This window comes from Acartia tonsa, chromosome 3 (assembly GCF_053477335.1).
Source record: "Acartia tonsa isolate MP-2025a chromosome 3, ASM5347733v1, whole genome shotgun sequence".
Taxonomy (NCBI): Eukaryota; Metazoa; Arthropoda; class Copepoda; order Calanoida; family Acartiidae; genus Acartia; species Acartia tonsa.
This window is the reverse complement of record NC_137262.1, coordinates 31,261,044-31,405,222: the sequence shown is the minus strand read 5'-3', so window position 1 is coordinate 31,405,222 and position 144,179 is coordinate 31,261,044. Positions and strand designations below refer to the sequence as shown.

The 144,179-nt window shown below is 31.1% G+C and overlaps 3 protein-coding genes and 2 long non-coding RNA genes across 5 annotated transcripts; all 5 read right to left on the bottom strand.

The window, feature by feature from the left end:
• Window positions 1–44,957: 44,957 nt before the first annotated feature.
• LOC145314837 (uncharacterized) lies at window positions 44,958–54,495 on the bottom strand. Its single transcript, XM_080154918.1, has 5 exons — window positions 54,478–54,495; window positions 53,700–53,802; window positions 47,085–47,150; window positions 46,615–46,759; window positions 44,958–46,118 (listed from the first exon to the last, which is right to left on the bottom strand). Exons 1-5 carry the CDS (start codon window positions 54,493–54,495, stop codon window positions 46,079–46,081), a joined length of 372 nt encoding a protein of 123 aa, XP_080011044.1. The 3' UTR covers window positions 44,958–46,078.
• Window positions 54,496–55,462: 967 nt separating this feature from the next.
• On the bottom strand, window positions 55,463–99,424 carry LOC145314836 (uncharacterized). Its single transcript, XM_080154917.1, has 9 exons — window positions 99,299–99,424; window positions 99,018–99,096; window positions 88,125–88,296; window positions 81,442–81,524; window positions 77,999–78,034; window positions 72,942–73,033; window positions 68,025–68,210; window positions 63,728–63,855; window positions 55,463–55,576 (listed from the first exon to the last, which is right to left on the bottom strand). Exons 1-9 carry the CDS (start codon window positions 99,402–99,404, stop codon window positions 55,463–55,465), a joined length of 996 nt encoding a protein of 331 aa, XP_080011043.1. The 5' UTR covers window positions 99,405–99,424.
• A 387-nt stretch (window positions 99,425–99,811) lies between these two features.
• LOC145313912 (uncharacterized) lies at window positions 99,812–115,787 on the bottom strand. Its single transcript, XR_013877562.1, has 3 exons — window positions 115,544–115,787; window positions 100,319–100,383; window positions 99,812–99,870 (listed from the first exon to the last, which is right to left on the bottom strand). It is a non-coding gene; the product is annotated as an uncharacterized LOC145313912 (long non-coding RNA).
• Window positions 115,788–123,883: 8,096 nt separating this feature from the next.
• LOC145315199 (uncharacterized) lies at window positions 123,884–125,297 on the bottom strand. The gene is made up of 2 exons (XR_013877975.1): window positions 125,067–125,297; window positions 123,884–124,187 (listed from the first exon to the last, which is right to left on the bottom strand). It is a non-coding gene; the product is annotated as an uncharacterized LOC145315199 (long non-coding RNA).
• A 134-nt stretch (window positions 125,298–125,431) lies between these two features.
• LOC145314835 (uncharacterized) lies at window positions 125,432–134,173 on the bottom strand. Its single transcript, XM_080154916.1, has 15 exons — window positions 134,163–134,173; window positions 133,830–133,894; window positions 133,210–133,306; window positions 132,695–132,854; window positions 132,274–132,315; window positions 130,874–130,932; window positions 130,690–130,736; window positions 130,527–130,587; window positions 130,219–130,270; window positions 129,195–129,248; window positions 127,251–127,297; window positions 126,545–126,612; window positions 126,224–126,263; window positions 125,968–126,012; window positions 125,432–125,563 (listed from the first exon to the last, which is right to left on the bottom strand). The coding sequence occupies exons 2-15, from the start codon at window positions 133,892–133,894 to the stop codon at window positions 125,432–125,434; spliced, it is 969 nt and encodes a 322-aa protein (XP_080011042.1). The 5' UTR covers window positions 134,163–134,173.
• Window positions 134,174–144,179: the final 10,006 nt, after the last annotated feature.

The window sequence follows — 144,179 nt, the reverse complement described above, 5'->3', positions numbered from 1 at the left end:
CCTACATAGCCTCTCCATCGCCCCTTAATAGCCCCTTACCTTAATTTATATAACATAGCCTCTACATAGCCTCTCCATCGCCCCTTAATAGCCCCTTACCTTAATTTATATAACATAGCCCTACATAGCCTCTCCATCGCCCCTTAATAGCCCCTTACCTTAATTTATATAGCATAGCCCCTACATAGCCTCTCCATCGCCCCTTAATAGCCTCTTACCTTAATTTATATAATCCTTACCTTAATATATATAACATAGCCCCTACATAGCCTCTCCATCGCCCCTGAATAGCCCCTTACCCTAATTTATATAACATAGCCCCTACATAGCCTCTCCATCGCCCCTTAATAGCTCCTTACCTTAATTTATATAACATAGCCCCTACATAGCCTCTCCATCGCCCCTTAATAGCCCCTTACCTTAATTTATATAACATAGCCTCTACATAGCCTCTCCATCGCCCCTTAATAGCCCCTTACCTTAATTTATATAACATAGCCCTACATAGCCTCTCCATCGCCCCTTAATAGCCCCTTACCTTAATTTATATAGCATAGCCCCTACATAGCCTCTCCATCGCCCCTTAATAGCCTCTTACCTTAATTTATATAATCCTTACCTTAATATATATAACATAGCCCCTACATAGCCTCTCCATCGCCCCTAAATAGCCCCTTACCCTAATTTATATAACATAGCCCCTACATAGCCTCTCCATCGCCCCTTAATAGCTCCTTACCTTAATTTATATAACATAGCCCCTACATAGCCTCTCCATCGCCCCTTAATAGCCCCTTACCTTAATTTATATAACATAGCCCTACATAGCCTCTCCATCGCCCCTTAATAGCTCCTTACCTTAATTTATATAACATAGCCCCTACATAGCCTCTCCATCGCCCCTTAATAGCCTCTTACCTTAATTTATATAATCCTTACCTTAATATATATAACATAGCCCCTACATAGCCTCTCCATCGCCCCTAAATAGCCCCTTACCCTAATTTATATAACATAGCCCCTACATAGCCTCTCCATCGCCCCTTAATAGCCCCTTACCTTAATTTATATAACATAGCCTCTACATAGCCTCTCCATCGCACCTTAATAGCCCCTTACCTTAATTTATATACATAGCCCTACATAGCCTCTCCATCGCCCCTTAATAGCCCCTTACCTTAATTTATATAGCATAGCCCCTACATAGCCTCTCCATCGCCCCTTAATAGCCTCTTACCTTAATTTATATAATCCTTACCTTAATATATATAACATAGCCCCTACATAGCCTCTCCATCGCCCCTAAATAGCCCCTTACCCTAATTTATATAACATAGCCCCTACATAGCCTCTCCATCGCCCCTTAATAGCTCCTTACCTTAATTTATATAACATAGCCCCTACATAGCCTCTCCATCGCCCCTTAATAGCCCCTTACCTTAATTTATATAACATAGCCCTACATAGCCTCTCCATCGCCCCTTAATAGCTCCTTACCTTAATTTATATAACATAGCCCCTACATAGCCTCTCCATCGCCCCTTAATAGCCTCTTACCTTAATTTATATAATCCTTACCTTAATATATATAACATAGCCCCTACATAGCCTCTCCATCGCCCCTAAATAGCCCCTTACCCTAATTTATATAACATAGCCCCTACATAGCCTCTCCATCGCCCCTTAATAGCCCCTTACCTTAATTTATATAACATAGCCTCTACATAGCCTCTCCATCGCACCTTAATAGCCCCTTACCTTAATTTATATAACATAGCCCTACATAGCCTCTCCATCGCCCCTTAATAGCCCCTTACCTTAATTTATATAGCATAGCCCCTACATAGCCTCTCCATCGCCCCTTAATAGCCTCTTACCTTAATTTATATAATCCTTACCTTAATATATATAACATAGCCCCTACATAGCCTCTCCATCGCCCCTGAATAGCCCCTTACCCTAATTTATATAACATAGCCCCTACATAGCCTCTCCATCGCCCCTTAATAGCTCCTTACCTTAATTTATATAACATAGCCCCTACATAGCCTCTCCATCGCCCCTTAATAGCCCCTTACCTTAATTTATATAACATAGCCTCTACATAGCCTCTCCATCGCCCCTTAATAGCCCCTTACCTTAATTTATATAACATAGCCCTACATAGCCTCTCCATCGCCCCTTAATAGCCCCTTACCTTAATTTATATAGCATAGCCCCTACATAGCCTCTCCATCGCCCCTTAATAGCCTCTTACCTTAATTTATATAATCCTTACCTTAATATATATAACATAGCCCCTACATAGCCTCTCCATCGCCCCTGAATAGCCCCTTACCCTAATTTATATAACATAGCCCCTACATAGCCTCTCCATCGCCCCTTAATAGCTCCTTACCTTAATTTATATAACATAGCCCCTACATAGCCTCTCCATCGCCCCTTAATAGCCCCTTACCTTAATTTATATAACATAGCCTCTACATAGCCTCTCCATCGCCCCTTAATAGCCCCTTACCTTAATTTATATAACATAGCCCTACATAGCCTCTCCATCGCCCCTTAATAGCCCCTTACCTTAATTTATATAGCATAGCCCCTACATAGCCTCTCCATCGCCCCTTAATAGCCTCTTACCTTAATTTGTATAATCCTTACCTTAATATATATAACATAGCCCCTACATAGCCTCTCCATCGCCCCTAAATAGCCCCTTACCCTAATTTATATAACATAGCCCCTACATAGCCTCTCCATCGCCCCTTAATAGCCTCTTACCTTAATTTATATAACATAGGCCCTACAAAGCATCTCCATCGCCCCTTAATAGCCCCTTACCTTAATTATATAACATAGCCCCTACATAGCCTCTCCATCGCCCCTTAATAGCCTCTTACCTTAATTTATATAACATAGCCCCTTCATAGCCTCTTCATCGCCCCTTACCTTAATTTATATAACATAGGCCCTTTATGGCTCCTGTACAGCCTCTGTAATTGTATTGCCCCTTCATTATAGAAGGTAGGGCATTAAGGTAAGGAAGGAATGTGACCCTCTACAGTTTTAAATTTAAGTTTTAAAAGGATGACAAGGATGACAACATTTATAAAAGCAAAGCTCTGAAACGGTAGAAAAAAGTTTAAAGGAAGCCTGCAAGAAATACCACGCTTTAACTGCTGAAAGACTGCCACAAGTAGACCAAATACCCCAAATTTGAAGCCTTCAGCTTCTATAACAAAAAAGTTCTAGGCATTTTAAAATGACATTTTATGTACAATGGAAATTTTGAAAGAATTGCAATGCTCATGTTGAAAACTTTAAAATTAAACTACGTGGCCTAGAAACAAAATTATAAGCTTATTTTTTTTGTCATAAATTTAGGTTTCCAGTAACTAATTATATTTTTACAATAAAAATACCCATTTTTATAGTCAAAATCATTAAAAAAAAATAAGTTTTACTTGCGTTGTACCGAATGTACTGTAGCCAATCAGAAGGCTGAATCAGCTTAACAACCAATCACAGCTAAGCTTGTATTAGTTTACCCCTTTGTTTCCGCTATGATTTTCGTTTAAAAATGCAATTTAAATCGATTTTTTTTCATAGATTTTGACTATGAAATGTGGTGTTTTTATTGTAAAAATGTAATCAGTTACAGGCAATCTAAGTTTCTGACAAAGATAAGGTTATAATTTTATGTCTAGGCAACGTAATTTAATATTGTTTTTTCTTTTATGAGCATTGGAAATCTTTCAAAAATTCCATTGTACATAAAATGCTATTTTGAAATGCCTAGAACTTTTTTGTTATTGAAGCTGAAGGCTTATAATTTGGGGTATTGGGTCTTCTTGTGGCAGTCTTTTAGCAGTTAAAGCGTGTTATTTCTTGCAGGCGTCCTTTAATGAACATTAATAATGTAGAGTGTCAGAACTGAATAGTCAGAACATAAATTTAAAATTCGAAACAAAATTGTAAGTAAATTTATTGAGAAATTGCTTACATGCAGGAAAATGCTTAAGGACGTACTCACATTTTTTGGACTTGATTATAGATATGATTCGCTTATAACATTCTATTTTGTTGTCCTAGGAATCAGTATCCCAGAAATCAGATTAATCGGATAATTTTGATACATAAAAATTTGTTGTAAGTTAATAATTAGTATGCTTAAAATGGACGTATGGATATTCTGATAATGATTATAGACTTTCTAAATCGTACCTTTCTACTACAGGAATCACATGCCTAAATTAACGAAAATAGCTAACCGTTACGGACGTACGGACTGATCCTTAATATAGAAAAGCTTTGCTTTTAAAAAGTTAAAAAGATTTTTTGAGGGGATGGGGTAATATTTTTCTTGGGGTGAATTTTCTGGGAGGGTGGAGATACCCTCCCTCGAAATAATTATAAACCCTCTATGAACTTAAAAGAAGCTTCACTGTAAAGGAGAACCATATAGGTTCAGCGGTTAGCTTTTCTACAGACAAAAAAAAGATTACTACTTTATATAATAGGTTATGAAAAAGGAAAAAAAAGCAAGATAACAAGGATAACAACATTCACAAAAGCAAAGCTCTAAAATCAGGAGGTCAAACATAAATTTTGTTAAAATTAGCGTAAATCTATAATACAAAGTAGAATGATGTCTGTCCATCCGTCTGTCTGTCTGTCCGTCTGTCTGTCCGTCTGTCTGTCCGTCTGTCTGTCCGTCTGTCTGTCCGTCTGTCTGTCCGTCTGTCAGTCCCTTAAGATCTCGGTAACCACTGGACCGATTATATTCTACTATTCAGGGAATATACCTACTGGTCCTGTGGTGGTTTTAGGCTATTTTCTTGGGGGGTGGGATACCCCCAACCCCCCCAAAAACAAAAAAATCCCCCCCTATTTTTTTTTTTGCTGAAGATTTTCTTGGTCCTATTACGAATTTCGCCAAAAAAAAATTTTATCACCTCTTGGGGCAAAGCCCCTGAGGCTAGGGGCGAATCTGCTAGTATAGAATATAGTAAAAGGGCATAATTTTATTTTTAGTATTTGATTATAATACTAAACCTTGTTGTCCTAAGAAACATTACTCCAAAACCCAGATGAATGGGACAATGATATTATACAAAAAAATGGACGTACATACTTTCTAGTAATGAATATAGTATTGTACCCAACTGTTATAGAAATCATTCTGCAAAGTTTGAAATCGATAGGATATTTATAACATGTCTAAATTAAAGAAAATGTCGTCTAACCGTTTGGACGTACGGACAAACCAATCCTTACTATAGAAAAGTTTCGCATTTAAAAAGGAAAATTATAATGAAAATATAATGAATTAATAAAATAAATATAAATAATATAATAACATAATGAAATAAAGAAAAAAAATAAACTAAGAGAATGAAATTTTTTAGTTAAATAGAAATTTGAATAAGGATGATATAATGGACAAACAGACAAAGTAAGTTATAGAGCAGACTTTAAGAGAATATGCTATTACTCAAAGATTATCACGAAACCTAAGTCTTTTGAAGCATAATTGAGAGACAGACAAAATAATTTATAGACTGGATATACATATGTCATGGGAATATTCACTAAAAATCTCAACAGTCTATCTTTAACAATAGCAGAGAAAACCACATGCTTAACTTAATGAGAAGAGCAATGACGAAAGGACTAGCCCTAATTGTAGAAAAGTCTCTCTTTTAACAAAAAAAGTATTTTTTTTGGTCTGAAGCTTAAAAATTTCATAAACTGACTAAATTCTCCATTTAAGGGAAGCTTCACATAGGTCATGGGATGGTTTTTTGCTTTTTCATTTTCAGATTTAAGCCCCTAATTGGTTTAGGCTATTTTTCTGCCTCCTTACATTAAAAAGAGCGCAGCTGCAAGTGAATAAGAAAAGAGAAATATAAAAGAAGAATACATATTATCCTATTATATAAAGTAGTAAAACATAAACAAACGTTGGAGTGGACAAACCTAGGAATGGGACAATCGTCGGAGTGGACATTGCTTATGTAAAACGCAGGAGTGTCTTTTATTTTATTTATAAGATAAAAATCTTTCAAAACAAAAAAAAATCTTGAATATCTTTTCTCACAGACTGAAATTTTAAAATCAGTCTAACAGTTTTCCAAAGTAGGTAAGTTCTATCGAAAGGCAAAGGTTTGAAACAGATAGAACATTTCATTAAACTAAAACATATTTTTTTCTCACATTGTTTACAACTGTCAAATATGTTTTTTTATATGCCTAACCCCTGCAGGGGGCTTATTTGTATATTTATATCTTAACCTAACCTAACCTGTGTAGAAATAACTAAACAAATGTTGTTGAAACCTAATTTTTAAGATATTATAGACACTTCTGCGTTTTACTTATATAATGTCCACTCCGACATTTGTCCGAAATATCCTGTGTTTGTCCACGTTAGTAAGGCTTTCTGTTCTGAAACTTAAGATCTCAATAACTACTAAACAGATTGGGCTTTCTATTTCAGGTAAGCTTAATATTTGTCTTGTAATGGCTTTAGGCTATTTTATTTTAAGTCGAGGGATGGTTTTAGGCTATTCTATTTTAAGTCCTGGGAAGGCTTTAGGCTTTTATTCATTCCCCTTTGAATACAGAGCCAATAGATGCTGGGGGCGTAGCCGCTAGTCGATATACAAAGTTTTTTTTTGTCTGTAGCAAAGGATCTCGTTTGCTGCTAAACCGATATGATGTATGTCTGTCTGTCTATACCGTAGGATCTTGCTAACCGCTGAGTACTGAGATGATTTTAAGATAGTTTATTTTTTTTCCTTATAATAAAATAACAGGATATTTGTCCATAAAAAGCGAAGCAATATCTTAATTTTTGTTGTTGGAACTGTTATTCAGTTGATTATACCAAGGATCTAAAGGAATAAGACAATGGCCGATAAATTTTTATCCATCCCTAATAACGATACACAAAATTGCAACACTACAACCAAAATATGACAAAAGTCCCCAAAGTTTTGAGCCAACGAATAAGAAAACTTCATTATAAAACTTTGGAGACTATTGTAAAAATTGCCTAATGTTTCCTTTATCCCTGAGATTATACAGACTATCCTTAAACTAATATTTACATTAAAGTAACAGGATGTTTATCAGTATCAACTGAACCGATATGCTTCTCCTTTACATTGAAGCTTATTTTACTCGCAGGAAAAGTTTTCATTTTGGGGAGGGGACTAACACTTTCAGCCCCCGGAAGGTATCACTTCCCTTAAATTCTTAACCTTCCCCCTCCCCCCCCTCTCCACCACATCTATTCATTAAAGTACTCCTAGGGTCATCTATGGGATTAGCCGTTAGTGACTTAAAAATAATTCAAGTGCAATGATATATTTACCAAATTAATACGATAATTTTGTATACATTTTTTATGAAAAAAAATTATTTTGCCAAAGGCAGCCAAAAAATAAGCAGCAAATATTTCAAAAATGCTCTGATAATCAGAGATCTACAGGGATAAGACGATTGTCGATAAAATGATATATATACATATATACAGTGTGTTTTTTTATGAGAACTTTTTTGAAAGCAATTTTACCTTACTTATAGTTATTAGAATTTAATGATTAATGGCTTATTCTCTTCTTTTTTATAACCTTTAATAGAAAAGCAAAAAATATTTCAGTTTTTATTCAAAAAGTACAGTAAATTAAAAAATTTAAAACTTAGGTGTCAACATCTAAAAATGGTTTTAGTGCATTTTTCTTATAATCTACCTTTGCAAGAATGGCTGCAAAACGCTTCAAAGTTGAGATATTGAGCTAAAAATTTATATAGATACTACTTGTGACATGTACTAGAACATTTTGAAATTTGAAGGCCATATCTCAACCAGGGAGGGAATACTGGCCCCCCAATGTACTCCCTCCATTCTTGGAAAGGGTAGAAGATTTGAGCATAAGAAAAATGCGCTAAAACCATTTCTCGTATTCATTTGAATCCGGTGGATAGGAACCGGTTCTCATCCATACGAAAAAACTATGTCTAGCATCGTATTATATCCAGCTTTCTACGAATATAGATATGTACAATCATAAGATTAAACCCAGTTTTTTTAGCCGGTGCCTTCTGCACCTCGGGGCTAAAAAAACTAGTTTTAATCTCATAATTGTACTTTCTATATCCGCGGAAAGCCGTTTATAATACGATGCGAGAAATAACTATTTTAGATGTTGACACCCATGTTTTGAAATTTTGAATTTACTGTACTTTTTAAATAAAAACTGAAATATTTTTTTGCTTTTCTGTTAATGGTTATAAAAAACGAAGAGAATAAGCCATTAATCATTAAATTCTGATAACTATAAGTAGGGTAAAATTGCTTTCAAAAATGCTCTCATAAAAAAACACTGTATATATATGTATGTTTATATATTAATTATTCCCATTGATGATTCACAAAATTACCCCTTCTTTAGTTTAGAATTAGTGGTTGAAACATTTAGACACTCAACTTAATGAACTAAACAATCACAAAACAATAAAAAGTCCCCAAGGTTGTTAATCTAACGAATAAGAAAACGGTATTATAAAACTTTGGAGACTAGACAGCACTCTTGGATAAGCCAACTTATAACACTTTGGGAACTATCCTAATCCTCCCTGGCGAAATGACAATGAGATTTTTTGGTAAATTTGTGGCAAACTTTATTCTTAATAAATTAGCACTTGGCAAAATTATACTGGAGAGATATTTCATTGAAGAATAAATTTTTTTTTTGCCCAAACTTTTCGTCAGCCAATAATAACAGATAAGTTAAACATTGTAAAAATAATATAGTAACTTAACTCGAGTTGTCAACGGCAGAAATTAGGTCCTGAGATGGTTTTAGGCCTGGAAAGGTTTATAACAATTTTATCTGTATTTCTTAAAATAAATTAACAGAATCTTTGTCTGTATGTATGAATGTCTGTCTGTACCGAAGGATCTTGCTAACCGCTGAACCAATATGGTTCTCCTTTACAGTGAAGATTCCTATAGGTCCTGAGATCGTTCTCCTTAATAGGGTAGCTTCTCATAGGTCCTGGGGAGGTTAATAACTATTTTATTTTAATCCTTATAATAAAGTAACAGGATCTTTGTCTGTATGTATGTCTGTCTGTACCTTGCTAACCACTAAACCGACATGGTTCTCCTTTACAGTGAAGCTTCCTATGGGTAATGAGATGGCTTTAGGCCATTTTATTTTTAATCCTTATAAAAAGTAACAGGATCATTGTCTGTATGTATCAAAGAAGATCGCTAACTGCAGAACCAATATGGTTCTCCTTTATAGGGTAGCTTCCAATAGATCCTGGGAAGGTGTATAACTGTTTTGAAGGAGGATATAAGGGGCTATTAAGGGGCGATGGAGAGGCTATGTAGAGGCTATGTTATATAAATTAAGGTAAGGGGCTTTTAAGTGGCGATGGAGGGCTATTAAGGGGCGATGGAGAGGCTATGTTATATAAATTAAGGTAAGGAGCTATTAAGGGGCGATGGAGAGGCTATGTAGCGGCTATGTTATATAAATTGGCTATTAAGGGGCGATGGAGAGGCTATATAGGGGCTATTTTATATAAATTAAGGTAAAGGACTATTAAGGGGCGATGGAGAGGCTATGTAGGGGCTATGTTATATAAATTAAGGTAAGGGGCTATTAAGGGGCGATGGAGAGGCTATTTAGGGGCTATGTTATATAAAATCGGGTAAGGGGCTATTAAGGGGCGATGGGGAGGCTATGTAGGAGCTATGTTATATAATTAAGGTAAGGGGATATTAAGGGGCGATGGAGAGGCTATGTAGGGGCTATGTTACATAATTAAGGTAAGAGGCTATTATGGGGCGATGGAGAGGCTATGTAGAGGCTATGTTATATAAATTAAGGTAAGGGGCTATTAAGGGGCGATGGAGAGGCTATGTAGGGGCTATGTTATATAAATTAGGGTAAGGGGCTATTTAGGGGCGATGGAGAGGCTATGTAGGGGCTATGTTAAATATATTAAGGTAAGGATTATATAAATTAAGGTAAGAGGCTATTAAGGGGCGATGGAGAGGCTATGTAGGGGCTATGTTATATAAATTAAGGTAAGGAGCTATTAAGGGGCGATGGAGAGGCTATGTAGGGCTATGTTATATAAATTAAGGTAAGGGGCTATTAAGGGGCGATGGAGAGGCTATGTAGGGGCTATGTTATATAAATTAAGGTAAGGAGCTATTAAGGGGCGATGGAGAGGCTATGTAGGGGCTATGTTATATAAATTAGGGTAAGGGGCTATTTAGGGGCGATGGAGAGGCTATGTAGGGGCTATGTTATATATATTAAGGTAAGGATTATATAAATTAAGGTAAGAGGCTATTAAGGGGCGATGGAGAGGCTATGTAGGGGCTATGCTATATAAATTAAGGTAAGGGGCTATTAAGGGGCGATGGAGAGGCTATGTAGGGCTATGTTATATAAATTAAGGTAAGGGGCTATTAAGGGGCGATGGAGAGGCTATGTAGAGGCTATGTTATATAAATTAAGGTAAGGGGCTATTAAGGGGCGATGGAGAGGCTATGTAGGGGCTATGTTATATAAATTAGGGTAAGGGGCTATTTAGGGGCGATGGAGAGGCTATGTAGGGGCTATGTTATATATATTAAGGTAAGGATTATATAAATTAAGGTAAGAGGCTATTAAGGGGCGATGGAGAGGCTATGTAGGGGCTATGTTATATAAATTAAGGTAAGGAGCTATTAAGGGGCGATGGAGAGGCTATGTAGGGCTATGTTATATAAATTAAGGTAAGGGGCTATTAAGGGGCGATGGAGAGGCTATGTAGGGGCTATGTTATATAAATTAAGGTAAGGAGCTATTAAGGGGCGATGGAGAGGCTATGTAGGGGCTATGTTATATAAATTAGGGTAAGGGGCTATTTAGGGGCGATGGAGAGGCTATGTAGGGGCTATGTTATATATATTAAGGTAAGGATTATATAAATTAAGGTAAGAGGCTATTAAGGGGCGATGGAGAGGCTATGTAAGGGCTATGCTATATAAATTAAGGTAAGGGGCTATTAAGGGGCGATGGAGAGGCTATGTAGGGCTATGTTATATAAATTAAGGTAAGGGGCTATTAAGGGGCGATGGAGAGGCTATGTAGAGGCTATGTTATATAAATTAAGGTAAGGGGCTATTAAGGGGCGATGGAGAGGCTATGTAGGGGCTATGTTATATAAATTAAGGTAAGGAGCTATTAAGGGGCGATGGAGAGGCTATGTAGGGGCTATGTTATATAAATTAGGGTAAGGGGCTATTCAGGGGCGATGGAGAGGCTATGTAGGGGCTATGCTATATAAATTAAGGTAAGGGGCTATTAAGGGGCGATGGAGAGGCTATGTAGGGCTATGTTATATAAATTAAGGTAAGGGGCTATTAAGGGGCGATGGAGAGGCTATGTAGGGGCTATGTTATATAAATTAAGGTAAGGAGCTATTAAGGGGCGATGGAGAGGCTATGTAGGGGCTATGTTATATAAATTAGGGTAAGGGGCTATTTAGGGGCGATGGAGAGGCTATGTAGGGGCTATGTTATATATATTAAGGTAAGGATTATATAAATTAAGGTAAGAGGCTATTAAGGGGCGATGGAGAGGCTATGTAGGGGCTATGCTATATAAATTAAGGTAAGGGGCTATTAAGGGGCGATGGAGAGGCTATGTAGGGCTATGTTATATAAATTAAGGTAAGGGGCTATTAAGGGGCGATGGAGAGGCTATGTAGGGGCTATGTTATATAAATTAAGGTAAGGAGCTATTAAGGGGCGATGGAGAGGCTATGTAGGGGCTATGTTATATAAATTAGGGTAAGGGGCTATTTAGGGGCGATGGAGAGGCTATGTAGGGGCTATGTTATATATATTAAGGTAAGGATTATATAAATTAAGGTAAGAGGCTATTAAGGGGCGATGGAGAGGCTATGTAGGGGCTATGCTATATAAATTAAGGTAAGGGGCTATTAAGGGGCGATGGAGAGGCTATGTAGGGCTATGTTATATAAATTAAGGTAAGGGGCTATTAAGGGGCGATGGAGAGGCTATGTAGAGGCTATGTTATATAAATTAAGGTAAGGGGCTATTAAGGGGCGATGGAGAGGCTATGTAGGGGCTATGTTATATAAATTAGGGTAAGGGGCTATTTAGGGGCGATGGAGAGGCTATGTAGGGGCTATGTTATATATATTAAGGTAAGGATTATATAAATTAAGGTAAGAGGCTATTAAGGGGCGATGGAGAGGCTATGTAAGGGCTATGCTATATAAATTAAGGTAAGGGGCTATTAAGGGGCGATGGAGAGGCTATGTAGGGCTATGTTATATAAATTAAGGTAAGGGGCTATTAAGGGGCGATGGAGAGGCTATGTAGGGGCTATGTTATATAAATTAAGGTAAGGAGCTATTAAGGGGCGATGGAGAGGCTATGTAGGGGCTATGTTATATAAATTAGGGTAAGGGGCTATTTAGGGGCGATGGAGAGGCTATGTAGGGGCTATGTTATATATATTAAGGTAAGGATTATATAAATTAAGGTAAGAGGCTATTAAGGGGCGATGGAGAGGCTATGTAGGGGCTATGCTATATAAATTAAGGTAAGGGGCTATTAAGGGGCGATGGAGAGGCTATGTAGGGCTATGTTATATAAATTAAGGTAAGGGGCTATTAAGGGGCGATGGAGAGGCTATGTAGAGGCTATGTTATATAAATTAAGGTAAGGGGCTATTAAGGGGCGATGGAGAGGCTATGTAGGGGCTATGTTATATAAATTAAGGTAAGGAGCTATTAAGGGGCGATGGAGAGGCTATGTAGGGGCTATGTTATATAAATTAAGGTAAGGGGCGATGGAGAGGCTATGTAGGGGCTATGTTATATAAATTAAGGTAATGGGCTTTTAAGGGGCGATGGAGAGGCTATGTAGGAGCTATGTTATATAAATTAAGGTAAGGGACTATTAAGGGGCAATGGAGAGGCTATGTAGGAGCTTTGTTATATAAATAAAGGTAAGGGGCTATTAGGGGCGATGGAGAGGCTATGTAGGGGCTTTGTTATATAAATTAAGATAAGGGGCTATTAAGGGGCGATGGAGAGGCTATGTAGGGGCTATGTTATAAAAATTAAGGTAAGGAGCTATTAAGGGGCGATGGAGAGGCTATGTAGGGGCTTTTTTTATATAAATTAAGGTAAGGGGCTATTAAGGGGCGATGGGGCGATGGAGGAGCGATGGAGGAGAGATGTAGGGGCCATCAAAGTACAATGTAATATAAATTTGTGGAAGGAGCGATGAAGGGGCGATGTAGGAGCGATGGAGGAGCGATGGAGGAGCGATGTAGCAGCGATGTAGGGGCCATCAAGTTGCAATGTTATATAAATTTGGAGAAGGAGCGATGAAGGGGCGATGGAGGAGCGATGTAGGAGCGATGTAGGGGCCATCAAGTTGCAATGTAATATAAATTTGGAGAAGGAGCGATGAAGGGGCGATGTAGGAGCGATGAAGGAGCGATGTAGGAGCGATGTAGGGGCCATCACAGTACAATGTAATATAAATTTGAAGAAGGAGCGATGAAGGGGCGATGTAGGAGCGATGGAGGGGCGATGTAGGGGCCATCAAAGTACAATGTAATATAAATTTGAAGAAGGAGCGATGAAGGGGTGATGTAGGAGCGATGGAGGGGCGATGTAGGGGCCATCAAAGTACAATGTAATATAAATTTGGAGAAGGAGCGATGGAGGAGCGATGAAGGGGCGATGTAGGAGCGATGTAGGGGCCATCAAGGGACTAAGATATATATAATAGTGAAGGGGCCATGAAGAGGCGATATTTAATTAAATAGCCCCTTGGGATAAGAGGACATATCATCTCCTCTTTAGAAGGGGCGATAAAGGAGCGATAAAGGATCATTTAATCGCCTCTTAGGGCAAGGGGCTATCAAATCGCTCCTTTCAAGGAGTCATAACATCGCCTCTTGTTATAAGGGGCTATTAAATCGCTCCTTTCAAGGAGCCAATACATCGCCCCTTGTCATAAGAGGCGATCAATTAAAATCATCGCCCCATATGGAGCGATGTCATGGAAAGGACTATACCCAAAAATAATGTACAATCATAAGATTAAAACCATTTTTTTTTTGCTTTTGCTTCGGCACCCTCCTTCTATATCCGCGGAAAGCTGTTTATAATACGATGAAAGAAATAACTATTCTTCAATTGACTATTTTTAAGTAAAGTCCTAATTTTTTCGCATGTCCTTTGAGAATCTGCTAAAATACCGATATATGATGCTAGTTTTTTCTCATTTATTAGCCATGATAATTATGAATATTGGTATCCTTGTTCTTTACCTAAATTATTTGAATAAATTAATTTTGGTGATATGGATTGAACATTTTAAGTTAATGAAAAGATTAGTTCAATGTCTAAATGACTCTTGTGAATAAGACATTAAAGGTATATAAATTGGTACTTAAACTTATCAAAAGCAAATTTTAATTTTCACAACCTAGAAAATTTTATATTTTAAAATATTTATACATGTTCTTTTTTCAGTTCACAATAAGATTTCTTCTATATCATAATCACGAAACCTTTTGGTAGAAAGAAATATATTTGATATCCTTCCCCCCCCCCCCTCTTTCTATTCAGTCCCTGTGCAAATAAAACAGATAGAATATTAGTTATTTATTATTAACAACTTTCCGCCGATATTAATTGAAAAATTATTGAATAATTGAAAAAGATTAAAACCAGTTTTGTTAGCCCTGGCCTCCGGGGGTATTAATTTTATGATTTTTATCTTAATATTCGTGGAAAAATGTCTGTAATACGATTCTACACATGATTTTTCAGTATGATTTGTTTTGATCTTTTTTTTCATTTTTATATCCTCCGAATGCTGTCTATAATATAATGCGATAAATAACTATTTTTCAACTGCTTTAATTTGCTTTTTTGAGCACAAGACCATACAAATTTTTTTAGATGTGTCGGCTGACATATTCTATTTCTGCAACCGCAAGAAAAATTACCTAAGAATTATGATTTAGCGGCTGCCGCATCCCCATATTATTTGACCCAGAAAATCCGCTAACTAAGTTGGGCCTATACAAAATTATTTATTGCATTTTCGCTTTGAAAACAAATTTCCGGTTTTGATTCTGTTTCACAATGCACATATACAAATGTCAAATACATGGTTATAACAGGATTATCCTTTTAAAGGTTATTGTGTATGCAATATCCCCACCCCCCTATCGCGAAAAAATAATTTATATAAAAACATACCTAAAATTACCCCTTTAGTAGATTTAAAATATTGGGTGAAAATATCAGAACTTTTATTACAAACCAAATTTAAAATAATTGAACCAACGAATTGAATAATGTGTTGATAAAATTTATGCACTAGTGTAACCCCTTCCTCCCTAACTTTATTTACAGGTAATTTTTTTTAAAACCTATTAATTAATGGGTCAATTTTACATGTTTAACACTCTTTTCTTCTCATATTTTTAAAATTTGTTAATGAAGAAAGTTTTATTAAACGCATTTAAAAGTTTTAAATATCACAAAAAGTAAAATGAAAATTTTAAAACATAAATTTTTGTTCTAGGTGAAAGAAAGATTTTAAGATGATCAACCATACCATAATGAATATATCATTACTTTGGTCTTACACCAAATTTTTACATTCTCTAAAAAAGTAAAACACGCAGCGGGCTAAAATAACGATGCCCTTTCCTTTGCCCTATTCCCACTCCTATTGGATGTATGAACTGACCAATGAATGACAGGGTAAAACACAACAACAATTTTTCCTCTGTCATAATATCCACGTATATTCTACATCCATTCTAACCATTTATTTGATATAGTTTGAAATTCGCCTGACATAGCAGAGGACTGCAAGGTTGTAGCAAACCACAAAAAAGGAAAGTGCCATTGTATTATGTGTAGTGCATTGTGAATTTCACAACAATTGACAAAATATGGAATGTGTCAAAGGCCTTCGGGAAATCAAACTTATACGCAAGAACAATATAACACAAAAGATGGGGTTCAAAGTTAAATTTTTTTAGCTCTGTCACACGACTATAACAGTCTATTTAGTGCACAAATTCTATTGTGTTTTCACAGTATTGAAAGGCTCTAAAAAGTAACCCAAAGTTTAGCATCATAGTTATAAAAGCAAAATGGACAATTATGTCCACTAAGAGATATAAGTTTTCCGGAATTTTAATGTAGGGAGGAGATTTGAAATCTGCATAAAATTTTAAGGATTTTTTTTATAAAATTCGTTTTTTGTATAATTCTTTATCTAAAAGCGGAAATACACAGGGAGTAAGGGAGGGGACAATGGGCAATTAATTCAATTTAAGAGTTTTTGAAGAAAGGCCACGAAAACCAGAATAATCCCGAAAATATGGTGGAAATTGTAAAGTGATTGTTGATTAAATCTAGAAAACCATAAACTAAGAAAAAAGTTCCAAGAAAAAAAGCAATCATTTGAAAATAAGATTACCAGTATTACAGACTGACATAACCATTCTGTAATTAATTACTAGAAATATCTCCCTGGATCTCTTCAGATGACAGGGAAAGAGAAAAGAGATTTGGGGGCAAGTGATGTGAACACGGAAAAAAGGGGCAGGCAGGCGTGTAGCTGGATGGGCAAGTATATGACCCGCACGCCTTCCTGCCCCTTTTTATCCTGTTTATTTCCCCCACCTCCCTTCTCCATTTCCCTTTCTCATCTACTTTTAAAAAGGAGGTGGGGATGAAGGGAGTGAAATATAGTATGGGAGGGGGGCTGTGTATTTATATTTGAACTACTCTCTGTCTGCAAAACTATATATATTCAAAACTAACATAGCGAGTAACGGCATTTCTTGCGCAAGTCCCCAAACTCAGTCAGAAACTGCTAAATTCTTGCACATTCCCTTTAAGCCAGTCCCCAAAGTCTGAGACTCCTAAAGATTGAATATTCGATCCATTGTCCCCTCCCTTACTCCCTGGGAAATACATATTAAGTTAATTAATTTTGACCAATAGGATAGGTGGATTTTAAACTACCTGCGCTCTAATTGGTTGAATGATGTACGACATCCAATCAGAGCGCTGATTTTTTAAATCCACCAATCACGGATGCCAAAATTAATTAACTTAATTTGTATTTCCGCTTTTAGATAAAGAATTATACAAAAAACGAATTTTATAAAAAATCCTTAAAATTTGATGCAGATTTCAAATCTCCTACCTACATTAAAATTCCGGAAAACTTATATCTCTTAATGACCACAATTAGCAAAGAATTACAAGTTAAAATTAAAATGCAATTTAAAAGAGAACCAATGAAGATACTAGGAAGAGGACAATGGACTGTTAATTCCACTAATCCCCAAAGTTTTATAATAACGTTTTCTTATTCGTTGACTCAACAACTTTTGGGACTTCGCCCCTAGCCTCTAGGGGCTTTGCCCCAAAAGGTTTGATAAAACCAATTTTTCGTATTTTAGATTTAAAAGAAAAATTTTTTTTAAAATTTCCTAGGGGGGAGAGAATTTTTTTTTTTTTTTTGTTGGGGGGGGGAGTAGTCGACCCAACTATTTTAATTTTAGTTTTAAAAAGAAATTTTTTTTTTGGGGGGGGGGGGGTTGGTGGTGTCCCACCCCCAAGAAAATAGTTATAAACCTTCCCGGGACCTATAAGAAGCTACCCTGTAAAGGAGAACCCGATCGGTTCAGCGGTTAGCGAGATTCTTCGCTACAAACAGACAAACAAACACACAAACAAACAGACAAACATCGTTCTACTTTGAATTATAGATTTGTTTTGTTGATTCATTAAGTAGAGTGTCCAAGCGTTTCAACCACTATTTGTAATCTACAGAAGGAGTAATTTATATATAATCATTGAAGATGTTCATTAATCTATCAGTCATTGTCTTATCCCTTTAGATACCTAACAAAAACCAATCAAATCCACATCATTTGCCTCTTTCCTGGGTAATATATGTCTTTTTTAAAACACTTATTTATTTACTTTGATCTGATACTGATTTACAAAAAATATAAGTGGGATTATTGTTGAAAGGGAAAGGAGAAAAACAAGAATGGAAGCATTCACAAGAAGAAGCACAGCAAGTCTTTTAAATATTAGAAATGAACTATTTATAATTCTGAACAAAATATTTATCTTTTGTAAAATTGATTATTATCTAAAATTCTTAATGTAAGTAATAACCCATAGGTAATCATAGGGATGCAAAGTTTATAAAACCATGCCTCATAGTTCTTGAATTCAATATTTCAAATATTAACTCAGTCGCATGATACTAGATACCAACCCTTTTTAAATCCACGCTTCCTAGATGTTTTATAATGACAAGACTATTCTAAATAACATGGACAGAAGAACATACCTTAAATGTCAAAGCTTCGCTCTTATTAACAGAAGGGGTTAAGAAAACAAACGAATTAATTCAATTAAGATAATATTAATCAGTCAATCTATTAATTATAGAATTATTCAGATACTAGCGGCCACGCCATACAGGCCTATAGGGGCACTTGAGGAGATGGGAGTTAGATTCATCCCCCCCCCCCCTTATATTTCGTTTAGTTTCGAAATGAAAAAGTATTAAAAAAATAAGAGGGAAATTTTATTTGGGTGGTGATGGTACCCTCCCCCAAAATAGCTAAAAACCTTCTGAGTACTTATGATAAGCTACATTGTAAAGGAGAACTGTATATTTTCAGCGGTTAGCGTTATCCATCAGTACAGATAGATACATAGAGTTACTGTTACTTTTATATAAGGATACAAGAATTGGACCATGGAGATAATCTTTATATAAAAGTACTTATCTAAATAACATTTCTATAATTTTAAATACCAACGGATAAAAGAATTAAACAACAAAACACCGCGTATTGGACTAATAAAAAAAGTTTAAATAAACTTTCTTGATCACTCTATGTAATAATTCTTAATAATGAGATTATGCCTTTGATAGCTAGGAAATATTTTGGGAAAGACAAGTGTGTAGATGAATGGAATAAATTAACTATCCTCTTACTTCATGTGAATTATGTCAGCATAGCTTTTTTATAATTGAGGTTGGTCCCTACTTTCTTGTACATACATCCGTCTGTACGTACGTAGCGGATATCTTTTATCGCTTATTTAGGTATGTTAGAATTGTTATATTGATTTTAAACTTTGCAGGATAATAATTATTTAATTGATCTAGTTTTTTACCTCTGATTCCAATGACAACAAGGTACAATCAAGTCCAGAAAATGTAAGTATGGCCTTAAAGTATTCTGTATTTAACCAATTTTGCAACAAATTTATTTTTAATTTTGTTTATGCTTATAAATTTATATTCTGCTCACAAAGTTCTGACACTCTACAAGTGATACTGTACGTTTGTTCTACCTTGTAATCCTTGTTTACAATATACCAAAAGCAATTATTTCGTATTCAGCCACGCAAAAGAAAATAAAAATTTAGTTTACATACAGTACATAATGTATAATATTTGAGAAAAATAATGTTTACTAAAGTACACCAATGAATGTAACCTACATTATCTGGTATTAACAATACATTATAGAGCAAATTTAGAGTCTTCGTATAGACCTAAGAAATAACTCATTTGATATTAGCGAAGCTATTTGAAGAAATTATGACAAATAGGTATATCATGAGTTGTATGGACTTCGCAGATACTGTATAAGGGTCAAGGCTTAGCAGATTCTGTAGAGTTATCACTTTATAGATTTATATAGTTGCTCTAATAAATGTAACATGTATAACCCAGACAAATACCTGGCTCAAGTGGTTAGTACCTTTCTTCTGCTCTTTTGTAGTGACTTTGCTGTGTTTAAATTTCGACGCTATTGGCTAATATTTAAAGAACCAATTGAAAGTCGACAGAGTGAGTAAGCTCGTGTCTTCTCTATTCCTTTTTTACTTTAATATTGCTCTAATATCACAATTCATTAATAAATTTTGATTTTACATATTCTTGCAGAAGATTAATGTTATACCCAGCTACATTAGATGCAGAATATATTGATTAATTGTGTACTCAAAGGTTTATTTCGAACAAAAATATATTTTATTCTTATTTTTACATTACATTTAAAATATTTATTTCATTTTGAAACAATATACAAGAAAAAATTAATAGTAAGGTTATAGTTATTCTTATTTTTAGAGTATTAAAATTTTTGTATTGTATCTTTTATATAAAAATAAAAAACACTATAATTATTGCTGCAATTTATATATCTATGTGCCAAATATCTAAAATATGACAAAAAATAAGGAATTTTAGAAGTATTCTTTGATGAACTGACGAAGGAAAGACGGAGATACTCAGCCAGTTTTGACCCTCGAGTGTGGCGCAACACGTAGTGCATCCGCCTTTAGTCAGGGAGGTGATAGGTTCGAATCTCGGCTTAACACCGCATCATAAAAAAAGAATCCATTTAGTTTTTTTTCTGGGTTGTTGGACCTGGCGTTTGAGCATCATGGACAGTTTACTCAGATAGTTTATAAATTAAATTTTATTAGTTAAAAATGATTGCTTCATTTTATGCACATACTTTTCACGGAAAAATTATATTAGTTTTCTATGAGTACAATACATGTATTATGTAAGTGTATAAGTACAGTTATGTAAGAATATATGGTAAATATCCTATTATATAAAGTAACTAGAGTTGGCTCTATATAACTATCTCACTATTGGCTAGTTTTCTATAAGTACATATCAATTTATCTATTTCAATTTTCCTCCCTCGCCATTACTACCAAAAAGAATGAAGTAAATATTTAATATTTCAAATGATTTTAAAAAGATTTCTTCAATTATATTTTTCATTTACATTCCCATCACCAAAGGGTTAATATGATTAAAGTTTTAGTTTTAATATTTGAACACTACGGAAGTGTCGAAACAATCGAATTCTTTTAGAGCAGAGTTTTCTTAGATTTTTTATATTATAAACGTATATTTTTTGTTTATTAAATCGAGATTAAATACAAAAATTGGAGCACTATGAGTTTTAAACATTTATTCCTTGGAAAACTTGACCTCATTTATAGACATTTATTTCCTATATAGATCTGACATGGATCTTGAAGCAATAAATCAGGCTGTATTGTAAATGTTAAAAATTGGAAGAATCTATTCAATAAAAGTTATCGCAAATATACTTAGTAAATAAGTTTTTTTTGTCTGTAACGAAGGATATCACTAACCGCGAATCCGATTTAATTATCCTTTTCAAAGAATCTTCAAATATCTCCCAGAATGGTTTTAGTCTATTTTATTTCCGATTTATGTCTTGGGATCTTTTTAGGCCATTTTTGCTATTTCCTAGCTCTTAAAATACTGAGCCCCTAGATGCTAGGGGCGCAGCCGCTAGTATTATATATTTCATAGTACTTTAAGATCTCTTCATAATTTGATAAGTATTAAATTGTCAAGCCATTTAAGAGATCTTATTTTACAGTAATAAATCCAGCTTCTTTGGTATATATGAGTGATTATGTTAATTCAACTTTAAGTCATTATTTTTTTAGTATCTCTTACTAACACGGTTTTAGATGCGTGCAATCTCTATAAGTATCCCTTCACTTAATGACTGACTCATTCCTTCCCTAAAGTTTTCGTTCTAGTTTAGTTGTTACATGTTGATTCAATACATTTTTTTTAGATATTACCATTATTTTTGAAATGTATTATTACTTAAAGAAAACCTAAATTTTTTATAGAAATTTTCTAGAATAACATAATTTTGAAGCTAACAAGTTTTTAGCTTCCATGATGCATCATATATGTAGTTTCACAATTCTATCATATACTAACACATAATATATCAACCATTATTTTGTTATGATCTTAAGATTAGACCATGTTAATTTACTGGTGACCCCTAAAATGGTGGGTCCACGTATTACGTGCATGACAAATATCTCGAGTTTTTTCCGTCTTAATTTCTTACGACTTTTATACAGTTTTGTATTGTGGGAGGCGTAGTTAGAAAAATTAGTTGGGGGGAAAGTACAAAGTTTATACTGAGTTAACACTTTAAGGACAATAGGGATGAAAAGTAGAAAATGTTATTTATGAAATAAAAAAATTATATTTGAATGTTGTATATTAAATAATGTATATCATAAATTAATTTTGAAATGGTATATAGAAAAGTAAAATCTTTAAAGGTTTAAATATAGTAACAAACAATATGATTCAAACGGCAGATTTAAAAAACTTTCAAAATTTCAACAATTGAACATGAGGGAAGTTAAAGACTTGAAATCTGATTTCTTTTAAAGCTGAGTAATAATTATTTAACGCATCGTATTATAGACAGCTTTCCTCGGATATTAAAAATGAAAAATTATCAGATTAAAGCCCTGGAGGCCCTCCACAGTGCAGTGGTGAGGTAAAGTTTAGTAGCCCCGCTGAGTTAGGGCCCCCTGCACGGGTAAGGTTAGGTTAAACAAGGTAAGGGCTCTCCTCCACAGGGATTAGTTAGGTAAAATTAAGTAGCTCCACATGGTTAGGGCCTCCTCCAGAGATTGAGTTACGTTTAGTTAGGTTAGTTTAGATGAAATTGAGTAGCCCCATAGGGTCAGGGCCTCCCACAGGGTTTAGATTAGGTTAAACAAGGTTAAATTAAATTAGGTTAGGTTATATTGAGTTGTCCCGCTGAAATAGGGCCCTCCACATGGGTTGGGTTAGGTTAGGTTAGGCTATGTTAAGTTAGTTTAAGGTAATGTTAAGTACCCTTGAAAGGTTAGCACATCCATAGGGGTTAAGTTATGATAGATTAAGTCAGATTAGGTTAGGCTAAGCTAGGCTAGGTTATGTTAGGTAATATTGAGTAGACCCGTTATGTTAGGGGTTAGGATAGAGTTAGGTAGGGTAGGTTTAGTAAGATAATCTTGGGTAACCCTGCAGGGTTAGAGCTGCCTCCAGGAGTCAGGCTATTTTAGATTCAATTAGGTAAGGTTAGGCTAGTTTAATTAATATTAAGTATCCCAAAAGGGTTAGGGTCCCCTGCATTGGTTAGTTTAGGTTAAGTTAGGTTTATTTAGATAGGAATAGATAATATAGAGTAGCTTCGCAGGATTAGGGCTCCCTGCAGGGTTTAGGTAAGGTTAGGTAAGGTCAGATAATATTGAGTAGCCTAATGGGTTTGAAACCTCCGCAGGGGTTAGATTCACTTTGGCTCCGTAAAATTAGGTTAGGTTAGGTTTAGTTATGTTAGTTATAACAGAAACCCTCCAGGATTTACCCCCCTTCCCAGGGGTTAGGTTAGGTTAGGTTGAGTTAGATTAGTTTAGGAAATATTAAATAATCCTGACAGGGTTAAGGCCCTCCAGAGAGGTTAGGAACGGTTAATATTATTGGATATAAATTTGTGCATATACAGTAAATTATAATAACATTATGATTTTATGAAAACATTCATAAACAACATCTATAAATGCAAAGATCTGAAGTGGTAGGTCAAACGCACATCAACATTTGTAGAGTGTAAAACTGCTTAAATATAGGATACTGTTTAAGGACATACTTACATTTTTAGGACTTAATTATAGAGAAGCTTCGGCTAAAACAATGTACAATGTTGTCTTAGGAATCATTATTTCAATTATCGCCAACTATCGCAAAAAAAAAATTAAAATCAACATGTTTGAAATGGACATACAGAAATTCTAGTAACATTTACTTAACAGATGCTATGCTTCCTAAATCGTATTTGACTTATACATACAAAATTATTTAATTGATAAGAAAAAATGTCTAAATTAACAAAAAGAGCTAACCGTCACGGCCGGACAGACAGACTGACCGATCGACCATAATTATAGAGAAGCTTCACTTTAAAAATTTCCGAATTCATTATTTTCAATTTATTTGTAATTTAGAGTGTTTGCGGTGTTCTTTGCTCAACTAGTCCCTTTGAGGAAACCATAATTTTTCCATAAAAATTTAGCCATCTTTATTATATAGCAGTTAAAATCTTTAGCTTTTTCAAATACCAATTCTTACAGACGAACACATTAAAATTTTGAGTTATAGAGTAGTTCTTCTACTAAAAAAATTATTTGGTACAACTAATTTGTCTTAACTAAAGCATTTGTTTAAAGTCAAAAATATATAACAACATTCATTTTGTATGTTTACTCACTGAGAACTATCGCCAAAATTTCAAAGAATTTAATTAAACGAAAAAATCTAAAAATTATTATTGATTAATATAATCTCGAACGGTTGTTATTAAATTATCTTTTAAAATTAAATTTCTTTTTTCTTTTAAAAAATCAATACAACAATGTACCTAATAACATTGTGTACTATTATCAATTTGAATGTAGAATAATAGAGGCGTTTCAAGGGGGGCGTACCAAAAAGTGGTTAATTCACCACCATTAATTAAACAGTTTTGAGAATAAAAATATAAAAAATATTGATTTTTTATACATGTATCATATTTTATTTCTGATTATCTTTCATTTCAACAGTAACGGGTGACTTTAGCTTAGGCGTCAATTTATTCGCAGAATATAAAATGTGTTCACTTTAAAGTAAAACGAGGATGACAACATCCATAAAATCAAAGCTCTAAAATCAGAAGGAAGGACAGTCAAACAATAAATTACGAACATTAATTTCCAAGTCTAAACAAAATTGTACATACATTTTTTGTAAAATTGCATAAATATAGGAATCAGTAAAAGGACATACTTTCATATTTAGGATTTGATTATAGAGATGCCTTGCTTATAATACTTTAACTTATTTTCCTAGGAATCATTATTCCAAAAACCAGATAAAAAGGATAAACAGCATCTTTTAATGGAGTTACTGACTTTCTGATAGATAATATAGAGTTGCTACGCTTTCTTATTCGTACAAAACTGTTCTAAATTGTGCCTAACTGTCATAGGAATCATTATGAAAAATTCGAAATTGATAGGACAATTCTAAAATGTCGATTTAAATTATCATTTCATACAAAAAATGTTGTCAAAAAAGTTACAAATCAGCATGTTTTAACCCTTAACAGTCGGGCCCCTTGCCGCACCTTAATCAGTCGGGGGGGGGGGGGGCGTTCAACGCCCCCCCTTATCATCTCAGTTCCTATTAGAGCTAGAGGGCTAAATTTTTTTTGTGCAAGTCCAATGTGTTATGATGAATTTCCGACCTTAAGTAAGTCAAAGTCAATTTTTGCTTCCTTCACCCTTTTATTTAACAACCTTTGTTTTTAGGTCCTTTTTTACTTAAAAATTTTAAACGGCTGTAATTTTTTAATTTTGAAGCTAGAAGAAAATTTTTTTGCAGAAAATGTTTATTTTTATGTAAATTTTATATTTGAAATATCAAAACATAAATTTCAGCGGCAGCAGCTATATTTGGCAGCTGCCAGCCGCCGCAGTCGGCGGTCGGCGGGAAAACGGCAGCGGATCTTTATTAAATTTTAATACATTATGTAGACATGTAAGAAAAGCTTAAGTTTAAAGTTTGAAGTCTCTAAGTCAAAAATTGCGGCCACAGGAGCCTTTTAAAGATTTCTGGAGACCTGGAGGATCAGGACCTGCAGGATCATACCTGGAACCTGAAATTGACTTGAACACCTGTATTTAATATGAGGATGTACTACTAAAGGATATTTTAGTATTTTGGTAAGATAAAATGCTTTGTTTAATTAAAAAAAATATTTTTGTTCTTTACCTGGATGACTCTGCCAGGTTTGCTGGCATCCTGTGCCCGCCAGGAAGGAGATATTCAAAAAATTCCAACTCTCAGTTATGTGTCATACCCACACTTAAAAAGTCAAGCAGTATGGGCTCTTTATCTTTCACACACAGAAAATGAGATAGAAAAAACCGGATGGGGGGGCGTTCAACGCCCCCCCCCCCCTCCGACCGTTAAGGGTTAAATGAACGTACAGACTTTCTTGGTAGAGTTGCTACACTTTCTAATTCGTATGGACGGACGTACGGGCGGGGGGACCGATCAAAATTATAGAAAGGCTTTTTTTTAAATGTTTGCAGGAACAAATTGAGCTGAAAAATGAATCTTTTATTTGTTTGCAATTTACTCTATAATTTAAAATGTCTTTTAGTCCGTCTAAAAGAGTGTTTGTTTTATAAAGAATTTCTGTATTTCCTACCCTTTTACTTTAGTATCGAAGCTACTCTATAATTCAAAATGTCCGTATTTCGGTTGGAGACAAAGTGGGGGAAAGTGATTTTCTCGGCTCCTATGACAGATAGAAGGCTGAAACTTTTTGTCAACATTCCCAACACTAACGAGCATAATTAACTTTAACACATTCATAGCGGTCGGACTGCTTTTTAGCAGGTTTTAGGCTATATTTGTATTTTTCAAATTTTTCACCATAACTTTGGTGTTTATGGTCCGATTTTCAAATCTTTTTTAGTTATTGATATCTAAATTAAATCCAGCATATAATTTACTTTGTTAACATGTTAGTTTAAGCTTGGAGTTTAAAAAAAAATTATCTTAGTCTAAAAGTGCTTTCATAGGAGCCATTTAAAGTTTTATGCAGGTCATACCCAAAACCTGAAAATGACTTAAAACCCTATATTTTAAATTGATATGGACTACTATAGGATCTTTTAATATATTGGTAATGTAAAAAGCTTTGTTTAAGTAAAAAAAAATATTTTTGTTCTTCACCTGCATGATCCTGCCTTGTTTGTTCGCATCCTGTAACCCCAAGGATGGAGATGTGGACTCTCACACATAAAATTAGATAGAAAACGCCTGAGGAACTCTAAAACAATGGTTTCCTAATAGTTTATTTGTTTGTTTTATCAAGGTAACGACTTACGGTCGGAAATTTTTTAACAACCAGGGAATATGCACACAACCTTCTTGCTGTAATAGAGGATGATATAAAAGGTTAAAGGAAGCGTTCAATGCCCGTCCCCCTCCTCCCCACTCAAAAAAGGAAGGGGTAAAGCTACCTACAACTGCCATTGTTTTCAAAAATGATTATATGAATGGTGTCAAGAAGTTTCAGGTGTCTATCTTGAATAGTAGCTGAGAAAATCACCTTTCCCCTACTCCATTTATGACAAAGTTAAGTATAGATGGACATTTTGGAAATAGAGTAGCTTCGCTACTAAAAAAAAGTGTCATGACATCCTAGAAGTAACTCGAATTTTTACATTAGTTTCATACGAAGTTGTCTGCGATGTCATCGCTAATTTTTAAAATCAAATTGATATTTTTGTTATACAAAATTAAATTTCTTGATAATTTTAATTGCTTTTTAATACAGAATGTATATATTCTAAATATAAATTAATTTTGTTTCTACTAAGGCGTTGCAAAATTTTAAGTTCGCCAAAATTGAGATATGCCAGAGAGCCGGACCCACCATTTTAGGATTCACCAATTTACTACAAAAAGTTTTTTTTAATAATAAAATTTTGTTAAATTTGAAGCTACGAATGCTATTGATAGTCTGTCATAGAAATGGATTTATCATTACTTGGATTATCATGTACTCGAATAAAGTAGCTGGCTGAAATAACAACCCTCTCCCTAACCACCCCATTTAAACCATTCTTTCCCCTTCTAAAGGATGAACGTACTCACCAATAAATTATGTCCATGTTAGCAGCCTAAATTGATGAAAATTCAGTCCTTGTCACAGTATTCACGTATATTCTAAATCATTTGCCATATGAGCTTGAAAATCGTGTTTAGATTGATTTACTCAAGTATTCTTTCCAGTATAATTTCCAGTCGCTGTACTGTTTAAGAGCATAAAAATCTGCTGTTTTGCATGAACTCCTAATTTGTAAACGTTGAGAACATATTGAAAAAGTTTTTTTTACAAAGTTGAAACGTTTGATACTAAAAAAGTTAAACCATAATATTTTTGTTGAAACTAATGAAAAATAGTACAACATAACTTTTAAGGTGTGTAAAGGTTTTTAATAAAATTTTAGTTGAACTAGGTCAATATTCTCCTCTTCATTTATAGGAAATTTTAACAAAATAAGATATAAGTAACGGGATCTGTGTCTGTCTGTCTTTAACTAAGGATCCATGTAACCGCCGAGCCGATATGGTTTTGGTTAACCTTCACAATATAGTTTTCATAGGTACTGGGAAGGTTTATAAGTATTTTGTAGAAGGGTACCACCACCCTCCAAGAGAAATCAACCCAAAAAGAAATTCACACCTTCCCCCCCCCCCTCTACACCAAAAATAAAAAATAAAAAGGATTTGTTCTTAAATTTCAAAGTAAAATAAAAATGAGAAGTGGTTAACAGGGTTCGGAAACCGCAGCCGCAGCCTCAGCCACCAACGGCCGCGCGGCTTACGAGAAGCCTCAAAATCAGCCGCGCGGCTTTCTCAGCCACCCAATAAGCCTCAGCCTTAGTCGCAGCCGCGCGGCCTAAAGAAAATGCAAGCCACTGTAAGCCTCAGCCGCATTCAGCCATTGTAAGCCTCAGCCACAAAATTCCCATTCAGCCACTCTAAGCCGCATTCAGCCGCAGCCAAACTCAGCCGCATTAAGCCTCAGTCAACCTAAGCCTCAGCCACGTCAGCCGCAGCCGCAAACTAGGATTCAGCCGCAGCCGCAGCCGCGCGGCTGATAGTGCGGCTTCCGAACACGACACCATGGAAACTGTCCCAATTTTGTATAACTTTTGCGGAACATGTTCCAGTTACGTCATATTTTTCTTTCCCGAAAAAGAGAAGGGGGAAAGAAAAAAAAAGGAAGGGGGGAAGAAAAAAGAGATGGGAGAAAAGGGGGTTTTCCCCATCTCTTTTGAAGAGATTTTCTTCCCCCTTTCCCTTTTTCGGGAAAGAAAAATATGACGTAACTGGAATATGTTCTGCAAAAGTTATACAAAATTGGGACAGTTTCCATGATGTCCCGAACACTGGTGGTTATATATTTTAAAAGTCATAAAGTTAAGGCTAACATAATTGGAGTAAAATATATTTATTTTTCTGTGGATTATAAATGTGAAAAAAATAACTAGAGAATACATCGTAAACATAAACATGTGAAATTTATAAAGTAGCTTTGTTGCTAAATCTAAAATCAAATATCTTTGATTTGAATGGAATTGATAGAATTGCATATTTGTCTAAAACATTTCCTTTTTTGGTACTGCTTAAACTTTTTCAAGTTTAAATAATCTTGAACTTTTGGATATGCAATTTTTCATACATGTACTCTGTGTACAAGTTATTATTTTGTCACCATTAGTAAATGCGTAAAATCTATCTATGTCGTTAATATGTGCCTCGTAAAGTTACTATTTTTGTTATCGTAGATCAATATAACCTGTTTTAATGTCTCAAAAATTTAATGGAAAATCTAAATATACGATTGTTGGCTAAAAGTTCATATAGGCAACAGATTTGTTATTTTAAAGATCCATTTTACTTTCGTTATTCTTTTTCTAATATTAGAAAAATGTACATTTTTAATTTTACATATTAAATCTGAATTTTGTAAAAGTAAAATTTGAATTCATTTCCTTATGTTTTCAGATTAACTATTCAACTTCCGAGATTTATTCATTCACATTTCAACTTTAAAATCTTCACATCAATTTCATATAGTAAATATTTAGTGTACAAAATGAACCTTTTCTCCTCTTTATCCTATTATATAAATTAATAAAGTTTTTTAGTCTGTAGATTTAGATTTCGATAACTTATCAACCGATTTATTTTCATTATTTTTGATAGCTTTACATTGGATGGTTTAAAGCTATTTCTTTTTATGTTTCTCAGGATGGTTTTAGGCTATTTTTTTGTCTTTTCTAACCTTTCCCTAACACCCGAATACAGAGACCCTACGTGCCTTTGGGGCAACCGCTAGTTTTATTATATAAGATAAGGGACATGATATAATGACAACAAAAACGGTAAAATGGTGGCAAAGCTTTTTAAGGCACAGTAAACATCAGGCTAAGACCCTTTTATAACGACATGAGAATTTAAGCATTGGCCATTTTGTATTACCATCTGTACAAATGCTTTTAGGCAAGAGTTTAAACATAGTGAGACGAACAGGCGTTTTATTGCTGCGAAGTAGGAGATAGAGAACAGAGAAAAACCTTCCCAGGACCTATGTGAAACTTTCTGTGAATATAGAACTCAATCTGTATAATAATTAGCAAGATCTAAACGGGCAAACAAAAAATATAGGATTAGAAATTAGCAAAGTTTCAAACGAATACAGCGATTCTTTTTCTCATTTTAAAATTACAATCAATTTGTCTGCAAAACTGCATGCGCGACAAAAGACAAAATGTCTAATCTTAACTTTTTCCTGTAAAATACAGAAGTCAAAGTTAAGTAACTCATCCATTTTCTTAATTTAAATTAATCTTATGTCTGGATATAAACTTCAAAATGAAAATCAACCAAAACTTTCCTGCGTTTTTCCTTCTGGATTATTAAATGCAATATATGTAATTACAAGGAGAATTATATCCAGAAGAAGCAAAATAAGAAAATAGAAAGAAAATCATTAATATTAGATATTGCGAATATAGTTGGAATAAAGTTTTCGAAAGTGATTAATCCTAGTTAAAGAGTAGCTGCTAGAAATATCAATGAAAATTAACAAGATACCAAAAATATACTTATTACTTTATATATGTAATTTAAACTTCCAGATAAAGATTGTGATTGCACTAAGTATATGTTTTAGCTTTGATGTTATGTACAATTAAATGTGCTTTGACTAAAGTAAAGCCTTTGACAAAAAAAACAATTCAATTTTAGTTAACTCTTCCTTTACTTACTTTTTTTTGTAATTTTATGAAATTATTTTTTTAGAACTACAATTGGAAGCGGAGGGTAATCTTACCCTACCCCATCTCCGTCAAGTGCCAATAGTGCTCCTTGAAGGGCGTCTCCGCTAGTTATTAATCATCTATCGTTGTTTATACAGCTTTTTAGCAATGCTACTTAATTTTAAACCCTACTGTTATACTAAATCATTACTTAATTTTAGAACCCGCCTTCATGTCAATGTTTTCAGATTTTATAGAAATTCTTATAATAAATTAAAAGGATCTTTGTTTGTTTGTTTGTCAATACCGAAAGATCTCGCTAACCGCTGAAACGATCGGGTTCTTCTTAACAGGGTAGCTTTTCATAGGTCCAAGGAAGGTTTATAACTATTATGGGGAAAGGTACCACCACCTTGTTAAGATAATTCGCCCCTAGAAAATAATTACCACTAACAACAAAAAAATTATTTAATTCAATGTCCCTAGAGGTCTCTAGGGGCGTAGCCGCTAGTTGCTGAAATTTCTTATATCAAGTTTAGTTTTTAAAAAAAGAAAATGTAGAAATTTTTATGATAAAAATTCATTCTTAAAGAATTATTATTTCAATTTGAAATTAATCCGCGTGCATAATTTTGTCGTTCATACTTGCATACAAGGATTTTGATCTGCATTTCCAGAATGACTTCGAAACCGATTAATATCCGATGGATTGGTTCTCAGCCATAGTGATGATAGCATCGTAATACAGAAATTTTCCTCGAATAATAAAATAAAAATCATTAAATTAATACCTTCGGCCTCTCGGGGTTAACAAATCTGATTTTAATCTAGAATAAATTTTTATTTAATATCCGCAGAAAGCTGTCTATAATACGATGCGATGAATAATTTTCATAACTTTTTGACATCCAAGTTTTTAAAGTGACCAAATTTATATAATATGTATTGATTGCCATGCCTACATAGAATTAGATTAAGTTTTTTATAAATAATGGAGTTGCTTTAGCATAAGACTGCTAAAAATAAAGGAAAAACAGTACTTTACCCCAAATTAAATATATAAAATGGTAATTTTTTGATGCATTTCTGTATTGTGTATTAAGACATTTTGGTCAGGAAGTAATAAGGACAAAGAAGAAAAGTGCAAAGAAAGATAAAAAAGAAATTTCCAAAAAAGAATTTATTAGGTTTATGAGCTTTGGCAATTTCCCTTAGAATGACTTATATCGATAAATGTAATACTCACCCCCTCCCCCTTACAATTTCAGTTTTAGTTTTCGTAAGAAATACAAAAATGGATGTAGAATATACGTGGATATTATGACAGGGGTGAAAATTGTCGTCAATTTAGGTTGCTATTTTACCTGTCATATATTAGTCAGTTCGTTTATCCAGTAGGAGGGGAGGGGATTGTGTATAGGGGGGATCGTTTTACTAGCCCACTACACGTTTTTAAAAATATATATGATAATCTAGTGTGAGATCCAAGTAATATAAATCCATGTCTACATGATCATTACCCCTTATCTCACTTAATTCATAAATGTTGTTTTCTTTTCTCAAAAATTTTCTAATAACAAACACACCAACATCCTACTACTTTCTCCAGAATATTCTGAAATTAAAGATTTCTCATAAAGTGTAATGATTGGATAAAAGATTTCCAATCTATTTCAGAGAAAGTTTAATAAGATTTCAAGTTTGTTGGCTTCAAAATTGTAATTATCATTCTCAAACCTATAACTCTCTATCATTTATTGCATATTGATTTACAGTACTTTTAAAGTATTTTTGGTTTTGCCTGGAGCATTTAAGGAAAAATTCAAAAGTTTTAAAAAGAGTGTCTGTTAAAGAGCCATCCTTACTCCAGGCAGTTTTCAAAACAAAATTTTCTAAAAAAAAACTTTTCATTAGCATAACCATGACCTGACTGTCTAAACGAACTAATTAGGATCTCTAAGTATCTATGTATTCCCCTGTACAGACCATTTCACGCAAGAATATTGTATTTCTTGTCAAAATATTATTTGTAGTTGCTGCGCTTTTCATGGGCATGAGTGTCCTTTCATAAAGCTTCAACTATGAAGAAAGAAAGGACAATTTTTATTATAAGTAAAATACATTGATTTTATTTAATTCCTTGTAAGGTGTGACATCTAATCAGTGTAACGACTGTAAAAATTAGTCTAGACCAGTCTCTCCTTCCATCTTATTTTTCTGTAGCATAAAGACTAAAGTTTGGTAATTTGTAAGTACATATAGTATGGGCTTTTCAGGGCTTAAAAGATAATGAAATCAACATATTAATTTTTGAGTAGTTCAAAACTTAGTTTTTATTAATTTGTCTTTCAGCACTCACTAGCAAAGAAACACTCCCCTTCTATTTGAAATAAATTGAAAATAAAAGGCTAGTTTGTTATTTTGGTCCCTATCGTAGTGGGCCAAAGTGTCTTAAAAATCAGCCATGTGACGTCATAAAAATAAGATAGATGAGAGGAGTGGGAAAGAAAACCCCTAAATAAGAGATGGATAATACCTCATTTTTATGATGTCACATGGCTGATTTTGAGACACTTTGTCCCACTACTCCCTATCACCTGCAGAGTGCTAATTAATTTCAAAAGGCGAGAGAGGTGGGTTGGTCATAAACTCGAGACGAACACGCTACTAACAACTGACCATTTCATTGCACGGCCTTTGTCTGGATATCCTAGCTGTTCATGAATTCTCTTCATCTCTTAATGATTAGCCGAAAGAAAATATTATTGATGTCCAATTTCTATTACCTTTTCCCAATCTAATTTACAAGTACACCGAATGTTTTTATCTAATCATAAAAAAAACTAGGTGAAAAACTTTGATTTTGCACATGTATGGGATGGATAAAAGTTTGGGTAATGACAAAAGTTGCGTCTTCCCAGATATCATTAAGTTACTACTATAGTACCTATATCTTTTCTTACAGATTACAGATCTTAATATACTTTATATCAGTAGATGTAAACATAAACATAAAAATATTTATTTGGGCATAAAAATTGAAACATAGTCATAAAATCAAAAAAATATAAGATACAAATACAATTAAAATTACTATAACAATAAACAACCTAAAGCCTAATAAGTTCTTCCCGGGTAACCCTGAATAGATAACTATGGATCTGTCTACTTTGCTCAAAAATATTAAAATGTAGAAAAGAAACACCAGCTTAAAAACAAGTTACCCCTTCTTTTAGATTTGAATTAATAATAGTAAATTTTTCTCACTGATAGTTTTTAATACCAAACAAAATTTAATAAAAGTATCCAAAGTTTTTAAGCCAACAAATGGTTGAACGTGTGATATTTTCAGTTCAGTGTGATATTGTCTTTCTGAGCTGAATGGAGTTTTTGGTGATTTAATCCATGTCTATATCATTGTTAGAGAGGGGGGGGGGACAAATTTCTAACACTAACCCAACTCCCCACCCCCCCAAAAAGCAAAAAGTATGAGAATTATGTCATATGAAATACAATAGATTGCACATAAACTATTTGTAGAACAATTTTCTTTTGGTCGAGTTATGAAGTTATGTGTGCATTTTTATCAAATAATATTTGCACCACGGAGTTAGAATATGTACAAAAATTTAAAATTGGTAGGCCAGTATGACGTTATCTTTTATAGGCTATAAAAGGCTTCATAATTTAGGTAATTCTGATTGTTATTTCTTGTTTAGATTACAGAAGAGGGTTTAATTTGTTCGATGTTAAGTTTAAAATAATTACTTCTATAATATTGCATCTATAAATAGTATACTGAAAATCCAACCCAATTCGCATTTTATTTTTGTCAATTTTGCCAACTTTGATTTCCTAGATTTTCAATTTATCTTCCTGTAAGACAATAATTCACAGCGGTAGTTAATCCTTCTTATAAAATTGTATGTTTCTTACTACCAATATCTTTTTATTTTTTCCTTTGTCTCTGCATTATGCAAGTATGGTGTATAATATATGCCAGAGATCTTAAGGGATAAGACATCGGATGATAAATTAATGTCCCAATAGATACACAAAATTATCCTTTCTGTAGATTACAATAAGTGCTTGAAACATTTTGACACTCAACTTAGGCCAACGCTATCAAACAGTCAAAGTTATCAAGCTAACGAATAAGAAAACTTTATTATAAAACTTTGGGGACTATTGTAATAAACAGCCCAATTACCCTTCCTCTTAGAATATATGCAATAATTTTTACCAGGAATAAAACGATAGAAAAATTTAAGATAATAACAATTGTAACTAAAAGTAAAGCTCTTGTCAAAATTCTCTTTCCAGCGTGTTTGCTGTTGTTATCCTTATGCACAAATATCAGAATACCTTTCTGTCTATTATAGCTTAAAATCTCACCAACTGCAATACTGATATAGTTCTCCTTATGAGTCCAGAGAAGTCTGAGGGAGGTTTAATTCACTCCTGGAGAAAAAAAAAACATTGAAAAATGAAAGTGGAGGGTCGACTAACCCCACCCAACCTTCCATTAAGTTCCCATGAAGGCCATAAGCCAGTATAAGACTTTAGCCATGTCGTTAATACGTCAGACATGACCCATCTTATTTAAGCATTTTATGTCTATTGAATTTGAAGTTCCAGAATTTACTAATTACCAGTTCCAGTATCCGTGTAATATTTCTTATTGAATCCTTTATCAAATACAAACCACGGTTTTAGTTTAGTTTAGCCGAGCTTAGCCGCTCAGCGGACACAACAGAGTGTAGTTAGAGTGGTTATAATAGCGTTTTTAATTGTATCAGATACCTTTCTTGTTAGGCCAGGGACAGGGGATCAGGAAAACAATCAGGATGAAAAAATAAAAGTTTGAAAGACAAGGAATAAGTGAACGTTCTTATTACACTGTGGTACCAGCATAATGTACAATCTAATTCCTCCCCCCCCCCACACCCCCCACACTTAAGCAATTTAGAGGCGACACGTTAGTGATTAACTCTATTGTATGGCCTTAGGTTGTAAAGATGCACTATGTATGAAATTATATCAAATATTTCATGTGCAAAAGACTCAAGAACAAGATACTGTGCTATCATTTCCGTCACATGTATAGCATCAAAAGACTTAAATAACCTTTTCACCTGCCTTATAAAACAGCCCTTGCAAATAATAGTGTGTCTTTTTTACCCGCGACCGTGTATCAACATGTAGCGCATTCGCTCGAAGTCGCGGAGGTGATCAGTTCGAATCTTGGCTTAACACCACGTCATAATTAAAGACGTAATTAAAGGTTCCTACTGCTGCGATGACAGGCGCGCGACATAAATAGTTATATTAGGGGGAATGTCTTAGCCCAAAACAGGAGCAACTCATTACCATGAACTGTTGGGACTTCAAAGACAAAGGTCGTGAAATCAAAGGGTTAGTTGTCTATAGGGCGAATAGACGCTTTACACCGCAATTAGGACGCGGAGTTTGTGGTTAAAGGTATAGAGAGGGCTAGGACTCGAAGCGACACCAAGCCCCCTAGAGGTGTTCAAGTGTGTCTTTTTTGGCATAAAATTGTTTTTGCTATATTCATAAAAAATGTCAACATTTAAAAAAAAAACCTGACATGCGTAAGTGATGTCAAACTGAATAAGATACAATAGAAATTGTGAAATATAGCTAAGCGAAAAGAGATTTTTATTATACAGTTTTTCATTGATTTAAGATTATACATACATCATATTAGGCTAATAAAACATTCAAACATTATCCTTATATAATCTGTTAAGGAATCTTTTAAATTTCAAGTATCTACATACTTTTAGCCAAATTGAAGACGCTTACAATTTAAGAATGCTACAATAAATGGCTTATTCATAGGGCTTGGCATCCGCGTGACAGCCGCGACTTAGCCTCAACTTTTAAACCCGTTTGGATGATTTGCAATTCAAAAAGATATTTACCAAAGTTGGGTCAGGTTTAGACTTCCAACTTGTAAAAGGTTGATTTGCCTGAGATTTAGAGGCGGATGGCGTGCGGCTGCCGAGCCCTGCTTATTCTATATTTCGAGGTCAAATCTAAATGAAATAATATGCATAGACAAAATTTACATTTTCAAATTTTTCTATTAAAGTGAATGCTGGGTTGGAACATAAGTTCGAATTTTCTATTCATTTTAGTTTCCACGGGGATGTTTGAAAAATTATTTATTAACTCATAGTACAATTTATGTTTAAGTATTATCCTATATCAAAAAGTTAATGAAATAATATTATAATATATCAAAAAGTAGTTTGGTTTTTTGTCTGAAGATAAAGATATCAGCAAATACTAGTCCTAATTTTCTGTGCTTTTCAGGGAACCTTGATAATTGATAATTTCCTAAAAAGCAAAATTTCATCTGTTTTTTACTTTTAAATTACTCATATGCATTTTCTCTGAAAGACACACATATTATTATTTTATTTCCAGTATGGCTTCGAAGCCGATAAATATCCGCTGGATTAGAACCGGTACTATCTTTACTTAATCTTATAATTTAAGTTTTACTATCCGCGGAAAGTGTCTATAATACTATTAGATAAATAATGATTTTTATTAACTGCTGCTAAAAACAATGCGCATCTTTTAAGTGTATCTAATTTTTGATGAACTAAAAAGTTTGTGGAAATATTACAAAACCAAATATGTACAATTTATTCATTTAAAATATAAAAAGAGTAAAATTTATATTTCTTTTTCACACTTCGAGCAAAGATAGGACGAATTTTTCTGAAAAATATTAGAAAAAAGGAGATTTTTTTATTCTATTATATAATACTTAGCATCAGGGTCTAAGTATAAGAAGGGATGGGTGAAAAAATAGCCTAAAACCACCAAAAAATTAATCTAGAACACAAAATAGTCTAAAACAATTCCAGGGCATATGTTAAGCTCCTCTAAATCGAGAACTCATGCGATTCAGTATTTCTTGAAGTCTTAATCTACAGACAAAATATATAATAGAATTGTGAACGTGAAGCAAAGTATCACAAAATGGGTAAATTCGTATTTTTAAAGGCTTAATTTAGAAAGTGGGATGGTTTTAGGCCAATTATATATTTGTTGCAATAAAATGGACGTTTGTCAGAGTCGATTTAAACAAATTAAGCATCTTTTGAAAAAATAATCTACTATTAAATGTTTTATTTCATACTTATCAAATATCTTTGAGAGAATATTTTAAAATTCCGACCATGTACAAGACTCATTATTTTATTTCTCTTGAAAAAGAATTTTATTTCCACAAAATTGGTTTAATTGAGCATTTGATTTATATAAATATTTTATTGCTTTTAATTACAACTCAAAATTTAATTCAATTACTTAGTTATAAATAGAATGAGTCAGATGTGTGTATTTAACTCTAAATAATGTGGTTCCAGTCAATTCAATCACAATTTTTTGTTGTTGTTAAAATGATTTATTCAACTTATGGAAAAAATCATAAAAAATAATAAGAAAAATACAAACAATTAACTAACAAAATGATACACAGATAGCAAATAATCATTAGTACAGTAAGTTAATAACAATGTTTAACAATCTCACAGTGAGTTAGATAGGTTCAAAAACGATAAATATGATAAGTTAATTATGAGATTATTAGCAACATAATGTTATAACATATATAATATAATGACACATAGGTTATAATATGGTTAATATCATGATATAATAGTTATTGGATGATAGAAGAAATGTTTTAGCAGCTAGATTCATATTTCCTCATTTATTGTAGATATTTATCCACTGACAAATGAAGTTTACTATTTTGTCACTTTTTACACTATATACATAATCCACAAAGACAAATGTCATTGCTTCTCGGTGCTGATTTCTTCTGCAGTATTACCATGACTTGAAATTTGAAGAGGAAGGTGTCAGGAAACTGCAACTCGTCGACAGCAAGACGCCAAAGTTTCAATTAAGAAACCCTTCATCCATAAATAAAAACGGCTGACGCTTTTTAACATCTTCTAGGTGAAACTAAAATAAAAAATGGGTGATAGAATTCCACCCTCCCCACAATGTCAAGTGCTACTAGAGACCTTTAGGGCTATAGTTAATAATATGGCATTAACTCAAAGATATCTCATATAATAATAATATCGGTCAACACAAAGACTTAAATTTATTTATTTGAAAGATATCTCATTATTTAGAAAAAAAAATTAATTAGTATTATAAGCTAATTTTATAAATATTTGTTAGAAACAAGATAAAAATAATTTATAATTTCCCACCCCTATCCCTCCTGAAATGAATTAAGAAAGGTTAAATGTCCATAAATCTTTAAATTGGCCAATACCTATCAATATTTTGTAGAGATTAGTCTGCCAGGGATTGCAGAAAACTTACATTTTTCAATTTTGCATTTTAAAGATATCTAATATTTATTTAAATTAAAGTTACGATCGAAGCTTCTCGAAGTGTGTTAGGTTACAGTAACCAAACCACACATTCCTGTGACGTCATATAAATGAGGAAGATGAGAGGAGAAGTGGGAAAGAAAACCCTTAAAAAAGAAATGGAGAATCTCTCATTTTTATTAATTCACCAGAATCAAAAGTGGTGCAAAAGATTGGGTTTGTCCACATTTCCGAAGCGTTTAGAATGTTGAGAAAATGTACGTCTCAGCTACAGGCAGCTGAACATGTTTAGAAGGTATAGCAGTTTTGTCCAATAGAGTTTCTGATGAGCTAGTTAAACAAGGACGGCCAAATACAACTGCATGTGTCTAATTTTAAGCCGTAATGTAAAACGTTTTGCATTTTGATTACTTTTTATATTTAAAAAAACTGGATTTATTACGATTCTATACCTAATTGTTAAGTATTGCTGAGAACCAGTTCTGATCCAACGGATATTAAACGGTTTCGAAGCGAAACTAGAATAAAAGTTCTTTTATTCAAGTATAAACGCAAAAACTGAAACAGTATTAAAAAAGTTCATTAGCATTAAGTGTGGAATAGAATGTAACAATTTGCACTTTTTCAAATTAAAATGGCAAATTAAGTTTAAAAAAACTATTTTTTTCTAACATAATAAAATTAATTGTATTGTAAATTTGCCTTTACCTAGCAAACTAAACACCAGTCTTAAAAAAATTAAAATCTAATTTTGATGGTAGTCTAAGATAACAATTAATTTTAATGGTTTTTTCTACAACAACAAAAAATTTTATTTTGAAATATTTGTAGGCCACCCTTACATATGTATGCGAATCTAAGTGAACATATTTATCAGATATGATATTCTGCCAATGATATGTCAGTATTCAATTAATCTCCCTTTGTATTAACCATCAAGTTACACAATAATAACAATAATAGGGCCTGGCAATCATAAATATGCCATATATGAACAGGGATCATTATTCTTAAAAATACGCGTGTTGAGAGGGTTGTACAACAGTTTAACCCCTCCCCCACTCTTAATATTGAATTCAGGGAGACCTGCCTTCTATTTCGTATTACTATTTATTTCAAGGGTAATATCCCTATGGCAAAACCCTGAGCACGCCACTAATTCTTAACAAAATAGCTCAAGCAAAATTGCAAAGGTATTTTTTTTCTTCTAAAGAATCCTTATATAAAAGTAACAGGATGTCTACCTGTTAGGTTATGTGAGTGTCCTTCTGTATTGTAGAATCTTGCCAACCGCTGAACCGATATTATTCTCGATTACAATGTAGCTTCTTATAGGTCCTGGGAAGGTTTATAACTATTTTTTTTTTGGGGGGGGGGGTAGAACACACATTTTTAAAGCTTTTTTCTTAGAATAATTGTACGTGTCTGTGAAAATATGGTTATATATGTAAAGCATTATGATAATTATTTTGCAGATTTATTCCAGATGTACATGTTATGTAATATTTGTAATGTGTATGAATCTGATGTGTGTAATTGTTGTTAGATGTAGTGTATAATTTGTTTTCAAAGAAATTAAATATTTTGTCAAACTTTCTTAACTAGTGGGTTTATCAGAGCCTCTAGTGGCATAGAAAATTTAAGTTATCCTAATAAAAAAAGGCTTTCCTAATTCGAAAAAAGTTAATTTGCATAGTACTGGTTTTACACAGAAGGTTGACCGTCATAATTCTTTATTGTAAATTTAGCTGCTTCGAGTACATTTTAAGATACAAATATATATATACTTTTAGCCAACCGCTAAACTAAATAACTCTTAAGTTGGGCTAGAGTAGCCCCGCTACTATGTATAATAATCTCCCCCCAAAAAACTAATAATCTGGTACATTTACTTGAATACATCTGCAATCATAAAAACATACAGAGGAAAGAAAGTATAATTTTATTAGCACTAATAACTAACATTCATTATCAACACAGTAACTTGGTAATTTTATAAACTATCATCATACAAAGAATACAATTGGTTAATGATTCCTATAAAAGTTAAGTACGATTTAGGAAGCTTAGCTACTCTATAAAAAAAAGTTCGTACGTGCCAATAAAGCATTCCGATTCTTAAAATATTATTTCCTCGGACAACTAGGTAATCATAAAAATTAAATTATCTTCTATATTTACGCAATTTTGCAACTAATTTATGTACAATTTTGTTAAACTTTATTTTTTGCTTACTAACTTCTGACATTCTTCAAGAGTTACAGTTCGTCTCTGATTTCAGAGCTTCACTTTTATGGATGTTGATATACAAAAAAAACAAAATATTAGCTACAGCCAAATAATTGTTTTTATTGCCAATAAAAGAATGTTTGTATATGATGTATTTATTAATTGATGTAATTAAATTGTGTTTATAATCTAATAACAACCTAATTTACCACATTACAATGCGTATATAAACAGGAAGTGTTTTATTAGCAATGTTAGAATATGTTTAATGAATTATGCCACTAGAGTGGACTGATTTAGAAAGTGGATTATAAAAAAAAACATTCTAATTATTTTTTTAGAGGGTGGTGGTACCCTTTCCTAAAATAGTCATAAATCTTCCTAAGACATATGAGAAGCTACATTGAAAATTAAAACAATATCGTTTCAGTAGTTAGTGAGAACTTACAGTACAAACACACACACAGATACTGTGATTGTTTCTCAACTAATATAATCTCTAGGCAAATACTTTAACTTATTATTATTTACGAGTTTATGTACTGCTCAATAATTGCAAATCTGTTGCCAGTTTGCAGGTCTATGTACCGCTAAATTATTGCCAATTGGTTGCTAATTGTTTGCATCATTTCAGTGAATGCAATTGCATTTGTTTAGGATACATTTGCTTTTTAAAATTTATTGCCTGCGTAGCTACTATAAAAACCTATTTTTAACCATGTAAGTAACGTTCTGCTATGCTCTGATAAATAAATGACAGATAGGGAGGGGACATTGGACTGTAAATTCAACTGAAAGTTTTACGATCACGTTCTCTCATTGATTTGGCCATATACTTTAGATACTTTTATGTAATCTTGAATGGTTTGTTCAATCTAGCAGAGTCAAACTAAAAAGTAAAAACTTTAATTTAAAGAAAGATTATTTTGTTTATCATAATTGGGGAATAGGATGTAAATCCACTTAAACCGATAAAGATCATTATGTTTATTACTCATGTTCATTAACTGTTTAAATATTTATGATTAAATCTTAATAATAATATTGTGTAAAATTTACCTCCGATCAGAAATTTTTATGTATACCTACCGAGTACAGTTTTCCTTGTTTTTCCTTTTCTCTTTCAACTGCAAAGTTAAATAAGTGAAATAATGGTTTGTCAGCCACTAAATTACAGGATAGACTTTTGAAAATTGTAAAAGCAGTTTAATTTTTTTTAAAATTTAACTTCTTATATCCTACGGACTTTCTGGTAAGGATTTTTTAAATCTGTTACAGGAATCATAGGATAATTCAATAAGTTTGAATAAGAGTTATCCTTTACGGACTTACAAACCAATCTTATTATATGAAAGTTTTGCCTGAAGAAGCAAATATGATTAAAAAAACCGAAAATAAAACCTCTGGAAAAACTTGCCTATCAAACAAAATTCCTAAACAAACATATACAGGTCATAGAGGAAACAAACTACCCATTAATTTTAAACTTGGCAATACAATCACCATCCCCCCAAAATAGGAACAAATATTGCGTAAAGGGGTAGGCTTGCGTCATACCAAAGATACAGAATATCATTTGGACTGAATAGGGGAATACCTTGAGCAAACAACAGATGGCTCAAATCACTTATCCTGTTATGAATTTTGAACAAAGTTTAGCCAATCAAGGGGTTCACTTTCTTTTGGATGTGTTGTTTCACCTAATATTCAGAGTGATATATTATATTAAGTTTGTTTTATATCTTCAGAATATCTATCCGTTGTCCTTGGTTACCCATGCATTGTATTTATTTCATGCACCCCAGATAAACTAAATAAACTTTAAAACCTGCACACAAAGGTTCGGGCAGAAGTTAGGAAAATAGTTGGCGCATTTTTGGAATCAGATATATGAGGAAAAATGTTCTAAAATGTTTTTTTTTTGGGGTTAAATTATATAGATGAAAATAATCTTGATTCAGCCTTTTCTTTCTTTTAACATTATATACTAGAGGCTGTGCCCATAGCGTCTAAAAGTTCTGTTTTTAAAGGTGGAGGGGAATAGCTTAAAACTATCCTAAGCCTCAAATTCCTAAAAAAAAATTAACCTCAAAACCAGGGATCGGAAGCCTCACGTAAGCCGCGTGTAAGCCTCAGTGAAATCGTGATTTTATCACTACAAAATTCAGCTGGATGTATAAAACGGCTCTTTAGCAGACAATCCTTCTTTCTTAAATTTTTTTTTTCTGCTCACAAGCAGGTTTAAAACTGAGGCTTATGCGCGGCTTACGTGAGGCTTCCGATCCCTGCTCAAAACCATAGCATGTCCTTTAAGAAGCTTCCCCTGAAAAGACAACTCAATCAGTTCAGTAGTTATTGAAATCTTAAGGTTCTGACTAAAAAAACCTTACTGCTATAATAGGATTACATTAACTTTTCTAATTTATTTGTCTTCAAAGTATACAAAAATAATGAATGGTTAAATCAAAGAGTCGCTAAGCTCAGCTTGAAAAAAAATAAAAGAAGGATTTATTCATAAGGTTTAAACACAACCACAAAATAACATATTTTTCACATTTTTATTGCTAACCAACGTAATTAGCATAATTATCAGAAGTTCGTGTGACCCACACCACGTAATACTAAAGACATTAAATGACACCTTTTGCTGTCATGTTAGGCACGTGACATAATTATTAAGAATATAGGTAGTGCCTTGGCCTGGAAATAGGCGCTTGGCTAGAACTCGAAGCGCTACCTCGCCCCTGAGATGCAATTGTAGGTAGCGGTATATTCTACTTTTATTAATATTGAAAAGGCGCAATCGGCCTTTTATGCAATAAGCCAAAAAAAGTCTTTATTTACAGCAGTATAGCTCTTTTTTTTATTTCAGTTAACCCTCATAATTTTATTTATTCTTGCGTTGTAATACTTGCAGAATCATTGAAATGCGGCAAAATTCGTGTAAGTGGTTGAACACCTTAATAATTTAGTTCCCAGCAAGAACATTTGAACAAATGATACCACATCATTTCATATCATTCTATACCAGTTTTACATAGAAATTTCATAATAAAAAGTTTTTAGGTTCTTACCTACTATTTCTAACAATTCACCAAAATCTTAATTAGTGTTAAATAAAGAAGGTAAAATATCGTGTACCAACAAAGCCATACTTTTATCATGTTGTTTTGTATTTTTAGAAGGTTATAAAGTACAGTCGGAGCGATTTTATTTTTATTTTTGGATTTAACAATGATTTTTTCTATTACAGGATATGTTTAATCATTAAGCTTAATTTCTGTTAATTAATCTTTATTTCTTTTACCCATTTATTCACAGTTATTTATTCCAGTTTTTATCACTGATGAATGTATGTCTGTACCTTACTGACAGTATTATCCTCCTTCCTTTATTATTCTTAGATTCCCCAAAATAAAAATAAAAACTATTAGTAAAAGTAAATACACAATATATGTAATCAAGTTTTATTCATTGGACTCTGCACAAAATTAACTGTGACAAATCTTAAAAATTATCTGTATACAATAATCATCAAATATTAGTGTTTCAACAAAGTTTAAAACAACTAAAACAGCAATGATGTTTTCATAATAATCCTTTAATATTATATGTGCCTGTCTTGGGCCAAGGAATTTCCATTACTCTTACTATTTATATTGCGCACCTGACATAGCAGTTTTTTACGTCTTTGGTTATGACGCAGTGTTGGGCTGAGATTCGAAGTAATAAGATGCAAAAGAATGCATTGCTGACCTATTTACAATTGCATTGAAAGGAACACTCAAAAGTAGTATTAGTTTTTGTAAACTGTATACAATAACATTGTAATTAATTTTTCATAAAAGTAAAATTAATACTTTTTTACTCATATGTATTGTATAACATGAAACACATATGATACAATAATCAGACTTTAGTTACACAAATAATCTTTGTTTTCAATATGAAAATATCAAAAATTCTATATAATAAAGAAAATTATGTTTTTTAGGAGGAAAAAAGATTCTTTTATTCTTTTTCCTCCTCATTTTCACGGAAGTAAATTTCTTAAAAGTACATTTACTTAAATTTTCTACAAAAAAAAAACAATTAAATTATTAATCACTACTTTATGGCTGAAATTACGTTAAGATTTGAAATAGTGTAAAGGATGTATATTACATTAATTTTAGACTGTTGAACAAAATATGTAATACAGTTGCATTGATACAATAGAATGGACGATTTTAACAATTACTGGTCAACATGCGCGCATTGGGCGGCTGATGGACAATAACAAGCTGTGTCGGTGGCTGTAGTACCCCTGGGGACATCTGTGGGGGCGCAAGTACACCTGGGGACATCTGTGGGGGCGCAAGTACACCTGGGGACATCTGTGGGGGCGCAAGTACACCCGGGGACATCTGTGGGGGCGCAAGTACACCCGGGGACATCTGTGGGGGGGCAAGTACACTTTTAGAGGATGTTGGCGAGGCCCGAAGTACATTTGGTGATTCAGGAATGGTTGTAAGTGTCCTGGGTGGTGGGAGGGGGGTGGCTATAGTAATAGGGGAGCCCTGCAGGGGTTGCTGTCAGCTTGGTTCTGTGGGGATTCCACCTGTTTCCACGGATCTGAAAATATAAATGGTGAAAATTCAGAAAAAAAACAATCTTTTATTTTAGGAATAAATAATATGAAGTCGCTTTACGCTTATGTCTTACTAAAAAAATACACTAATCTTAGTTCATACCACTTATACTCCCCTCCACTTTTTAAAATAAATTGGAAATAGTTTATAGCTTGTTTGTTTCTTACTCTAGCTCAGGTTAGGTTAGGTTATTTGGGGTACTGGGTTTTGCTTAGGGTTTTGCTCTTCACTTATAGGCCCAGCAAGGCTAAGGTTCCCCACAAGGTTCCCCACAGTTAGGAAATAAAATCCCCTCCCCTTGCCAAAATAGTATGGTAAAAAAAGAAATATTATTTTAATAAAGCCTTTATTTTGATAGTTTAAGTAAATATAAAAGAATAAGATATATGATAAGAAATTTTTTTTTGAGTGGGGGGGGGGGAATTATTTTAACAGACCGACTAACTTCTGTGAAGAAGCTTCGATACAATCGAACTTACCTGTTTTGTCGACGTTTATGTAGACCAATGATGGCACGGACCGAGGTCAATATTATCAATATTGAAATTGTAATGATTAGGCTGAGGATAGGCACTACCAGGCTTCCCCAGTTACCATTCACATGCAGTTGGGAGGTTACTTCACCTATACATGGTCTAGTATTAGTATATATAGATAGATATTAGACTTAGTATAGATACTACTAGACTACCCTGGTTACCATTCACATGAAGTTGGGAGGTTACTTCACCTATACATGGTCTAGTATTAGTATATATAGATATTAGACTAAGTATAGATACTACTAGACTACCTTAGTTACTATTCACATGAAGTTGAGAGGTTACTTAACCTATACATGGTCTAGTATTAGTATATAATATTTATATATAGATATTTGACTAAGTTTAGATACTACTAGTTACCATAGATAGATAGACATAAAGATAGATAGATTGATATATTTTACCTTCTAAGACATGAACTATAACAGAAACTGGATCAATATCTCCTGGCGCACATTTGTATTGCCCTGGTCAGCCAAATAACATTAAACATAAAGTTTTAAATCATTAGGACGACTTTATCATGTCTTAAAACATTAATAACCTTATACCTGAATAAACTTATTCATCGGGGGAAAAAACCTTAATATAAATGAACAAATGGCGTACTGTTCTAATTGTTAGTGGGATCAAAACTCACAAAACCTGTAACAAATAATTACTATCCTTCTTAAAGTGAGTTTTAGAATAACTACCCCTTTAAAACAATAAATGTGTTAGTAAAAACAATAGCCATTTAAACGTTTATTTTCTATATTTCAGGGCTCGGCAGCTGCGCGTCTTCTGTGTCTAATCCTCGATTTTAGACCCGTATTTTTGAAAGAAGGGATTGGGTCAGGTTTAGACTTCAAGTTGATATTTGAAACTGTAAAACGGTGATTTCCCTAAGGCTTACATGCGGAAAACGCTCGGCCACCGAGCCTCTGTATATCTAATTGTGTAGTAGAATAAAACAATTTTTCTTACAATATGATAACCATAAATAAACTGTTGATAGATATATTATCCTTCTGCTTCAATGCTTGGATAAATACAAATATTTGTTTCTGGTAGGAGCAAAGCTATTCTTTAATTTACAGATATAATCAATAATCATCCTTCTTTTGGAATGTTTTTTCTTCTATTTGTTCTTGAATGAGTATAGCAATTATTCAATACGTCCATTAAAATATATAAGTTTTCCGGAATTTTAATGTTAGGGGAGATTTGAAATCTGCATCAAATTTTAAGGATTTTTTTTTATAAAATTCGTTTTTTGTATAATTCTTTATCTAAAAGCGGAAATGCATTTTAAGTTAATTAATTTTGACCAATAGGATAGGTGGATTTTAAACTACCTGCGCTCTAATTGGTTGAATGGTGTACGCCATCCAATCAGAGCGCAGATTTTTTAAATCCACCAATCACAGATGCCAAAATTAATTAACTTAAATTGCATTTCCGCTTTTAGATAAAGAATTATAGAAAAAACGAATTTTATAAAAAAAAAATCCTCAAAATTTGATGCAGATTTCAAATCTCCCCCTAACTTTAAAATTCCGGAAAACTTATATATCTTAACGTCCATATATTAGCCTTCTGCTTCAATACAAAAGATAAACTATTTGTCTTATAAAAGATGTATACTAATTTAACATTTATTGCTTCATCCCCTTACTTAAAATCATGTCCTTGTTATAAATAAAGAAAAAATGGAATTGCGTAAAGTTGAGGGTAAAATTTTCCTTCTCAATGTGACAAATATATGGATTTAGTTTCACTATTACAAATGTTAACATCCTTGTAATTTTTTAGTAGCGAAGCTACTCTATAATTCACTTTGTCCGTCCGTCAGTCAGTCCGTCCGTCCGTAACGCTATGGGGGAAATGGGATTTACTCAGCTCCTATAAAAGATAGAATGCTGAATTTTTTTGACAACATTCCCATCATTAAGGAGCACAATTGACTATAAAACATCATTGGCGTTCGGACCGATTTTTGGCAGGTTTTAGGCTATTTTAATATTTTTCACATTTTTCTCCATATCTTCAGTGTTTATGGTCCGATTTTCAAAATTTTTTCAGTTACAGATATCAAAATTAAATTTCCCGTCGTTTAAAGGAACAACCATAAGGGCCAGACTGCCTCTTTAGCAGGTTTTAGGCTATTTTTATATTTTTCACATTTTTCTCCATATCTTCAGTGTTTATGGTCCGATTTTCAAAATCTTTTCAGTTATAGATATCAAAATTGAATTTCCCGTCTTTAAAAGAAAACAATCATGATGGCCAGACTGCCTTTTTAGCAGGTTTAAGGCTGTTTTTTATATATTTAACATTTTTCTCCATATCTTCAGTGTTTATAGTCCGATTTTCAAAATTTTTCAGTTATAGATATCAAAATTAAATTTCCCGTCTTTTAAACAAAGTAACCATGACTGCCAGACTGCCTTTTTGGCAGGTTTTAGGCTATTTTTATATATTTAACACTTTTTTCCATATCTTCAGTGTATATGGTCCGATTTTCCAAATTTTTTAAGTTAAGGATTTAAAAATTAATTTTTTTGTCGTTTTAATAAAACAACCATGACGGCCAGACTGCCTTTTATCAGGTTTTTGGCTATTTTTTATATGTTTTACATATTTCCCCATATCTTTGTTTTTTTTATGCAATTTTCAAACTTTTATGGGATATCAGTAACAAAATAATCTTTCCCATTGTTATGAGCATCTTTAATATAATTTACTTTGACCATCGTCATCATGCAAAATAAAACAAGGTTTCATGTTTATTTTATCCAATAAATCTATTCTTGATTTTAGTAAAAACCTTTTAAATCTACCTGTACGTATTCCCATCAACGATTTTTTGTGCTTCGCTACTTATGGATGTTGTCATCCTTGTTATATTATGTGGGGTATATAAAAGTTTTATACAATTCCCGCATAATCCAAAGTGTTAGTGTAATTGATATATTATTGCTTGGATGTTGCACCAAATTTTTATGTATTCTGATAAGTGATGTTTGCAGCTAGCCAAAATATCGATACCCACCATCTACCCCTTTTACCATGCTGGATGAATGAACTGCCCGATAAATGATGTCAGGAAGCTAAATTGACGACAAATTTTCCCCTGTCAATATATCCAAGTATATTTTACATCTATTGTTAGTGTTACAGTCTTGCAGCTATATCATAATAAAGATAAATAAGAGCTACTCTATAAGTCATATATATCTTTTTGTTTTACTGTCTGTCCTTTTACTTTTCATTCAAAAAGTCCTTTAACTGTTTAAATAATTTTAAAACAATTTAAGAAAGATTTTATAAAATTGACAAAAAGTAAAACTTAACTTTAACGTATACACTGTTAAAAATAATTTTTTTATTTAGTATCAATTGATACTCTGGAGAGTATTGGAACCGTAAGTACGCTACAACTATATAATTAATATATAACACTATGTAATACTACATAACACAATAATTATTACTATAAACCCATACATTTTTTTAGTATCGATTGATACGCTCTAGAATACTGGAAAATACGGTACAGAAAAATTTATTAAAATAGTACTATTTGATAGACTCTAGTGTACTGGAAAATACGCTGTAGAAATGTTTTTTAATTTAGTACTATTTCATACGCTATAGCATATCAGACAATACGCAAGAGAATGGTTTATTAAAATAGTAACTATTCATACGTTCTAGGGTACGAATCCATACTGTAAAGAATAATTGAAACAGACACCATTGGTGCATACCTCTCATGGAAGTGTTTCTGCTTGGTCGTTTTAGACAAAGATGAAATGTTACTATTTATGCTCAGATTTATAGTTTTGATTTTTGTAATTATGACTGACCATAGTTTTTATTTTTAAGGATCATGTTTAGTCCTAAACATCTTTAAAGTCATTTTTTTTACTAAATTTACATTTAAATTAATGTTTTATTGCTCTGCTTGGTATGTTTGTTGATATAACAAAATGTATATGTACATATAATAATCATAAATTATAAACTGATCTTTCATCCAAGGTAAAACAGTTTCATACTCTACAGAGTATCAAAAATTATGATAGAGGATATCAAAAATTGCAAAGGAGAGTATTAAAAACTTACTTCTACCATATTGAATATTATTCCAAAGAGCGTATTGGATAATACTATACAGACAAATACATTATTTAGTACTACATGTTACTCCATAGAACACTAAGTATTGCTCAATACAGTATTGGAATCTTCCTTGTATTGTAATAAGGTTTTTTTCCTATAACGTACGGATTGATACTATACATTAATGTGAAGAATATATTGCATTATCTGATGCTAAAAAAAAAATTATTTTTAACAGTGTAGCATAAGATATATTGTATTTATATTTAATATTTTTGTAAAAAAAGTAGAAAAATATTGACTATTCAGGACAGATTAAGTCATAATTTTCAAAGAAGCTTCTTAATTATTCTCTAGGGTTTAGGTAAGTATATCTATCATACTCTTATAGGATCATCATATTAGCAGTTCTCATAATTTGAGAAGAATATAATCTTGTAGATATTATCTCAGCTATAACCCATGTAAACAGTTTTAATAGAGCTAAGCGTCTATTATCAAGAAATAGTGAAAATTATAAAACTGTACGGAAATAATGGAACGCCATTTTTTTGACAAATACTCAAGTACTCAACAAACAGTGTATTTTTCCCCTCCAACAACAATAGTTAAATATATTTTCCTGGGCTCAACCTGTCTCAAATACAAATCTAACACAAAATACTTTTCTTCGATGCGGTAAAGTACATTTTAGTCACATAAAAATTTCTAGATGAGTTATTTATCGCATCGTATTTTTGATAGCTTTTCGCGGATATTAAAATGAAAAGACTCAGACCAGTTTTGTTAGCCCGGGCTAACAAACTTATATAAATTCTATTATTTTTAATTTAACATTCGTGAAAAATTGTCTATTGTACGATGCTATAAATAATTTTTCTGTATGACTAAAAAACAGTTCTAATCCAGCTGATATTAATCGATTTCGAATCCATACTTAAAAACATTCCCCCTAATTTATTCGAGTGATACCAAAGAAGAGATTGGATAATCATTTTAATTGACTAAAGTATCAGAATGTATGTCTGTCTATCCACTAAGATCTCCAGGATATACAGATAAAAGTAAGGGCAATAAGAAAAAGATTGTTTACGAAAGAGCAAGATATTAGTTAACTTATTAAGCAAAATATGAAAAGGATGTGGTTATGAAATTACAGATAAAAGAAACTGTGCTATAAGAGATCTTTCAAAAAAAGTATTAAGCCAATGGATTTATTATTACTTGGATCTTGCCCCAGATTATCATGTACTCTTATAAAATGAAATTTATAGCTGGCTAAAACTACTCCCCTCCTACTTGATAAACAAACTATCCAGTAAATGATCTCCATGTTAGCAACCAAAATTGACGACAATTTTTCCCATGCAATAATATCCACGTTTATCATTATCCATTATTAAAATTTAAAATTATAATATTCTTTACTTAAATATGGAATGTAGAAACCTTATATAGTTAATGTTTGGTAATCTATAATTATTTTAGAGCAAAAAATGCATTTGATAGTAAAGAAAATTATTCAATATAATGTAAAAGGTTTTTTTTAAGTCTTGTGTTTTGCTTACAATTTGTCTTACAATTAAGGACGATAACATCCATAAAAGCGTAGACCAAAAATATAAAGGGTATGCAAAAAATGCTTTGCTTTTTATTTACTAAGTATAAAACTGTGAGGATGGTTGTAAAATTTTCGTATTGTTATAGGAATTATCAAACAAAGTTTTAAATCTGATTTAAAGGACGATTTCATATGCCTAATTTCAACGTACTGAAGTATGAACAGCCATGCCCAAAGGTATAAAGTTTCACTTTACAAAATATTTTCAAAATTGGATTTGTAAAAAATGTGCATACAATGGACAAAGGATACCAAAGTCTTTTATTGCAAATTTAAACATTTTTTTCTGTGTTTTTAACTTTTATCTTTTATTAGGTTTTGAAAAGTATGTGGAGTACACGGGATCTGAAGTGCAGGTACATCTTGTGCATTAGTAATAATTAAAGTTGAAAAATTATATAAAAAAATTAATTAAATGATTATTAAATTCATTACAAAACTAGAAATATCAAAATGTTGATTATAATTAAGTTCTTATATGAAAAAGTCAACTTCAAAATTAATACTCAATAGAAAAACTATTTCTATTTTTACAAAATGTTTTTGGGTGCATGTAAGAATTTGTGCAGAGAAAGGAAACTGCAACCTTCTAAATTAGAAGTTAGAAAATGAACTAAAAGAGACAGACTGCTAGAATGACATTGTTCTCTTATAAATGAAATAATATCTAAAAGTGAAGCATTTTTGATTAAATTTCTAAAAGTTGATTTAAGACAAGGACAATTACGACTAAAAGAAGCTCGATAAGATCAATACAAAACACAAATGATATTATTCGATTTTGAAAACCTTTATAGTCAGTTTACTTGAGTTATTTTCAAGAATCTATTCTTCTCTCCACGCACATAGCTGGAACATTGCAAGAAATTAGATGTGCGCTATACTAGTGCATTCCAGGCGATATCTAATTTTTTACATCATTTAAACTTGAACACATTCAGTTTAAAGGCAAAACTTTTGTTGTCATTTATAAAATTAGTCAAATAATTCTTAATAATAGAAAATAATTATTATGAAATAAAACAAAAAACTAATCAAGATTTGTTTTCATAAAAATAATTAAACAATCGAACATACAGATACTTCAAAAAGTTATAAGACTTTTAAAGTAACTTAGATATAAACGAGGACTGTTTAGTTGATATTTAGCGCAGCAATAACAAGAAATAACTTTTTTCCTACAACAAATATTCTGATCATATATTCTGATTATATTTTACAATTAAATAACTAAAGCTTTTAATTTTAAGTTGCCCTACTAAAAATTTTATATTTTAATGTTATTTTCCTGAGTCATATTTCTTCAGATCATGAATAATTAGGGTTGAGGTGGAGATTTCTCCTTTGTTTGTGAATATAGATATCTTCTTATCCAACTGATTATATCTCAATATCTAGATAATATAAATATATTAGAGTTATTATGGATATTTATACTTTGTTTCTAAATATAGATATCTTCTTATCCAACTGATTATATCTCAATATCTAGATAATATAAATATATTAGAGTTATTATGGATATTTATACTTTGTTTCGAAATATAGATATCTTCTTATCCAACTGATTATATCTCAATATCTAGATAATATAAATATATTAGAGTTATTATTTATATTTATACTTTGTTTCTAATTATAGATATCTTCTTATCCAGCTGATTATATCTCAATATCTAGATAATATAAATATATTAGAGTTATTATGTATATTTATACTTTGTTTGTAAAGATATGTAGAGTTATTATGAATATTTATACTTTGTTTCTAAATATAGATATCTTCTTATCCAACTGATTATATCTCAATATCTAGATAATATAAATATATTAGAGTTATTATAGATAATTATACTTTGTTTGTGAATATAGATATCTTCTTATCCAACTGATTATATCTCAATATCTAGATAATATAAATATATTAGAGTTATTATGGATATTTATACTTTGTTTCGAAATATAGATACTTCAAAAAGTTATAAGACTTTTAAAGTAACTTAGATATAAACGAGGACTGTTTAGTTGATATTTAGCGCAGCAATAACAAGAAATAACTTTTTTCCTACAACAAATATTCTGATCATATATTCTGATTATATTTTACAATTAAATAACTAAAGCTTTTAATTTTAAGTTGCCCTACTAAAAATTTTATATTTTAATGTTATTTTCCTGAGTCATATTTCTTCAGATCATGAATAATTAGGGTTGAGGTGGAGATTTCTCCTTTGTTTGTGAATATAGATATCTTCTTATCCAACTGATTATATCTCAATATCTAGATAATATAAATATATTAGAGTTATTATGGATATTTATACTTTGTTTCTAAATATAGATATCTTCTTATCCAACTGATTATATCTCAATATCTAGATAATATAAATATATTAGAGTTATTATGGATATTTATACTTTGTTTCGAAATATAGATATCTTCTTATCCAACTGATTATATCTCAATATCTAGATAATATAAATATATTAGAGTTATTATTTATATTTATACTTTGTTTCTAATTATAGATATCTTCTTATCCAGCTGATTATATCTCAATATCTAGATAATATAAATATATTAGAGTTATTATGTATATTTATACTTTGTTTGTAAAGATATGTAGAGTTATTATGAATATTTATACTTTGTTTCTAAATATAGATATCTTCTTATCCAACTGATTATATCTCAATATCTAGATAATATAAATATATTAGAGTTATTATAGATAATTATACTTTGTTTGTGAATATAGATATCTTCTTATCCAACTGATTATATCTCAATATCTAGATAATATAAATATATTAGAGTTATTATGGATATTTATACTTTGTTTCGAAATATAGATACTTCAAAAAGTTATAAGACTTTTAAAGTAACTTAGATATAAACGAGGACTGTTTAGTTGATATTTAGCGCAGCAATAACAAGAAATAACTTTTTTCCTACAACAAATATTCTGATCATATATTCTGATTATATTTTACAATTAAATAACTAAAGCTTTTAATTTTAAGTTGCCCTACTAAAAATTTTATATTTTAATGTTATTTTCCTGAGTCATATTTCTTCAGATCATGAATAATTAGGGTTGAGGTGGAGATTTCTCCTTTGTTTGTGAATATAGATATCTTCTTATCCAACTGATTATATCTCAATATCTAGATAATATAAATATATTAGAGTTATTATGGATATTTATACTTTGTTTCTAATTATAGATATTTTCTTATCCAACTGATTATATCTCAATATCTAGATAATATAAATATATTAGAGTTATTATAGATATTTATACTTTGTTTGTGAATATAGATATCTTCTTATCCAACTGATTATATCTCAATATCTATATAATATAAATATATTAGAGTTATTATAGATACTTATACTTTGTTTCTAAATATAGATATCTTCTTATCAAGCTGATTATATCTCAATATCTAGATAATATAAATATATTACAGTTATAATGGATATTTATACTTTGTTTCTAAATATAGATATCTTCTTGTCCAACTGATTATATCTCAATATCTATTATATTTTGTCTACTTCTAACCGTCCGTCTATCGGTTCTTCTAGAGCAGTATTGATAATTTCTCGGCTGCTAGCAATAAATTTTGGTGAATATTCCCCATACCAATGATCATCCAGTATTTTATTTACTTGGTCTGTCAATTTATGGGTAATGCTCTGATGGTCATTTGGTTTGTATTAGAAAAAATTACTTTACCATTAACTTTTCTCTTCTTTTTCTCTTTTAAAAACTTTTGTTTAATAACAAATGCTTTAAAGTTTGACGATAAAACGTTGGAGGCAAACTAGTTATGCTGCCATGCAATATTCGTTCCCAAACTAGCACCATAAATGTCATTGAAATCCAACCTTTTTCAAGTTAAACAAAAATAATTAAAATTAACTTAGCCTAGTTGGATAGGAAATAATCCATACATGCTGTTGATATGATCTATAAAGACATAAAATCTATAAAACTTTTTCTAATTATATTATTAGTAGAGTACAAATTGTTGTACTGTTGGCTATAATAAAACCTAGGTTTGCAACCAATAATCTGATAGTGGGAAAGAAAGGAAAATTGTTGAGATATAAACCAATCAGCTAAATGATCTTTTAGCAGAATCATTATTTTGGCCAATGCAAAACCAATATAAAACCCCCTTCCCCCCTTACCATCCATTTCGTTTTATCCTCTTTAACTATCTTGAACCTTACTCAACCTAACCTAAACTAAAAAAGCATATCATTTCTTTCAAATAGTGTGCCATATCTACACGAATATCCTTGTAATATGCTTGTAAATGTTTCAATTTGTCAGACTACGATTAGCCCCAATTTGAACTCATTGTTTAGACAATATGAAGAAAACATTCTATTAATAGACATGGAACAGGAACCGAACCTTTCTTATTGTTGTACGTATTTTAATTATCCATAGTTAGTGCAGCATAAATCAAAATTGAATAATATACTAAATCTCAAGTTAAGGCGATATATCACTGGATCTCCAAGTTTTTCTCAGACAGTTTATTGAATTTTTTTGTAGCTTTAATAAAATACAGATTACCCAGTTACTGAGTAGCTTCGCTATTAAGTGTTTAAGTTTCAATATTATTTTTTTAACATATACATGTACCTATATTTTATATTTAAAATGTGGGCCAACAGGGAAAGAAGTGCTATCATTTATATTTCCCCTGAGGTGCTGGAAAGACAAATAATTGTTCCTAAATGATTCATGAAAATGTACAAATACATCTTATTCTTAAAATAGGTTTTTGTTATTTTTTTCTTTATTAAAATATATATAAAATTTTCTAAGGAGATAATAATATTAATTTTATTTTAAAGTTAAAGCTACGGATAAAAGTACGAAAGTAGTTATAACAAAAAAATTTCTCCAAAATTTTTTGAAAATGTCTTTTTTTCAACCATTTAGTTTAGCTAAATTTGGTCATGGGGTGCTGCCACTTTTACCACTAGCAAAAATACAACCACTGAGTTTTTCACAAAAAGTAGGTTTTTTTTTAGTAATTTCGTTTTTTGTTGTATTTTGAGCAATATTTTTTTATCCACTGTCAAAATTACACCTTTACTGGCTGTCATAAACACAGTTTTATTGTCATTTTCACACCCATGGTCATTCAGTATTTGGAAAGCTAAACTTTATAGAAAAAATTTTGCGTGTCTAAAATGAAGCAGATATTAAGTTCATAAAGTACACGAAAGTGTCATTTTCTGCATTTAATAATAAAATTTTTCCTGATTTATAAACACATTACACACCCCGTACACACACACACCCACACACACACACACACACACATGTGCAAAGAACATGACACACCTGTACACAATATGTGCAGTTTTAATATTAATAAAATTGGGTTGCTACATCAAAAAAGTTCATTAAAATCTGTTTAGATTGTACAATACAATAATAAAACAGCAATGGTTAAAACTTTTAAAAAGAGAAAAAGTAATAGGAATGATGGCAACTAAATGTAGCAAAGATATTTGAGGAAATATATAAAATGTAGCCACAGAAAGAAAAGGAAGTATAAGAGTATCTGTTAGACAGGTAAAAGCCTAAAGGACAAAGAATAAAATATATTAACAATCAAAATTAACATTAGAAACAAATACATTTTTAAAAGTCGTATTTGTTTAAATATTTTTCCCAAAACAGACTTAACAATGTTTACTTTGCTTTATTTTCGGCTAGAATTATAGTAAACAGGAAAAAATTGTATTCTGCTTTGATGAATATTCTCCATATTCATCTTTTTTCAAAAATTATTCATAGGATTATGTAATATTTCATAAATATTAAATCAAACTTATACATTGAAAGAAACAAGGAAGAGTATGGCCATAAGAAGCCTAGATAACAAAGATAATAAATGGAAAAACTAATGCAAGAAAGAAAATCTAAGCATATTAAAAAAAGTTAGAAATTTGAAGCCAAAGAATCAAACGGCTAAACAGACAAACAGGAAAACAAACAATTAAAAAAGGCCTAACTTACATAAATCATTATTATCGATACAGAAATGCTTGAAAATAATCTGGAAAAGCCGAGACAGCAGGGGCGTCCAAGCTTTTTTTTTGGGGGGGGTAAAAAATTTTAGGGGGGGGGGTAATTCGTGTTTGGGGGGGGTAAAATGGCGCACGAAGCGCGCCGAAATTTTTTTTTACCCCCCCCAAAATTTTTACCCCGGGGGTAAAATTTGATTGGGGGGGGGTAATTACCCCCCCTAAAGTCTGTTGGGGGGGGTAAATACTCCCCCCAAATCTGTTGGGGGGGGTAATTACCCCCCCCAAACTAATTTACCCCGGGGGTAAAATTTTTTGGGGGGGTAATTTAATTATGTAAAAAAAGCACCTACCTAATCTATTAAGTTAATAAGTACTATCCTATAACATAAAGTAGTAAGTAAGGTTTATTTGACTATAGCTTCAGATTTCATTACTTTTAATACTGAGTTCTCCTTCACATAGATCCCATGATGGTTCCACACTATTATAGGTCAATCCTTTGAGTGGTTTTATGCTATTTTTCTCCTCCCTTTTTACCCTTTAGAAAACACGAGTTCTTAGATGCTAAGGGCGCCACTACTATTCAAATATATAGTAGTATCTCATTCTTTAGAACATAAAAATACAATAATTAACTCACTAACCAATGAACCAATATGATTATACTTTAAAGTGAAGCGTCTTATAGGTCCTTGTAAGTTTTGTAACTAGTTTTGAGACACCCTGACATCCTCCCAAAAGAAATCGCCTATAGAAATTCTTTTTCATTATTTAATGAAATATTTAATTTAGTTAGGTATCTATTTTATGGAATCTTCAGTGCTTTACAATTACATCATAGATCCCCGGGATGGTTTTAGCCCTTATAAAGGCCCAAGCAAATAAAACATGATTGATCAAACTTTCAAATTTTTTGTTATCATGGTTAAGAACTGTTTTAACTGGTTGGACTATATTGGGGTATAGTCCCTTTTGTGGCAACGCTCTTTAAGGGGCGTTTCTTCGTTTTTTTCACACAAGCTTCTCTCCTATTTCTAGCCCCTGCGGGGGGCCAATTGCTTAACCATGTGGGGCAATCACCTAAACCAATATAACCTATCCTAAAATAAACTATCAAAAGCCATTTTAAAAATACGACGAATTGCCCCTTAAGGGGCGTTGCCACGATGCAAATTATGTAAAAGACAATAAAAAGAGAGAGAAACTAAAGAAAATTGGGATTTTAACAACAATTAACCAAAACAAAAATATATTCCAATAGAAAAATTTTAAGAGTTTCAGTTAGGGTACATCAATTATGTTCAAATTTGTATTTAGAATCTCTATCTTTTTTACTAGTAGCAATTTAACAACAAACAACTTATGTTTCATGTAATTTTCTGTCAATCGATTAGAACATGGAGATAAATGTCATTTAATGAAGGTATGTCAAAATAATAACGATTTCGCCTAGCAACTGACTTGGCCCTGCCCTACCCTAAAGATTTTATGACTGACTGACAGTTTGCAATGATATAAAGCTTGATATTTCAACGACTAATGTACTACTTATTTTATTTTTGGTAACACAGTTCACCAAAATAACTTTAAATCTTTTTTTTCAATTAAAATATAACTTCACTTTTTTATTCTCGTTTAGCATGTATGATGAAATTTGTAAACAATAACAATCTGTCTGCTATGAACGTATTCGTAAGAAACCTGTTTTTTGGAAGCCGGTTTAAATGTCGTCTTCAAGATCTGATTTAATTGAAACATTAGGATATACTTTTCATTAACTATTAGGAGACCAAACGAGGAACATAAAATATATTACACCTCAAGGCTCGAGTCACACTATGACTTTTTTTAGGGGGGGGGGGGGCGGGGATTACTCCCTCCCCCCCCAAAAAAAAATTTTCAGTAAAATTTTTTTTTAAGAACATTCAATTTTGGGGGGGTAAGTACCCCCCCCAAAAAAAATTTTTTAAAGAACATTTATTTTGGGGGGGGTAATTACTCCCCCCAAAATGGTTTGGGGGGGGTAAATACCCCCCCCAAAATCGTTGGGGGTGCCTACGGCACCCCCAAGGTAGGGGTAATTTTTTTTTGGGGGGGGTATTGTTCACAAAATTTTGGGGGTGCCAAATGGCCCATTACCCCCCCCCCTTGGACGCCTATGCAAGACAGAAAAATACATCCGAATCAATTTCTAATATAATGTTTTGCTTTATATTTCTATGTATTTTACATTGACTGAGTTAAATACAAGAAATTATTAAAACATAGAGAGTGGTACAATATTGAATAGAACACAACTTGCGTGTCAAAAATTTAGGCCAGATTTTGATGCGGGGAACGTGCTTTTGTAACATTTGTTCCTTCATATGTTGGGTGTGAAGTTTTTGCCTAATTAGCGGAGCAACAGAGCTAAGCTAAGCTTGCAAAAATACAATGCAAAAATTAGCAATAGCAACATTGCACAGGGTTGCCAAATTTTATGTCAAGGAAAACTACAAATTGGAATTAATCAAGCAACGCTACTCAACAAACTTAGAGTTGTGATATATATAAAGAAAGATTTGGACAATTTATAATTATAAACAAAAATTTATTTGGCAACTGTAGTCTGAAAATAACAAGCCGCTCACATTTCAGATTTTAACTGTTGAAAAAAAATGTTAATGGTGCATGAAATGTTACATCATAAGACAACATTTAAAAGGATACTTAATGCTAAAAGCATAATATTTTGTTTGGATACAATTATGTTCTAGACATAGACAGTTCTGCAAATACATGGCCTCACTTTGGCTGAACATAAGTATTGTTAATTTTTAAAAAGTAAATTGCCCTTTTTTAAACAACTTGCTGCTCCGCCCCTAGAATATAGGGTAGGGCAGAAGAGATCAGGAAAATTGCCTAAAACCGACCCGGACCACCAATTTCCGAAATTAATAGCTTAAGACAAAAATTTATATTATAGGATAAAGAAAATCCTACTTTGATTACCAATTTTTTTATTGGCTAAAAAAAGAACTGATCTAGCTGCTGGCACTGCCGATGCCTCCGCTTAATAGCGATCATTAAATAAAATGGCAATTGTAAAACTCTTTGGAAACACCCACCGGCATAGTGGCAGTAGTCATTTTGCGATGTCAGTGAGCCTGAAGGTGTCTCCAAAGTGTTTCCCGGCTCACTACTTTCATTTTGATTTAAAGATCCATGTTTTTATTGGCAGCACTGAATTATTTAAAGATCCAGCTCTAGTAGACAAAATGGGACTATCAAGAAAATTTCAGATTAACAATCAGATACTTACACTTAATAACATAATCTATATCTTAGTTCCATTATATTGTGTGAAGTTATTAATACACGAACATAATAATATTTCTATAAATACTAATGTTTTATCTCTATATCTTAGTTCCATTATATTGTGTGAAGTTATTAATACACGAACATAATAATATTTCTATAAATAATAATGTTTTATCTCTATATCTTAGTTCCATTTTATTGTGTGAAGTTATTAATACACGAACATAATAATATTTCTATAAATAATAATGTTTTATCTCTATATCTTAGTTCCATTATATTGTGTGAAGTTATTAATACACAAACATAATAATATTTCTATAAATAATAATGTTTTATCTCTATATCTTAGTTCCATTATATTGTGTGAAGTTATTAATACACGAACATAATAATATTTCTAAAAATACTAATGTTTTATCTCTATATCTTAGTTCCATTATATTGTGTGAAGTTATTAATACACGAAGAGAATATTATTTCTATTACACACTGACCTTTCATTTTCTTGTGCTCTTTAATGCACTTTCTCTTTCTCTCATTGTTCAATGTTCACACATTAGGTTCAATTCATAGAAATTATCATGTTCATTTAACTTTAAGTTTAGAACATTTTTGTGTCATAAAAAAGAAGTATTTAAGAGCGTATTTTTAAATTTGTAAAGCAATTTCATGATTTTAAAGTTTACTTTATTTCTATTTTTATTTATTTTATAACTAATTGTTTTGCAGGATTATATTATTGTATTCTAAAACTAACTAAATTGTTTATTTTATTATAGTAGAATTTCTTTTTTAATCAAACTAGTTAAGCTTTACCTCAAAAAGGTATTCCCTTACATTTATTATAATAAAAAGGAAGAAAATGTGTCAGGGTTTGGGGGAGATGAATTATGGTTTCAGGGCCATATCCGATGGGGAAAAAGTAATGAAGAACTTCCCTGAAAATTTTAGAACATTTTGTCTTTTTATCAAAGGATAAGTATGTTTGAAAGTACAAAATACATTTGTATTTTAAAGTGTAAACATTTTGTTTTATTTTATTTAAAGCCTTGTAGTCGAGACATGTTAGACAGACAAATTGAAACATTTAATTTTAACATTCTCATTTAGCTAATAAAGTTAATACGAAGATTTTAAAAAGTTTTTTCTTTTTATTCAAGTCTGAGTTTTAATTTTAGTTTTAGATTGTTGTTGTATTACCTTAAATATGGCTCAAAATCAAAACTCTAAGGATTGCTCACTAGCAACTTTCTCTTGTATGTGTTGAAAAAAAACCCTTAAAATTAACCAATCTACCCTTTTCATTTAGATAGGGATGTGACAATTTAAGGAATACCATTTGACTACTTTATTATTATTTTAGTTGTTATTCTATAATTTGAAATGTCAGTCTGTCTTTTAGAAACCGTCAAGGGGAAACGTAAATTAATTGGCTGCAATTAAAGATAGACTGCAAATTTTTTGTGAAGATTCCCTATACCTATAAACATACGATATATAATGTACTTGGTTTGTCGGAAATGCTCTAAAGTACATTTTATTTCTACAGGAAAATTTTCATTTACTCCGTTGCTATCTTAAATAGAAAAAAAGGAACTTTTATCTTGATTCTTTTGACTAATGAGTATCTACTCTACAACACAATTTAGTTCGTTGGATGCAAAAATTACTTTACTTCTTGTTCTTACCCCAGTATTTTTTAAATAATATATTTTTTCTTGGCCTATGTGTTCTTACTAGTTGGAAGATTATTTTCGGTGTGGCTTTAAAACCGATTAATATCCGCAGGATTAGAACCTGTTCTTATCCATACTGAAAAATCTTGTATCATATTGTATTTCAGACAACCTCCACAAGTATTAAAACCAAAATCATAATATCAGTACCTGTTTTCATTTTACTATCCGCAGAAGTTGTCTATAATAGGAGCTATAAATGCGTATTACCTGATTGTTATGAATCCATCTGATGATATCATCATCTGAAGGCAGATATTTGATAAGACAGGTGAGGTTGAGAGCTGAACCTGCTTTCACGTGCACCTCGCTGTCTCCAAGCATTACTGCCCAGGGCTCTGAAACAAGCTTTTTTTAATAATACATAAGAAAATATTCAATATCAAATGTGATACTGTAAGAAAATACTCTCGGAGTCATCAAACTTTATAAGAAGACAATTTTGACAATTTTTTTTTATTACTTTAGAAAAAGGGTAGTATTTTATAATTATATTATTTTAAAAACTTTGTGATTTGATAATGATCATTGAATGCTGAAAGTTATACGATATTGCATTTACAATCTCACAAGTTCCAGGCTAAGACAAAGGAAATGAGATGAGATTAGGCTTTTTTTAAATCAAATGTTATGATAATATCAAAGTGCCTTTAAATATACAATAGATGTAAATATAAACTAAAACTTTATGAAGTTAAACCAAAATAAAAAAACATTCTTTTTTTATTTACTTTACCCATTCAAACATAAGTTACATAAACTCTTTGAAAACTTCTTACCTAGATAAAAGTTGTAACTATTTATTGAATCACTAGTTGTTAGAATGTAGTTACTAGTTGTAAACCTGTCTAATCAAGTTACTCTGTGCATCCTATTTACAAGACAACCGGTAAAATAGGAGAATATACCTTCTGCATTTATATAAAACAAGGATAAACAAAACATATTCAAGTTAATTTGTTTTTTTAATTAGTTACAAAAACTGGTAAGGTCTGTCAAATTTATAATATATAAAGCTGTACAAGGTTGGCTATTTTTTTTACATATTGATTGATGAAATAACTGCAAGAAAATGTAAATAAAGAAAAGTGGCAATTAGTTATATGTAATATGCCTTCTATTAAATACAATATGCATAGAAAAGTTTTTGTTAAACTAAGTACTTCTCAATATATTATTTTTTTATGTAAAATAGACAATAGTCTATTATGAGACTAAATTTCAAATGTTTCCATTTATGATCGCTGAAATTTATCAAATTATTTATTCAATATTTATCATAGACTAATTGAATCTCTTTTCCTTCTATTATTTTCTTTACTAAAAGTAAAGAGAAAAAACAAAAAATCATGAACCAAAATTTTTTTATACTCGTGTATATTTCTTTTCTGTAAAATACAGTGACCCGGCGGTAGTATGAAACACTGGCACACACACACACACACAAAAGGAAGTGGTAATCGATATATTATTACATGGATGTTGCACCAGATTTCATATACTCTGATAAAGGATGCTCGCAGCTGGCTAAATTATCAATATATTACCCAATGCCTTCTTCTCCTATTGGATAAAAGAACTGGCAAATAATTGAGGTCCATATTAGCAAACTGAATTGACGACAAATTCTCCCCAATCATAATATCTACGATATCCTATATCCATTGCAGTAGTATGAAGGAAAAAAGAGATTTACAAGTTGAGTTAGAAAACAAAGTACTAAACTAAATGCAGAATGAAACAGGAATGAAAGTACTGGTAACTTTTTTCAAATACAATAAATCATTTAATAAATTTTTAATATATATTCTCCTTTTTAGTCATGTTACTGATAGTCTTGCCCTAATGATATTAATAAACAATCAATAAAAAAAGATCAATCAAAATTTTCTTTCTGTGATATCTTCTTAGAAATGAACTTAAAAATCACTTCAAATTTGAAATTTCTTTATCCTGTAGGAAAACCATTAACCAAATCCTGTTTAGTTTAATCTGATGCAAAAAAAGAATACAATCTCACTATACCCTTATTTTTCCTTTAAATTTCATTGGAATTTTTCTTTAAATTTAGTTTCAATTAAAATTTAAAGGTGTACGTATCTTGAATAATTTAAACTGATGTAAGTTTGGGTGAGAAAAATAAAACCTGGAAATAAACTTGGGAAAAACGAGGACATTTTTAATAAAAAATATAAATATTCCTATGCAAAACTAAAAGTTAATATGATTCAAACAGAGGTTTGATGAAACGGCAACTGGCAAATTTAGGGAAGATTTATAAACCCTCTTATGTGTTCACTCCCTTTAACAAGGATCTACACGATGGGTGTCAATTTAAAAAAAGACACCCCAGGAGGGGGGGGGGGGGTGTATCAACCCAATTAACACAATAATTACACACATCTTGTTGTCTACAATTCACCCCCAAAAGATCAAACCCCCTCGGTTTTTTAATTAGGGGGGTGTCGAAATTGTTCGTGCAGACACTTCGCAAAACCCTGTGCACACTTCTGGTCACAAATATTTTTAAATTTGTTATTACTGCGCTATAATAAAATAATTGTCCTTCTACCTGAGATATTTCCTTGTTTGATTGATAAGCTATTGTTATTCAAATCTTGCTCAGCCCAATACACAACATGTATAATGTATATACCAAATAATAATTTGTTATAAATAAATCATCTTCTTGTATACAAACAAATATTGTACACAACTGTATATATATTTTGTACAGAAATAAGATATTTTAGACGACAGTAAAAATTAACTTTTGGAGTATAGAATGCCTCTAAGTTTAAAATAACGAGATATTGAACTAACAGGGTGCGTGTCTGTTTGTCTGCATCGAAGGATCTCTCTGGCCGCTGAACCGATATGGTTCTGAGAAGGCTTGGAATTATTTTGAGGGTATCACTAACCTCCGGAGAGAAATCGCCTTAAATATAAATTAACCTTTTCCTTATCAATTAAAATTAAAACTGTAGATTCGACCCAGGCCTTTTTCCATCATTCAAGTGCCCTTAGTGGCATCTTTGGGAGTAGCGAGTGTTTTTAAACATGTAAATAATTTGCTCTGCTACTTTTATTTGTGATCGCCACCCGTAACCATGAATTTTTCTTTTATTATGTGCAAAAAAGAACCTTATATTGCAAATTATTGAAAATATATTACAATTTATTTTATTACCTAACACCTACTTATATACAATATTTATCTATTTTAGCAGACACATGTAGAGTGCAAGAAGGTGTGTAAGTGCAAGTCTTGTGGAAAGCAAAAATGTTGCAAAATTTTTGTATCTAATTATTTGCACTCTTTATCTGTAATTCGCAATGTATTAAGCAATTTATTCTTAAATAATTTGTCCTTTTTTATTTATTTTTGAGAAAATATGAAAATACGTAAAGAGATATTAATTTTAAAAATTCTGATCCCAATATAAGTTTTTTTGCTGATAGTTTTATCTTTAATGAAAATTTTTCCTTGACTTACTTTTTTTTGTTAGAATTAATGGTTAATCAAAAAAAAACATTATGGTAAAATAAGGTCTTTAAATACACACAGAACTCTACAGGTTTATACGAAAAAAATTATATTATAATTACTTTGCAAATTTGGTATGTTTAACACTTACAAAAATAAATCACTAAATAACAAATGAAAGATTACAAAAATATATTCAGGTACATTACAAGGACGTACAAGCTTTTTATAGTAAGATTTTACTTTTGGGACGGGGGGGGGGGGCAGGGGTTAACATTACCCACCACCTCCCCTTGGACGTCTCTTGTATTTATGTTAATTTTTCCATGTAAGTTCTGTCGTTAATATTAAATTGCATGGGTATATAAATCATACAGAAATTTTGCTGGCCGGTATGAACTTAATTTAGACAAAGTTTGCAAACATTGTATTAAAGTGTTGCTACATTTTGTCATAATTCTAAGAAATTCTCAAAAACAAATTTCTTAATGATACTTTGAATTGCCAATTTTAACTTAAATTTAAAAAAAAATAATATAAAAAAACTTTTTTTTTGAAACAGAATCCCTTTCACCCCACCCCCCTTATCATAAAAGGGGGTCCGATATTTTAACGTTTATTACATTAGAACAGTTTAGAGGTTAGGGCCTTCCTCAGGGGTTATTTATTTGTAAAAATAAGATGGGATCTCAGTGCTTCATTGGCACTTTTAGGGAACTTAACTTATTTTGGTTTGTAATTTCTAATGTTTATTTAAAAACACGTTTTTAAAGTTCTACATTTGATCGGATCTGTTGTTTCTTGTGAAACATTTTCCAGACTCTTTTTAATAATTAAAATGGATAGAAACAAAATCAGATGAACCATGTCCATAACAGAGGTCTGTTGTTGCACTACTACAAAATACAAATCGGATTAATATAATCATAAAAACACATTATAAATTGTTAGTATTGTTAGAACACTGTCCATCCACCAAGCAGAACAAATCAAAGCAACACACACAGCAAACTTTTAAACCTTTGTGTTCAGCTGAATACTGTTTATTTGCATGGATCCGTTGGCTGCCAACAGTTGCCTGCTTCATTGGAGCATCCAGCTGTTGCTGGCCGCGTAAACCTTTCAGTTCATCTAGATGTCTTTGGATAGCAACTGGTTGAAGAGGAGCGTCAAGCTGTTTTTCATCAAACTTGCTGGGTACTTTTTCTGTAAGAAAATTTTGTTATGCAGCAAGCATAAGATTTTTTCTTTGTATTTGTGTCTGATGTAGCGTTCAACTTTGGAGTAAAGCGTGAGAGAGTAAGGAAACTTTGTTGGATTTTAGGTCAAGTAATACACTTCAAGTAAATTTATACTCTTCTATTTCAATACAAATTTAATAGAATCATAATTCAATAATATTTTTTCTCGCATTCCCTCGAATCCGGTGGATAGGAACCGGTTCTCATCCATACGAAAAAACTATGTCTAGCATCGGCACCTCGGGGCTAAAAAAAACTAGTTTTAATCTTATAATTGTACATTCTATATCCGCGGAAAGCGGTTTATAATACGATGAAAGAAATAACTATAATTCATACATTAACATATAGTTGCATTAAGTCTATTATATATTAATTAATAAAAAGTGAAACATGAAAAATATTATTTCAATTTCAACTTTTTATATTATGATATATGTCTATTAATCAAAAGGGAATAAAACAGACATGGTGTTAAGTAGCGCTGCTACTAATCAACCTTGATCTGTTCGACCATGTCGTTGTCGATGTTTTTTAATTTTAATTTTTTATGTGTAGCATCCGCCTTCCTTCAAAAAGGCCATATATCAACTGTATCTGTATCTCAAATAAAGGTAAAGTTAGAATTATAAAAACTATAATATTTGGTAGAAAGTAATTATGTTTAAAGTAAAATATGACCTGATAATTTTTTTTGTGTGGTACAGCTTTGTTATATCTTAGTTTTAGGCTATTTAATGTGGCGAAACAATCATCTTGCATCCCCAAATAACAAGGAACAAAGCAGCTAGAGTATAAATCTAAAGTCGAAATATAAATTATATAAGAAGAAATAGTATTGCAGAAATAAATGCGAAGTTATGCAAGAAAATGAACTGTTGAGTGTAGGGAATTATCCAAGCCAAGCCAATAAATTGTTTTTATTTAGTTTTAAGATTTGTACAGTGTTTTAGCCAGGTCGTTCATTTCTTTTTGCAAATAAAATTGCTCCCAAGAGCTAGCCACCTTTTCTTAAAACAGCCCTAATAAAAAATTCTAAAAAATAAGAAAATTTGAGCTTCGAATAAATCATCCTTTTTATCAATTGCTTTTAGATTTTTTAATATATTTTAAATATTTTGCTCCAATTAACATAACTATATGATATTACCAGCTACTACTTTTTTGCTTTATCCCACATACAGAAAGGTCAACATATTTAACACACAGAGATCTAAAATAAACTGCACAAATTTTGGGAATAATTTTAGGCAAACAAGCAATAAACTGTTGCAATTTTTTGGTATCTATTTTTTAAACTTTGCCAATTAATCTTATCTCTACTATATACAAACTTTTATTTACACTTATAGATAGTTTTATTTGGAAAAAGAGCATTGTTATTCTTTATTAAATTACATGTGAAACTCTAAAATTTAAATAATATAATTTTCTTGTTATATTTTATTTGGTTATGAAACATTTCTTATTCCCAGCATGAAAGTATAAAAAGATTTGTATTTCTTATGTTAGTTTTAACAAAGTTTTAGATTATTTAGGCTATATATTTAGTTTTTGTTTTGTTTGTCAGCTAAGATCTCGTTAACCCTTGTAACGATTAAGTTCTCCACTTTAGGACATTTTTAGTCCTTGGATGGTTATAGACTTCTTTATTTTTAGATTTAAGTCATGTGATGGCTCAGGCTATTTACTGCCCCTTCCTCCACCTTACATTAAAGCTCATATAGATGTCAGGGGTGTAAATTAAAAACTAATTGTATTATAATTCATTCTTTAAAGGTATAGTAGCAGATATATAATTACTTGGATGCTGCCTGCACCAGAATTTCATAAAATGATGCTCCCAGCTGGCTAAAATAACGATACTCACCATTCCATCCTCTCACCTCCTACTAGATGAAAGTACTGATCCCTAAATGATGTCAATGACTGACAAAATGATTTGGCATTTGAAATCATTTTCAATTGTTTCATAGATATAGATATTAGCATTAACAGATATATTTATTCTGAGAAAATAAGACAGAAAATCATATAAGTTACAAAAATCACTTTATAATCGTGAATTTGACAAATAAAATTGTTTAAAATAAAACTTGAGTTTTTTTATTCTACATAATGAAGTAACAGGATGTCTATGTATTTATCAGGAAGGTATACAGTAAGGTACTGCCTCCTCTGAAAGTTAAACTTTCCATTTTTAGATCAAAAAACTTCTTAAATTTCCTATTTTCTTTAGTATTTTATTACTATTCATTTTGATCTTTTAACTAAAAGATTATTATTACTTTGGATATTATTGTCCTTTTTTGGAATAATCATCTCCTTTTCTGAATGATTTATTGAATTCAATATTTCATTTTCTCAAATTTGATCATCTTATCTAAACTGAACTAAGTGTTCTTGCAAATCAGAAACATTTAAATAATTTATGCGCAAACACTCATTTTTGCAAACTTTCATTTAATTCGGTTATTTTCTATGAATAATTAATGGCTTGTTAGACATTATTTTAGCTATAAAAGCGTAATTATTTAGTTATGTTGTTTTGAAGAAGCATCCTTATAGATTTTGGATGACTTGATATTTCAATTATCTTATAAGGGACATTGAACTATATAATTTGTTAGCATATTTTGAGGAAATTAGTAATAATATTAAGTTAAAATGTATTTTAATCTATTTTTAATAAAAAAAAGACATGGATATATATCACGTTCATTTTCATTTCAAAATTTCTTAATATTAGCTTAGTTGATTTTAGGAAATTAAGTCTGATTTGTATAGCTTTGACTTTAAAAAGACATTTGATAACACACTACTACATATGATTTACTGTTATAGTTTCATTTTATTTTTAAAAAATTTCTATATAACCATTTTCTGCTTACATTCTTTCAGATATCTCAATATATATTTATACCTTAAACATCAAATAATTACTAATTAACTCTTAGTAAATTTTCCATACTTATCAAAATGTAAGTCTAATAAATATCCAGCTGCTAAAAATTCTAGGTATTTCTTAATTCCAGCCAATTTCTTTTATGTTACAAATTTTTTTTTATAATCCTAACAATTTTGATTATTAAATTTTGAGTTGTTGTTATCAAGTCAACTTTTTATCGTTACCTATGGTACCTATGTCAAACGTCCAAAAGTAAGTCTTTTAGATATTATATGATCATACAAAAAATAACGGTCTATTAGCAAAGCTTTTCTACATTTATGGTCGGTCAAGTGACAAGCTTTTACCCTAAATTTTTAAACTGTTTTAAACTGATTATAGAATCAGTTTAGATATTAATTTTTGATTATCTGACTTCCATTCTTTAATTATTCTTGTAGGAAATATGTCATGTCCTGCTTTTCGCAATATATATACTTGCTGTTTTTTAGGGTTAAATGTTGGTCTAAGTTTTATAATAAATGATTTGTGTGCTGTTGTTATTTATTCTGTAAGTGTAGTTCATGTGCACAAGCACCACACTAAACTTTTTGGCATAGGCTCGAGTTTTAAAATATTTTTTTTTCTGTTATATCATCCTACCCCTTTTAAATCCTATTTTAATAAAACTTTAATGATGAGGATTTCCAGGAATAAGGTATAACCAACAAGCGAAATAATTCTAAAATAATATTTGGAGGGGGGGGGGGGGACATAAAAAAAGTCTTCTTTACTATGAAGTGTTGCCCCTCGATATCCTGGATAAGATAAGCTGAAAATAAAATATATTTTTGGAATTAATTAAGTTGTTGGTCACAGCTGGAGGGTATCTCTTGGTTGGGCGGATTGAAGGTACCCTCTCATAAAAAGTAAGAAATTTCAAGGACTTTTAAGCTTCTCTGTAAAAAAAGCCATATCTGTCAATGGTACAAAAACATAAACTGACAGAAATTCTTAAAAATTTCTTTTAAAAATTTGCTAAAAATAATTATTAAAAAAGATATTTTGCACATCTGAGAGTTAACCTGTTAACCCTTATTGGGTAAACCAAAGAAAGAGAAAGCACCACATTTGCACTTGCACTCAACATAATCAAATTTAGTTAATTATTAACACTCCAGATGGTGCATTTGTCTCTCTTATTCTATCACCCCTTCTCTATATCTCTAACTTATTTCTTTTTGCAGCAAGCTCGAGAGAGAGTTGAGTGTAATGATTAAAGACTCAACTTTTTCTTCAGGTGAAAAGAGGAACAATTGATTTATAGGAAGTTTTACCGGAGTAATTTTTCTCTAGATTTTATTTTCATCACTTTGTCAAATTTGTTGAAAGTGAACTGCAATTGAGAAGTTATGTGACTATCAAAACATTTTTTTATGATTTAAATTTTATTTAAATGATAGATTTGTTTTTGAGCACAGAAGGCTAATGTCTTCTTGAAAGTTTCTAATTACAGGTAAGATTGGGTACACAGTTTTAAGTAATAATAGTTATTTATCGCATCTATTACAAACAGCTTTCCACAGATATTGAAATGAAAAAAAATATATGATTGAAACAAGTTATGTTTACTCCGAAGAGCCGAATGCCCTTACTAACCAAACTTTAATTTTAATAATTTAATGTTCGTGGAAAATTGTCACTTATACATGATCGCTATACATGATTTTCCATTATGGCTGAGAACCGGTTCTAATCCATTGACTTTTTTTCGGTTTCGAGGCCATACCGTAAAAAGTTACTACCTACCTACAACATTAAGTCTGACAAAGTATGACTTGACAGGCATGGTGGAGACTTGACATTCAAACAGACCAGCGTCCTCCAACTGTGCCTCACTGCAGGGGTCAACAATCATTATTTAGAATTGTGTTTTTTACATTAAAACCTTTGTATATGCAATTAAGCAATTAATTTTCTAAAACATTTAAAATAGAATTCGATAACTATCAAAACCTGTTTGAAAAACTATTAATTAAAGGACTTTCAAAAGTATTTGTTTTCTAAATTTGCAAAACCTTAGTTCATTTACCTTTGCAAATATAGAAACAACACTTAAATTATTATTGATATAATTTAGTAAATTTTGGCAACTATTTGCCTTGCCAATAATTGGAAAAAGTATTTTGGTAGTATTGACAGTCAATAATAGATTAAGAGTTTCTTTCTCTTTACAATAGTAATACCAATAATTTTCTTTCAATAAATTTAGGTTAAAGTCAACACACTTTCTTTATTCTGCAAGTTAGCAAAACACATTTTTATTCATTTATTTGCAAGACTAATATAAATATTTTATTTATATGCAAACAGTACAATTCGAATATAAGACCACTCAAAATACATAAATAAAAATTACCTTGTTTTCGACAGAACTCTTAATATAAAATAGATTTTTAACTTTACTTAAAATTTATCCAAATAAATATCTTTTGTGAAAGTGTTTACTTTATCCAAATTTATCCAAATAAATATCTTTTATGAAAGTGAGAGGATAGACTCTTTCTTAAAAAATCTGTTTAAAAAGTTCTTATGCAACAAATAAATTCTTCTATAAGCCACCAGAGACTAGGTTATAAAATCTCAAAAAAAAGAATAAATAAAGTCTATTTATAGCTACCCAAATGTATTACGTAATTGTGTTTAATCCAATTTGCAGAAAACATAAACATTTGTGACCACTGTCCTTGCCAAAGCCTGATGAGAGCTTGACAAATAATTTATCTAATTTGATTCACTCAGGTGGAAAAGTATTTTATATTATTACATTATGTATTAAATGTAGTCAGAGATCTAAAGGGATAAGACAATTGCCACTACATTGATTTATATGATACATCCACAATGATGATATACAAAATTAACCTTTCTGTAGATTACAATAATTGGTTGAAACGTTTGGACACTCAACTAAATGAATAAACCAAATCAAAAATTTTCAAAAGTTCCCAAAGATGCCAAGTCAACTAATAAGAAAATATCATTATAGAACTTTGGGGACTAGGTTAAATGTGTAAATGACAGACAAAAAAACTTCTGCACTCTTTTATAATTAATAATAATATGCAAACCTTTTTGTAAAATAAGGTGTTATTATAAAAAGACTTATTAAGACGTTTATTATATTCTTTCTTCTTCTTTAAGCTTAAACAACTGATAGTTGATTTTCCTTTTGGAACCTCTACTCTTAATCCAAAGGTAAATCTTAAGTCAGTCTAAGGAAAGTTTCTTTATGCATTATTTGAACAAACAGACTTGAAGCAGAGATAATATATATGACATTCTATGGTTAGTGTCATTTTCATATACTATTCCATATTTAATACACTTTGAGAAATTCATGACTTGTTTTGATAAAAGCGATATATGGGGAATAAATGACCTATTTATTTTAGATGGGTAGAAAAATTTCCATTTTTACAAAAAAAAAATATTTTTATAAAAAGTTTTGTTCAAGATAGTTTGTATGAACACCCCTACCTCCCACTTCTGATTCTATAATTTATTGTCTTAAAATGAGAAAAGTGTGTTGAATAGAAAAGAGTTTTGGCCCAGTTTTCATTTTCAAACTTTTATTAATATGTAGATTGTTTTCTCAATGATATCTAGAGTTCAGGTAGGACCTAGTTGTTGGGAATGGAATAACAAAATGATTAGGTTTACATATGTTAAAGATTTGCATACCCAATGGACCAATCGCTGATTTTTATCCCTTTTTTAAAAAAAGCTCTAAAGTTTTCAGACAGTTTTATACATAATTAAACTAGATTCGATTCTAAATAAAAGCTGCAAATTGACTATAAAATCGAGAGAATTGAAGTTTATTTTAAGGATTTACAGTTTGATATTGAAAGACTTATGGAGTCGGCTGTTTTCCTTAGTTTAGAACTTAAAGCAATATTAAAAAATATGGTTTTTAAAAGTAAAGTTTGCAATATTTTTTTTTTTCTTCTAATAGATTTACAATTTGTTTCCTTTTTTCCTTTAGCTAAAAACAATTTCTAATTGTCTTTCAAAGTCCTAGCAATAAAATGGAAAGCATTTAAAGTTTCAGCAATAAATTGTGTTTAGTGAAATTTGTTTTAATCCTGTTGAAAGAAAAAAGGTGCATTGAGCATTCTAAAAAATCATCACATTTATTTAGTTTAACTTTGCTATTTTAATTTTATTAGCACAGATATTCTTACTGCCAGAGAATAAGGTTAAACTATTTCTAATACTGTATTTTTAAAAGCGAAGATTTTTTATAATTAAGGACAGTCCGTCCGAGACGGATAGCTCTTATCGTTAATTTTGGATTGTTGGAATTCTCCTATCGATTTCTAACCTTGCAGGGAGATTTTTGTACCAGTTAGGAACGATTTAGAATCACGATTTAATTAATCAGCTCTGACAAAATACCAGTGTTAATGTTCGTTTTTCCCGCCGTTTCATATCTTCGCCTTTATGGATTATGTCATCCTTGTTATTTTAAAATCTTGCTTTTCTTTTAAAAATATCCAGAATCTATTAGTGTAATTAATTGACTTTTCCAAAGGTACATGGAACCAAAAAATTATTTTTTTTGTTAAAGTTGTAACCTGAGCTGTCGCAAATCTATGGCCCTAGAGAAATAATATGCATTGATTACATATTCCTTATACAATTCATATTTTTCTTTCCCTTATCTTTCTATGAAATAATCCAATCATAAATATCATGTATTTCCTATATACAGTGTGCAAGGAGTTTGAAAATAAATCCTATACCTGGGATTTGAATTGATTTTGTAACTCAATTTAAACTAAATTAAAGTTGATTATTAACATAACTTGCTGAAAGGTGTATGTGTGTGTGTGTGAAGGCGTGAAGGTGTGTTTTTGTTCAGGGTGTCTTCCAATAATAAATTCAATAAAGGACATATTTACATACAGTTTTAAATTAAAAGAGTGTTGAATTACATCAGTTACATGGATACTGATTGAGTAATAAATCTATTAGATTGATAGCTATACCCAAGACACCTTCTTTATTTCACAGTGACCCATAGTTTTGCAGACAAAAAATTTAATCCATCAAATATTTTGACTTCTCAGCTATAGCCGGTATCATATCTTCATATAGGGCCATTGATGACTAGGATAAGGTAAATACTAAATATAGCTGTTTCTTTCTCTATTCTAGTACTTTTTTAATGGTTAGTAAAGACAAATATTTTCTTTGCAAATATTAAAGTACAAAGGTATACATTGTATAAATGCAGATATAATTTTTTAAAATCATTTTTGAACCCCCCCATACCTGTGTGTGAATGTGTCAGGGAGGGAAGGAACATTGGTCCCCAAAGTTTTTAATTACGTTTTCTTATTCGTTGGCTCAAAAACTTTGGGGACTCTATTGAATTTGGATTGATCGGTTCATTAAGTTGAGTGTTCAAACGTTTCAACCACTCATTGTAACTTACAGAAGGAATATTTTTGTTTAGCATCATTGGGGATGTACCTCAATTTATGGCCATTGTCTTATCAATGGAATGTGTGGAGCACAAAGTATGGGTATAATATGCAATTCTAGTTGAAACCTTGAATTCACAACTTTGCTGCTCACACGAAACTGCAAATTTTGAAAATATTAGTGGATAGCAAAGAAAATGTTTGTATCTTTTTGTATTATTAATTTGTTATGAATGTTTTTATTTAATCGGTAAAAGTCCAAAGAAAAGCGTATTGTGTTTTAAACTCGTAGAGTAAACAAATACTAAAAAAAACATAAAACATTTTTAACTGTATTGATGAAATATTTATATTTAGGTTTGCACTATGGGAAAATGAGGTTGTCTTTTGCAGAGATCATTCTAGTATGTAATGGTCAGCATAATAATTAGTATTTATTGTTATCATAAGCGTACTCTTAGTATTGTGTCTCATGAAGTACTTTTTAATTGAGAAGTTGCTGTCCTTGACACTTCGCCGACATATAATTATCCAAAGACCTGGAAAGCATGTATGAAATTACACTTGGTATTAGATAAAGTTGCACCTTACAGACAACAAACCCTTTCATTAAATAAACTTAGACTGGAAGTCCTAATGTGCATAATAGTCACGCGCCTGTTTATGGGCCAAGGAATTATCCCTAGTCATGTGACTGATATGGATGTTGGATGTACCATTTTTAAGTATGATTGTCTCATGGCTGATTAGAATTGTTGGACAGCCAGTCACTGTTGGACAATCTACAGTCCTTTAGCTGCAGATACATATTTCACAGTAGTTTTCATTAATTTGGAGGTGAGCTGTCCCTTATTCAATATTTCACAGTTATCTATAGCTAACACAAAGCAAATCTTTATTGAATTTTTGAGCTAAGTTTAACATTAACAATTAATTCATAACCAATAAGAAAAGTATAACGATGAAAGATAATCCTTTATATATTTTCAATAAGCTCTGAAATTTAGTTGAGCTAAAGAGTGGCTATACTACAACTACATATATAAAAAGACCACTAAATATTCAAATGCAATGCAGTTAGCAACTTACATACTGAAAATATACACAGCTTTAGAATTAGGTAAACAGTTATGGAAATACCATTTTCCAGGGCTCAGCAGCTGTGCGTCATCCGCGACCCGTTTTGATACCTAAAACTTTTTTTGAAATTAATAATTGAAATATTTTGGTCAGGTTTCGACTTTTTTCTCATTTTAAAAATTGTAAAAGGTTGATTTCCCTGAGGCTTACAGGCAGCTGACGAGGCCTGGCATTTTGTGTGACTTTTAAAGTTTTTAATTGTATTTTACTATTGTGTCTAAATAATGATTCCTGATGGTGAGAAACCAGGTATCTTCAGTAATATTGTATCTGAAATTAAAACAATTTAATTTTAATAACAAATGTATAAAAAAGTACAGATATATAATCCAGAAAACTACCTGGCCCAAGTTGTGGAGACCCTTTTTGCCTGATAGCAAATTACTTTCCTTTCTTCCGCAGGGACTTGGCCGTATTTATATTTCAGACGCTATTAGCTAATTTTTAATACCCAATTAAAAAATAAGGAAAAGGTCCCCATCCTGTTGGCAGAATTACATGCCCCCCCCCCCTATTCTTTTACTTTAAAATATTGATGATTTTTAAAATTATATATACCTCAATTTAATCTTAGTAAATTTATAGATTTAGTTCACTCTAAAATAATCCTAAACTTTCCATAGTAGAATATTTACTCCTGTTTAAAAACAAATTTAACAAACACAAGCATAAATGTTGATCTAGGTGAATGCATTTTAAAGGAGATAAATGTGCACACTCACAAGGAAGTGATAATCTGTATATTTAGATAAGGTGACAAATATCTTTTTAAAAGCGAAGCTTTTCTATAATTAGGGTCGGTCCGTCCGTCCGTCCTTACGTCCATCACAAACGGATAGCTTTTTTAGTTAATTTAGGCATGTTAAAATTTTCCTTATTGATTTCAAACTTTGCATGGTGATTCCTTTAGCAGTTAGGTACGATTTAGAAAGCGTAGCAACTCTATAATCATTACCAGAATGTCCGTACGTCTATTTTAAACATGTTGATTTTTTTTACTTTTTTAACAACAATTTTTTTTGTGATCTAATCATCCGATTGATCTGATTTTTTGTATGTTTATTTCTGGGACAACAAAGTATGATGCTTCAAGCAAAGCAACTCTATAATCAAGTCCTAAAAATGTAAGTATGTCCATAAATATTATCCTGCATCAAGCAGTTTTTCAACAAATTTACACTTACAATTTTGCTTCAACTCTTATACATTTATATTCTGATTATTCAGTTCTGACACTATATAAGTGTTAATGTCCGTTTGTCCTACAGTTTCAGTGCTTCGCTTTTATGGATGTTGTCATCCTTGTTTTTTTCAATGCATGCCTAATTTCCCTTTAGTATTTTTTCAAAGTATAAAAGAGTAACATTCTAAATTTTAGAAACTATAAAACTTGTCAATTATCATAATGAGAGAACGAATAGTTTGGGTTTTGATTGCAAACGGCTAGACATTTTGGATCCTGATACCACTGGAAACTTTAGATTGGCATTTTCAAATCAAGGAATCCCTAGTTAAGTTTTAATAGCAAGCTATTTCATAATTCACTTTTTTGTCAATCCATCCATTGCTTACTAATTTACTTTGTGAAGATACCCTTTTAAAATTCTTAATATTTTCCCTCTATCTTTTTATTTTTTTTTCTGTCATTAGGTACTTATGGATGTTGTTATCTTTGTTTTGTATTTTTCTAAAAAAATATTAACTTGTTTTAATTATATTAGCAAACATTTTGATTTTAAATTCACAATCTTTTTAAATATTCTCTCTACAGAACATAATAATAATAAAAATAATCTGGTGTATATATTAGTATTACACAATGAGTATATGCATGTAATATAAAACAGTATTAACCTAGTTAACATACATAAATACTGGAGTAATTTTATCAGTTACAAACTTTCTCAATACAACAAGGATAACAACATCCATGAAAATACAAAGCTCAAAATCAATGAAACTTAACTATCACATGAAGAAAGAAAAAGTGAAAAAAAACTATTTACTGAAATACAGGATGCTTTTGATACAGGAGTTAAAAGTATTTATTATAGAATTACTACGCTTTCAAAAATGTCTACATTAAACATCAAATCTATAACTTTAGAATAAATGTAGGGAAGCTTTGCTTTTAAAATTCAGACATTTTTAAGACAAATGTTATCAGTAATGCTTTTAGATGACTAAGTTTGACTTGACGCAATATTATTCATGCTTAACCAATAATAGATATAATTTCATGCAAAAGGCGTAATTTTGCATAATCTATATTTTGACAATCAAGTTTACTTTATCTAAAGATGGGAAATAAAATGATAAACCATTATAAAATGAAAAACATATGTTAGTTTAAAATTTTTTATAACACACTAGCATAAAAGGTAAAGATTTAAGAACCTAGTCAATCCTGCCAAACTCTTCTTTAATTACCCCTATAAACTGCAAACCAATTTTTAAAAGATTCCACAAGGCAAAAGGTTTTAACGTTTGTTATACTCCAACATTAAGAACGAGAAATCATTTGTAGTTTCAGAAAACTATACTTGGGTTTTCATATATTTCAAATAAATGTTTCCTAAATGTTAGCATACATTGATTTGCCCAAATTGTGGTGCTTCCTTTAAAAGTGCCTTCAAGTAGTGAATTCCCCCCCCCCCCTTTGAAATAAATTTAAAATAAGGGGTGTTATTTTTTTCTGTCTAACACCATGCATGGGACTTTTATCCTGCAGGTCATAGACGTCCAAGGGGGGGGGGGTAATGGGGCGATTACCCCCCCAAACGATTTTGGGGGTGCCAACGTTGGCACCCCCAAAAATTTTTTCATTTTACCCCCCCCTAAAAAAATTAAAATTTTTAAAAATTTACCCCTACCCTGGGGGTGCCGTAGGCACCCACAACTATTTAGGAGGGGGTATTTACCAGGGTTGGGCCGGATACTTTTTTGGCCGGATACCGGATATCCGGCTGATTTATAATGCCGGATATCCGGTACCGGCCGGATATCTGGCCAACGTTCGATATCCGGCAAGTTACCGGATATCCGGCCGGATAACCGGATATCCGGCGTCAAAAATCAGCCGGATATCATGTAACCGGATAGTTTTAATATCCGGTATCCGGCCGGATATTGAAAATGGCCGGATATCCGGCCGGATAACTGGCCAAACCGGATATCCGGCCCAACCCTAGTATTTACCCCCCCAAACAATTTTGGGGGGGTAAATACCCCCCCAAAATAAATAATCTCTAATAAAAAAAATTTTTGCGCGCTTCGCGCGCATTTTTAATACTATATATTTGATCAAATTTAAATTACCCCCCCCAAAAATTTTACCCCGGGGGTAAATTTTTTGGGGGGGAAACTAAATTTACCCCTGCCAACAGATTTCAGGAGGGGTAATTAACCCCCCCAAGCAAATTTTACCCCCGGGGTAAAAATTTTGGGGGGGGTAAAAAAAATTTAACCCCCCCCCCAAAAAACAAATTACCCCACCCTTCAAAAATTTTTACCCCCCCCAAAAAAAAAGCTTGGACGCCCCTGCTGCAGGTCTACTCAGTATCCAATATAACTTAAACTAACCTAACCTTACCTAAAGAAACAAACAAGAATGCACTTTGAGGGATATAGCCCATATTTCATTTTCAAACCTTGAATAAATGAATTGTGTTACTAACCTTGCAAGGTATCTGATATTTGAAATATATGTGTATAGTCCGGCTGCTAGGATGTGCATGGATTCATGCCGTAACCAGGACACCTAAATCATACAAAATGTTAATATCATCCATTTAATTTTCTTTAGGATTTAGAAATATTAATATGATTTTAATTGTAGAAAATTTTGAATTTCTGCTAGGGGAAAACTAAGAAGATAGGTTACAAACAAGTGTAAAAAAACCTATCCCTCAGAACCCTGTACCTGCGATGCCTTTACCCTGCAGTTCTACCTAGTAACCTATATAACCTAAGCTAAGTTGACCTAAAGTAATAAGTGGGAGGGTCTGGGTTATCAGTTGAAAAGGAACTTTGTATTTGGATATAGGTTTTTTTTAAATATTTTGTAAGATTACTGTAATATGATATTTATCATTACCAATTTTTTTCACTACGAAATTAAAACAAGTTTAAATAGTTTAAAAGAAGTAGATGGGAAATTAATCCATTTATTGCACATTTATAACTTGCATATTACCAAAGTAAATCTAAAGATAAATTATTGTAGAATCTATGGTGAACAGACCTGCATTAGATGTAATTTAATACTGTTAAACACTTTGCTAATGTTAAACTGCTTATATCAACATTATGCAACAAAAAAGAGGTAGACTTTGTATCATCTAACCTAAGATACCCCAAAACACAAAATCTTCATTTTAGGGAAAATCTAATTTGCTATAGACAGGTTTAGAATTTAAAAGTTTTTTGTTTAAATTAAAGCAATAAGAAATTGATTAATTTTTTTGTGTGTTTAATTGTTTTTTTTGCAAATTAACTTTAGGTGTTTTTAGTTTTATCAAGGAAATAGTAGCTTACGCAATAATCCAGCTTCCAGACAAATGCGCTTATTAGATCAAACTGCTTTTAAATATGCATTTAATTATACTATGCTTTAGATCAACATTAAGATCAGTTAGACTTAATAAGCGCATTTGACTGGAAGCTTGCTCACAATTGTACTGATTATTCTGTAAGCTACTATTTTCCCTTTATCAATTTTAACAAGTCTAAAGAAACAGCTTAATTTATTATTAAAAGAATTCAGCTAAAATTTATTATTTTTATCTTATATTTTCCTGCTTTTAAAACTTAAAAAAGAACAATAAAGAAGATTATCTACTTTTACTTAAATAACAAAGTTTATCTTTAAAACAAAAGTTTAGTAAAAAAACAGAAAAGTTTTGAGAAACATTACTGTGCTGCCCAAACAAAATACACAAATAAAAATATTCATTAAAGTAGCTTTATACTGGGACAATGCTATCTTTTAACAAAAATAAATAGTATATCAAATTAAAACAAAATATTGATTTTAAAGAAAGGAATATTATGACCAGTAGATGCATAGATTAAACATAGTACAGGGCATTAATTAAGATGATTTTTGCAGAACGTTTCATTTAGACAGGTGTTAAATTGCTGTTACATATTTTTTTTATTGACGAAATTACAATTCCAATTTAAAGTGAGTTTTATTGAGAGTGTGTTAATTTTATTATAGCTTCGCTACATAATGCTCAATTTAATGTTTATAGATATGATATGTCTTCCTGCCCATGGCTAAACACATTGCCATTTATGGTGCGCGTTCATTTCCCTTTATAATCACATCTGTTTATTGTGTTTAAAATTCGCAAAAAAAAAAGATAGTAAGGGACACTTGTTTATACGTGTGTGAAGCAATGCCTTCCAAGCTTTTTATTAAGGGTGGGGGAAGGAGGAAAAATTTCAAAGGATTGAGAGGGGTAATCTTTGTGTTTTTTTATTTTGAGGAGGGGGACACTTCTTTATCTTTTCCCCTTGTGCATCTGAATATTTGGTAATATGATACAAATGCGGATGTGAAGTCACACCGCCATATATTTATATGATGTACACTGAGTTTTGCATGTGTGTGTAAAATAAATCACATCACAGTTATACACACAATACCTAAATGCATAAAACAAGGATGACAACTTTCAAAACAGAGAAAATTTAATTTGTTTGCTCATTAAAATTAAGCATATACTTAAATGTCAGATGCCTTGACTGACGTCTATAATAAAATTGTCATTTTAATTGATATATTGGCAATGCCTCAATTATCATTATTTGTTCTGTATAAGACTGTAATGTTCTTTTTTCTTACAAATTTATTAATATTCTGGTTTTTTTAAGATATTCATAATTACATTTCTTATATCTAAATTTATTCTATAATCCTATAATCCTTTACACTAAAACATCCAGAAAAAAGATTTTTTTATAAGGCCAAAAACTGGGCAATAAGCTTTGTGTACTGTGTGTAATGGGGTTGGGGGGGGGGGTATAGAGGAAAGTTTTTACAATATAAATTGTTGCGTGGGATAAAGTGAAATATATTTCTATATAAGAAATGCATATGAATATTTTCAAACTTGTACCAATAACTATCACACACACACACACATAATGATACAGTGTATCTTCAAAAAAAACTAACACAAATTTTTACAGGAAGCTGATTATTGTGTTTTTATTTTATTTTGATGAGAGTCATAAAATGATTTTTTATTTAAGCAGGATAGTTTTCATACAAAACACATTTCTTCCCTCTGGGACTTTGGGCTGTATAATACACTAGTCCCCAAAGTTTTATAAAAACGGTTTCAAATCCGGCACCTCGGGGCTAAAAAAACTAGTTTTAATCTTATAATTGTACATTCTATATCCGCGGAAAGCCGTTTATAATACGATACGAGAAATAACTATTATTGGCAATTAAATTATTGGTAAAAAGATTTAAAGAAAAAAAAATTTGAACACCCTGTTCCCACACACACAGCATGTCCACAAATGGGTATTGAAAAGTTTAATGTCTTCTTTAGAATAAGTTTGAAAATATTCATATGTTGGCACTGGGAATATATTTCTGATTAATTTCATATCATATATTACCTTCAAGTTGAAATTTAAAGGTTTGGATAAAAGTTCTCCTTATAGAAATCAAAGCATATTCATTCAAGTTAAGAGGTAGATTACATTGAAAGTAATTGGGTTAAGATGAACTTCATATGATAAATTATAATTCATTTAATTCTATTTTGAAATCAAGCTAATCTATGTAATATAAACTTTTTTTCAGATGGCTTTGAAACATATTAAATATACGCTGAATTAGAACAGGTTCTCAGCCATACTGAAAAATCATATATATCACCGTATTACAGACAATTTTCCACGACTATTTCTTCGGAGCTAAAAAAAGCTGGTTTTATTCTTATAGTTTTTAATATTATATCCGCTGAAAGCTGTATATAATACGATGCGATAAATAACTAATGACAAATAATAATAAACCCTCCAAAAATTGTCTTTGTGTTATTGAAATAAGAAAAGTAAAAAAATACATAATTCTATTTCTGATTTCAAATAATTGCTGCAAAAAATCCATTAAACTAAAATAAACACAAGCTGTAAGAAAAATAGGAACTAATTTATTAGTAAACAACATTACAGTGAAATAAAAGGTGTTGAAAGAGAAGAGATTTGATACATAAAGAAAAAAGTTTTGCCCCAAACTCTTCCACGAGACAAAATTATACCTCTCTTACTTTTTTAAAGGTGCTAAATGACATTGTAGAAAATCGGAGCCAAGCAGTTTTTGTTGAGGTGTCTCATCCCTGTCTATAGTCTCATATCATATCTCTCAAGAAGAAAATATTTTGAGTTTTAGCAGAACTAAAGGCTCGCCAACCGTGCTTTTTTTAGAATGGCTAAATTCAATTTGTTGTCTGACTGTTTGTTCGCGGCTGTATATTATGTTGTTCGGCTTCTGCTTTGGATATCATTATTAAAGGGTCGCAAATGGGCTCAATAGATTTCAAGCGGCTAAAAAGCAGCTGCAGATTCCCTTGAAATTGCGGCTGTAACTTGTTGTTGCAAAAATGGTAAAATCTAATACAGTAAAGTAATACTTATTTGAAATGTGTATTTAAAACTCTTAATTGCTGTTTAAGAGTCAATTAGTTGTGTGCACTTCATTTTTCACACTGGAATTTTTATAAAGAAACTTGAATGTAGAAGAAATTTTGTCGTCAAGTTAGGTTACTAATATAACCTCACTTATTGGTCAGTTCGTTCAATCCAGTAGGAGGGAAGAGGATGGGGTAAAGGAGGTATCATTTTTTTAGCCAACTGCGATTTTCACTTCTTTAGAGTGCAAGAAAATCTGGTGCAACATCCAAGTAATAAAATATCGATTATGCATAATTAAGACACACGTAGTCAAAACAAAAAATATATAAGTAGTTTTTTTCTGTAAAGATCTATTAGAATTTTATTAATTTATATCCTGGAGGGGAAAGATGGGATCCAAAATTTAAAAGGATTATACTTTTATGTTTACTTTAATGTAAGTTTTAGCTTCAACTTTCTTTGTTCAGAAGACCAGTGTGCTCTTTGCAAAGAAAGCTTCTTTTATTATTGATCTTTAAGGGCCATTGGAAAAATCATTTGTTTCTTGGACAAAGCAATAAAATTTTTTAGCCTTTTTACATTCTTAGCATACTTCCAATTAAACATTTATATTTACTTTAAACTTTTGTAAATATAATATATTTAGTAAGGTTTCAAAGAGTTCATAAAGATCTTTAATAAAGTCTGAATTTGTAAAGCCTTTTGTTACTTTCTATAACAAATATTTAGTGTTAAAAACATCAGATTCCTATGAAGTTTTTAGGTTGTGTTTTTTAATAACATTGTCATTCTATTTTGTTAAAATACAATTTGTGCCTTTTGTGTAAGTAAATGTAAGATACCCATAATCATAAAAAGCTCAGTGATGATACCATTTCTGTGATACCCATCTATGCAACCCTCGGGAGGAAGGAAAAATTGGGCTGTTTATTACACTAGTCCCCAAAGTTTTATAATAACAATTTCTTAATGGTTGGCTGAAAAACGTTAGGGACTTTTGTAAATTTTGATTGTTTGGTTTAATTAGTTGAGTGTCCATTCGTTGCAACCACCAATTGTGATCAACAGATGGGGTAATTTTGTGTATTCTCATTGTGAAATTACGTAATAAATCGGCCATTATCTTATCCCTTTAGATCCCTGATGCAACCCTCCCTCTCCTCATTAGTGTTCTCAGAATCTTTTACAAACCCAAGGAAATCTTGCAAAACTTGGTAAAAATATTAATTGGCATTTTAACCACTTTATATTGTAAACTTTAATACCTTATAGAAATTAAAAACTTAAATGGCGGTTTCCCTCACAGTGTCTGGTCGATAACACCCCCCCCCCCTTGTTATGAAATGAAAAAGAAATGGAGGGGTTAGTTTTCATGGTGCTAATTGTTACTTTTGGTTAGGTTACGTTGGGTATAAGGTAAGCAACTTTTTTACCATTTTCTTGTAAAAATAGTAAGGTGAGTCCTATGCTCGAGAGACGCTTTGAAAGAATGCACCACTTAAACTTGTATTATGAATTGACTTTTTGATTTCACCTGGTTGTCCTTTCTCATTTATATGGTAAAGTTTTGCCTCTATTTGTTGGCCAAGACATAGCACTCTATAATTTTGATGTAATTTATTGTTTATTAATTTGGCATTTTTACCTTTAAAATTTTCAGAACTTCTATTTTCATAACCTACATTTCATTTCAACATGAGTAAAAACTTAATTTTGTTGGATAATAAATCAGGATTTTTTTTCTGCAACACTCAGGAATGCAGGTATTAGACAATCACAAAATCCCACCTTTAATATATTTTCAGTATTGCTTCAAAAACCGACTAATATCTGATGGATTGGAACTTTTTCTCAGCCATAGTAAGTTATGTATAGCATATTACAGACAATTTTCCAACAATATTAAAATAAAAATCATAAGATTGCTTCAAAACCGATTAATATCCGTTGGATTGGAACCTTTTACTCAGCCATAGTGAAAAATTATGCATAGCATCGTATTACAGACAATTTTCCAAAAATATTAAAATAAAAATCATAAGATTGTACCCGAGGGGCTGAAGGTCAGGGCTGAAGAAACTGGTTTTTATCTACATTATTTCATGTTTATATCCATAGAAAGCTGTTTATAATACGATGCGATAAATAACTAGTATAATTTTACAAAAAAAATCGTTTATAACAAAAAATTTTCGTGCAATTCCCTGGCTACAACTAAATCTATTTTTTGGAGGATTTTTTAAAAGTTATAAATTAGTTTTAAGGTAAATATTTGTTTAACTTCAAAAATGATTAATTATCCTTTAAATTATATTTTACTGATTTTTTCTGTATTTTTTAGTAAAAGGAGAAATATACACTGTCAAGAAACAAATCTTTACAAAGTAAAGAATAGTTATTTATCGCATCGTATCAAAGACAGCTTTTCGCGGAAATTAAGATGATAAATTGTAAAAATAAAATAATTTTTTAGAACAAAAGGCCCGGAGGCCTGATCTCATAATCTTAATTTTAATTTTTGTCGAAATTTGTTTTTAGTACGATGCTATATATGATTTTTCAGTATGGCTAAGAACCGGTTCTAGTCAAGGTGGTATTAATCGGTTCAAACCCATACTGGAAAGGTTTTTACGGTTAACTTTTCAGACAATTAAAAAAAAAAGAAATCTGACCCCTCATTTAATGATAAAATAAATCTTACCGTTCTGTTTTCCAGGTAAAAAACTCTGCAGCCGAGGTCGGCAGTTTGACCTACTGCCACAGTAATATTCTTGGTGACTCTGGTATCAAATACAGGTTCTGGCTGGACAGGTTGCTTCTGGTAGGTCTGTCTTCTGCCTGCTGTAGAGCTGGGGGGCTTTAACTTGTCAGACCTTTTCAATTTTGGCAAGATTTAGTATTTTGAAACGTTATCTAAGTATGGTTGTCTGCTATATTTCCAACTCTGTCTAGAAGTTGGTTAAAACCAAAGAGGTTAAAAAAATAAATGCTGCTATGTCAGTTGCATGAGAAAAGAAATTGAAATGTCTTAAACAGTACATTGCTATCATTATGAATTCATAGAACTTTAAAATAATTATAAAGTTACAATCTAATGGTTACATTTTGTTTTCATTGTGCTTCTTCCCTGATATTTCATTTTAATAGCGAAGCTATTCTATAATCAACTTTGTCTTAACCATGACACTTTGGTTAAGTGTGACTTCCGAATTTGTGGGAAGTTCTAGAGATCTTAGTCTTACGGACAAAACCCCCAACACCAGGAACCATCAAGTTTCAACAGCAGGTTTGAGTATAGATTTATTGACACAAACTATTTCAAAGTCCTGAAATTACAAAATCAATTAATACAAAATTCCAGTTTTTTATATCCACACAATATTATTTGCTTTTTAAAAATCTTTTTTTCTACGGTTAAGAATCTTTGGGTACTTTGGCTTTAAAGGAAAATTATTTGGTTTAATAGATCATTGTTAGATGCATAAATAAAAGCATATAAAAATTACTAAAACATAATATTTGAATCATAATAAAGTTTCACGTGTAGCTGGCTAAAGCCTTTAAACTTAATAAATCCGTCCTATATGCCATTCAATTTATAAATGAAGAAAAATCTACCTGAAGTTCTTATGGTTAAAGCACCTGGCATACTAGGGTTGTTCACGCACTATGAGACCAATGATAGGCCCGACTTAATTCTCCGAAATCTTTATCCACTCACATATCATTCAAAAGTAACGTGCAGAGATCCCAAACAAAAACAACATTCCATGCCACGTCTCTTTAGGAAAGGAAAGTCAAACAAAGACGACATTTTCGCTGAATTGGAATTGTGAATAAGGAAATTAATTTCGATCTTGATAAACACAAAGCTTCCTCGAAAAGAGGTTAAGACAAACTTTGACTGTCCGTCAGTCATTCCTATAGTATGGTAGATATGTGATTTTCTCGAAGATAGACAGGTGGTTCCTAAAACAAATGAGCATAAAATTTATATACATATTTTGCCCGTCTATAAAGCTTCAAAAGACAATAACATTTTTGAAGATTTCGTAATTTTCTTTGAGTTCTTGTATATAAACTCTCTTTCTTTTATTTGTTATGACTATTGAACATCTGCTCTATAACTTAATTTGTCCGTTTGTCCATTCCATGATTTTTGTGCTTTTCCCCTTATGGATGTAGTCATCCTTGTTTTAAATATAATATAAAAGATATTAACAAAATTTAGGCATAAACTTTATCACCTCAAAATCTACACTTAAAATATTATATAAGCTAACAAGAGAGAAAGTGAGAGGGGTACAGAATGGTTTATGGAATCATGTTTATATCTTTATTATTATATATACCTACAGATAAAGGAATATGTAACTTTCATTTCTTAATGGCCAATAAAATGGAGGTTAAGTCTAGAATAGATGATTCATTTTAAAAACAATTATGCCCTAATATTTTATTGAGATTAAGATAATTCTTATATAAAAGTTACAGAATGGTTGTCTGTGTAAACTGATATGGTTCTCCAGTACAATGTAGATTCTCAAAGGTCACTGGAAGGTTTGTAACTATTTTGGGGGAGGAAACCACACCAAGGATTTTTTCCCTTTTTTCTTTAAAACTAAAATTGAAAATCAAGTGGGAAGGGTTGACTTACCCCCTACAATTCAAGGGTCCCTAAAGGCCTCAGAGGCATAGCCGCTAGTGATAAAGAAAAACCTGACAAAAGTTTTCTTTAAAATTTTCTTTTATTTACCACTTTACCCTTGTATTATGTACTACAGATTACCATGTACAGTACACTGGGGAAATAAACACAAATATGCATAGGTTATGGTTAACTCGTTACCTTCGTTATCAGCCCATTATTTTTATACAACTTCTCTTTGTGTTTGCCTAACTTTAAATATCAATTTATCAATGCCTTATCGCATTTTAATACCTATGATCTTTAAGTTCTAATAATATTCAGTTCCTACTTTTATCCAGGGGGAAATGAAGGGGGGGGGGAGGAACATAAATAAAAAACTTCAGTGAGGATATTTTCGGTGGGGCCTTCGGGTAAAACTATTAAAATTGTAGTAGCTTTTGATGTATAAAACATTTTCTGCAAATTTAATAAAGACTTATAAAACCTCTGTTTTTTTATTCCTCAGCTGGACACATCAGATAGCTGATAAACGACAGTCCCGAGTTCAAAATTCTATAATGATTTTTAAATGCATTAAGTTTTACGAAAATTTTAATATTTGAACTTAATTTTGCACCATAATATTGTGATTATTCCATAAAATGCAATTAGTTTGATTATTGAAAATTTATGGTAATTTGTTGTAAACATTATAATATGACATATGATGATTTTATGGCATCCTCCTTGTAGGATGTTTATACAATAGGGGTAAAACTTCAAGAAAAGCAAACTGTACAGTGTACTACATGTACTTAAAAATAATATACAAAATAAGAAATAGAAACTTTATGATAATTTTACCAATCTTGATTTTCATTCTATGATCTTCTAATCAGAATTTAACTGATATGAAATAATTTGAAAGCACAAAAAAAAAACTTAGTAGTCTTATTTTTAATCATTTTATTAGTTAAATGAATAGATGACAACAATAGAACATTTGTTAGTTATGACAACAAAATATACCATATAATTATCAGGGCCAGTATTTGTTTTATGTGAACATTTTGTGAGGCATTACTTGCAAAACTTTCGGGTCATACATCAAAATTTATAAAAAGTGCAATGTGCATGTTTGTTCTTGCTAAACAGTAAACAAATTTGGAATTTTAATATTGGTTTTACTCAGGAGCTTCAGTATTTTATTGTGATGTGACGTTTTTTTCTATGACTGTTTCATATGTTAAATTATTTTTATCAAACCTATTTGCTTTAGTTTTTTTTAATATATATTAATAATTTTTAATCTGAGTTAAGTTAAATATCAATATATTAAAAATTTAAGTTTTAAAATTAAGATTTTATTAAAATCAAAGCCTCAAAGAAAATATCATAATTGTTAATAATCTCTTATATTTGTTGAAATGTATTGACACATAATGTGCAAGTGTTTGTGTGCATTGTTCCATCCGGTTGCACATCCCACACTCCATCAAGAAAGAGGGAAACAGGAGAGAGAGAGGAAAAAGAGAAAGAAGGTGAAAGAAAGAGTGATGGCAATAAAACAAATTGACATTTTCCTTTTGGGTAGAAAAGGCATCCAGATCTATAACCACAGATAAATCATTACAAACATTTTGTACATCGTTTTTTTACAGTACAAAGTTTTGGGGACTAATATCCCTAATACATAATTTTTATAGTTGAAGACTTAGAGTTAGATTGTAAATTCTTATCTAAAATTATTAATTTGGCAAGACCTAATTTTCATATTATTTTTATTAACAATCTATTTATAAGTAACTAAATCAGCTGATTTAATATTTGTTTTTGTCCATATAGGATCTAAAAAAGAAATTTAGGATAAAAATCCAAGACAGAGAGTGTACCTTTGATTTGTATGATAAAAGAAATTGTGCATCAGATAGATGATATTGCATTTTCTTATTGCTATAACCACTTTAAGTTTCCCAATTATTAGAAAACATGGATATGCATTGTCATCAAAACAGGGTACAACAAGTACAAGTATTTATTTTTCACATTTATTATTTTAAGGAAAATTTCATGACATTGTGTAGTAGTAATGTAAAATAATTGGCTTTTTGGAGGAAAAGAAAATTTCCTACTAGGTAAGAAAGCTCTGAAGGATATTGTTCCAGCCATATATAATTATCCTTATACTAAAGTAACAGGATGTTTGTTTGTGTGTCTGTGTATCTGTGTGTCTGTACCGAAGGATCTCGCTAACCGCTGGACCAATCGGGTTCTCCTTAACAGGGTAGATTCTCATAGGTCCTGGGAAGGTTTATAACTATTTTGGGGGAGGGTACCACCACCCTCCCAAGAGAAATCACAATAAAATCGAAAAAAATTGAAATATTCCTGCTGTATAGTGTCGCTAAAGTATGAATGTCTCTACGTAGCGTAGTGGCGCTGCGTAGAAACATGAATTTAACAGCTGATTGAACATAGACAAATTATTTCTCAATTAGATATTAGATATTTAAAATAAAAAAAACATTTAAATGCCACTAGAGGCCTCTAGGGGCGTATCCGCTAGTACTATCATAATTGATTTTATTTATTTTGTGCATTAAGCTTTAATCTTTGTTGAACAAATTCAAAGGTTAAAGTTTGAAAAAGGATTAAATATAATTCTAATCATTAATATTTATAAGCTAAATAATTTATAGTTTAAAGGTATCTTTGCTAAACTGTGTATAATTATGCAATAACTTTTGATTTTTAACCCTTTAGAGTCAATACCAATTTTTGGATAATTTAGATGTGCATCTGCAACTGTCCAATATTTGCCAACAGATTAAAAATACAGAGTTAACTTAGATTAGACCCTCAATTTTACAAACTTAACTAAGTTAAGAAATGTGTGTAGGTAATAGTTAAGGAAGATATAAAGAACAGATAAATTGATTACATATTTGGATGTTTTCAATTGTCTTAGAAATCCTTAACAATAAATGACCCTCACCTTTACATTTTAGTTTCAAACAAAAAAAATCGAAAAAATTAGGGTGGTGTTTCAAGGGACTATAAACAAAATATACATTTCCTGGACCTTATAAAAACCTTTAATGTTAGGGAAGAACCATATCAGTTCATAGGTTATTGAGATCCTGAAAAAAAACACAGATAGACTTAATTTTAAACATAGATTATTTATGAAGAAAATACAGGTATAAAGTCTAATATTAAAATGTTATTGAAACTGGCAGCCTGCAGGTGTGACAATTTGAAGTGATGATGTGTGTTTCAAATAGATTTCCGCATCCACTCTTAAAACTCTTTTTAAACAAGAAAACAGTAAAGATACTAAATTAAATATTTCAATCCAAAAACTTAATCATAAAAAATTGCATAGTTTATAAGCCACCCTGTCTTGTCTTGTCTTTCTGCTGCCATCATCCAACTTCTAACTTGATAATTATAACCAAGTCATGGGTAATTAAACCTACAACGTGTTCAGTCACAATGTAGTGCCATGATTTTCCTAACTTCCAAATCCTTATGATAAAATTATTATTTGTAATAATGTAATCTCTAAATTTGTATCTTATCATTTCATATATTGTTATATAAATATTCTTGTATACCAAATGATGTTAGTTAGTGGAATTAATAAATACCATACCATATAAATTATAGGTAACTAAAGTGTGTTTTTAGTAGCGAAGCTACTCTATAATTCACTTTGTCCGTCCGTCCGTCCGTCCGTCAGTCAGTCAGTCAGTCAGTCCGTCCGTAACGCTATGGGGGAAATGGGATTTACTCAGCTCCTATAAAAGATAGAATGCTGAATTTTTTTGACAACATTCCCATCATTAAGGAGCACAATTGACTATAAAACATCATTGGCGTTCGGACCGATTTTTAGCAGGTTTTAGGCTATTTTTATATTTTTCACATTTTTCTCCATATCTTCAGTGTTTATGGTCCGATTTTCAAAATTTTTTCAGTTACAGATATCAAAATTAAATTTCCCGTCGTTTAAAGGAACAACCATGAAGGCCAGACTGCCTTTTTAGCAGGTTTTAGGCTATTTTTATATTTTTCACATTTTTCTCCTTATCTTCAGTGTTTATGGTCCGATTTTCAAAATTTTTTCAGTTATAGATATCAAAATTAAATTTCCCGTCGTTTAAAGAAAACAATCATGACGGCCAGACTGCCTTTTTAGCAGGTTTTAGGCTGTTTTTTATATATTTAACATTTTTCTCCATATCTTCAGTGTTTATAGTCCGATTTTCAAAATTTTTCAGTTATAGATATCAAAATTAAATTTCCCGTCTTTTAAACAAAATAACCATGATAGTCAGACTGGCTTTTTGGCAGGTTTTAGGCTATTTTTATATATTTGACACTTTTTTCCATATCTTCAGTGTATATGGTCCGATTTTTCAAATTTTTTAAGTTAAGGATTTAAAAATAAATTTTTTTGTCGTTTTAATAAAACAACCATGACGGCCAGACTGCCTTTTATCAGGTTTTTGGCTATTTTTATATGTTTTACATATTTCCCCATATCTTTGTTTATTTTGATGCAATTTTCAAACTTTTATGGGATATCAGTAACAAAATAATTTTTCCCATTGTCATGAGCATCTTTAATATAATTTACTTTGACCATCGTCATCATGCAAAATAAAACAAGGTTTCATGTTTATTTTATCCAATAAATCTATTCTTGATTTTAGTAAAAAGCTTTTAAATCTACCTGTACGTATTCCCATCGACGATTTTTTGTGCTTTGCTACTTATGGATGTTGTCATCCTTGTTTTTTATGAGAACTTTTTTGGAAGCAATTTTGCCCCACTTATAGTTATCAGAATTTAATGATTAATGGCTTATTTTCTTCGTCTTTTAAGGCAATTAATAGAACAACAAAAAAATATTTCAGTTTTTATTAAAAAAAAACAGTAAAATCTAAAATTCAAAACTTAGGTGTCAACATCTAAAAATGGTTTTAGCCCATTTTTCTTATGCCTAAATCTTCTAAGAAAAAAATTTCATTTTCTGTTGTCGACTTTGGGGGGCCAGTACTCCCTCCCTGGTTGAGATATGACCTTCAAACTTTGATATGTTCTAGTTCTAGTACATGTCCCTAATAGTATCTGTATACATTTTTAGCTCTATATCTAAACTTTGAAGTGTTTTGCAGCCATTCTTGCAAAAGGTTGAATATTTGAGCATAAGAAAAATGCGCTGAAACCATTTTTAGATGTTGACACCTAAGTTTTGAATTTTAGATTTTACTGTTTTTTTTTTAATAAAAACTGAAATGTTTTTTTGTAGTTCTATTAATTGCCTTAAAAAACGAAGAAAATAAGCCATTAATCATTAAATTCTGATAACTATAAGTGGGGTAAAATTGCTTTCAAAAAAGTTCTCATAAAAAAAAACACTGTAGTAACTGGATTGTTCAATTATTTTTCTTTATCTAATAGATTTTGTAAGCACGGAACCAAAGGGATAAGACAATGGCCGATGAATTATTGTACAATCCCAATGCTCATACAAAAAAAATACCCCTTCTAAAGATTTTATTTAGAGGTTTAAACTTTTGGACACTGAACTACATTAATGAACCAACCAATCAAGATTCAATAAAAGTGTTTATCAAACTTATAATGTTACTATAAGGCTTTGGCGACTAGTTTAATATACAGCCCAATATCCCCACTCTCCATGTTTTGTAAGCTACACATATTTTATTGGAAGAAATGAAACTATGAAGTACAGAAACTCATTTGATAGGATCTTATAGGATTTAGATGTATAAGGTCTAGGCTAGCAGGAAATTTGAATAAATTTCTATTTGCAATAGGAATTTATAACAAAAGGCTTTGTTTTCCTCATTTTGAATAATACATTTTACCAAAATGCATAACACATAAATGAGATATAAAAATTCTATTTTTTCCCAGATAAAATGTTTATGTTATATAACAATTCTGAAATTGAATATCTTTACTTAGATTCTAATAAAATGAAATTGTTGAATCTTGTGAAGAACAAACAAACTCACTTTCATTTTCATATATTTCAAAATGCAAAGGTTAGTGAAACTGAATTTTAAAAGAATGAAATATGCAGAATTACTTGAAATTTTATAGAAAGTAAAACATTTTCATGGTTATTTAAGTTTTACTAGGTACATTGCCTTATATAAAAGTAACATGATGTCTGTCTATGGGTCTGTCTGTTTGTACCAAAGGATCTTGCAAATGCTGGACCTATATGGTTTTCCTTCACAATCGCATAGGTCTCAGCAAGGACGTCCAAGAGGGGTGCCGTAGGCCCCACCTCCAATTTTTTTTCATTTTACCCCACCCCCTTCAAAAAAATTTACCCCCCCCCCCCCAAAAAAAAAAAAAGCTTGGACGCCCCTGGGTCTCAGGTTCAAGGAAGGTTTATAACTATTTTGGTAGGGGGTTACACCACCTCCAAAAAAATCGTTTTACTACTTTCTTCTAAAAACTCTAGGGGAGTAGCCGTTAGAGGTATATAAATACAAAAATATCAAATGCAGTATAATGAAGAAAAATAGTGGTAACCTAAAAATGCATTTTTAAAGAAAAGTTCTGATATAATGATTACACAAAAAAAAAGAAGATTAACTATATCCTAATGTAAAAGATCATTAGTTAAATCAGGATCTTAGGTTGCAAAACTTTATAAATATATACTTACATGGTATATTCCTCTTAGTATTATTTTTAGCGATTTCGAAAATTTGAGTACCAACCCCCCCCCCCCCCCAACAAAATAATAATTTAAGTAAACTATTATTAGGTTGGACAGGAGGAAGGGAGGGAGGGTATATAAGGCGAGACACGAGCCTTGCCTTGCCTCCTTAGTCAACCATGCCAACCAGTTTAGGATCTCAGTCCCTCGCTACAAGGCAATCTGTAGTCGACTAACAAACAGCTTCAAGCTTTCAGTCTATTTATATACAGAATTCTTACTGTATTGTTTACCCCTTTCCCCTCCCATCTGACCAACAACCCCCTTATCCCCGCCCCCTTTATGTTCTCCCTCTCGTCCGCTCCGTGTCCGCGTTTTTTAACTGTATTGTTTACCCCTTTCCTCTCCCATCTGACCAACAACCCCCTTTTCCCAGTCCCCTTTATGTTCTCCCTCTCGTCCGCGTATTTTTAGCAAGAACAATTTTATTTGTGGGTTGCGTAGCAATATTTAAAAGAAATAGCCTAACCTAAAATAGTTTTTTGAAATTTAGAAAATTAAAGTACCCCCGACAACGAACATCTGTGGCCGCAGCGCTCGGCTCCCTAGCCTATAACCTAACCTAACCTAACCTAAAATAGTTTTTTGAAATTTAGAAAATTAAAGTACCCCAGACAACGAACATCCGTGGCCGCAGCGCTCGGCTCCCTAGCCTATAACCTAACCTAACCTAACCTAAAATAGTTTTTTGAAATTTAGAAAATTAAAGTACCCCAGACAACGAACATCCGTGGCCGCAGCGCTCGGCTCCCTAGCCTATAACCTAACCTAACCTAAAATAGTTTTTGAAATTTAGAAAATTAGAGTACCCCGACATCAAGTTTTGGACACAGGAAAAAGGCAAGCTTCAATTTAATTCAATAACGTGTCTGGATAGTCTTTTCCTCCTCCCGCAGACTATCCAGACTGTCGGGGGGGGGGGGGGGGGTACTCAAATTTTCAAATTGATAAAAAATTTTGTAACAGGATAACGCCAAGCTTTGTATTGGTTCAGGAATAATTTATTTAACATTTAAATATGTAACTACTTAAAAGTAAAACAACATTTTATCTTTAATTTTTATTTTATTTTACTAAGAGTTTCATGCTTCTGTAATCATCAGAAATATGTCACTACTAATTCTTTTCTGTTTAAAACTTCTATTTTACCTTTTTTTAAAAACTGCTATAAATGAAAGTTTGTTATGCAGACTAAAGTCATGAGTTACATGCATTATAAAATTTATGAACCTCCCAAAAAAACTTACTAAATAAACAATTTAAATTTGTTGTTTTGTTGGAGTTTGTAAAGAATCTTGTCACTCTATCTTAACTTTCTTTTTTTAATGATTAAACTCATCAAGTTTACGACGTGTTAGGCCTATAAACAAAATGTTTCTCCTGGGATTAATTTTATACAACTTCTACAAAAGACGTTTTAAGTAAACATGTTTTAAGGATGCCTATCAAAAAAGCTTTTAAAAATATGATTTTAAGGGATTCTCTGAAAAAAAAATTAAGGGATTAAAAATAGGTTGGTTTTAAAATGAAAAATTTAAATTTGATGTAACTTAAACATTTTAACAAGGCCTTTTTCGCCTTCGGCACCTCAGGGCTAAAAAAAACAGGTTTTAATCTTATAATTGTACATTCTATATCCGCGGAAAGCTGTTTATAATACGATGCGAGAAATAACTATTCTAGTTTTAATTTTGAGTGAGCGGCGACCCAACCTTCGTGAATTTAATCGTCCCTTTTTAAATTATATTCTACTTTCAGATACAAAATATTTTTTTTAAATTGTCACTATGACAAGCCTACTAAGTGTTCTCAATTTTTTGTCATCTCCTGTTGATGGTGGTGGTCAGTGTCTCTTACTCAAGATTAATCTAAAACTTTAAGAATATAATCAAGTTGATGCACTCATCATTCAACACATCTCACACAAAGTGCCAATTTAAAAAAGTAACTTTAAGAAATTGTTTTGAATATAGCAGATTATTGATTTCAAGTTGTATAAAGAAGTTATGGGTCATTTTTTTCATTAAAACAAAACTTATTTCAAACATACTTCATTATTGTGTAATTCAAGCGAAAATATATCAGAAAAAGAATCAAAAATACTAAACTTCGATATTAAGAGCTAAGCTGTAATTTGTCACACAGCTTATTTAGCAGCCGTATGAAAATTTCATGACTAAATCTGGTCATCTTGCCTGGCAAACCTATCTCCAGCAAAGAATCTCTCCCCACTTGATGCTGATTGATTGGCAGTAGAGCTGGATGATGAACTACCTACAATTACAAGATTATTGTAGAATTAAAGAATTGAAAATCAAAAATCTTAAAGTTATCTTAAAATTACTTTTTCTCTCCACTTTTTGCTAGTCAAAAGCAACATTGAATTGATTTTTTTTCTATTGATAATAATGATGAAAATTATTGATTAATTTACAAATAAGAAACAGTTAACAATATTATAAGTAACAATTCTTGCCTGAAGATTTTTGAGTATTTGTTGGTGCAATGATAGTAGTATCTAAACTCTTAATATCCTCTGTACTGAATGGATAATTGTAAGTTGGATATTTGTGTGTATTCATAGTTATTGAGCTACCATCCTGTTAATTTAGTTTCATATAATAACATAAATTAGTCGTGCATTGACAAGAAAAAAAAACTAGTACTTTACATCAACTTATGTCAGCTTTCCCTCAAAGTATCTGTCGAGCATTGAAACCCCTCGCTACTTTTTGAAATAAAAAAATATCCTTTTGTCTAATCAGGGAGTAAGGGAGGGGACAATGGGAAATTAATTCAATGTAAGGGTTTTCGCTGAATAGCAATGAAAACCAGATTTATCCAGAAAATTTGAAGAAAATAGTACAGTGTTCCTGGTAATCTATGAAATGATATTCCTTGAAAAAATAATTGTGACAACCAGCCGAATTCCATATAAATTTTTTATCTGAGAGCTAAAATTTATGATAATGTTTAATTGTATGAACACTATTCCTGTTGATAATTCTGCCAGGTTGTTGAGCTGGACGTGGATGTATCTTCAGATCCCTGCTCACAAGAACAATGCAATTACAAGGTAGAATATTTTAAAATCTTAAATAGACATTCACTATCTGAATAAAAAGAGGGTGGGGGCTAGGTAAAGACCCTCAACTTTAAATTTTAGTTTTTAAAAGAAAGAGTAAACTAATTTTTGTTGGAAAGTTGGTATTTTTTCAAGGGACGATATCACTTGGGATATCACTTTATTAACTTCAAAATTCATTTTAAAAAGAAATCATTGGTTATGAATTGTGGTTTAAAACATAAACATCATTTAGTTTAAGTTGAACGTTCTTACAGGCCTAAGGGTGAGAAAGGAGGGTTTTTACCCACTCTTTAAATTTCCAGTTGGTTAGATAACGTATGAAACAAAATAGTTTATATTCAATGAAACATATAATAAGAATAAACTTGAATGATGTCAAGTACAATATGACAATTGTATTATGCTTGCCTGTTCCAGTGAAGTTGTTGTGTAGAGGTGACCAAGGTGAAGGCTGGTTTGAGGATGCGTCTTACCTGAAAAAAAAATATTCAACTTTTAAAATGTTAGAAAATAGGAGATGTAAAGACTTTCGGTTTTCTTCTAAATGTCTAACTAAACAAGAAGTGCATTTAAATTTTCTTTGAGTAAATGATGAAACTTTATTTTTTATCTATTTTAATGAAAGGTTAACCCTTGAATTTGAGATGAATACACCCCAGGGAAAACATTCCCTCAATTATAAGATTTTTTCTTACTTTTTAGTTTAATATTTAAAGTATTAAACAAACCTAAGCTTTATATTTCATCTACTTTAAATCCATTTGTTGTAGAATAGCATAGCTTATGTCAGACGTAATTATCCGGTTTAAAATTGAGAATTGACTAATTGTCATGATACATGAATGGTTAACACTTCATTAAGCTTCAATATCATGCATCGGTCTTTTACAAATTATTTTTTTATTCTTTCCCCAAATTTTCTGCCTAAATTTGTAATCTGTTTAGTGTTAACTGACCCTGAACAAAATTTCAAAGAAAATTTTTTCTAGCATTATCCTATTTATTTCAAATTACCATCCCTCCGACCTCTTCACTTTGGATTTGCTTAGCAACTTCATAGGTAAGGTATGGCTGTCCATGAATAGAGATTAATAAACAGAGTAAGGGGAATACCTTGGCTCAAAGGTCGTGCAATCAGAGAGTTGGTTGTCTGCTGGGTGTTTAGAGAGAAAAAGGGAGATTTGGCTCAAGTTAGTTATCCTAGGTTGTTGGACCTGACGTTAAAGTGTCATGGACAGCAGACTTGAAAAAGATTCAATACAATACTTTTTGAAAAGCTTAGATTCAAAACTTAATGGGTATATTAAAAGTCTTACTTAAATTGATATAGAAAATGTGTAACATTTTTTGTCAATTGTTTCAAAATACTAAAAAGAAGGAAAATATTCAAAGATATGTATTACAAATCCTTACATAAAAGTAAAAGGTTCTGTGTCTGTGTGTACCGAAGGATCTCGCTAACTGTTTTACCGATCTGGTTCGTCATTACATTGTAGCTTCGAATATATCATGAGAAGGTAACCAACTATATTGGGGTAGGGTACAACTACAATCCCAAGAGAAATTACCACTAGAAATATTTTTTTTAAACTTAAAATGAAATCGAAAGTGTGATGGTTTTGACTTTTCCCCCTTTCCTTAAGTGCCACTAAAGGCATCTATTGGCGTATCCACTAGTGAAAAATATAGCAATAAATACACTTGAATCATTTGAAGATAAATATGTTTAACAATAACTTATTTTTATATTATGCAGCTATCTTCCAGTAAAGTTAAAGTTGGGTTAATGCAATTCTACTTATCACATTTTAAGGGAAAAGGTAATTCTAAAATGAGGAAAATGTTACTTACTGAGATGCTATGCTTTTAAAGAATGTTAGGAAAGCACGAAGACGCATACTCTACATCACCGTGATTAATTTATATTTGTAGCGGTTACACAGAATAAAACATAGAATATGCAGTTTAACCGTTTGAAATTTCTGACAAAGCTAAAAGCTATTTGAACCTATAACAAATGACAAATTTAAATATTACAATTTTTGCTTTTTTCTTGACTATTTATTATTAGATAAGTAGGTCGAAGCTTTTTGCGAGGGGTGAAATTCTTATTAGGGGGAATTACACTCCCCCCCCCAAAAAAAAAAAAACTTTGGAGTGTGCTATTATTTTATTCTTTTTATAATTAGGGGAGAATTCTAAGACAAAAATCCCCCCCCCCCCTTGGACGTCTCTTTTAGAATATACATTATATAATTACTTCAGATTACAAGATAATAAAACTGTCTACCTATTACAGAATCTAACTAAATTATGCCTTGTGCATGGAAAAACTAATTTCACTGCTTGTCTGAGTATATGCTCATTTAAGATTTAAATTCCAACAATTCTTTTTTACAAAATGCGTGTTGCATACAATGAATTTTAATATCCTGTAAAAATTAGTTTCAGGGGTCTACTACACCAAAAAATTAATAAATGATAATTTTAAATTACCATTATTTTTTAGATTACTTCGCTACGCTTCGCCCCTAACCTCCAGGGTAATCGCCCCAAGAGGTAATGGAAGTTAATCTATAAAAAAATTTAAAATTCTTTCTTTAAAGTTACTTTAAGTCAAAATAAAACCTAGGATAAAAGCGTCTCGAAAATTGATTGTGTACAGGGGCGTCCAAGCTTTTTATTTTGGGGGGGGTAAAATTTTTTTAAGGGGGGGCTAATTTGGTTTTGGGGGGGGTAAAATGGCGCGCGAAGCGCGCCGCAAATTTTTTTTACCCCCCCCAAAATTTTTACCCCGGGGGTAAAATTTGCTTGGGGGGGGGGTAATTACCCCCCCTGAAATCTGTTGGCAGGGGTAAAATTTGTTTACCCCCCCCAAAATTTACCCCCGGGGTAAAATTTTTTGGGGGGGTAATTTAAATTTTATAAAAAATTTAGTATTAAAAATGCGCGCGAAGCGCGCAAAAATTTTTTTTGTTAGAGATTTTCTATATTGGGGGGAGTATTTACCCCCCCCCCAAATGGTTTGGGGGGGGGTAAATACCCCCCCCCCCAAAATCGTTGGGGGTGCCTACGGCACCCCAAAGGTAGGGGTAATTTTTTTTTGGGGGGGGGGTATTGTTCACAAAATTTTGGGGGTGCCAAATGGCCCATTACCCCCCCCCCTTGGACGCCTATGATTGTGTAAACCTTTGTAATTCGTAAAAATCCTACCCTTCAATAAAATAGCTTAAAACCATGCATAGCAGGACCAGTAGCTATATTTTCCGAAGAATAGAGCTTATTCGGCTCAGCGGTTACCGAGAACCCAAGCTTCAGACGGGCAGACAGACAGATGGACCGATGGAAAGAAGAATGGATACACATCTTTCTACTTTGTATTATAGATTATATTCAACATAGTGTGCAATAATAGCAGGAATTTTGAAAATAAAATAGAAAAAAAAACATTTTTATTTAAGACTGCTTTATAATTCTTTAATTTCATATAAAAGAAAATATCACTTTTTATTCATATTATACTATATGAAATTATTTTCTGGTGAAGTTTTATTATTTATAATAAACTCTGTTTTCTGTAATTTTTCTATATTTGTTGGCCTCGCTTCACCTGAATACTGTCATCCTTTTTTTCTAGTCATTTTAATCACCCCTGGACTAGAAACACAGACGGAACATATTTCATTCGGTACCTTACTGTGTCAAAAACTTGGAATACAGTAATATTTTGTTTTTGTCAACCTTACAGACTTTTGTGTTATTGATGTGAAAAAAACCTTAGAATCCATATTTTATCTGTGACAATTTATGTTTAGTGTTAAACATACCTCCTCATATGAAGAAAATGGGATATATTTTTAAGTTTTAAGTTGTAGGGAAAAAAACAAGATATTATTAGTTATTTATCTCATCGCATTATAAAAACTTTCCATGGATATTAAAATTAAAAATTATAATAATGAAACCAGTTTTGTTATTTTATAATTTTTATTTTAATATTTGTAGAGAATTGTCTGTAATTGGACACTATACTTGGTTTTTCAGTATGGCTCAGAACCGGTTCTAATTCTGCGGATATTAATTAATTCTTTTAAGTAGGTAGTTTTTCTTTATTTTCAACATTCTAAAAAATTAGGTTTCCTTTACATTTCCCTATATTCTATCAAACTTAAATGACGCTGAACTTAGACTTGTAAATTTGAATTTGAAGACAAAAGATAAATCTAGAAATTTATGACAGACAAGGACAGATTATCGAGTTTTCTGGGGTTCGTTTGCATATATTTTGGAGAAAAAAATATTTTGAATAGACATTGTCTAGAGTTATGTAAGGTTAAATTTTTTTCTGATTTCATTTCTATTTTTGATATTTAAATTGAATATTTGCTTATGAGTAAAAATTCTTAGATTTTATAATATATTTAACCAAAAAGTTATTAGATTCAAGCTTCATTATGTATTTGTCCTAGAAAAGGATGTTTTGGATTAATTCTCCCCCATTTCAATTGAAATTATTTTTCCAATTTGGGGGGTTAAGATTTGACCCTTAGAAAAATCTATTAGGACTAAAAAAGCTTCCCTGTAAATACTATCCATTTTAAAATTATCATATGAACTTCAGTAATATATATATCAAACGCTATGTAGAAGTCAAAGATACACAAACTAAACTATCTTAGTAGGAATATTTTTTTTAGTTTGTCGTTGGAGCTTGAATTAAAAAAGTTAAAACTGTTGTCTACTGGCGAATGCATTCCCCCCATTCATATTTTAAAGACTTACTTTTCTTAACAGATTAATGAGAAAAACAAATGTAAAATTGAAATTAGACTGAAAGTTCATAATAAAAAAAATTTTGCAATAGAAGACTTGCAGCTGCAAAAATTTGCATAAGTGTTGTGAGTGTTGTCTATCAGAATCCAGAATTTCAAGGTTCTCCGTAGTTGATAAACAAAATAGAAATTTGACAGAACATCAATTTGCATTGGAGTGCAGGAATAGTTTATCAGGGTTGATAAAAGAAATAAAAAAAGGAATGTTATGCTTGTATAATTAAGCTTAGCTAATATTCATGTTTGAAGGGAAGTTGGCATAATTATGTTCTTCACGAAACAATATCTTTTAATGGTAGATGACAAAAATACTCCCCAAATGACCTAAAACATGCCCTGAACCAAAAAAAGCTAACAACAGAATTGTGGAGCAGTTTTTTAGTCGTTTTAAGATCTTTTCGGATACACTCTTACATCCAGCTATTGTCCTATTATAAAAATCTACATAGGAAAAGTTTTAATACTCTAGGAGCAAAGCCAATAGTAGCAAAATAAAAATGCATGTTTAAAATATATATTGTTAAATGAAATATTAAATATTATTTTAACATAACATAAACCTTTTATTTTTAGCTTTTCTATTTTTGTATAAACTGTGTAAAGTGAAAATTTTTGAATGAAGAATTATTTGACATCATTAAATCAACCAAAGAGGCTTTTCTAGTTATGAATATTTAAAGCATTAGAATTCAGAATTACATAAATGGATATATTACTACTTGGATCTTACACCCGATTTCCATGGACTCTAATAAAGTGAACTTTGCAGTGGGCTAAAATGACGAGCCTTTCCTTCCACCCCCTTTACCCCATCAACTCCTCTCCTATTGGATGAATGAACTTATCAATAAGTGAATTCGATGTTAGCAACCTAAATTGACGACAATTTTTTTCCTATCACAATATTCACGTATATTCTAAATACATCCATTATTTACTAAGTATATTTGTGATTACTTTTATTTAATGAAATCTTCCAATTTTTAACTTTTACAAAACGGCCTGCTTTATTGCATCAAGATCCATCACAGATCTATATAGGAAATAAACGTCTATAAATGAGCTCGAGTCTTCCAATGGTAAAGTGTTTAAAACTCATAGTGCTCCAATACTCCTCATTAAACTCTCATTGACCAAAGCGATAAGACATTTATTCTATTTGTTTATGAAATGAATTAAGTTTTTCACTTCATGTAGATATTTGAATTACATTGAAGTATTTAATCATTTTTTTATAAATAAAAAATATACGTTCATATTAGAGTAAATCTAAGAAAACTGTATTTTAAAAGAATTCGATTGTGGTGACACTTCCTTTGTGTTAAAATATTAAAACTAAAATTTATATCATATTAACCCTTTGGTGATGGTAATGTGAAAAAAAATATAATTAAAAAAATATTTTTAAAATCATTTAAATTAATAAATATTTACTTCTTTCTTTTAGATAGTAATGGCGGGGGAGGAAAATTGATTTATTGAGAAATAGATATGTACTTATAGAAAACTAGCCAATAGCGATATAGTTATATTGAGCCAACTCTAGTTACATATATCTGTAGAATTTTGTACACTGCTCAATAGATAAATGAGTGTACTTTAATTTGTAAAGAAATTATTATATAAATTTCATTCAAAAAATTTAAAAGAGGAATTTTTAATTTCTTTAGTTTTAGTTAAAATGAATTAGTGGTACCATGAGAAGAATTTAATAAAGGAAGTCGAACTTTTTTTGGGAGGTGCGAGGGGGTGAACGTGGATTTGAAAGTTTTTTTACTACCCCCCCCCCCCCCCCCCTTACACATACATTGAACTTTCCTGGGTGGTAATCAAGTATACTATAAAATACAGTCTTATAATATTACCTCTATCATATAAGATAAAGCGTGTTCATTTTTAGTTTAAATTGTAATTTTTTAAGTTGAATTTATCTTAAAAAGGGGAGGTAGGTAAATTCTGTAATTGTGTGAGTTTTAAGGCTTAAAAACAGTAGTTGAATTATAATATTCACTATATATGTGTTTTCCTTATTGAAAAGAACTATAGTCAAATAAAATTAAAGTTAACATAAATTTTATCGTTCTACTAGTGTTTTTAAGCCTTAAAACTCACACCTTTACGGAATTTTAGCACAACCTACCTCCCCCTTTGTAATCATAATTAGTGAAATACCCTTATTGGAAGTATCCTTTATATATCATCCAATTAATACTGAGAAAAGTTTTATAAGAAATTTAATACATAGGAATTACAGTTAGACAAAGTTCTAGGAATATTCTCTTGAAGGTGTGGTTAAAATTGTACAATTTCAAAGACGAAGAAAGGCGCTTAAAAAAAGTCTGAAGTCATAAAAATAAGGGATAAGGGGAGGATGAATGGGAAAGAAAACCCTTACAAAAAGAGATGGATAATCCCTCGTATTTATGACGTCACATTGAGCGATCTTCTTCGTCTTCTACAATATCGTATATGTAAACATTTCAGCTATGGGCAAATACTGGACGTGGTCTTTATGTGGAGTTGCTACATTTGAATTAAAGACTAGAACTGTTTTAGTTTATGTCAGACACACGCTAATTGTAGAAAAGCTTTGCTTTAAGCAAATATTGCTGTCCATTTCGTAAAGAAACTGACAGAAAGAAATAAATTTATAAGTTATGATGAGGCCAAGTCCTATAAGATTTCGTAGGCTATCTTAGGAGTTAGGATTTCCTTCGCCTTGCTTAGATATAGATGCGAGATTTAGGAAACCCTAACGTTAGCCTACAAAAATGTTATTGGATAAGACCAATTTTTTCTGTACATTTTAAAACATAAAATAAAAGAATATTTAAAAAATTAACTTTGACAAATAATTCTTTTAAACTTTTTGGACAAGAAAATATAAAAATTTGTAAGAAAAATGTTGTACAATATAAGGTTGATAAATGCTAGGCATACATTTTCTGTGTCATACCTTTTTGCATACTTTAATTCAGGGAGCTTAAGGATACAGTCAACATAGTGTAAAGCAAAAATTAAAAAAATGTATTCTATCTATATGTAATACTAGCGGCTATGCCTTCTAGAGGCCTCTAGGGGCACTTGAAGAGGGGAGGGTCGAATTTGATAACCCAATTCATTATTTTAGATTTTAAAAGAAAAAGTAAAAAAAAAATATTTGGGGGGGGTTAATTTTTTTCTAGGGGCAATTTCTATTGGGAGAGTGGTGGTACCCTCCCCTAAAATAGTTATAAACCTTTCCGGGACCTATGAGAAGCTACCCTATTAACCCTTACAGCTCGGGCCCCAATTCCCACCTTAATAGATCGGGGGGGGGGGGGGGGGGGCTCCAAGAGCCCCCCCCTCTATCTCGGCTCCTGTTACAGATAAAGACGTAAAATTTTTTTCTGGTGGTTCATGTGTATTTTTAGAGAAAATTACTTTTTCTAGTCATAGCAGCCAGGCCGCTCCTTAGCCGCTTTTTAGCGGCCAGCCGCTAAATTTTAAAACAGCTGTAGAGCGGCCAATTTTGCAGCTAGGATGACCAAATTTTAGGACGAACTTTTATTTTTCATAACCAAAAAATTACTTTTTCTGATCATCGCCAAAAAACGGCAAATAACGGAAACCGCCATTTTCGGCGGTTACGGCGGTAAAACGGCGGTTGGCGGCGCCGATTTATATTTTTATCTGTTTGATGTTGCTCAAGGATTTACCAAAAAAATTTATAGGCCTCTAGCTGTAATAGAAGCCACGATATTCATGATATATGTCTGTAGCCGGACAAAAATCGGTCATAAAGTCGGTCAGGGAGCGGTCAAACGGTCATAACACATTTTTTCTCAGAAGGTCATTGATATCTAAGTATTCACCAAAAAAATTTTAGGTTTCTCCTTATACACAAAAGTCATAGTGTAGAAATTAAGATTTTTTAAGAATTTTTTTCTAATTTTGGTGCTACCCAACCGACTTTGACCGGACACCACGACCGACACAGACCAGATATCCTAACAAAATCAACTCTTGCCGACGTATAATTACTAAACTTAAAAAGTCATGAAGTCACAGCACTCCATCTTACCTACAAAAAAAATGAGATTGAAAAAACTAGAGGGGGGGGGCTCTTGGAGCCCCCCCCCCCCCCCCCCCCCCGATCTGTAAGGGTTAAGGAGAACCCAATCGGTTTAGCGGTTAGCGAGAACCTTCGGTACAAACACACATACACATAGACAAACAGACATCCTGTTTCTTTAGTATAAGGATATATTATGTCGACTATTTGAATTTAATATAAAGTTATCATGGCATAAATTCGACAAACTTTATTTATTTAAACATATCACTTGCTATTCATTAGTTTAACTATTTTGCTCTGAGAAAATATCAATTATTAATAAAAACGATAATGACTTTGACATTTGTATAACGATGATCACATTGTCATGAAGTACTTAATTTTAAGGAGGAATTTGTATAATGTTCGATCCCGTAACCGTTGATAATTGTCTACAAAACCATGCCAAAAACATACCATCCGGTTAAATTTTCTCATATACTAAAATAATACATGATATCATAGTTACTGTAACTATACTTGTACATTTTACTCAGCTTAACAGGAAAAAAATATCATTTATTAATCTTACATAGTAAGAATGTAGTATAAATTATATCCTTTAATCCAGTATTCATGTATGTACACATAAACTGTCAATCTTTGAAATTGGCCAAATATATTTTACCAAAATGTCAACTCACCCAGCCGTTACTATGTCTAGTATTCATACAATGTTGCTAATATTTTTTGCAACAAGGAAAATTAGGTTGAAAAATGCCAAAAATGTTTTACATGAGAAAGGTTACCTAGTTGTTTTACTTTTTAGGGTAAGTTACGATCAACAACATAAATGTACTGTGCTGTGCATATATGTTGCAAATTTATTGTAAACAGAAAATTTTGCAGTTTTTTTTCGTGACAGAACGGACGGACACGACGGGAGAGATTTGCCGCAAAAAAACGCGCAAAAATATTCCTCTTAAATTTTCAAATTTAAATTTATCAGAATGATTTTCTATTTGAATTTGTATAATTTATCTTTATTAAAAGAGTTAGGATGTCTGTCTGTATGTTTGTTTGTAGCTAGTAAATAATTAACCACTGTACCGATTAGGTTTTTTTTCAGAGAAGATTACCTTACCCCATCACATTTTAAAGGTAAAAGCTATTTGCTTCTGCAGGGGCAGAAATATCATTAACGAATTTGTCGATTAGATTATTCTCATTAAAAAAAGGTTTATGTACGTCCTTGGGCTCTTTAAGAACAATTTCATGATCCTAACCCATAAAAGAGCCCCTACTGCTAATTACGGACGCTTGGATGAACATATCTCAATTATTTTAATCTATTTAGTATTTTAAGGTAAATGTTTACTTTTTAGAAATTTTAAAAACAATGACTTTCGATTTATTTTACAACGTAAACTTTAAAATCCTTTTCCATATTTTAAACTTTATTGATTTGTTTTTCCATGTTGTTTCTATAATTTTTAGATTTTTCTTATTTGTTTTCAACTAATTAAGAAATAAAAGGAACAGATTGACAACATTTTGAAAACTGAAATAACTTAGTTTTCACAGGGTTGGATTTTTTTTATAGAAGTAGACAAAAGTCCTTGTAAGCAATATGTTTCATTTAAAATACATGCATTTATATTTTATAACTCTTATCAATAGATAATTACCTATTTAGATAACGATACCCCTCATACACCCCTTTTACCCCCATCCCCTACCCTCTTACTTTCTGAACGAACTGAGCTGTAAATCAGGTCCATATTAGCAACCTAAATTGACAAAAAAATTTCCTCTGTCAATATATCCATGTGTTCTGCATCCATTATAGCTCTGTTTTTCAATAAAAGATTGTAAAATGAGCCAAACAATGTTAAATATTCTAAAGATTGTCTCATATAAAAGTTGAAAGGTAAAATAGAAAAGATTTAAAATAGAATTATATTTATACAGAAAACTGCAATAAAATGAATTTTATATCCACGATAAAACTGCACTGAGAGAGTAAAAGTGAATTCCAGGGCTCGGTGGCCGCAGCCTATTTTTGTTAACCCGCAGATTATATTTAAGTTATACTTTTTTGGCTATTTGCACCTGTCGTCGCCAAGCGGCACACAATTTCGGCTGGATTCCTACATTTTTTAAGTTAGTGTGTTTTTCTATTTTTTTTAAAATACAATATTGATTTTAGCAATCACTTTCTTGTAGAAATGAATCAAGCAATATTAGCTTAATCGTAAAGTAATTTCTTTTGTTAGGAACTGTTATATTCATTTCAAAAGCAGCTGGAAAGTCATCATTATTCAGCCGCCAGCGACAGCTGTCAAGCCTTATGTGTATTCAAAAGGTAAAAGTTTAACATTTTCAGGTATTGGGTTGCGTAACACATTAGTTTAATTATCCAGGGAGGGAGGGGACACTGAACTGTAAATTATGCTGGTCCCCATAGTTATATAAACGCATTCTCTGGATTTTTAAAAATCTTGATTGGTTGGTACAAAGTTACAAACTTGTTGTATCAAAACTTTTCCACAAATGATTTTTATATTTGAAAGGTGTAATTTTGTTTTGTAAAACCTGGGGTATTCATCAGTTTTACCTCCAGTGTCTTATCCCTTTAGATCCCTGATAGTTATCTAAGTGTGACCTATTTTTATGAAACATAAATCAACCTATTTTAATTAATTTTAGATACGTAGTATCTTTGAAATAATTCAGTTTAGTTAATCCGAATCGTTTGTACTTTTTAGGGAAGCTTTATATATATGTATGGATGGTTTTAGGCGATATATATTATCTAAACCGCACTCTCCTAGATGCTATGTGCGCAGCTGCTAGTGTAGGATAAACTGAAAATTCTACCGTTACTTTGACACAACATTGGGTAAGTTAAAGAGAATGGACAAATTCTTCCTTGTTTACAAAGTACATGGCTCTCTATGAATTTTTATGTGGTGTCCCGCGGGTAAAAACACTTAACTATTTTACCTACTATCTCTACAAATATTTTCAACTCTATAATCGTTAACAGAATGTCCTTACCTCCTTTCAAAACATGCTGATTTTTACTTTTAACAACAATATGTTTATATGATATAATTATCCTAATTATTGAATAATAATTCATAGGACAAGATACAATATTGTAAGCGAAGCATTTCTATAAGCAAGTCATAAAATCAGATTTTATAGCTACTCTTTTATGGATGTTGTTATCCTTTTCTCTTAATAAGTAAGACGGCTCTTTTTGTGCCTTCTTTTTAAGTGGTTGAAAGTTGTCAATCACTTTAATTTGTAAAGACAATATGTCCTAATAGTGTATTTTATAATTAGGAGATTTAAATACATATCTTGACATTATTCTGTTCAAAACTTTATGTGTAGCAACTCCATAATTAAGTTGTGTTAGTTCTTTCGTACATCTCCTATAACTAATTTTTCAGAAGATTTTTAATTTAAAAATTTACTGTTTGTTTTAGTTTTTGCTTTGCTTATTGTTAATTAAATACATAATGTATTTTTGAACTAATTTAAGATATTTTTAAGTAAATGAAAAATGTAAACTATTATAGAAGAATTTCATTGATTATGGATCGGATTCCAGGATATTCATTTAATACATTTTAACTTAACACGGCAAGGACATTCTTGTATAGAAATTACAGGGGTTGAAGTCTTAAAGAATCAAAGAATAAAAAGATGATTTTTTGCACATATTACCATTAGTATTTCTGTTTAGGAATATTACTTTTGATGGTTTTGAGACTTTTTACTTATTCATTTTGATGGTTTAAGGCTATGTTACTGCCGTTACTTACTTAAATACTAGCTCGTTTTTGAAATTTCAAAATCTTTTTCCTTCAAGTTACGTCTAAATTCTTTTATTGATTCCAATTTTTGCATGTGATTGTTTCATACCTCTCATTAATTTTATTAATTGAATATAAATAATTTATGGCTGTTGGAAAAGTAAAATACATTAGTAATGTTAAAGGACAAATCTGAAATTTTTAAATGTTGTAACCATTTGTCGCATTTCTTTTGTTTAATTCATTACTTGTAATGTGTCTTAGTGGTTTATCCTAAATTTCCTAGTGATCCGCCCCCCCCCCCCCCCCAAATCTTATTTTGCAATTTTTCTACCTAAGTTAGGGATTGCTGCAACGGGAGGGCATAAAGAAAATTGCCAACAATATTTGTAAAATAATTTTAATTACTTGATATACTTTTATTACTGAATATCTCTCACTAGACAAGAATATAGAAAGCAGAATAGTCATCAATTTAAAACTTCCTAAATAAACATTAAATTTAGACTAACGAAGCGTTAAATGATGTGTTTTTAAAGTTACTTTTAGCGTTACTGTACAGTTTTTTCTCTAAATTAAATCATATTATTAAAGAAAAAGTTTTATTTAAAATAGTTTCCGATTTTTGTTAATTGTTCAAATCTTTAAAAATATGCTCTATGAACTTTTTTATCTAAGGTTTTTATTTAGATTTATGAGATATGAATTTTTAAAAATGTAGCGACCTTAATTCAGAACCTTTTCCTTCTCATAGTACATTTTTATATTAAACCTTAGTAGTTGTGTGGCCAATGGGTTTATAGTTTATTTCGACTATATGTCATTTAATAAAAGTTGTCCTAACTGAAATTTTTTGGATCATATTTTACAAAATATATTCTTCAAAAGTGATGATTAAATTGCGTCGTTCTCATTTACATTTATATCCATAACTAATTACTTATATAGTTGCTACGCTTACGATATAAAAACAAAACATTAATTTAGTTATATAATCTCAAATAACTACACTGACGTACAAAATATATAAACCACAAATCTCCAATAAAAACAAACAGTTTTTTCCAGAGATAATTTATATGAAACTTAAGTAATTCCAATAAAATCATTATGAGTACCTATTAATGACAGAATTGGAGCACTTTTAGAATTTGACAATAACGCTTATTATGGTAAAAAAACGTCCTTGACGTGTTCTTACTGCTAATTTCTAAACTTTTGCTTTTACTTGACCTTATACTATTTTAGACAAATTCAAATATTTTTTATCTTAATTACACCGATAGTGAAAAACGTTTGATCTATAGGTTGTCAAAATAAGACTTTTAAAATAAAAAGAAAATATGATTTTTTCCATTTATCAAAGAACATTTTAAGTTCTAGAAATTTAAAGAAAATATACATCAATGAAATACAAAAAGCATACCAATTAAAGAGAATGAAACAGTTATTATTTTGAATTTTGTTGTTTTTACTATTTATGTATTTTAGACTTTATTTAGCATTTGATTCACATACAAACTATAACAAACTTAGCCTTAAAATAAATTTGTTTATGGTGTTACAGGATCTTATCATTCTTAAAAATGTTTAATGTTTAAAATAATGTTAAAATTGATACTTTATATTAACAGTATATTTTCATTTCCATTACATGATAAATAGTCGACACAAACCATTAATTGAATGTCATCTTATAAATAATATTCAACTGAGTATAAGCTAAAAGCTAAAAATAAACAGAAAGAAAAATCAAATTGTCATTATTATGATGATAAAAATATAATAAAAAAACTTAGAAAGTAAAAATAAAATACTTTTTTTTGAAGTTATTCATTATCATTTTCTTATTATGTGATAATAAAGTTAAAAGTCTTAGTTGATTGTGTGTTGATCAATAAAATGAAAAAAATAATAAAAAAGAGATAAAAACTGGTATTAAAAGACAAGATGTTTCATAATGCTTGTCATTTTTTTTGAAGATTTGTTAATTTTAAGTGAGGTCATTGTTCCAGGCTTTTTTTCTTAAGGTAGTATTACCCTCAATACACCTCCCTCTTGGATATCCTTCCCATTCTATGATAATGGTTGTTAATACTATATTTTGGCTGAAGTGTGCTTTTTTTTAAATAAATTAAAAATAAAGGGTTTGGTAATTTTTTATGCCTAATCCCTAACCCTGCAGTACAAAACCCGACGGGGCTATCCTGAAACTAAATTTAACTAACCTTACCTGAACTAAAGTTATAAACGAAAAAACGAATAATGTCCATCCCCTGATTTTGAATTTATTTCATACTGCGGTGGGTTTTGTTTCTGTGCACGACTATGCACTTTGAGGGAAACCACAGGTTCAAGTTTGTTGTAACAAAAAAGGTTGATCAGACGGAAATGAATATCCATTTTACATCAAAACTTATAGAAAATTGGTTCAAGGATTATATTAATGACTCAACTTTGTAGCAAGATCGTTTTTCAAAAGTTTAACATACTTTTATAGGGATCTAAATTCTTCAAAGTTTTAGACACGTTTAATTTCCTTATCATCTTTTGCGTATTATGTACCTTTTTTTGAATTTTAAGCATGTTATGAATTTGATATGAAATTATTAAATGAAGTAATTCAATAATTATTTTGTTATAAATATTGTTGATTTTAAATTTTCTACAATTTTGTTTGTATGTTAAAAAACGTAAAAAATACATCTATAGTTGCGCAGTAATAATTATTTTAAAAAGAAAAATTCTTTTTTACTGTAGCTATTATAAAACATTTTAAATCTGCAAGGCTTTTATTTGTTTTTTTAGTTTATATTTTAAATTTTCAAAATTCGTCAATAAACTAGAATGCTATTCATATGTACGAACTCACCTCAGTTATAAAAGGTTTATATGTTTTTTTATATTATGAACAAATAAATATAAATGAAAGCCATACCTATTAAATTGACCATTATAATAAGACATATAAAGATGACACTCATATCTAACTTCACTTTTATCATACTTGCAACTACTAACATCACAGAATATAACAACAAAATTTCTAAGCATCACTTTTTGTAATAATATATTACTTTTTTTCACTTAATGATAACTCATTTTTATATATTATTTTAGTACATCTATAAGTCATATATTTGTGTATGTATGTGTGTTAGATTAGCTATCTAAAAGAAACTAGTGTTAGTTGAAATTTGTCGGAGATATATTTTACCGGATTTCTTCCCTTCCTACGCTTTCTCCCTCCCCAAAAATACAAGGATAATAATAAAAAGGGAAGTGTATGTTGAAGGGGAGAATTTATCGAGAAATTCTCTCGGTAAAGTACTTTCCTTTAGACCGTTTGGAAAGTGCGCGTTGAAAACGATGTAAAAATGTAACAAAACTATTTCTACGCAATTAGATTATGTATTTAAGTATTTTTAGGCATTATATGCGTCATAGTTTCTATAGCCTTGAAGTTAATATTATTGTTTGTTTATGAATGATATCTAATAATTATGAATATCTAATGATATTCTAAAATCAATTAGAATTACTACTTTTTACTGTTAACTACTTTGTTAAAGTCAAAAAAAATATTTCACATTTTTAAACGCAATAAATTTCCCCATAATAGAATCATTCTATTAATTAAAAACGCTTCATGAATATTTTTGTAACGATGGGCCGGCAGCGTAGCATCTTCAGAAGGTCTGTACGTCGATCCTTGATGATATATTGTTTTTAAAGAATGATTATTGATCAAATTAGTATATGCACTTATTATTTTCAAGTATTAAATGATCTTTCCAATTGATAACTTTCGGTTACCTGATTGCTCTATTTTAGTTGTGTTTCATGTTTTTTTGTAAGCTTTACTTATTTTTGTAACACTGTCTCTAATCGCCATTAGAATTGTCTTATAACATCAGAACATTAACATTGAACATTAGACATAGAGTCCGAACGATTTTCTTACTATACCTATTAGGATGACATTTTTGGTCATTTTTTTCTGAGACTAAAGCGGGGATCTGCAAATGATTTTTATTTTTCTTAGGCTAGAAACGAGATATTTTGAAACGGACAAAAGTTCCTGATTCTACTTTTTAAGGTCTGGTCGTTGGTAAAAGGTTGGTAAATAAAGGGTAAGTAAGCGAAATATAACTTTGACTGACTTATAGTCGAAAATTCATTATCAAACTGGGAAAATGCACAAAAATATTTAGCCCTCTAGCACTAATAGGAACTGAGATAATAAGTGGAAAGGACTTGAATGTCGTCTTTGCATATTTTTTATTAATGAAATATATTTTTAAGTGGTCGCATTCCAAAAAGCAATTTTTTAAAATTCTTTTTCGGTCAGAAATTTTATTTAGGTTAGTTTTATCTGTTGCACACCCCCTCTTTGTCTAATTCCAATATGAACCCGCCGTAATACCTATGTACTGCAGGAATCCTTTTGCGAGATTTAATATGACCATTCTAACTTAAATTTTATTTTCAATCAAAAAGGCATATATTTTATGTAGAACGCTTTTACGTCCTAAAAATGACTTAATGGAAACAAGTATAAGAAGAAAAATGACATAGCTACCAAATTATGTAAATCATGAATAAAAGAAGGACATTATTGAAATATCGAAATTCTATATTTATGTGATACATACAAGATTTTAAAATGTGTATATAATATAAAATTTGTTGTTAGGTAAATAAGAATCACATTAAGCGAAGCTTATCTATAATCTAAATATGTTTTAAAAGCAGGTCCAAGAATTTCTTACTGCTGGAGTAAAATTTACATAAGAAGAGGAGTAATTACTCCCACTTTTTGAGGGCGATGTTGGTTAAACAAGGATGACAACATTAATAAAAACAAAGCTCTAAAACGGTAGGACAAACGAACATGAACACCTGTGGAGTGTCAGAACTGAAAAAAAAACAGAAAATAATTATATCACTCTAAACAAAATTGTAAGAAAATGTTATGCAAAACCGCTTAAATACTGGATACTGTTTAGGACACACTTATATATTTTGGACTTGATTAAAGAGATGCTTCGCTTATAAATTTGTGCCTTGTTGTAATAGGAATCAGTATTCCAAAAATCAGATGAATAGAATGATTATATCACATAAAAAATTGTTGTTAAAAAGGTTATGAACATTAATCATGTTTTAATTGGACGTACGGACTTTCTGGTAACGATTTTAGAGTTCATACGCCTCTTAAATCTCCATTCCTAACCCATGCGGGGGCCCTTACACTGAGAGTCTACACAGTACCCAATTTAACCTTACCTTACCTGACCTAAAGTAATAAACAAAAACTACCCACCCCCTTATTTTCAATACATTGTTAAATTAGAAGTAGGGGAGGGGGAGGGTTCTCAAGAGGGTCCTTTGGGTGATAGCGCCCTACCCCCCCTGCTGGTTGACCTTATTGTATTGTTATAGTGAATAATGATTTCTTCCTATTTCCCATACAGCATACAAGTCATTTTTATATTATAGCTATACAAAAAGTTTCCATAAACTTTGGTTTTCTGTTTTTCATATTTTTTCTTTATGAAGTTGAAATTCTTTTATGATGGGGGCAATCTCTTCTTTATCTCCATATCTATTTTTTTTTAAGAACAAGGAAAATATGTCATATTTGAACTGAACACTTATTAATTACCATATATAGTAAAATTGGAAACACTTTAAGTTTTTTAAGGATATTTCTCGTATTCATTCGAATCCGGTGGATAGGAACCGGTTCTCATCCATACGAAAAAACTATGTCTAGCATCGTATTGTATTCAGTTTTCTACGAATATAGAAATGTACAATCATAAGATTAAAACCAGTTTTTTTAGCCCGTGCACTCGGCATCTCGGGGCTAAAAAACTGGTTTTAATCTTATAATTGTACATTCTATATCCGCGGAAAGCTGTTTATAATACGATGAAAGAAATAACTATTCTCGTATTCATTCGAATCTGGTGGATAAAAACCGGTTCTCATCCTTACGAAAAAGCTATGTCTAGCATCGTATTATATCCAGCTTTCTACAAATATAAAAATGTACAATCATAAGATTAAACCAGTTTTTTAGCCCGTGCCTTCGGCACCTCTTAACCTTAATCTTATAATTGTACATTCTATATCCGCGGAAAGCTGTTTATAAGACAATGCGAGAAATAACTATTATTTCACAAAGTTGTATATTTATTGAAACCTTTACAAAATTAAATAAAAATGAGCAAAACTAAAAATATAAGACAAGATAACCAATGTCTAGAATTATTACTTATCATTATGTCATAGTACATAAGGTAATTAAGAGAAAAGACACTTAGCATACATTTAGAAGAAGGAAGAAACAATTAATGAAGGCATTACATGTGTGTCTAAATGTGTAAACGAGGATGTGCCGTCATATCCGGTATTAAATTATTAATTTAAGGGGGAAGGTTACCTACACCCCACTAAGAAAAATCGTCCATGGAAAAAAATACCCTCACCCTTTTCTGTAAGTTTGATAAAAAAAAGTTGAAATTGGAAGGTAGACTTAAAATTAAAAACGCACAAAACTTGTGTACGCCCCCTGGAGAAGTAACTAGGACACAAGCTTTCAATTTTTAGCCTTGACTATTTGCTAGTGTATCTTTCTTTACATCTAAAACATGAAAGTAATAGAGATGTCAATTTGCAGAAGTGATCCCACACAAAAAAGATATGTAACATGGTAATTTAGATACAATTGAGTTAAACAAGAGTTTATTTATTATACCTTATTTCAGTAATATTTTTCATTCTTCTCGTCGTTGAATGTTTACTAAACCATTCATTATATGATCCTTATTATATTTAGAATCTCTGCGTTAATTGTGGTTAGAATTGCGTTGTTTATTTAAGAATATTGGAAAAAGAAAAAAAGAAAACTTATTTTTCATTTCTATTTTATTGTAGCATTTTTTATTTTTGAAATACGTTTCTGCATAAAAGAAATCATAAGCATGTTTTTTTTATAGGTTATGTTTTGTAAACAAAATACGAAAGTATTAAAAAAATTATGGTTAGTCTTCCAATAATCATCTATTATTTCCAATTTTTCTGTACAGACAAAAAAATAAAGGATTTGCTTATTTACTCAAGCATTCAAAATACCATGACACAAATATGTTTTTAAAAACGAAGCTTCTCTATAATTAGAGTCGGTCCGTTCGTCTGTGCCTGTTCGTCCAGAACAGTTATATATTTTTGTTAATTTAAGTAGGTTAGAATAGTCCTATCGATTTCAAATTTTGCATATTGATTCCCATGACAATTAGATACGATTTAGGAAGTGTAGCAACTCTAAAATAATTACCAGAAAGTCCGTATGTCAACTTAAAACATGCTTATTTATTACTTTTTAGGAAACAAATTTTTGTATGTCATGATTATCTTATTTGCTTGATTTTTGGAATACTGATTCCTATTATCACAAGAAAAAATGTTAAAAGCAAAGCATCTCTTTAATTAAACCCTAAAAATGTAGGTATGTCCTTCAACAGTATCCTGAATTTAAGAAGTTTTGCAACATATTTACGTACAATTTTGTTTAGACTTATGTATTACTATTCTGCTTACTCAGTTCTGGCACTCTACAATTGGTGATTTTAAAGCTTTGCTTTTACGGATGTTGTTATCCTTTTTTTTAAATGAATTCTTTTCCTTGATTTTCAATCTTAACACTTAACTATAAAACTTTATGCTACAAAGTCCATATTGGAATTTTAAGGGGAATGCAAAGTTGTTAATTTATTTGTTTATTGGAATGCATTTATTGATGTAGTTTGGATATCAAGGAAAAAGTTAAGCATGCTGTGTGAATGGATTTGGTCAAGGACATCTCAACATTTTTGCGTACTTTTATTAGCAAAGCAACTCCTTAACTTACTTTGTCTGTCCGTAATTCTGTAATAGAAAATGTGATTTCAGGATCTAGCATTTTAAAAGCGAATCTTTTATGTAACAGCTTTATTCGTTAATTTAGGCATGTTAGAATTGTCCTATCGAATTCAAGCTTTGTATTGTGATTCCTGTAGCAGTTAGGTATGAGTTAGCAACTCTAAAATCAGTATGTCCGTACGTTCATTTTAAACATGTTTACTTTTAACTTTTATAACAAAAAATTTTTATGTGTTATCATAATCCGATAGATATGACTCTTGGAAAACTGATTTCTAGGACAACAAAGTAAAATTTTATAAGCAAAGCATCTTTATAATCAAGTCCTAAAAATGTAATTATGTCCTTAAACCTTATCCTGTATTTAAGTAGTTTTTCAACAAAATTTACTTACAATTTTTTTCGACTTTTATACATTAATGTTCTGATTATTCAGTTCTGACAAAATGTACATATTGAAATGCATATAAAGCTATTTCTCTAGTGACCTTAGCATTTAACAATAAAATATCCTGTACATACTGTATCATTTATAATATTGAAGTTGTAAAGATGAAAATCAAAATAGAAACGTCAACTATAAAACAAAAATGCAAGTCATTCTTTGGACTTTACTTCACGCTGGTTTTTGAGCCACTCTGTCTTAGTTATATAACATTAAAGTTCCCAGCCAAAAAATACTGCAATCATACTGTCATATAAAAATTTAAATAACTCCAAACACAAAAATCTGTAAGTTTATATTATACCAATACCCATACAAACAGCTATTTTTATTTGAATTGATATTATAGTTTAGGGAGTTTTTTTTCTTTGTTGTCAGTATCGTAGCTTAGTTTAACAAAGTTTATTCGAAATATCAAGAACAAAAATGTTATAAAAAAGTAAAGCAATAATAATAAAACAAAAGACACTTCTGATTAAATCAACTGTAATGTGTAAATAAGTTGCTTTACTGTTAGATTGCAAATATAATTTTCAGCGTTTTATATTTTTTGGATTAAAAAAAAAATATTTGATAACAAAATTATAGATGGGATACCTGCATCAATAAAAAGAAACATCAAATTAAAATGTAAAGCGCCTTAGCTCGTAAAATTGCAAAGTGCTCGTAAAAAGTGCTCAGAGATAGGCCCTAAATCATGTTAATTGTAAAGCATGCTATGACGCTTCTATAGACACCTTAACATCAATTCTAGCTGATACCTAGCCCATCTGAGCTAAAATCTTAGAAAGGTAATTTGTGCCCTTTTTAGTCTTCTTTACATGTAACATATAGTTAGATGGCTAAAGAGTTGTTTTTCTTTATATTGAGGGTAAAATGTATAGATACATATTAGGGTGGGTCGATTTTGGACATTTTTTTCTGAGGCCAAAGCGGGGATCTGCAAATGATTTGTATGAGTATAATACACCTATGGATGATTTAAAATTTATCCTAAGTCTTAAAACCGCTGACGACCAGACATTCATTTGTATAGCTATTTGTAAATAGGAGTCAATTTTTTTTAATCAGAACTATGGCTTCATGGTGCTCCCAGGAAAGACATTGAGGAGTAGAATCAGGAACTTTTGACCGTTAAAAAAATCTCGTTCCTAGCCTGAGAAAATCTAAAAAAACCTCTACAAATTAGACAATTCTCAATAACCCTTAAAAATTTTTGTTTTTTTTAGTGATTTCTAAGGCTAGGAACGAGATATTTTGAAACGGACAAAAGTTCCTGATTCAGCTTCTCAAGGCCTTTTCAGGGAGCACCATGAAGCCATAGTTCTGATTTAAAAAAATGTGGATGTCGTCTTTGTATATTAATAAGTAATGAGATATATTTTTTAGTGGTCGCGTTCTAAAACTCAATTTTTTAAATTCTTTTTCGGTCAGAAATGTTTTTAAGGTTAATTTTATCTGTTGCATACCCCCTCTTTGTCTAATTCCGATATGAACCCGCCCTAATACATATAATAAAAGAAAGAGTATTTGTGTATCTTGATGGGTATAGTAAAAAGAATATCTATCAAATTTTTATGTCCAGTACTAAACTAAATGTTATGTAAGTTCTCTCTTTGCATTCACTCTTTAACTAAACAATTTTGCTTTCCCTAAAAGTTCCTGTAGAGCCCTGAAAAGCTGAAAGAATATTCTTGAGAAAAAATTTTTTTTTGAAGTTTTGGGTTATGACAGTTTTTTGTGATATGCCTAATCCTTGCGGGAGCTGTTACCCTGCGGGACTGACAAGTACTCAATATAACCTATCTAACCTGACATAAAGTAATAAACAAACAAACGAAAAACTATCCTCTACCCTCTTCATGATTTTTGAGGTGAAACATCCAAAAAATAGTATCAGGAGCGCAGCTACTCTATTTGAAGAATATTAACTGAAGTCTCTAGTTCTGTCACTAGGCCACTTCTTTAAATTACAATAGAAATACCATCTGGCTAATTGTTGTTTAACTTTAAAATATAATAATTTGAATTTTCTGATTTTACTTTTTTGTAGAAAGTGTGAAGAATAGCGAAACAAATCGTTTAACATTAATTTAAACATAGAACAATCTGTCTTTCAATTGATGAAACATCTTGCAATATTTTTATCAGGGATTTTCATGGATAAGACAATGTACAACAGATTACTAAAACATCCCAAATTAAAGTAGAGAAAAAAATACCATTTCTAAAGATTAAAATTATTCATTGTAAATATAAATCATTATCATAAAATTCGAATACAGGTATAATTAATAGTGCTATATCTATCCACGCGCTCTCTGAAATGGATATATTATTACATGGATCTTACACCAGATTTTCATGGTCTCTAATAAATTGAACTTTTAGCGGGTTAAGACAACGATCTCACTATTCATTCGAATCCGGTGGATAGGAACCGGTTCTCATCCATACGAGAAAACTATGTCTAGCATCGTATTAAATCCAGCTCTCTACGAATATAAAAATGTACAAGCTGTTTATAATACGATGCGAGAAATAACTATTCTCTCTGATATATAATTACACTGTATGGTTGTCAAACATGTTTCTAAAGTCAAGCTGACATTAATTAATCAACTAAATTTATAACCCTAAGTAGTCATTCAGATACAATAATCCGTCAAAATTTTTCGCAAATTAAGATTTTTTGTTCATATTTAATCAAATATGATTCAATCCCAGAATACCAAGCAAATATTTATCCCAGGAAGTTTAACTGTCAATAGCTGACTTATTATATGAAATGCAAAAACAACATTCGATCCAATAACACTTTTTTTACCAATAATGTGGTCATATTGTTCTAAGGAATAAATCATCCAGACTTTTCATATTTATTGTTATTTTCTAAAAATAAAGTTTGTTTAGGGTTTATATATTTATTAATATGCGATCATAATAACATTTAGAGAGGGTTTACACTTGTAGTATATAAGATTCTATATAATAATGGGCTCTCATTATTATATTATACAAAATCAATATATTATGTGACAAATAACATACACTTAAATTACTTAATTAATTGTGACTGCTGCTTATACATCAATTAACATTTACAATATATAAATCAAATTTTCAACCCCTTGATGAGGGTAGAAAAAAGGGAGAGAGTAAACTGTTCCATCTCAAAGCATTCAGCAGAGAGCTGACATGATCATTCCTAAATAAACAAGAATAATAATGTTCATATTCAGTAGAGAGCTGACATGATCATTCCTAAATGAACAAGGATAATAATGTTCATATTCACCAAAGAGCTGACATGATCATTCCTAAATAAACAAGGACAATAATGTTCATATTCAGCAGAGAGCTGACATGATCATTCCTAAATAAACAAGGATAATAATGTTAATATTCAGCAGAGAGCTGACATGATCATTCCTAAATAAACAAGGACAATAATGTTCATATTACTCACAAATCTATGTTTTATTATTTGTATGTTGCACCAGATTTTCATGTACTCTGGTGAAGTATTGCTCACAGCTTGCTAAAATGACGATACTTCTCAAGCATCCCCTCCCCTCTTACTGGATGACAAAACAGAATTTTCTCATTTCAATATATCCACTTATATCCTATATCCATTGTCTCACATCATATTGATGAAATTTTATATGTAATATCCAAAAAGCACAAATTATGTGTGTTTGTTTTTTGTTTAATACAAAGAAAACTAAAATATTTCTGATAATAATACAGAATAAAGAAATGACAAAAAGACCTAGTAATTAAGTAGTTTCGCTATCAATTAATCTTACTATATAAATTACTAACGGCTTCGCCCCTAGTTTTAGTTTTAAAAAGAAATTTTTTTTTGGGGGGGGGAGTATTTTACATTTTTTGGAGGGTTGGGGGTGTCCCATCCCCCAAGAAATAATAGTTATAAACTTTTCCGGGACCTTTAAGAAGCTACCCTGTAAAGGAGAACCCAATCGGTTCAGCGGTTAGCGAGATCCTTCTCTACAAACAAATAGACAGACAAACAAACATCGTTCAACTTTGTATTATAGATTGTTACCGTTTTCAGGCTTACTTTTTATTTGATGGAATAGAAATTTGTCTTTTATCTTTCTCCATATTTTCGTCAGTATCTTCAGTTTCATTATTTTCATCAAGTATATCATTTATATCCAGCTCTCCTCTTTTTCCAATAAGATGCATAGCCACCCAGGGATCAACACGTTCTTTCTTGCCAGCGGTACCTTCGTTCACAAATTGCCTCCAGTTTGGCAGTTTGTCTCCAGATTTTAGTGAGAAATCAGTCCTCCTAAAATAGTTGATAAAAAAAGTTTGTTTTTGTTCTTTCAAATGATAATGAAAGCTCAAAAAAAGTACTTTTGTTGCTCTATCAATGGACTAAGTTATCATTGTTTAAATTTTGTTTAAAAAAATGTTGAATCAACTGTTCCTTGTGGATGGTACATGGAGTTCGGGTCCCAGCTTCATGCCAAGCTTCATTCTTTTACCAATTTGTCCATGAAGATGCATCAGAATCCATGGGTTTACCTTTTCTTGTAGCTCAGTGTAGGACTAAATAATTCATTAATCACGGAATGATATTTTATAGTATGAGAAACTGTTTAACTTTCAAATTTTGAGCCATACAAATTATCATTTCAAATAAAAACATCTTGAATTTATAACATTTAACAATCAATCAACTGTAGCATAATGGTAAAGAAAAATAATTGTAAGAACGTAATCTATGTATCCATATTTATTGGAAAAATCAAAAGTTTTCTCTTCTTTTGATAGAGAGCAAAACAGAATATCTTTTGACTCTAGGCAATCTTTGATCTCAAATTTTTGACTAACCTTTGTATATTATGCAACCTCAAAACTTTAAAGCTCAAGTTTTACATAAATTTATATTATATTGCAAAGTTGATTTTATTGATTTATGTTGGTTTTCTGCATTATTGAATAAATTTTACCTTTACTCCTTTAAGTTTACCAAGAAGGTGTTCAGCTTTTACAGGCTACAAAAATATGATAATAATTAGTGAGGTTTAGAATTGAATAAAATTTATATACATTTGGGAGATTTAAAGATCTTATCGAACAAATGAATTGCAAAAAATAAATCCTTCTAATTTTCGAGTTTACATGTTGCTTACTTGCGGGTTCTTGGCCATGTTAATAAGTAATCTTTCATAATATATTTAATTATAAAACTGGCTAATTGTATACCTTGGGTAGTTTCGGCTTTGGGGTTGTTGGATTTACATTCCTGTTATAAAACATGTTTAAAAGATAAATTAGAAAATATAAGAGCAAATAATTTATTATTATTATCATTGGCTTGATAGTTCCAGTATCATTATTGGGTATTTATCAGGGATGGAGGGGACATTGGACAGTGGACTGTTTACTTTACTAGTTCCCAAAGTTTTCCTTTTCAGTCAACAACTTTGGGGACTTTTATTAATTTTGATTTGTTGGTTTATTAAACTGAGTGTCCAAGCGTTTCAATTGCAATAATCTACATGAAATTCATTAAACCATGTTTGCCTGTCTCCACGAATGAAAGTTAGTTTTTGATGAATTAAATCTTTGAGAGCTGATCTGATGGTGCCACTTTAGTTACATTTTAACATCTGTTTTATCAAATAACTAGAATGACAACACAAATAAGTAGGGAAGCACAAAAAATATTGAATGGAAAAATGGACCAATTGAGGTATAGAGCAGATATTCAGTTATTATAAAAAATGAAAGAGAGAGAATATGCAAAAAGTCATGAAATCGATAAGAAATGAGATTTATTTCTATTGAATCATGAATGTCAAACTGACAGACAAAACAAAGTATTGACTAGATGTACATATGTCATAGGAATCTTAACTGAAAATTTGGGTATAGTCCCTTTCGTAACATCGCACCTTATGTGGCGATTCTTTGTGTTTTTCATAGTAACTGTTTTCCTATTTCTAGCCCCTGCGGAGGGCTCTAACCCTGCGGGGCCAATTACCTAACCCTATGGGGCAATCACCTAACCCAATATAACCTAACCTAACCTAAAATAACCTATAAAAAGCCATTTTAAAAATACGACGAACCGCCACTTATGGGGCGATGTTACGAAAGGGACTATTCTCGAAAATTTCATATCTCTATCTTCAATAACAGTTGATAAAATCACATTTTCCCCATAATGTTACGGACTGATTGTTAGACATACCAATTTTCGAATTTAATAAAATAACTAAAAATTCCTGATAGATTGAGCCCAAAGATCTCTTGGTCCGTAGCTGAAAATCACTGCAGAAATTTTACTTCATATAAATTTGTTTTTATATATTTTTGAAAGCGAACAACAACAGCTTACAACTTTTGGTGTTGCACATTTAATTGGTTGATCAGCAGGAATAAGACAATGAACATAAAATTGTGTACACTCCAAATTATATTTAAAGAATTACCTCTTCTTTAAATAAAAATTATCAATGAAAGAGAAATTGCCAGTATGTTCTAACCAATCAAGATTTGATCCATGGAATGATGGAATGTGTCAAAACTATGGGTACTAGCATACTTTATAGTTCAATTCTCCTCCCTCCTGATAAATTTGAAGTAGAAATCAGTTATTTTTTTGTAACAAATGTAGAAGTATAAAGTAAAAAATCATAAAGTTTATTTGTATTTTCAAAATAATATATCATTTTACGCCGCCCACTATAAATTTTTGATCTTTACTTTAATGGATGTTGTTATTCTTGTACATATTATTATGTTGATAAGGAAACTGTAATAAATCACAAGACTAATCCATGCAATTAACTAGTTTGTATTACTCTATAGAATTGTATCAATGTATATGATCGTGTATAATTTAATGAGTTTTTGCCCATATGTTCAGAATTTTTCTTTTTACAAATTTCGGTGCATTTCTCTTAATATATAGCATATAGTCAACCAACGATGTTTTTGGGTGTTTTTGAAACTGATTAATGCCAGGTTAAGTTAGGTAAAGTTAACAGAGCCCCGCATTGATAGTATCTCGTAGCGAAGTGGTCCCACAGGTTTAGAGACCCTACAGACGATGGAAATGTGTTTTTCTCATCAAAACTAAATATATGGGGGGACGGGGGATATTTGAGTAAAAGCACTGAAATTTGTTATGATGAACCATATCTAATTAGACAGATAGATGTTATGATTAATAGCAAGTATTTTCTCCAAACAAATATTCTCATTAAAACTTAAATCTAGAAGGGTGAAACTTTCATCACCCCTTTTTAAAGTTTTACATTTTAAACCATGTTAACTTTTTATTTGTGATGAATATTTTAAAAACACAAATCCTACCGCCCCCTCCCCCAGCCAATAGATATCGATATGTTTTTTTTTTGGATTTTTCATATATTTTACCGTTTTATCTTTTAACGGGAATCTGTTCAAGTTTGATTAAGAATACAATGTAATTTTCAGCCAGCTAACGATTATATAAATGTTTAAATATTAAGTACATAAATGTAAAAAGTAAAACTTATTGAAAAGTTTCAAAGGTGTTAAACTGTTGAAAGTTTGTAATGTGATGTAATTTTCTTGGATTTCTTTTTGACAAATCTTTCTATCAATCTTATTTTCTATCTTTCTATGAATTTATCTTTCTATCAATATATCTCTAATTAACTGTCTCTCAATCTGATTACCTATCTAGCTATCATTTCATCAAGCTATCAATTAATAATCAATTTAACTCTCTATCTATCTCTATATTTTTTCTATCTATCTACCAGTTTGCTTACTTGTTTTTCAGCTTTCTGTCTCTCTAACTATCGATCTATGAATATCTATCCATTAATCCATCAATAAATTCATCGATCAATACATCAATCAATCCAACAATCAATCTATCTATTTATCTATCTATCTATCTATCTATCTATCTATCTATCTATCTATCTATCTATCTATCTATCTATCTATCTATCTATCTATCTATCTATCTATCTATCTATCTATCTATCTATCTATCTATCTATCTATCTATCTATCTATCTATCTATCTATCTATCTATCTATCTATCTATCTATCTATCTATCTATCTATCTATCTATCTATCTATCTATCTATCTATCTATCTATCTATCTATCTATCTATCTATCTATCTATCTATCTATCTATCTATCTATATTAATATGAAGTATTTCCTGGATTTCTCTTGTATAAATAACTCCTCTTTCCGTAGTTGTAACCAAAACTGAAACCTTAACAAAATATCTTATTAATAACTATCTTTTTCATAAATTTTTAAATAATTACTTATAAAAGAAAAGGTAAAAAATTTAATTATTGTTTTTTAACAGTTGCATAGTTTTTCCATTGCACAATAAACAAAAAAATCCAAAGGCAATGGATTTTCTTCATTGTTTAAAAATAAATTGAAAATAAGTCTAGTTAAAAAGATTTGACATAAATTACTTTTAATTTATTAAATATTGTTTTTTACTTCACCAAGATCAATTCTCTATCTCCAGTGGCCCCACATCTCTTATATTAATTAGCCTAATTTTATTCAACATCGAACTTTTTCCAGCACCTTTTCACCAGATTTTTTGTTTTTTTCCTTTAAGATAAGTTACTTTTTTAAAAATTATTTTGGGGATAGTGTCTTGTCAACACTAGTGTCGTGTATTTTTAAAAGCGAAGCTTTTCTATAATTAGGGTCGGTCCGTCCGTACGTCCGTCCGTAACGAATAGCTTTTTTCGCTAATTTAGGCATGTTAGAATTGTCCAATTGATTTCAAACTTTGCATAGTGATTCCTTTAGTAGTTAGGTACGATTTAGAAAGCGCAGCAACTCTATAATCATTACCAGAATGTCCGTACGTCCATTTTAAACATGTTGATTTTTTTACTTATTTAACAACAAATTTTTATGTGATCTAATAATCCGATTGATCTGATTTTTGGTATACTGATTCCTGGGACAACAAAGTACAATATCATAAGCGAAGCAACTCTATATTTAAGTCCTAAAAATGTAAGTATGTCCATAAACATTATTCTGTATCAAGCAGTTTTTCAACAATTTTACTTACAATTTTGCTTCTATATTTATACATTTATATTCTGATTATTCAGTTTTAAAACTATACAAGTGTTAGTGTCCGTTTGTCTTACCGTTTCAGTGCTTCGCTTTTATGGATGTTCTTATATTAATGGTAGAATACTTACCACCTTGCATCATTCTGTCCAGCTCCTTGATTTTCTCTCCAGCTCTTTGTACCTGACCAAAAACAATAAACTTGATTTCAATAATAGCAGGATGGGAAATGGCAATGTAAATGATACTGGTACCCAAAGTTTATAAGCTTTGGCTTAAAAACTTGGGTAACGTTTCTGAATCTTTTCAACCAATAATTTTAAGCTACAGAATTTTTATCATCATAAAGTGTAGCCTTAACCTTTAAGATCCCAGAATAAAGAGGCACAAATATCTGTAGTTGGCCTTAACATGAAACTATTTTTAACATGTAGATTACCTTTTTAGTATCTCTCTTAAAAAGCCTTTTCCAGAGTCTACGTTGAGATAAATTCCAATTCCTGTAAAATAACCTTTGTACTAAGAAGACATTAAGCGCATCTGTAAAATTTGTTTACTAATATCTCAAAAAACAGGTGTAAATTTATTAATATTAGTTTTACCTTGCAATCGGATCCAGAAGAAACCAGGATCGGGTTGGACTCCTGCTGTTATTTTTAACCAAAATATTAAAGGTTGTGGTTTTGAAGATACATTTTAAGTTTGAGTGAAATATCAGAGTCATTGCTTGATATATGAATTATTAAATAAAATTAAATTTAAAAATATATAATGTTTTGTTTTCCTTTGCATAACTCCGCCAGACTCCAGTGGGCTAACATACATCTGCGGGGCTACTGGTTCTTCTAAATATTATTTTAGTTCATTATATCATTATAAATTGTTGAACACCCTAAATGATAAAATATTAATAAAAATTATCACCTAATTTACAATTAACAAAAGCCAAATTTTTAAGCCAACGAATGAAAAAAATGCCTTGGGGACCAGTATAATTTCCAGTCCAATGTGCCCTCTCCCCCTGTGCAAATGTCTTTACCCCATCCCCTCCACTCCTACTGCACTGGATGAACAAAATGACCAATAAAATAGGTCCATTTTAGCAAGGTAAATTGAAGACAAATTTTCCCCTGGCAACATTTCCACGTATATCATTATCCATTTATAAAGGTTTCGTGCTTTTGCTAGGAGAGATTATATTAGTAAAAAAGACAATACAAACTAAAGTGTAGGACAAAATATATTTAAGTAAAAAAAGAGAAAAAGTAAGAATTGTATAAATGCTGATAAAGTTACATAATAGATAATATCAGGGATTGGCCACCGCTGACATATGCACATTAAAATATTGGATATCTAAAATCAATTAAACTAGCGGTTGTAAAACCTGAAGCCAACAATTATTTTTCAAAAGCTTTCCCTATTAAGCTATAACAAAAAATTTAAACCAATCCGTTCTTTTTTCGGGCAAAGTTGCAGCAGTAAAATTTTGCGGCTGTTGCGTCTTAGTTAATATGAATAAATGCAGTTTTGTTTTTGTTATCCGGATTAGGACCAGATAAACAAACACATGCATTCCAGGACATACATTTGTATCCTTAAGAAATATCATATTTATCTGCCAATAAGAAGAGCTCCTTTATTGTACATATTTATTTTTTTTATTTTAGGGATAATCTTGCAAAACAAAACCTTGTTCTTTAACATAAGAAGAAGAAAGGATTTTTTATCTGTTGTTAAAGATCTCTGAAACATGTTGATCATTTAGGCTAGGCTTTTCAAGGATGCCATTTAAGTGCTATTAGATGTTTTTGGCTATTATTTAGAAACCATACTGCTAAATAAATATACCCTATAGGATATGGGGAAAGCTACTAGCTTTTAGTTTTAAAATGAAAAGTAAATGAAATTTGTGGGGTAATTTTTTCTAGGGGCGATTTTTCTTGGGAGGATGGTAGTACCTTACCTCAAAATTCCCATATCCGATAAGCGGTTAGCGAAATCTTATTTTTTACATATTAGGATGGTCCGATTTCTTTATCATTAGAAGAAGTATATATATTAGTAAATATTTGCACATGTATTTTTAAACCCCCTTACATTTCTCATTTATAACTAACAGCTTATTTTACACTCACAACAGTTTTTATAAAATTAAAACAAAGGAATAGAAAAAAATAAGATACCTTTATATACTTTGTTGTCAGATGTCATGGGCTCCTCTAAAGCTAAAAAATATAAACAAGAAATTAAACAAAGTTATGTTTTATTTATTAATTACAATATTTGGCAGTATTTAAATATTATTAAAAAAAGCTTAGAATTTTTTCTACGACGAATTTTGCCAAAGGATCATTATATTGGCAGAATAAACTAGAAACATATTCCTGTATGTGCAATAATAAGCAATGCGATACATAATTGTTACATTATCGTTTATGTTTGTACTTTTTTATGTTATAAAAAATGGATATAATACGATACTAGACATCATTTTTCAGTATGGCTGAGAGCTTGTTCTAAACCCCCGGATATTAATCGGTTTCGAAGATTAAAAGATTTTATCCGCATTTAACATTTAACCACTCTTATATTCAGTGAATTTACCTGTTTCCAATCTATTTTCATTTGCATCACCTTCATCTTTCTCATCTTGTACTGGGTCCATTATGGCATTAGTTTGGTCAATATTATCCTCATCATCAAGTTCTTCTAACTCAGCCAGAGCTTTCACAACTGAGTCAGCATCAAGAGCGCCAAGTTTATCCTTTAAGAGTTTTATATTATTTAACAATTTAAAGGATAAAATTTCGGTATGATTATTAAATGAAAAATGCATTGAAAATAATCGATTTTATAATAATCTTTTAAAATATATAAAACAATAGCTGATAAATTGATTTACATCCCCAATGATGATATACAAAATAAACCCTTCTGTAGATTACAATGAGTGAAACTTTTAGACACTTAACCTAGTGAAACAACCAATAAAAATTCAATAAAAGACCCTAAATTTGTCAAGCCAACGAATAAGAAAGTGTCATCATAAAATTTTGGGGACCATTGTAATAAACAGCACAATGTCCCCTCCCTCCTTTTCCAATAATTAAATGTTGTACCTCAATATCTGCAGGTTGAATATCTTCATTTTTGCCAGAGGTTGGGGTGTAAATCCTATTTGGTGTAGCAGTCATGGCTAAGTTCCCATTCAGTGACCTAAATAAGTTTTATGTGTTTTACAAATACACTAATTCTAATATTGTTTAAATTTTTTAATAGCAAAGTTTTTCTTTAATTATGGTCTGCGTCACTGTTAACTATTATCTTTAACTTAAGCTAGTTAGAATTATCCTATCGAAATCAAACTTTAAATAATGATTCCTGTAAAGGTAAAGTAGCGTAGCAACTCTATAAACGTTACTAGAAAGTTCATACGTCCATTTTCAATATGCTAATTTTAAAATTTTTTGACAATATTAATCCAATTCATGGATTTTTGGAATGCAGAATCCTGAAACAACGAGCTACAATATTGTAAGCGTAGTATCTCTCTAATCGAATAAGATAGGATGATGAACAATAAATGTATCTACTCCCCTAGTGTTGACAAACAAAATTACCCTTTATTTAGTATAAAATTGATGTTTGTAAGTTTGAAGCCTATTAGTCGAACAATCAAAAATAGTTATAATAAAAGATTATATTTTTATCCTATAAATCAAAACTTTTCTGTACTTACGACCTGTAGGGTTGTAGCGGTTGTGTAACTGGACAATGCAGAATCAAACATAAAGGTATTAACATCTAAATGAAGAAAACTAAATATTCTTAATAATATAATCAATAGTCATCAGATATTGGTCAATACGGTCCTTCATAGTCAGGGGAGGGGATGGGGTATATTCACAAGAGGAGGATGGTGAAATCGTTATATTAGCCAACTGGAAGAAACATTTTACCAGGGTATGCGAGAATCTCTCACAATATCCATTAGTATTTCATTCAAATAATGAGAATTTTTAAAAGAAATATATTTAAAAATTCTTATAAGTCTGATTAAATATAATTTTACCTGTTTATCTTTCAGAGTCTTTAAAACGACTGAATGAAAATATCTAATTATCCTGTTGTTTATACTTTATAATCAACAAAAACATCTATATCATGAAATTAATCATTGTTGCCGAAAAACAACTAATAACAATTAACTCCTTCGACGTAAACCATGGAAATTATGTTTAGACATCAATTTTATTTTGGGTACCAAATCTCATTGTAGAGGATAATTTTTGCAAAGCATAGGGTTTTCAGAGTTTTTTTTTGGTTGAATTATCCAAAAAAAAACTTAATTATTTAATGACGGAGGTAAATATTTCTTTATCCCCCCTCCTTCCTTGGCTAGAATATCAAGAGTTGTATTATTAGTGCCCACTTCACAAATAACTTTTAAAGGTCGACCAATTTTTTCTGTAGGTCAACCTAAACAAGTACAACCCACAAATAAATACCTTTATAAAATCGGTCAACCTAAAGCTTCTATAGGTCGACCTAAAATTTCCAGAGGTTGACCTTTGTCTTTTGTGAACTGAGCGTATGTCTTTACAGATACAAAATACAAATAAGTAAAACCAGATTATACATAAAAAGTAAAGAGCAAACTTATTTTTGCTATCTTTAAGATACACTATATGTAACGTTAGGGAAGGATTAATTTTGTTCTAATATTAATAAAAGGTTTATCATCATCACAAACAATATGATATTGGAATCTTATAATCTATGTTTATCAATTTTTCATCATTATCTACTTGTTGTTTTTTCATAATATCTCATTCATATTAACAAACAAATTTTAATTATCTTTTTTAGATAAAAAGTATTATTTGTATAAAAATAAAATAAGGACTTTTATGCATTATCTTAAAGATTATCCTCAAGTAAGCAAAAAAAAGCTTTAATTCAGTAAAATACAGAAAACTTATTTTATATCTATTAAATGTAATTATTGTGCTTTGTCGTAAAGAGAAGCAAGACTAGATCGCCTTTTAAACTTTAAAAACGCGTTCTACCATGCATTGGTTAAAAATTCTGTATTCAAGGATCAATCTGTATTGGATTGTACAAGCAAAAATGTTTACACTTTTCCATCAATAATCTTAATCTACAAGAGAAATATTTTGTTTATCATAATTGGGGAATATTAATTTATAATCAATTGTCCTAACCGTTATCCCTGCCCCCCCCCCCTCCCGATTTTGTATTGCCAAGTATCAATAATAAATTCAAATAAACTGTTGGGTGCAACATGGGTTAGGGATAGATCATTTTAAGATAAATTATTTGGCGGTTTCCCTCGAATTGCATATAGACTACGAGGGTTTTTTAAAAATGTGGTTTTGATGCTTATTTTAGTTCAGGTTAGGTTAAGCAAAGGTTAGAATAACCTAACATTGTTTAAGCCCCCAATGCAGGGAGAGTTTTGGAATGCCTTTGCCTATATACTGCACATTTATAGACAACGTTTGTGCAACCAATTTCTTCTAATCTAATAAGAGAGATAAGTTGTATTGATAGATAGATGTTTTTTTTTTTCATTGTCTTATCCCTGCAACTTGAGAGTTTGTGCATTCTCTCTTTATATATATTTGTTCTATTTGTGGCATTGTAAAAATAATTTACTTACATAACTTATCTTCAGGGATGAAGGAGTCGTAATGAGCTAATCCTATTATGTAAAGTAGTAAGGTTATTTGATTGTCAACAGGTTGCAAATTCCTTTAATCATTTTGTGAAGCTTTATAAAGCTACCGTGAAGGTTTAAATCTACTTTTTTCGAAATAAAGTCTTTGAATTGTTTAAGCAGCTGTCTATAGTGCCCTAGCAAAATAGGGTTATATGTTACTGCTTTTTGCCTAACTATTCAATTGACGTCAGGAAATACCCTATACCCCATCTCTTTTTAGGAGGTTTCTTTTCCCTTTCCTTTCTCTTTTCCTCTACTATGAGAGCTATGTGCAAAGCCACTAGTTATGTATATGAAATATTAATTATCTTTGGTTGATGTGGTTTAGCAAACAAATCCAATTTTTAAATGTTCTGTCTTATTCTTGTTATTTATATAAATCCACTAAATGTTTTGAAAAAAGTTGTAACATTTATAATTAGAATTATAAATTACTTGAACCAATTCTTAAATATTAAACCAACCCTGCACTGTTACTTAAAATGTTTCTTGTGGTTTTAGAGTGAGAAAATTTGTTTGATGTTTAAGTTTTTAAAACACACCAAAAAAGTATCTATTAACAGGGAGGAAGAGGGCAATGTAGGTTAATATTATCTACAAACCTTTCTTCTTTATTCTGCCGACTACCAGTGTTAAAACTAGGGAAAGACTTTATTTAACATTGTGCTATCCCTGATTTTGATCTAAGCCCTATACTTGAACACAGCTTTATGATTCTTTTATCATCCTAGCCATCTCAATTTTCACCACACTTAATTTGATTTTCCTCTTCACAAAAATCGGAGCAATATTTTTTTCTCATAGGGCGATTCTTTCAAATTAAATTGTGTGATTCTACAGGAAGAGTCTCTGAAAAGCAAAGATAATTAAAATTCAAGTTTTGTTGCACATTAAATTTTAAAAATCAAGTATTTACTGATCGGACAAAAATTATTCTTTATTTTTGTTTTCCTCTTTAAATATTATAGTGTTTGATAACTGTTTAGTAGGTTTGTTGAAGATAACACGAAACTTCCCATCCCACATTATTTTGAAATAAGATGGGTTGAAGAAGAAGGGTAGTTTTCATATTTTACTATAAGTAAGGTTAGGTTAGGTTATATTGGCTATAGAGTAGGCCCGAAGGTTTAGGGCCCAAAGCAGGGGTTAGGACAAAAAAAGTGGTTTGGATTTTTTTCGCGTAGTTTTCTAAATTTTGAAGATTTAAGGGTAACACTTAAAGAGGGAAAAAGTATATCAACTGGAAGAGCTTATGAATTTCGACTTAACCCTTTATATAATATAACTGCAACCATAATCATTGAAAACAGGAACATAAAGATGTGGGTGTGTGTATGTGTGTGAGTGTGTGTGTGTGAGTGTGTGTATGTGTGTGTATGTGTGTGTGTAAGTGTGTGTTCGACCAAAGCTGAGTGGTAATTCAACGCATAATTCACTCAACATACTGTCTATATGGCCTACAGTTATGATAGGATTTTTAGTAGATCTACTTTATAAGTGCGGTTCTGTCTGTACTTTTGTGAAACAAATCTCTCACTAGATATTATCTTTGTAGCTGTTTAATTTTTTTTTCTCGCTTTTTATTTATATCGTTTAAATTTTAAATCTACAGAACATTTGTACATTTTTCTGTTCATATTGATCTTTTTGCCCTAAGAAATTATAATTCATGTTAATAGATATAAAAAAAAACTGATAAAAAATAAATCAATTATCAAGCCATCTATTCAAAAAAATTTATTAAAAAATAATTTAAAAGTATTTAAAATCCTAATTATAGTTAAGCCTACTTTAGAAAAGTTTCAAATTTTTGTTATGTTAAAGTCAGAAAATTCATAAATATATCCCACCTCCCCTTCCAACAGAATAGCATTAATATAGGCTTAGCAGAATTATATTCAGTGTTTTTAAGAGTGTACTCATGCAATAGATTAATCTTTCATACTTGATGAATACATAACATTCTTAATAACATATGTTTAGATACACTTCTCTAATACATAATAGATATCAATAAACAAAGCAACAATAGATTAACATTTTCCGATAGGGTAATGGAAATCTTTGTATGTTAACAAGAGTATAAGTCCATAAGTAGCACAGTAATTACGAACTTATAACCAAAAGAAAATTAAAGTACTTTTTAGATTATGGTAAAAGATTTATCAGGCAAGTCATGAAGATATTTTTAAAAGTTTAATCTATTTAAGAGTAAGATATCATATTTGCTTAAGAATGTTTAAAACACGTAATTAATAATAGAACGAAAATCTTATGAACCTTCTATAAGTATAAAGATTTTATATTCTATCGGGAAGGTGTCGAGGTTGAGTCTGGTCCTCCAATTATAACAATTATACCTACTGCTTCTATGTCTGGCATGTGACACTATAATTGAGAGCTTGGGGAATGCATTGGCCATTAAATATGCACAAATTATTAGAACGCCCAAAAAGTACTTCCAGACAAAAGTCGTGCAATCAAAGGGTTGGTTTTTTGTTTGCTGTAACCTGACCTAGTGTTTGTTGATGTATCGCATCCACCAACTAGCGGATGATGTTCTGACTTCTCTAGATGGTCACTTTTAATCGAAGGAGAAACCTACCCTAACGAGGTAAAAATAATATTAACGAATTTATACACTAGCGAACGGACAGACCCTAGTCATAGAGTAGCTACGCTACTAATAACTAGGGCAGATACCAGATAACTAAATGGTTTCTTCCTCAAGATTATGTTAATTCCTAAATATACTCTGCATGGAGGAGATTACATAATGGGAGTACTAGATTTGTAAATTGAGCATATCCTATCCTATTATAATAAGGTTTGTACATTAAGATCTGCTAAATCTATTTGACATTTCTGGGTGGTTTATGCTATTTTTCTGCCAAATCCCTTTTCCTTAGAATAAATGATTCATAGACCATAGATAAAAGGCACTTTTATTCAAAGTAGTAAGGTTTCAGGTTCATTAGTTGTCCGTTAAGAAATCTTTCCATTCAGTGCCTCAGATGCAAGGGGTGAAGCCTCATGTTCCATTTTTTAATTGTAAGATGTTTTTTTAATGCAGCTGAATTTCAAAGCGACTGAGTTATCAATTTTAGGAAAGCTTCAAAAAGAACCCAGGATGGTTTTAGGATATTTTGTTTTTAGACTTAAGTAATGTTACGGTTCTTGGCTTTTTTCTGTCCTCGCTCTTTCCGTAAAATAAATGGCAACCTGAGCTTATGGAGGAAGTTAAAATAAATCGATTAAATCGTTAGCGAGATCTTACAAAACAGGAAAAATTTGTGCTCTGTAGTTTAGGATAATAGTATAGTAATTTTTAAAAAATAACTATAAAGTTTTGATAAGGTTTGATAATTTTTACAAATTCTATTAATATTTTTAATAATATCAAACGTCATTTCGAAGTCAAACTGACATTAAAACAATAATAGCTATCTATCACATTGTATTAGACAGCTTTCCCCGTAAATTAAAATGAAAAATTATAAGATTAAAATTAGTTTTGTTAGGCCCGAGCTAACTAAACTGGTATTAATTTCATGATTTTATTCTGCGCGAAAAATTGTCTGTAATACGATGTATATGATGTTTCAGTGTTGCTGAGGACCGGTCATAATCCAGCGGATATTAATCGGTTTCGTTGCCATGCTGTAAAATGTGTTTCTATTTAGATAGATTTATATTAATGTCTAAAATGGAAACTTGAAATATGTAACTTGTTTGCAAAATAAACAATTTTCATATAACTTAAAATATTTGTTTGTTTTACATGCATATTTTAGACAATATTGTTTATTCAGTGTTATGTTTTTTAAACAAATAAATTGTGAAAATATTTTCTTAAAAGAAGAAACAATGATTTAATAATTTTTATAATTCGAGCAAATTGAAAATGAATAACGTTTTACATTAATTGGAACTTTTAGATAATTTAGCTGTAGTTCTTCTAAAATTCCTTAAAAACAGAAGATAAATTATGTAAATTCTATAATTTAATTTTATGATCAACTGAACAGCATTGTCCTAAAGATAGTTTTATCCCCGCACACCCCCCTCCCCCTCGTATTTTCTGGAGACCTGGAGGATCAGGACCTGCAGGATCATACCTGGAACCTGAAATTGACTTGAACACCTATATTCCATTTAAGGATTTACTACTAGAGGATATTTTAGTATTTTGGTAAGATAAAATGCTTTGTTCCAGTCAAAAAAATATTTTGCTCTTTTCCAACTCTCAGTTATGTGTCATACCCATATTTAAAAAGTACCCCCTAGAATTTATATGGTCATATTTTAATCTTTTAAATTTAGTTTTAATATAAAAAATTGTAAACAATCATCACAATAAAATAAATCCCATAAAATGAGACTTTTATTGTCTCAGAATTTTAAAACTGAGAACGAGAAACATAATAGTCTTTTTTACTAGGACTATATCATACACTAGAAATGCCTGGATGTACCATCCAGGTTTAGATAAATTGGTGAAAATAATTGTTTCCTTCTGTTATGATACATTATTGATATTGATTCTTATAAAAATCATCATCCTGAAACATTAATTTTAACAAAAAAAAGGGTTTTAGCTTTTTTGTTTAATTTCTTCTATGGTTGATTTGAAATCTGAATTTGCGTCACCCTTCAACATTGAATATGACTGCGTATGACTTAGAGAAACGACATCTATAAAATCCATCATAAAATATAAATATTAACATATTCATAGAAAAACATATTTTCTGTATATCCTATTATATAAAGTAATGTTTTTTTGGTCTGAAGCTTAATGGATCAATAACTACTGAACCGATTGAGTTCTCCATTTGAGGAAAGTTTCACAGAGGGTTTAGGATGGTTATAGGCTAATGTAATTATTAGTTTTAAGATATGGGATGGTTTTTGGCTACTTATAAGATATTCCAATAGAAAGCCTCTAGATGCTAGTGCATGAAAAAGCATTTTACTTCCAAGCTTTTGTATTAAATTTTTTTAATTATTAGCTTAAAATTTGAGTGAAAGTTCCTTTCCTAAATAGCGCATGGGTTAACACGCTGGTTTGTCATCCTTAAAATCCAGGTTCTAGTCTTGCTTGGTTACACATTTTTTATCCAAAATTCCGTTGACAACAAATTATTCTTTCCTTATTACATATCAATTTCACGAATCGATTAATTCATTTATGAATCAAAAATATTTCAAGGGGGTTGGAGAGGGGGGAGTAATATAATAGTTATTTAGCATCGTATCATTAACTATTATTATATAACACTGGCTTTAATCTCAAATGATTGTACATTTTTATATTCATAGAAAACTGGATATAATACGATGCATATATATATTTTTCAGTATGGCTAAGAACCGGTTCTAATTCGGATTCGAAGCAATACTGGAATATTAAAGTGAGAATGTATTTAGGGTCAGGGAATATCAAATACAAATTTTATTATGTATTATTAAAAAATTGCACTGAAATATGTATCCTGCATGTTTTAGTGTTTTACACTCTAGCTTGCCATTTCTAAATTCCAGGTTCTAATCTGACTGGAAATCCACGAAAAATTTTCTCAAAATTATTTTTTTTCAAAAGTAAGAACTCACTCAGGAATCGATCCTAAACATTCTCAGCCATAGACGAACACGTTACCTCTTTGCCACGAACGCTGTTTAGAGGCCTATTAAAAATTCGTAAGTATATAACAGTCCATTGTCTGAATATCAACCTTTTTCTTCTATTGTCCTTACCTGAGAGAGAGAGAGAGAGAGAGAGAGAGAGAGAGAGAGAGAGAGAGAGAAAGAGAGAAAGTGAAAAAAAATTTCATAACATTCACCGAGATTTGAACATGCTATATTCATATTTAAAAGCAAATACGATAACCATCATACCAAGAACGCCGTTATAAATTGTGTAAAATTAATTATAAAAATTAAGAGAGAGAGAGAGAGAGAGAGAGAGAGAGAAATAAAAAGAAAGAGAAAAAGAGAAAGAGAGAGAAAAAGAGAGAAAGTGAAAAAGAGAGAGAGAAAGTGAAAACAAAATTTACAGTTTATTCGCCAAGAATTGAACCCGCTATCTTCACATTAAGAAGCAAGTTCGATAACCACCCTACCAAGAACACCAGCAATAATTGTAAAAATTAAGGAGGTGGGGGAGGAGATATAAGGAGGAAATAGGGAAGGAAGAACATATGAAGTGGGATAAAAAGGGAGAGAGGGGGTAACATTTATTTCTTTATCACGAAACCTCCGTATCTAAAATATTTGTATTTTGTAGATTTAAAATTTTTTTTCAATTTGATTCTTTAGGCCATAAATTGCTTTTTTTGTGCAAAAACTTGTCTAAATTTTTAAATCTTCAAAATACATATACCCCAAAAAACAGGGAGGTTTGGTGAGAGTTTGGTGAGAAAATGAGGTTGATTTATTCTATTGTCTTTTTTTCTTTACTGTTTTTTGATGTAAATTGTTAAAAGAATATCGTTTTTAGGATTTATTATATGTGCATGTACATTAGATATAATGTTTTATCTGTTTTTAAATAGTTTTAAGTAATATTGCTTAATTTATACGAAATATTGCTAAATCTTTTACAGAGGAAATTTTGTCCATGTACTTTTCGACCAGGAAGAACATATGAAGTGGGATAAAAAGGGAGAGAGGGGGGGAACATTTATTTCTTTATCACGAAACCTCCGTATCTAAAATATTTGTATTTTGTAGATTTAAATTTTTTTTTTTGATTTGATTTTTTAGGCCATATATTGCTTTTTTTGTGCAAAAACTTGTTTAGATTTTTAAATCTTCAAAATACATATACCCCAAAAAACAGGGAGGTTTGGTGAGAGTTTGGTGAGAGTTTATGAAAAAAACTTCGAGGTTTGGTGAATAATACTTTTTTTAATACATTTTCTTTTTTTACAATCCATCTTTGAAGTTTCGTGTAGCTCAGTATATAGAACGCGAGTCTTCTTACCCGGTTGTCCCGAGTTCGAACCTGTCCGAGAGGGCCAGAGATTTTGTACATGTTAAAAATTGGAAGATTTCATTAAATAAAAGTTGTCGCAAATATAGGTATTAAATAAGAAAATAAATCATATTCTAGAATCGGAACAATTCATAAAAAGTTAGCTAATTATAATATATCTGGTTGATATATATTTATGCTGGAGTGTATATTGTTTAATGTTTGTATAAAAGTTTTCATCTAAAGTATACAAAGTTATATATGTGTATAGAGGAGAGTTAATTAGAATAATTGTATGCAACAACTATAGTTAATCAGGGAAGACAAAGAAAGTCCCTCAAAAAAATCAGCATGTTACGTCATAAAAACGAGGGATTATCCATCTCTTTTTTAGGGGTTTTCTTTCCCACGAACCCAGTATTAGTGTCGGACTGATTATGACGTAACAAAAAAAATTAGCCAATGAGAGGACATTATTGACTTATGGTAAAATTCATAGTGGCCTCTTATTGGCTAATTTTTTTGTTACGTCATAATCAGTCCGACACTAATACTGGGTTCCTTTCCCACTCCTCCTCTCCTCATCCCTCATTTTTATGACGTCATTGAGGGACTTGGTCTTCTTAATCAGGGATACCACCTAGAGGACAATTGGAGATCTTAATTATTGTACTCGTGTAAAATTCATCCAAAGCCTACACAATAGAAGTAAAGAAGGATTTGATTTTAATCTATATCTCTTTCAATCTTTACTCTGAAACATGAATTGTAAAATTAGAATTTTCCAATATGGCTTCGAAACCGATAAATATCCACTGGATTAGAACTGGTTCTTTGCCATACTGAAAAATCATGTATAGCATCGTATTACAAACAATTTTCCACGAATATCAAAATGAAATCATAAAGTTAATATCAGTATTGTTGTCTCGGGCCTATGGCTATGAGGCAAACAAATCTGGTTTTAATTTTAAAGATTTTTATTTTAATATCCACAGAAAGCTGTTCGTAATACAATTCTTCATATATCATTAGGTCAAAAAGTTAACAGTCAATTTTTAGTGCTACTTTGCTGCAGCTTTGGATGCTTAAAAAGTGTTGCTTTCCCAGCTAGATACTAAGCTTCTATGGTTGTGCTTGTTAATTTGACTTAATGCAGCTGCAATACCTTAAATTTTGAGAAGGAATATCTTAAAGACACAATAGCAACATATGTATCTAAAGTTTCTCTTGACCTTTTGCAAAGGAAGTAAACAGAAAAGGTTGAAAGGTTGTTGATTTTATAGATGCCATTTTATTGATGGCCAAATTCAATTTTCTAAATGTATTGTCCAACCCGGAGATTTGAAGTCTGGCACTTGTAACAATAC

Excerpts from the sequence above, each read along its gene's own strand:
- LOC145314837 (XM_080154918.1), bottom strand. Across the intron at positions 46,760-47,084 it reads TATAGTTCATGTCTTAGAAG|GTGAAGTAACCTCCCAACTG; the intron begins GTAAAATATATC and ends GACCATGTATAG. Across the intron at positions 46,119-46,614 it reads CATAAACGTCGACAAAACAG|ATCCGTGGAAACAGGTGGAA; the intron begins GTAAGTTCGATT and ends TTATATTTTCAG.
- LOC145314836 (XM_080154917.1), bottom strand. The coding sequence starts at position 99,404 with ATGAATACACACAAATATCCAACTTACAATTATCCATTCAGTACAGAG. Across the intron at positions 99,097-99,298 it reads AAATACTCAAAAATCTTCAG|GTAGTTCATCATCCAGCTCT; the intron begins GCAAGAATTGTT and ends TTGTAATTGTAG. Across the intron at positions 81,525-88,124 it reads TTTACCTGGAAAACAGAACG|GTGTCCTGGTTACGGCATGA; the intron begins GTAAGATTTATT and ends TGTATGATTTAG.
- LOC145314835 (XM_080154916.1), bottom strand. The coding sequence starts at position 133,894 with ATGTTAATACCTTTATGTTTGATTCTGCATTGTCCAGTTACACAACCG. Across the intron at positions 132,316-132,694 it reads TGAAAATAGATTGGAAACAG|CTTTAGAGGAGCCCATGACA; the intron begins GTAAATTCACTG and ends TATATTTTTTAG. Across the intron at positions 130,737-130,873 it reads AGTCTGGCGGAGTTATGCAA|AGCAGGAGTCCAACCCGATC; the intron begins AGGAAAACAAAA and ends GTTAAAAATAAC.